Source organism: Piliocolobus tephrosceles, unplaced genomic scaffold (assembly GCF_002776525.5).
Source record: "Piliocolobus tephrosceles isolate RC106 unplaced genomic scaffold, ASM277652v3 unscaffolded_42, whole genome shotgun sequence".
NCBI classification, from domain to species: domain Eukaryota; kingdom Metazoa; phylum Chordata; class Mammalia; order Primates; family Cercopithecidae; genus Piliocolobus; species Piliocolobus tephrosceles.
The window spans coordinates 1,171,335-1,300,247 of NW_022326531.1; the positions used below are offsets into that span (position 1 = coordinate 1,171,335).

Genomic DNA, 128,913 nt, shown 5'->3' on the forward strand with positions numbered 1-128,913 from the left:
GCCAAAAACCATAGCAGGGAAGATTTTTGGTTCTATCTGTTCGCTGAGTGGGGTCTTGGTCATTGCTCTACCCGTTCCGGTGATTGTATCCAACTTCAGTCGTATCTACCACCAGAATCAACGAGCAGACAAACGAAGGGCACAGAAGGTGCGTATTCAGCTCTATGCAACCATAGTTTAGCACTTCCCACTTTTTATAATGAGCTTTAATAGTTCTTAACGGTTACTCAGTGCTCTGGATTGGTCAGTATGTGCATCAATCAGGACCGAGTAGGTTATTCTACACTAAAAAGAAGCCTAACATCTCAGTGGCTTAAAACAATAAGCAATATTTCTGAATCATGCTACAAGTCCATTACTTGTCCAAAGAGTAGAGAGTCCATCTTGACAGTGTACTTCTGCAGTCTCCAGGAGGAGTAAAGGGCACGATGAATCACACACTGCTTCCTAATGCCCCTCCTGGAAGTGGTTTGAGTCACTTTCTTGTCTATTGCATTAACCAAAGCAAATCACACAGCAGTGTCTAATTTCGAAGTGGGCAGGAAAATACAATTCTACTATGGGACCAGAAGCAGAAAATAAGAAATATTTGATGAACAGCACTAATGACAGTAGCAAAATCAGAAACAGATTCTTGGCAAATTTTATTAAAATCAGATTTCTAGATCTGATTCACTGAGTCTGTATCTATCAAGGGTCAAGCTGGTTCCAGTAGATGAGGGTTATTAAAGGGCACCAAAATGTGTCTCAGATATTTGACATAGTTGACACAGGAAGTAATCTGATCATCTGGGGCTGAGTTTTATTCTCGTCCTAGCAGCTTACCGTTTGTTTGAACTTCATGCCAAGTAATTAATCCCTCAAGAATAAGCATAGTGTACACTCAACTATAAAATGGGGAAAAATAATAAATAATAAGATTAAAATTATATACAAGTATATGTAAATTTATATAACCACATCATATTATAAATATTCAATGTTTACTATAACCACATCATATTATAAATATTCAATGTTTACTTGTGGTTTATATGTGCCAGACATTAGCCTAATGTTTTTCACAAAAGAATTCATATGTTAAAAGATAAACCTTAGCCAAATTAAATTGAAAACTTTACCTGAGCAAAGAGCTATTCATGAATTGGGCAGCCTTTCAAGCCAGAGTAAGCACAGAAACTCCAGCACAGCCACACGGTAGGAAAAGATTTACAGGCAGTAAAAGGAAAGTGACATACAGAAAACAAAAGTGAGGTACAGAAACAGTTGTAATGATTATAGCTCAGCGTTTGCCTTATTTGAACACCATCGGAACAGTTGACCCCCTTTGATTGGCCAAAACTCAGTGGTTGACACAAGAGTGGGTTGCAGTCTGTTTACTCCTCCATTTAAGTTACAGTTCACTATGCATAGAGAAACCTTTAGGCTAAATTTAAAATATGTAAGGAGGCAACTTTAGGCCAAACTTGAGTCAACACATACAACCTTCATGAAAACTCTAGCAGTTAGTTACCATTATTATCCTCATTTTATAGATGGGAATTCTCCAGTATTCCCAAATTAAGCAATTGTAAGGTCACCACAGTCGTTGACACTGCCCATACAGTCCAGTCCCTCCACTGGGTACAATTGCGCATTGTCTAAAGTAACAGGATCCTACTAAAAGTTTAACTTTCAACCACCCATCTATCTCCATTCTAGACATTCCTCCTTTAGTGTAAGAGCCAACTATATGAAAACTATAGGAAGCACAAATCTAAATTTCTGATAAACCAATTTCCCAAACACCTGTATTTCTTCAGAGTTTGTCATCTGCAACAAAGAAATAATAAAGAAAACCTTAGAGTATTTTAGAAGCCTTTTGGTCTACTAAACATTAAATACTAAAATACATTTAGAAATCAAAAGTAAGTAATGTGACATTCTAAAAGTACACTAATTGAAAAGTATATTTTGTGAATGCTTTTAGGAATCTTTAAAATATTTGCTATATTTTTAGTTTCTGCCATAATGCAATGAATTTTACAGAGTTTTACTATTAGAAAAATTGGATTAATAAAGTCAAATATAATAACCAAGTATAATATGTCTAGTATGTAGACTGTGATGAATAAACTGAACATAATCTTCTAAGAAATAACAGTGAATATGAACTAAATAAGTTACCAAAGGATGTTTCCTATTTTCCTTCCCAAGAGATTGGGGGGGGAAAAAAAGCAGAACAAATGCCCATTAGGCTAAGACAGTTTAAATTTATCTGGGACTGGGCTATGTGCCAAATATTAAAGTTATGCAAAAATAACCAGCTAATTCAGTCAAGTAAATATTCAATTCAGTAAAAACATCAGTCCAACTAATAAAAGTAATGTTACAAAATGGTTTTTTTAGACCATATTTTTGTTGTTTAATTCAATTGCCACGCCAAGACCAAGCAAAAGCATGAAATAGACACAGTATTAATTTAAGAACATTCCCATCATCACTATCAGAAATACTTTCCTTCTTCTAGGTTCTTCCATTTGCAATACCCTTCATGCTTTTGCTACCCACTCCTGCTGTTTACAGGGAATACATCGTTTACCCCATTTCTATCAATCATTGATAAAGTCTTAACTAAATCTCAGCCCTTTTTCTGCTTAGCCCTGCCATCTCCAGGATTAACCAAGTTCTGGACCTAGGAATATTGCACTGTCTGCCACTGACTTCTTTCCTCTCTTTTTGTTGTTGTTGGGTACTCAATTTGTCTCATTTCTAGCACATACATGCTGGTGGATATAGGCCTAAACCGTGACACCTCTCCTCCACTCCCACCCTTGGTAATTGTATTTTAATAGATTTATTGATTCTCTTAGTTATTCTATAAATATTTACTGAATAGAATGTATTAGCCAAAATAAAGCTAGATTAATGCAATGACGAGTGGAAGGTTGATATTTTGAAGCAGCTCTTTTAAAATATGGATCACATCACTTAATCATCTGCATACTCACAGGCTAACCTGTGAGTAATTATCACATAATAATCATAGTAGTAATTATAGTTATAATTTAATAATACAAATTGCAACAGCAAAACCCCTCACTAGTTTCTAGAATGTCCCAAGTGTTTTATATCTGTTTTTTGTAACATTCACAATCAACTTGCAAAGGAAGTATACTATTTTCATTTTACAGATAACTTTCTCATGCTCACAAACCTAGTGATTAAAGTCCAAGGCAAAACAATTCTAGTATTATTTGAACTATTAATATTTTAAGATATTCCTATAGATAATTCTAAATGCAGTGAGAAGTTTAGAATCAATGAGCCAATGTATGGTGTAATATTTTTAATTTTCACATTAAAATTTTCACATTGACTAGAAAGGTACTACCCATATGTAATCTGCCATTTATCATACCCTGCTAAGGTGGTTTACAAAGTTTAGAATATCTGAAAAAGAAAAAAAAAAAAAAAAGATTGTTGAGCCCTACTCCCAAAACATCAGACTCTGTAGTTTTGGGTTAGAACCTGAACATTTGCTAATAAATTTCCAGGTGATGCCGATATTGCCGTTTGGGAGACCACATTTTGAGAACCACTGCCTAGTACATTCAGCAATGTCCAAATGAAAGATTTTTTTTTAAGTAGAATAATGAAAAAGCAAGAAATAACTACTTGCTAGAACCTGAGAGTAATCTCTTAGGCTATCTACTATTAAAAACAAAATTACGCAGCCCCTAATTCCACCCAAGAATTTGGTCGCAGATGCCTTCCTATATTCTCTTTCAGTTCTCACCCCTTCCAACATGGAATCCTCTTGCAGATCTCTCATTGCTTAGCCTCTTCCACTGACCCAAATCCCAGCCTTTTTCTACTTAGCCCTGCCATCTCCAGGATTAACCAAGTTCTGGACCTAGGAATATTGCACTGTCTGCCACTGACTTCTTTCCTCTCCTTTTATTGTTGTTTGGTACTAACTTGTCTCATTTCTAGCACAGTTATTTTTTCTTAGCAAGTAAAAAGATTCCAATAAATGTCTTAAACTTCTAAAAGATGATAAAGTTTAATATGCTACTTCCACCTGAGGCATTTTACTAAGCCTTAAATGAAAGAAACAACTGTAAGCAGAATTTCCAGAATGCATGTTACAGGGAGTGTGGGAGCAAGTATTTGAGGAATAAGGAATTACCAAAGAGAAACACCTTCTTTTTTTGTTTGTTTGTTTTTTTTGTTTTTGTTTTTTTTGAGACGGAGTCTCGCTCTGCCACCCAGGCTGGAGTGCAGTGGCCAGATCTCAGCTCACTGCAAGCTCCGCCTCCTGGGTTTATGCCATTCTCCTGCCTCAGCCTCCGGAGTAGCTGGGACTACAGGCGCCCGCCACCTCGCCCGGCTAGTTTTTTTGTATTTTTTTAGTAGAGACAGGGTTTCACCGTGTTAGCCAGGATGGTCTCGATCTCCTGACCTCGTGATCCGCCCGCCTCGGCCTCCCAAAGTGCTGGGATTACAGGCTTGAGCCACCGCGCCCGGCCGAAAAACACCTTCTTTACCTCACTTTTAAGGCTGCCTAGGATACCTTTATGTTTCAAAATATTTTGCGATTTAGTAACAAGATGGCCCCCCAATAACTTCCTTTAATCTACCTCATACCTCATCTAGAAATGACTGACCATTTAAGGAAATCAGTGTCTCGGCCGTGTTTGGCTCATAGATCCTTCTCAGATTGACTTCCACCATCCGTTCCACACATACACTGTAAAGTTTATGTCACTTGGCGTAATTAAAAAGCAATCTACTTGATAAAACTCATTGTGTTCCACTGCATTCTAACCTGTGAGTACTTCACAATACAAGATTTCTATGTCAAATTAGTCTGAGGAAACTTGTAGACTATATATCCCTGTTCTCCTCACAGTGACCATCCACAATGTCATGTGGTGTGAGGAACCCAAGAGCAAAGAAACCTGTTTAACACCTCAGCATTTCCCAGCCTTTTCTTGACCACAGAACCAGTCCTTTGCTTCATCGGTTTGATTTAGATATTACTTTTGACACTTACGAATTCCTTGGAACCAACTTTGAGAAATCCTGCTAAGATTAGATGATTAGACACAAACTGCAGCTATGAAGAATCAGGATGCATAGGAAGAATATGTTTATGAGACAGACAACTTTTCTCCAAACACTATCACCATTTAAGGCAAATAAATTATTTGAAAATAACTATAATGCTTTTTTTACACTGAAAATGTAAACCTTGCTTTAATTAAAATTTAAGAAGTCTCCTACTTTTCATACAGCTAAGATAAAGTACTTACTGAAACTTTTCTCTAACTTCCATATTATTTGCTGATACTTTGCCATGCCAGAAGTTGTATGTCCTAAAAGGGTCAGGGGTAAGAGACTGAAAGGAATACGTTTCTTTTTACCAGCAGATGGCTTTCTTTTAACCTCCCAATTACATAATCGGCGCTGCCAAGATTGTCGTACTGAGAGGGTCAGAAGTAAAATGATTTTCTAAAATATCTTTGTGAAATAATTTCCCTCAATTACCTCCTGGAACCAAAGAGATAATCACGAGTCATAAAGGCTAGTATTCAACAGGCATCTATTGTGGTGCTCCACAAGACCAATTAAACCAATTAACTCCTATGGAATTGTAGTTGGGTCAAAGAAAAGCCATGATTGAAATTGAAATGGGAAGTTATTTTTCTAACACAGTGCATGACTTAGCATAAATGGATAGTCTGTCTCTAAAGCAACTTCTTTTATGTCCCTAAGCCCAGAACTACTTCTACAGTAGTGTTTTCTACCATATGTAGGCTTCCTAATACATGATGAGAAATATATGTCATTTTATTTTGCTGGACAGTATTTTTGGTTAATGTATATGTTTCCTTAATAAAGGAAAACAGTATCACCCAATGCTGCTGCTGAATGCTTAGAGAATGAAGGGAGGGAGTGGGTGAGGAGTCAGGAGTCTGGAGTAGAAAGGCAATGAATGTTCCAGAAGACTAAAAAGACTTTAAGACTGAAATTTCAACAATAATCCCTTTTTGGAAACAAATATATAAATTGCTTATTTCTGAATTATTAGGCTAATTCTGAATCGTTTCCAAGTGTCCTTGTCACTTGCTATTGTTACTGAGTCTCGTCTGAAATCCTGAAACTGCCCAGCTTTTGAAGTTAAAAATTTTCTACCTTCCAACTTCATTCTCTACTATTGTGTCAGTATTTTGACTGATCTAAACATTATGTTTCCAACAAAGAATGAAATTTGTCTAATTTTCTCATCATTTATAAATATGATCTTTGTACAAAGTATATTATTTTAACCTGGAGTCAGCATACAGGAAGAATAAATTTAGGAAGGAAGGGAGGAAGGGTGGTGTTAAAGACAGATGATATCTTAATGCGATTTTGAGAGCTTCAAACATCTCAGTGCTACTCTCAAATGATACATGTGAAAGGCATCTTGGTACAATAACTTTGGAGGGAAATTTGGTAAGACTTAACAAAAGAAACACACACACACACACACACATGTGCACTCTCTTTGGTCCAGGAATAATTTTGCTTTCAGAAATATGTCTTGTAGATGAGCTCATCATCATATTCAAAGCAGGCAGCATTGCTTATAGTTGCCAAAGATGCTTTAAAAATTAATTGGTAGTTGGCCTGGTAAATAAACACTTCTTTGTTTATACCATGGTGTATTATACATTCATAGAAAATGAGGTGGATCTTTACATGTATATATGGAAGGAGTTCCAAGATGTAATTTAAAAACACAACTAAATGCAGAAGAGTGTGAGGAGTATTCTCTGGAGTAAAAATGTATGTGTATATACATGTGAATATATATACTTGCTCTTTTATGCTTAGAAAATTTCTCACAGGATTCTCTAGAAATATTACCAATGATTGATTCTGAAGCCTAGTAGTGGGATGGCTCCTGGGTCACAGACAATTGTTTGCATGCACTTCTGTAGTATTAAAAATTTTGTCATATGTATATATTTATTTTTCATTTAAAAATCTAGATAATTTTAAAATTTTTATTAAAAAGAGCATTCCAGGTCTTGAGACTAAAGATAGTATTTTTCAGGATTGTTTAGAAGGGAAAAAGAAGAAATTTTGTGAGTTAAGCTTACACGAAACTTATCTAAGCCATCCCAGTCTCTGTTTTACATACACTTGCTAGCTACATGTAATACAAATAGAATGATCACCAAAATAGTGATCTCCAGGAAGGGAAAACAGGACTCTTTCCATGACAGTCTAAATATGCATCAATAACAGCAGTAAGAAAGTAGAATGGAATATCAGAAATCTGGCTACACAGCCAGATGCCTAGTACTTGCACTTTAGGGATCTCACTGTAACTTAGAGGAACAATTGGACTGGTCACCTAAACCCTCTACATTGAAGGATATTATCTACAGACACACACAAAAAAGCTTTGAAAATGAAAAGCAATGTTTAAATCTCTCTGGATAGGCTCACTATGTTCTTCATTTCAGCCAATCCAAGAGTGAAATACACATCAGATGCGCATACAGTTGTGTGGACCCGTGCTGGCAGACAAAGTAGATAAATTCAGAGTTGGTTTTGTTTGTTTGTTTTTGTTTGTTTGTTTGTTTAGAGAGAGAGTCCATGTTGTTTGGCATGGATCTACCTTGACTAACTTAAAGGATAATTGCAAAAATACAATTTTATATTGGAGGATGCAGATATAGATGAACAGTGGTTCTTATAAAAAAAAAAAAAAGGAAGGAAGGCAATCAGTTCTTGGTATTTAATTACTAATTTTTTAAGGACATTAGTTTAAACAAAAAGGATTTGGCAGCTGGTTTCCTGAGCTACCGGTCTTCATTTCATTAAGTTACTCAGATAGGGATAAATGAAAATATACGTAAAGTAATACTGCTATTTTTCTTTTGACACAATTGAAAGAAACAATAATGAAATAACTTGATCTTACTGTAAAGACTTGATTATAATTTTTAAAGGCATAAGCCAGCTCCAAGGTAGTTCATTGATTTTACTGATAAATATTAACTGAAATAAAGCACTTAAAAAGGTAGAGAGGTAATTTTCAATAGTTGCATTTGAAAAGCTGGCTTACTTTTAAAAATACTTAGGCTGACAATAGGATTACACAAGAGTTCGTTCACTGTTTTAAGGAAACAGTTCGTAAATGTTAACGGAATATTTATTTTTCTTCTCCTGTAGAAAGCTAGACTGGCCAGGATCCGGGCAGCCAAGAGTGGAAGTGCAAATGCTTACATGCAGAGCAAACGGAATGGTTTACTCAGTAATCAGCTGCAGGTACGATCAAGCACATCTCTTTTTTTAATGTTCAATTTATTGGTTTGAGATTGATTTAGTTTTACTTCCATATAATTTTATTGTGGCTAATTATGACGATGGCTATCCAAACAACAAAAGTATTTTTTTGTTTTGTTTCTTTTTTTATAACTTCACCTATACATCCTCGTTGGCTGTAGAAGGTTAGAAAGTGCACTGTGAAATACTGCCAGTGAATCATGATGACTATTCATCATTAGGCAATATTTCTACACTGTCTCTTATTAACATGGTAAAGGTTTAAAAAAAATACTCAATAATTCAAATGCCTAATTCTTTTTTTTATTTCAAATTTATCTTCCTTATCATTCAACTGGATCAATGGTTGAGGTGGGTGGCTAACATGATGTCTTTTACTTCATAACAAAGAGGGAACAACATTCAACATTAGGAAGATCATATGGCATAAACTGCAATTTGAGAAAATTTATTTTCACCCCAGAATTTTCCTTTAATATTTAGGATTCCAATCTTTACTTACAAAATAGTTTTTATTTACGTGCGCATGATCGCGGTTTCAAAATTTCCTAAGCACTAGGTAAAATTTGATCATCAAAACATAACAGCTTCCCATCTTACAAACATAGTTGGTAGTTGAATGAGTAAAAGGGATTTAAAATTTCAATTCAAAGAGGCATGTCTAAAAGACCAGACCATTCATTTGATGAAATTGTAAATGCCGATCATCCAACTTAACAGGAACTGCACATTTGTTCCTTTCTAGTTAAAAAATAAAATAAAATGTTGCCAGTTAATAGAGCAGATCTCTCTGTGGAAATGTGTAGCTGAGGTTCGAGTTGTTTGCAAATAAAATAGAAAGCTCTTCTGTCTTCTCTTTGTTAACAGTCCTCAGAGGATGAGCAGGCTTTTGTTAGCAAATCCGGCTCCAGCTTTGAAACCCAGCACCACCACCTGCTTCACTGCCTGGAAAAAACCACGGTAAGGAGACAGTATGACTGCCTTCCTCTGCTCTCCGACAGTAATTCCATTTGCTTTTGTGCATACTTCATGCTTCCGAGTGTGATTTCACTGTCTGCATTACTGGACAACATGCTAAAAAACAAACAAACCAAAACCTCACAATATTTGAAATTATTTTGAAAGACTGTAATGACATTTCAACTTGGAAAGCATTTTAGAAACTTATTTAGAATGTTTTATTCTTAGCCGCTATCTTAACTCTAGTCTAAGAAGTCGGTTAATGCAGATGAAGAGTGGTCTTCCAATAGTAAATCCTACACAATATCATTTTTTGTGATTCTTAAAATGCTGATTAGATAGAAAAAAAATTACTGGTGCTCAAGGATCCCTAACATCTAGATCAAGAGAATAGCAATAGCAATAACAAAAACAGAGAACAATGGAATATAAGCTTTTGTTTCATTCACAACCATAATGAATAGAGATAGATAATAGAAACTATTCTCATTAGAAAAATGACTCATGTAATCACTGGTATGCCCCTGGGTGCTAAGGAGTGAGTCTGTATTTCTCCACTTACAAGCTCTCATTTGGACCTCCTCATTGGCAAATCTACCAGTTTCTTAGCCAGTTTGTAAATAGGAGTCACGGTCTATGATGATTACAGAGCAGAACAAAATCTTCACCATATTTGGATTGTGTCATCTCACTCACTCTCGAATGATACATGATTTGTAATCTCAGTTCCAAAGTATTGCCTGTCCATGTACTTATTTACCAGTAGAGTCATTCATGCCTACTATGTGCCCAAGAGCAAGCCAGATCCAAGAAACACCATGAAATGAGTTGTGGCCTCTGCTGCCATTAGCCTCCATTATAAAACAAAACCCCAGACAGCGCTGTTACTGGAAAAGAGCAGCGAACATGGAAAGCAACAATGGTGCCACTGGTCAAGGGAGCAAAGAGGGCAGAGCCATGAGGGGACAGGTCAGGCAAGGCTTCCTGGAGGAACTTGAGTGGAGACCTGCAGGTGACTAGGAGTTAGCTAGGCAGAGCAATGAAGGGGCTAACAGGTGATATAAGTACCTCAAGAAGGAAAGAACTCAGCCAAGGAGGAAGTGAAAGAATTTGAGGGTGGTCAGAAGGAGAGAGTGTAGCATGGCAAAAGAGGAGGGGAAGGGAAAGGCAGTGTCCAGGTAATGTTAGGCTTTACAGGCATGTGGACAATTTTGATCTTCAGCTCATGGAAATTATTTAAGTGTTTTAAACAAGGTAGTAACATGATTATACTTGCATTTTTAGATAAAGATATGGACAGGTCTATAACCTAGTAGGATAAATTTGAAAGTTAAATGATACATTAATAATAAAATGTTGGCCAGGCACAGTGGCTCACGCCTGTCATCCCAGCACTTTGGGAGGCCGAAGTGGGAGGGTCAATTGAGTTCAGGAGTTCAAGGCCAGCCTGACCAACGTAGTGGTCAGGCTAAAAATACATAGTGGTCTACTAAAAATACAAAAAATTAGCCAGACGTGGTGGCGGGAGCCTGTATTCCCAGCTACTTGGGAGGCTGAGGCAGGAGAATTGCTTGAACCCGGGAGGTGGAGGTTGCAGTGAGCTGAGATGGTATCACTGCACTCCAGCCTGGGCAACAAGAGCCAGACTCTGTCTCAATAAATAAATAAAGAAATATATAAGTAAAATATTTTTATTCTTATCTTTTTTGTTCCCTGTATTTTACTTTTGTGAGGGCTTTTTTTTTAATCAAAAACCATTTAACACCAACTAATATAAATTGTGCTACCTACAAAAGTACATAGTAACTAATAACAGAATGACTCCGACACTTTCAACCACTGATGAGATAAATTAGAATCTCATGCATTATAACTTAGGTATGTGAAACCATGCATTGTAAGAGAAAAAAACAGATTGTGAATCTTTTGTGCACCATTTTTCCTTTGAAATTTAATATTTGACATGAAATTCCGTCTTGTCTGATTATATTATTCTCTAGACTTCAAAGAATAGAATGTTAAATTTCATTTATTTCAAAATGCTTGTCTCAGCAAAGAAATGACAAAACGAGTAGCTAAAACATAATCTATTTCTTATTAGCCGATGTCTTGCTTCAATTGTTTTGCTAATATTTTAGGATGAGAGATGGCTAAGTGGAATTTAGTATGTGCAAACCTTCCATTATAAGACTATCCCCACCCACGCAAAGAAAAACAAAGTAGTAATTGAGGTCATTCTCAAGTAGTTCAGACCAAAAATGTTTTCCTGTATATTTCTGAGGTGAAATTCTTGCATAGGCATTTCAGGAGGTTTTTGTTAAACATTTCAAAAGCAAAATTGATACCATGTTTCTACAAAATATGATACGTGAAATGATGCCTATTACTATTTGCTACTGGGCTAAAAGTTAAGAAATAGCGATGGAAAAACTCCAAATGCAAACAGAGATCATGAGTACAGCCAGCAATGCCAGTGATGTATCACAAAGATTATAAAAAAGCCCACAAAATTTCAATGCTAATCCCTTCTGTGTCAAACACAAAGTGACACATTCACAGCAGACAATTATATTTTATTTATGTAACTAATAAGTCATATTTTTCTGCACTGGGTATTTTTAGAGGAACATATAAATAAATGGATAGTGTCTTGGGGTCTCATTTTCTCATTTAGAAATGTTTCCAATCCCAAGTGAAAATATTTACTAATATATAACAGACAATCTAACTTGGGGCATCCTATTAAAATAATCTGTTTTCCATAATTTCAACCTGTTTTAAAAAATAAAGTCAGTGAGAATTTATAACTTCCCTGTGGGTTTTATCTGTATTCATTTTTTAGGTTTTTTTTTTTTCTTAGCTTATACCTTCCAGATTTTATGTTTAAATAAATAAATGATATTTCAAGATAAAGTTAGTCTATAAAGGGACACTAAGTCAGCCTACAGATGTCAATCTCTAGGTTTCACTACAAAGATATTTCCACATAAATGCCAAAAATAAGTGGTTTTGATGTCAATCTTTATGAGAATTGTTTTATTTAACCATTGTATCAAGTCTAACTATACTTGGGCATATTTGAGCTTTAAAAATAAAGCTATGTATTTCATTTTTTAAAATGTGCTTCTCTGTTTTTTCATTTACTTACAACTGTGGAACAGAATCACGAGTTTGTGGACGAACAAGTCTTTGAAGAAAGCTGCATGGAAGTTGCAACTGTTAATCGTCCTTCAAGTCACAGTCCCTCACTGTCTTCACAACAAGGAGTCACCAGCACCTGCTGTTCACGACGACACAAAAAAACTTTTCGCATCCCAAATGCCAACGTATCAGGAAGCCATCGAGGTAGTGTACAAGAACTCAGCACGATTCAGATCAGATGTGTGGAGAGAACGCCTCTATCTAACAGGTACCTGAGATTAATCTGTGTTGTCTACACACCTGTGCTGGTTCCCAGGGTGTGTCTTCTGCACTCATGTTGTCACCTATGTGGCATCTAAATTTCTTGCTCCTATGGTTCAAGAAGAGTCAAAACTGGTAGTGTAACAAGTAGGAAAATGGTTCTACTTGCATATCCATTAAGGGTTAAAAGTAGCAATTATATCAGTATTCAAAGAGTCAGAAGAAGAAAACATGATTCGGTGCACACAAATGTGTTTTTCTCTCTACTGCTCCACAACCTTTTCTTATTTGGGCAAGGACTTTTATACTCAGGATTCTCTTATATATTCAATAGACTGAAATGGTGGTGGACACTACTAAAAGAGTCAAATGAAATTGAGATCAACATGACTAAAAGTTATTTAACAGCACGTAAAAATATACAAACACACTCTCTGTAGCAGTAAAAATGAAAACTTTGCCTACACAAATCATTTATACCAATATATAATTTTGATCAGAAAGATATTTTGGGCCATATCAAACACAAAATCAACGTAATACAAAAAATAAGTGAAGTACTAAAATTGTTTGCCTCTGGTTAGTTCATGAACAAGTTAAGTAAAATTTCCATATTGATATTTTTCCTTTGCTTTTCCTTATTCACTGTCTTTACCACAAATCTGTAAAAAGAAAAAGTAGTACGCTTAAACAATGTATGTCATTAAAATATCAGTTTCTGCCAAAATAATTTTATTCTGTTTTCAAATTGAATAGCATATGTTTTTAGCGTTAGAGTCTGTAAATTCAGTCCCCTTCTTTGTTGGCATTCAAAAGTCTTTGTTGAAATCTGGATGAGATTCTGAATTCAGGTGATGTTGATTTACATAAATTGGATGTCTCTGGGACTAGAAAATTAAACTTAGGAGCCATAAGACTTCTATCTTAAAGATATTTTAGCTTTTCAGTCTTATATCCTTTATAAAAGGAAGTCAACAACGGAAAAGTATCGAGCAAGAAAATCTTAGGACATAAACATCTTAATTATGTTTTCCATGAAAATAAAATAATTAGGTTCAAGCTTCTGTGTGTATCCTTCTCTCTCATTTCCCTTTTATCCCCTTCTCCATATAGAGTATACAATTCATCCAAGAATACCATTTGGGAAAACCTTAAAGTATTAGATAGTAATAGATAAATTTTTTGATTTTTATAATATGTGGTCATCATTAAGTTGAGAGATTTGAGGGCATTATACATCCCAAAAAGACATGAAAATAAAAATATTTTGTGGTCAAAAAAATTAAGAAATCAATATGATATGGCTCTTTCATAGTGGTTTCTCAAACCTCTTAGAGGTCCTATCTTAAATAAAACTACTTTGTTCAGCCCAGGCTATCCAAATCTTACTTGATGTTCTTTCTTTCTTACATTTTTAAATAATACATTTAGTTTGATAAATACTTGATGGAACCAAGTGAAACTGTCTTTTAGAAATTTATTTAATGTTAATTACTGACTATATTCATCTTTAACATAGATTAAGATTTGGGGTTTGATATTTTTAATTATAATAACTTTCCTTAGACAATTAAAATGTTTTTATAAGCATTACAACACATATTCCTCAGTTGTATGAAAAAAATTTAACTAAACAACTTACTTTCTTAAATGTTTTTTTCTATCAGCCGATCCAGTTTAAATGCCAAAATGGAAGAGTGTGTTAAACTAAACTGTGAACAACCTTATGTGACTACAGCAATAATAAGCATCCCAACACCTCCAGTAACCACACCAGAAGGAGACGATAGGCCAGAATCTCCTGAGTACTCAGGAGGAAATATTGTCAGAGTTTCTGCTTTGTAAGACAATTGGAATAAGGTTTAAGAGAATTTGAGTCCTGGCTGTGAAAAGAATCTCAACGTAGAAGAAAGAAGAAACAAACATTCTGCAGATTAAGGCAGCAAAGCAAGAAGGTTGGAAATGAAACAAAAACAAAGCTTCCAATCTTAAGGATGTGAATAAAACCACCAAATGGCATTTCTAGACAGTTTGACCTGTTATACAGAGTAATATTCTGTGGCCCTTTGACTTTGTGAATGAGCACAATGAAATGCCGCCTATTGATGCTTCTTATGATCAGAACTCTTTTTTAATAAAATAAATAAAATAAATCTTTGAACATAATGTTCCAGTTGAATGCAAAACAAAAAAAATATGGAAAACATTTTGATAAAATTTTTTCCTGTTAAAACCATGAACATTGGCTATGATGAAGATTATTACATATGAAAAAAAAACCACAACATATTTGTATTGACTGAAGGAAACCATCATAATGCATGCTAGAATTCTTTGAAGCAGTGATCTCAGTTTCTTTATGTTGTCTTCAGAATAGGCATGATAAACTATAATTGTAGAAAGGGGTAATTTCTGTGCACTTACAACAAGCTGAGTGTTCATGTTCCATGGTGGGCTGTGCGAATAAACTCCTTTTAGAACTGCAGTATTTCTCATGGGGATACTCATTAGTAAATCTAAAGTGTTCAGATAGTTCGGTATTAATTATTGTTTAACTTTGCACCTAGGTACTGTTACAACTGCAATAATTCATTGTACAACTGTTGTATCAGGAATCAGGATTTTTCTGTTGTACTTTCCAGATCTTTATAGATATGGTAGAGCCACGTTCGTAGAAAAACTTCTGGTGTGGCCAGGTTTTAGGTAACTTTTTAATCCAAAACTATTGTGCCATAAATGTTTTTCAGTAATATTCTTTGGTCCACTGTATACCTGTGACACAGTGCATTACCTGTTCTTGTATTTCTGTAGCACCTTTCTATTGGGTTTATCATCATCAACAAGACTAATGTTTACTGTAGTTCAAGTGACTTTCCTACTTTTGTATTTCAAAAAAAAAAAAAAAATTATCTTGTAAGTAGATTGTCATCAATCCCCTTGTCAAAAATGAGAAAAAAAAGGAGTTGACCCATGTAAATTATCACTAATGTCTTTGTTGTTTATGGAAAAGCCCAGATACTGGATCTATCACTATGTATTTTATGAAAAGAATTGACTGGGACTAATATCACAGGATCGGTCATCTCAGAGTCTTACTTGATGTATTATTTATTTTGCCTGAGATCTTGAATACATTTTGAGAATAACTAATGTGGATTGAAATGTAGAGATAAACTAGAGTGCTTTATTGAGCAATATTTGATGAAAGCATGCTTTCTACGCCATTCAGGAAGGCAGCACAAATTTATCTCAGAAAAGCTCCTGTGTATTGCGAGGTACAATTTTCTCCAATAAGTCAGGAGGACAGGAGTTTGATGATGCAAAGTTGATCTCTGTACATTTAAGTGAAAAGTTTTGATAACTTTTCACCCTTAAAATATTTCAGCAGACATGTCTGCACGTGACAGTGTAAAAAAGTTTAAAGTCAAATGCAAAGTTTTTATTCATTCCAAGCCACCACTGTAAGGAATAAAGCTTAGCTTCTGTACATGGAAAGAGTTAATAATTATTCCTCTATTAGAGATGAGATTTTTAAATGCTTATCATATTTTGTCATAAAAAGAGATTAATCCAACCATTTTCAAGTAAAGCCAGAAATCCTTGCTTCCCATTTCTAGAATAGCTTCTAGAACAGTGCTATGCACATATTAGATCTTATAAACATTTGCTGACTGAAAGTAAGATAAACTCAACTATCTCTTGGGAAGAACTGGCTTTATTCCTAGTACATCTTTTAAAAAGTTACTAATCTTCCAGCAGTACAAATATTAACAATTATATTAACACCTGCCTCGTGTCACTTTGTGCTTCTAGAGCAATGTCTAGTGAAACTTATCTGATGGCATTTATCGAAAACTTTCTAAAAAGTAGACTAAGGAAACCATAATCAGAATTACTATGTCTTTTGATTCCCAATGAGAAGTTCTATTTTCATGTTCTTAATATTACATAAAAGAAAATGCAGTTAGGTTATTTCAATTGACAATTCTGCCTTCTCTTTTGATTTATCACTTATCCAAAATTATTAATTTTGTTAGGCTTTTGGAAAAGAAAAAAACCTTTTTGATGTTTTAGGTGATTTAAAAATATACTGTGTTGGTGGTGAATGACTATTGATGACTGTTAAGTGCATCTGTATTGTAAGTGAAATGTAATTATTTCTGTGTACCATATGGAGTAACTAAGGTCATTGTTTTTGACAATTTTGTTTGAAATTCATATATCTTATTTCAAAGGATAGCATAATATCTGCATTATGCTGGAAAAAAATAGACCTTTGGAGAATACTTAAATAAAACATGTGCATGCTTGAACAGGACAGAATGTTGACTGTTGACCTATTTTGTTAGATTTCATTCCTTTCCCGAAATTAGGATGTGCCACATCCATAATACACATGTGGGAGTACCCTGTGAGACATACAACTCAAAGGACAGAACAATGGAAAGTAATGCTTAAATCTCATCTGAATGGGTGGAGACAGTAGCTTTTGCCAGTAATGGGAATTAAGGCAGAGACTGTAACAGAAAAGATAGTATCAATTAAGGAAAGCCAGTCCCTGAACCTTATATACTTCTTAAACGCCACTACTTGCATTAAGCAGAGAAGCTCAGGGGTAATGGTTTTGGTCAGAACTTAACTAAATTCTTTATTTTTTTTATTTTATTTTATTGAGAACTTAACTAAATTCTTAATCAAAGGCTTTATTCTGTCTAGGAAAGCAGGGTGATTTATTTGTCTAGCTATTTGTATGTATGTGTATATGTAGATATAAATTTATTCATACACATATACATAGATTTGCATTCATTTTAAATATGCAACCACTAATGGTTTCTCCTTAATATCCTGGAAAGGATAAAAAGCAAGCAAATGTTAAGAGTTTATAGAAGAAGGAAAAAGACAAAGGAAATTATTTAGTAGAAAAACTGATTTTAACTGGTGATATATATGATTCTCTTCGTGGATAGTCTCTATCTTTTCTTGTTAATTATTTTCATTTATAGCCTTTGATTTATTAGGTGTCAATTTTGCATTAAAAAGTTCAACACACCTCCCTATTCCTTCAACTTAGTCACAATGTTGGCTTAGAAATAGTCTCTGGGGAGCTATAATATGTCTGCCAGTAACATTGCTCAAAAGAATAAAAAAGGGTTCTTGACATTAAATTGATGACTCCTCAGAGTTTCATAAGAAAGGCATCTTCTCTTCCCTACAGTGTCATTAAGGTGTTTGTTTTATTAACTTGCTGGTACAAGAATGGTTATTACTCTCCACTGTGTAAACATCTGAATTTTTCAACACAATTGTGTAGGCACACAGTATTTTTTAAATGAAGGTTTAAATTTTATCTACGAAGGTTTAAATCGTATCTACTTCAGCTGGTTTCATTAGGAGAGTAAAATATTCTTTACAGAGTTTGATTTTTTACTTCTAAGGAATTACTAGTTTTGAACAGTGACTTTGCTTAAGATTATTTTAAAATATAATTATTACAAAATATTTTTAGTTGAAAATAATATTAAATACATAGCATACCTTTAATCTTTCAATTTACTGCCTGCCCTGCCTTTTTACTCCTTTATCTTCAAGCATTAATTATTATTGTAGCAGATTATTCTTTGCCTTTCCCTAATTACTTTTTTTTCTAGCTTTTCTATGGAAATCCTTTAGGTCACATAACTATATTCATTCTACATATAATCAAATTTATTGAATACAGATGATGGGCCAGACGTGATAGAGAAATACAGATTAAGAAACCAGATCAAATCCTTTTGAAGGAATTATCTAGTGGAAAATATTTCAACTCTCTTCTTTACACTACTGTTCATAATCTTACACTTCAAATCTTCACCTTTCCATTTTGACAGTAACTCTTCTACTTCAGTCTTCTGAAGACATCTCTCCAACAGTGGTTACATAAAGATACTATTCTTCAAGGTGCTTTCTAAAATATTTTCATCATGTCATTAAAACCTTCTTTCAGTAGGTAATGGTTCTGTCTCTATGGGGGCTGGCAGGCAGGGCAAATGAATTCCTACCTGCCCAGAGAAAGAACAGGAAACAATAAAGGTAAAACGAAACCCAAAGGAAGAAGAGCTTCATGTTTACGCATCATGTTAAAGTTAAAAGAAAAAACTTTCTCAAGTATCCTTTCTACCTTTTCAACTATAATTTCAGAGAATGTAAAGAACGCTATTAAAGTAGTTTTGCAGGAGGACTAATACACAATGCTTCTGTGAATCTGAACACCACACCTCAAATTGTATTATCTGATGAATCCTATTGAAACATCTGTGTAATTGGGACAACAGAAAGGTAAGTCTGTAATAAAGGGCACTCACTAATAAGGTGGGCCTAGTTGGTTCACATCAATTCCAAAGCAAGAGGAGGGTTGAAGAAGGGTATTGAATGAGTAGATAACAAGTATTTGGAGAGACATTTGGAGGAACCCTGGAAGACAAGAGTAGGATATTGGCAAGGGCTACAAGATGGTAGAGGCCTCCTTGGGCTTTGACTCTAACTGAAAATACAGACTTTTGACCTGGCGCAGTGGCTCGTGCCTGTAATCCTAGCATTTTGGGAGGCTGAGGTGGGTGGATCACTTGAAGTCAGGAGTCCAAGACCAGCCTCACCAACTGGTGAAACCCAATCTCTACTTAAAAAAAAAAAAAAGTAGCCAGGTGTCCTGGCGCATGCCTGTAATCTCAGCTACTCAGGAGTCTGAGGCAAGAGAATTGCTTGAACTCGGGAGGTGAAGGTTGCAATGAGCTGAGATTGCACCACTGCATTCCAGCCTGGGTGACAGAGGGAAACTCCGTCTTAAAAAAAAAAATAAAAGGAAAAACCAGAATTTTAAAGTTCAGTTTAGATCAATTTAATTCCTTGGTTAGAGCTACATATTTCAGCACCAAAAGTTCTCTTAACCTATTACCAGTTTTTAATAGTCATACACCAATACTGCTCAGACATCTCCTACACTGCCTGCAAAATGAAGAACAGAACCCTAAAATTAACAGAATAAGCTCTTTCTCTGAGACATGTGAAAGGGAGTTGAAAGAGCCAAGGCTGAGTGGACATTGAATTGGATAGAGAGGTTTGTTAAATTTCCCAGTCAGAGACACCTTCTTGGAGAGGCAGAATATTTCATTACAGAGGATATAACAATTTTGAAAGTAAAACTGTCATGTGCATCTTAATTTTACACAGCAATCGTTCTGGACATGCATTAATTTATTGCCGATCAATCTGGTAAAAAAAAAAAAAAAAATGTAAACCCACAGAAGTAAAATCCTAATGCACCCTTTTCATTTTATACTTTCTTTCTTCAATAGATTAACAGTGAGCACTAAATAATGATGATTACAACCACCATGGAAAGATAACAATAATGACTGTTAACTTTATTGGATATTAAATATAGGCCAAGCACAGTGCTAATGACTTCACATGTATCAATCCATTCAGTAATTATTAGCCACATTTTCTGATGAGAAAACTTTAACACTGAAAAACTGTGAGTCTGGGTTTTCCTAATTTAGATAATATAAAATTTTAAATTATGTATTTCTATGACAGAGTTCCATTGTGTCGAATTATTGATGTTATTTCTTCTTTTAGGCTAACAGAGAAATTAAATGAAATGGGGGTGGGACACAGAGGGAGGCCTGGACATACCTGTGCTCTGGTGATTGCGGTCATTATCAAGGATGATCATTTTCTCTTCCCATTTTCTTAGGTCCAACATATTTTATCATCTTGTTGTATTCTGATAACAATAGCTTCCTAATTGACTACTGGTAAATTAAAATAAAATGGGACCTGGCTAGGAAATATATTACTGTCCTAACTAACATATATTTTTCCAACAAGTCCGTATCAGTACAGAATACACATTTAGTTAATTTTCCAGTCACAGAGATGGATTGCGTTAGAGCATCTATTATTTCTTACTTGCTCCCCTTTTTTAATAAGGTCTGCCAAAATTTTCAAGGTTGTTTATTAGGGCCACAGTTATAGCCTGCAGCATTTAATTGGTGCACAGTCCAAGTCCTGAAGGCTGATCATGAAACAGAAATATTTTGGAATTAACATCAATAACCACAATTCTCATCCTTCATTATCTTCTGCATCTTCCTAAATTCTTGCCTGAAACATTTTCAGAAGATAGGAGCAAAGTGCCTATTGGCATTTAATACCACATACAAAATAAAGTGCAGAGAGAGATTCAGACAGGCAAAATAAGTGCATAATTCAGTATCCCAAGTTAATATAATATAATTAAAAATACAATTGGATTTTTTTCAATCCTGTTGTTCCAATCCATCCTCACAAACATTTCCAAAATTTTTCTGAAGGTCATTGAAAATTTTTATTTGTTCCTAATAAAATAAAAAGCTCCAATAAAGGTGTAAACATAGACATTTGATTTATTCAGAACTGTAGAAAATTCAATGTACCTTTTAAAATGGTACTTGGGATATAAGTACTTCCCATAAAATTTCTTATTTGGGCTTCATCGTTTGCTTGTTTTATGTTCCAAAAGAATACTGGCTTATTAATAATATCTCTTTACTTTCCACTTCAATCTTTCCCCTTCTACTTTTCAAATGGTAAATTTGTTATTCATTGTAAATATTAATATTGTGTCCAAAACTTTCTTTACATGAGAAATTAAGATACAATCATGATCTAAAAGACATGTATGGGAAATTAATGTCACATATAGCTTATTTTATCAAATTCTGATAAGTGATATACATTTAATATAATAAATTTTATATTATAAATTATAATTTTCTAAAATTATACAAATTTTATTTTAAAATAATAAAAGTTCCCCAAGTTGTCATACAGAGGGATAAAAAACCTAATTTTTATTTTTTCCAAACTGCTAATACACAGCAGATAGACACTAATACAAAAATCACACCACACTACGAAAATGAGGCATACATATATACATACACAAGTACATACACAAGTACATACAGTCATGTGCCACATAGCAATGTTTCAGTCAATGATGGACTGCATATATGAGGGTGGTCCCAACAGATTATAATGCTGTATTTTTACTGTACTTTTTCTATGCTTAGATTCACAAATACTCACCATTGTATTACAATTGCCTACAGTATTCAGTACAGTAACATGCTGTACAGGTCTGTATCCTAGGAGCAATAGGCTTTACCATAAAGCCTAGGTGTGTAGTAGGCTATACCATCCAGGCTTGTGTATGTACACTCTGTGATGTTCTCACAAGGACAAAATTGCCTAATAACGTGTTTCTCAGAACTCATCCCTGTTGTGTGTGTGTGTGTGTGTGTGTGTATCAGACAGCTCTACTAATATCTACAATGAAATGAATTTATTCATCCAAATGTGCAGGAACTGACTAATGAGAGATTTGTGAGAGAAATGGATTTATGAGCGACTAGAAGAACTTGAAACCATATATCATTCGGAAGAAACAAGAGTTTGGAAAACCAGAAGAATTCAATGTCATACCAGTTTCTTTGGTTATCATATTTATAATTCAGTTCATTAGCAAAGATTCTGAGAATTTAGTTAAATTGTACTGCAATTATTTACTATTAGATATAGACTTAATGAATTTTGTAGAATCATCTGAAATTAATTCAAGACATTTCTCTCGTCATCCGGTATTTCAACCTAAACTTAGGCTGAGTAATAAAGTGATTATAATAAATTCACCTTAAGAGACTAAGATTAAGAGCCGGGCTCAGTGGCTTATGCCTGTAATCCCAGCACTTTGGGAGGCCGAGGCAGGCGGATCGTTTGAGCTCAGGAGTTCGAGACCAGCCTGGCCAACATGGTGAAACCCCGTCTCTACTAAAAATACAAAAATCAGCTGGGCGTGGTGGCGGGCGCCTGTAATCTCAGTTACTCGGGAGGCTGGGGCAGGAGGATCATTTGAACTCAGGAGGCAGAGATTGCAGTGAGCTGAGATCACGCCATTGCAGCCTGGGTTACAGGGCAAGACTCTGTCGCAAAAAAAAAAAAAAAAAAAAGGACTAAGATTAGCGCCATAAGTCAAAAACATGAGAACATAAATGCCTAAGTGTCTGTATGTCTGTATCTGAGTATTGCTGATTCTAATGACCTATTTTTTCTGTAATTATTGCTGACTGAAGTCTACATTTAAATACAAATGAACTATATATATTTATGACTATGACTATGGCTTATTTATCATTAGTTGCACTTCTCCATTTCTTCTCATAACTAAAAGAAAAATATATTCAATATTCAAAGTTTATCATAAAAGCACCACCTCAACTAAGGCTTTTTAACAATATAAAAGAAAGCCAAATAAATCAGCTAACTTAGGTTTCTAGTGCATTCCTCGTAGTAGAAATACATAAAATAATATAATAAAAACACATTTCTTGTGCATACATTTATATTCTTAATCATAGATTACCAAGTAGTTTACACAGATGTTTTATTATAAAATCTCTTTCATGTTTCAGATAAAAATCAGGAAAGAAAACACTGAAAGAAAGGGTGAACACGTGGACACACACGAACACATACACACTGCACACAAATCAAGGCAGGCAGAATGTGGAGTTTTATTTATTTTGCCACCTGAAGAAACTAGAATTTTAGTGAAATCCGAAAGAAGACTTTTTCTTCCATAATCATTATACCTCCTTATTTTTTTCCTTCGTCTATTGTAGAAAATAATAATGTAGCAGTGTTTAGGCTTTTAAATGAATCTTTCCAGAGATATCATAAGCAGTATTCTTACGATTACTAAGGGCGTTATCTTTTTTCTAAACTTAAATGCTTTAGCATGCCTGAACCTGCATTAGCTAGTATAAGAAAGAAATAAGATAGCAGCGATTTTGATGCACACATGAAAAAGAAAAAATCCTTGTTTGTTAATTTGGAATTTATTAAGCGTCTGTGCTCTTTCAGATCCTTAATACATTTTCATAACATTTAATCAATTTCCTAGGTAAATTTGTTTAAAACTTTAAGGTAAATATAGCTGGCAGTGGATTTATTAAAAGCAAACCATTCTTCAATTGTATCCTCATGAAATTAAAAGGTACACCAAGAAATTCAAATTCTTGTTTACAAAAATGTATCTGTGAGCTTCTACCCTATTATCCTCCCTACTTTTCAAGTGGCTAAGCCCTTTTCTTTGGATTTTATAATTTATAAAGATCACAGATGTATACATATGCCCATATCCTCTGGTTCATGTTAATCATTGTATATGATACTATGTAGAGAACTGGGGACACACCAAAAGCAAGGAGGCAAAAATCCCTTCACACAATGGAAATGCTAAGTGTATCCTACATATTAAAAAGTATGAGATAGAACTTCAGAAAGTTACTATAAGTTCCCTTGATGAACAGCATAATGCCTGCAGCTGAAAATTACATAAATTTCAAGATATTTTCTAAAAACAATATTTTTTTAAAGAACGACTCTTGCGTTTTGCTTCAGCTATGGCTAAAACAATATGCCAAAGGGGCTTAATGAAACTCAGGCAATGTAGCTATCCTACTTATTCATGTTCTTTGTGAGCAGGTACTGTGCTCGGTGCTGGGAATGGAACGTAAACAAGATCCTGCCCATGGTGGTATTTGTAGTTTATTTGTTGACTTGGACCCTAAACAGGGTAAAATTATAATTAAACAACTTAAGTTCAGAGCAAGATGTATTCAAGGGAAAAACATACAGGGTTCTCAGATCAGCAATAAAATGGTAGTATAGGGATGCTTAACATGTTGGTGAAGGAAAAGCCTCTAGGTAAAGATGTGAGAACTGAAAAGGGAAACGTCAGCCAAGTAAATAACAGTCCAGATCTGGGAAGCACATGTACATTTGCTTTCGTAATGTTAAGAACCAATCTATTTGATTGTGAACTTATGGATTATATCAGAAATTAAAATATAAAAATAAAAAAGAACCAATCTGTTTGATTTTAATAAAATTCATGGGTTTTAAATTTTTCTATTCTATTGCCTATTATTTCAGGCCTTTATATGATTTGGGGGCCATAAAAGTTTTGAATACGGGCTGGGCACGGTGGCTTACGCCTGTAATCCCAGCACTTTGGGAGGCTGAGGTGGGTGGATCACCTGAGGTCAGGAGTTCGAGACCAGCCTGGCCAACATGGTGAAACCCCGTCTCTACTAAAAATACAACAATTGGCCAAGCCTGCTGGTGCACACCTGTAATCCCACCTACTCGGGAGGCTGAGACAGGAGAACTGCTTGAATTCAGGAGGCAGAGGTTGCAGTGAGCCAAGATCGCACCATTGCACTCCAGCCTAGGCAACAAGAGTGAAACTCCATCTCAAAAAAAAAAAAAAAAAATTGGATGTGATAAATAGATCAAAAGTTTATCAATTATTCTTGATTCCTATGTCTTTCCTTTTCATAGTTAAGTGCCAAAAGAGAGGTTTTATTCAGTGCAAATGACAGCTAACATTTATTCATTAAGCAACCAACATGAGCCATTTACTTTATTTCAATTCGCTGCAACAACCATATAAACTGGTGCTAGGATGACCATTTTCGAAGGAAGGGACAGAAGCTCAGGAAAGTTAAGCAACTTGCCCCAGGCCATGCCACTGGTAGATAAGGATTCAAACTCAGATCTGACTGCAAGTCCGTGTACTTTCCCCTCTAACATCATCTTCCATTGTGTTAACAATACAATTTAATAGTATTGAAGTTGTGTACAACACGCAATTCTAGATTTCGTCACTTAAACACAAAAAGTTTAGAAACGTCTTGTGACTTATATATGTCTTAATTATAGGACTAATTATATTTAATCTTTGAAATGACTATTAACTATTTATATTGGCCACAGTTGATTTATTCACTTTATTAGTTCAACAAATATTGATTAAGTACCTCCTATGGACCAGATGCTCTGCCAGATACTTGAGATGAAACAATTAACAAGACAAATATGGTCCCTGTCATTACAGTGCTTGTTTCTAGTCAGGAAGACTATCATTAAGCAAATAAACACACAGATTGCAAATTTGGTAAGTGCCATATGGTAAATAATGAGGTATTACAAAAGGGATAACAGAGGGTTCCTCAGTTAAAATTTAAGGTTCAGAAAAATTGTCTTAGAGGAATGTCATTTATTGAAAACCCCAAAGAGGGGTGAAAATTCAAAAAAGGAATGAAAACATTCCAGGCATATTCTAGAGGCAAAATTATAATCCACAAGGTAGAAAAGGTCTTGCAACATTTGAAAGCCTTGAACCACTGAGTGAGGGGAAGACTGACTACAGGTTGGAAGGTGGGCAGGGATGAGGCCATGCACGAACTCACGCACTCTTCCACTCAACAATATGACACTTTGTTCTCTGTCCAATGGGAAACTATGAAGAATTTTGAGCAGAAGAGTGACATGATCCAATGTATGCTTTAAAAAGGTCACTCTAGTTGCTGTGTATTGAAGAATGAGTTCAGAAAAGGGTGCAAGAGGGAGTAGGAAGACTGATTTGGAAACCATTACAGTAACTTAAGGGAGAGTCAAGGTATGGTTGATTTAGGTGGTCTATGAGAGAATTGGAGTTAAAGTAATAAAGACTTGATAATGATTGATATCAGTGTGAGAGGTATCTAGGGAAGCTGTCAATTTCTGATTTAAGCAACTGAGAAGAAAGTGTTATTTGCTGAGATAATCAGAAATTCTGATTTGAATAGATGTCCATGAATCATCTAAGAGGAGGGTATAAATGATATGAATAATTTTTTAAAATAGAATTATTAAATACTTAATAAATGCTTACTGTATGGCAGGCATAGTTTTTAAGTGCCTTAAATGTATTAATTCATTCGTTATCAGAAAAGCCCTATAAAGGATATGCTGATTTAGAAATGAACAAACAGAGGTACAGAAAGGTCACATAACTTATATAGGGTCACACAGCAAATACGTTACAAAATTGGTATTGAACTCTATGTTTCTGACTCTGACTCCAAAGCCTGAAAGCTTGAGCACTCCAGAGATTTCTCCCTTTCATCCTTAAACAAGCAAATAGATACAAGAGAACACTGAGCAGAAGAGGATTCCAGAGCTATTCATTTGAGAATCAGCAGCATAGAGGAGGAATTTAAATCCAAGGGAATGGAATAAAGTGTAGAATAGGAGGATTCCTGAAATGATCTGGCAAGAGCCACAAATAAGTCTGAAAAAGAATGGCCAGACAGATGGGAGGAAGCCAAGAGAATGTTGAGGGATTTCAAGAAGGGAAGGGCCAACGTATTGAATGCTGCTGAAATGTCTCATAAGATCTGAGCTAAGTGTTTGAGAATTTGACACATAAGATATGCACTAATAGTGTTTGAAGGTTTGGCACCAAATTGGTCATCATTCAACCAAGCAAAACACCTGACGTGATGTGTTGAGCACAAAACCTAAACTAGATTAGAGACACCAAGTGTAGAAAACATTCTTGAGCTGCCAGGCTCTGAAATGTAACTCAGAGATGGGGAGATTTCTAAAGGGAAATCTGGGGTGAAGGAAGCAGATTTTCTTTTTATTTTCTCAGCTTATGAGATATAAAATGGTATGTTCACATGTTGGTAAGAAAGCTCTAATAGCTAGAAAAGGAGCGGCTGAAGTTGTAGGCAAGAGAAGAGAAATATAAGGAACGAAATATGAAAAAGGAGAGGGCAGAGTCAGAGGGGTGGAGAAGGAAGGGGCCCTGACGGGAGGTGGGTCACTTCTTCCAAGGAACATGCAGGCAGGCACCTCTCTGGCTGGTTATGTGTGACAGTGCATGAAATAGTCACTGAATATGCTCCCTTGCTGTCCTCTGCTTGTGCTCACCGAGGAGTGACTGTGTCTACTGGGAACAAGTTTGCCTTTTCACTGTTCTGAAAAAAAAGGATCAATGATCTCAAATCTAAAGAGCATCAGGAAACCTCTGAAGCACAGAACTGTACCAGGCATGTCAGGCATTCAGCAAAATTTAGGAACAACTATCTTTTCCATTCCTCACCATTGCCCAGTACCATAGAGAAGGGGAAATCCCTATGATCCGGGAAGATAATCCAGGAGATGTCACCTCAGCCAGTAAACCACGCTCCAAGAGCCAAGTGTCTCTCGATTTCCTTTTCTGAGACCTTTTCACTCACTTTTATCTCTGGTTTGTTGTAAGTACTAGGAGGAAGACAATTTAATTATAATACTCACAGGAAGATAAAGATGACGATGCAACTCCCAGGATATTTGCAATTCACAAGAGACCACTTAAACTTAATGAGTCTCTAGAGAAACATAAAGAGGGAAGATAATCTGTGGTCTATGAGTACTTGCAAGGGAGCTGTCTATTCTGCCCATTCTGTCTGATCTGCCCATCAATCAGGATGGCCCTGTCTACAGGGGAACACACCAGATACACACATCCAGGCATGCATGCACACAAATGTATATACTCAAGACACACAGACACATTCCCAGACACATACTAACACATCTACCACACAGCATGCACATAAACACACATGTACACACAAACGAAGACACACATGCACACAAAGTTTGTGCTACTTTAACTAAGTACCACGTATAGTGAAGATCAGTGTGGCTGACGAATGGGCAGGAATAAGAATATGTAAAAAATTCTGAGTCAGAGCAAATAGTTTAGATTTATTATTCTAAATGAAATAAAAAGCCATAAGGAGTTTTAAGTGGAGGAGTGACCTGAACTGATTTCATTTTCAAAATGCTCCTGAGAGGTGACAACGTGCTGGCAGCCCTCGCTGGCTCTAGGTGCCTCAGGGAATACAGGCTCGGGGTCCACTCTGGCCATGCTTGAGGAGCCCTTCAACCTGCCACCGCACTGTGGGAGCCCCTCTCTGGGCTGGCCGAGGCCCGAGCGGGCTTCCTCTCCTTGCTGGAAGGCATGGAGGTAGAGGCGTGGGTGGGAACCAGGGCTGCGCCCAGCTCTCGCAGTCCATCACAAGTTCTGGGTGAGTGCGGGCTTGGCAGGCCCTGCACTGGGAGCCTCTGCCCAGCACCACCAGCCCCAGGCAGTGAGGGGCTTAGCACCCGGGCCAGCAGATGCGGAGGGTGCGCCGCCTCCCCCAGCACTGCCTGCCCGCCTGCCGGGAGCTGGAATTCTTGACCTGCCTCAGCCTCCCTGCGGGGCAGGGCTTGGGACCTGCAGCCCGCCACGAGCAAGCTCCCCTCCCCACTGTGGGCTCTTGCGCGGCCGAAGCCCCCCCAACAGGAGCCACCCCTTGCTCCTTGGCACCCGGTCCTATCAACTGCCCAAGGGCTGATGAGTGCAGGCAGGCGCATAGGACTGGCAGGCAGCTCCACCTGCAGCCCATGCTGGGGGATCCACTAGGTGAAGCCAGCTAGGCTCCTGAGTCGGGTGGGAACTTGGAGAACTTTTGTGTCTAGCTGGAAGATTTTAAATGCACCAATCAGCATGCTCTGTCTAGTGAGGAGTTTGTGGATGCACCAATCAGCACTCTGTATCTAGCTAATCTGGTGGGGACTTGGAGAACTTTCATGTCTAGCTAGAGGATTGTAAATACACCAATCAGCACTCTATCAAGGCGGACCAATCAGCTTTATGTAAAATGGGCCAATCAGCGCTCTGTAAAATGAACCAATCAGCAGGATGTGGGTGGGGCCAGATAAGGGAATAAAAGCAGCCTGCCGCCTCAGCAAGGGCAACCCACTCCAGTACCCTTCCACCACGTGGAAGCATTGTTCTTTAACTCTTTGCAATAAATTTTGCTGTTGCTTACTCTGCCTTTATGAGCTATAACATGACAAAGGTCTGCAGTTTCACTCCTGAAGCCAGCGAGACCACAAACCCATTGAGAGGAAAGAACAATTCCAGACACGCCGCCTTTGAGAGCTGTAACACTCACTGCAAAGGTATGCGGCTTCACTCCTGAAGCCAGCAAGACCACAAACCCACCAGAAGGAAGAAACTCTGAACACGTCCAAACGTCAGAAGGAACAAACTCCAGACACAGCATCTTTAAGAACTGTAACACCACGAGGGTCTGTGGCTTCATTCTTGAAGTCACTGAGACCAAGAACCCATCAATTCCAGACATACTCCCATGGCTGTAATGGGGAATACTTACAGGGGTCAGAGAAGACTTACTAAGCAAAGCTATTAGGAGGCTATTACAGTGTTCTAGGTGGGAAATAGAGAAAGGATGAACTGGACTGGCAGCCATGGAGAAGAAAGTTTGGTAGATTCAGGTAGATTCTTTGGAAGAAAGACATGCTGACAGGACTTGCCCAGGGATTAGAAACAAGATAAGGAAAAGTTTAAACAAGTGGGTAGGCCAGGCTGGGTGACTCATGCCTGTAATTCCAGCACTCTGAGAGGCCGAGGTGGGTGGATCTCCTGAGGTCAGGAGTTCGAGACTAGCCTGGCCAAAATGGTGAAACCCCATCTCTACTAAAAATACAAAAATTAGCTGGATGTGGTGACACATGTCTGTAGTTCCAGGTATTCAAAAGGCTGAGGTTGGAGGATCGCTTGAACCCGGGAGGCAGAGGTTGCCGTCAGCCAAGACTCACGTGCCACTGCGCTCCAGCCTGGGCAACAGAGAGAGAGAGACTGTGTCAAAACACAAAACAAAACAACAAAACATAAGTGGATAGATTTATTTAGAAAGAGAAAGCTGGGAGAGAAGGGAGAATCCAGAGTTCTGTATTAGCTGTGGCTGATTTTAAATTCATGTGATCTATGTGACAATGTTCAAGAGAGACTGGATATATAAAACTGGAATTGCAAGGCTAGGTCAGGGCTGAAGATGGAAATACAAGAATTATGAGAACAGAGATGGTGTATAATGCATGGTATTGAATGAAGTTGTAAGGCGAAAGCATCCATAAAGAAGAGTCCCTGAGCGGCTAGAAACCTCCAACATTGTAAGGCATACAGAGGAGGAGGGGGCAGCAAAGAAAGCAGAAGGAATTGTCAGTAAAGGATGAGAAGCAGCAAGAAAGTGTTTATCCATTTTCGTTAGTTTTACTAGGATGTGAACCAACTGAAAAAAAAAATTTTGTGTGGTTTCTGTTGCAAAAACTGAGAATTTTGGCAAGCAAAGTTTTAAAGATATGTTCACAAATTATTTGATATTCCTCCTTCTAACAAATGGAGTTTAATTTCCCTTTGCTTGTGTGCGGGTTACATTGAATGACTCAATACTAATTGAATCTGGCAGTGGTAGTGGGATGGCACATCAGGATTAGATTATAAAAAGACTGTGGCTTCCATGGTGAGGTGGCCCATGTGGAGAGGAGCTAAGATCCTGGACCAAAAGTCAGCATCCAATGTTCACTCAAGGCCCAAGGCTCTTCAGTCTGCTGTGGTGAATACTGCTAGTCTTGAGTTTCTCCCTTCAGGGCAGTGGGCTTCCTTCTGGCCCAGGGAAAGTCCAGAAATGCCTTCCAGAGTCAAGGCCTAGAATAGGGGACTCTAGGAGCCCACTTGGTGCTCTATCCCACTGTGGCCAAGCTGGTACCCAAGCTGCAAGGCAAAGTCCCCTTTACCCTTCTCTATCCTTTCCTCAGGCAGAAGGAGTCGCTTCCCATAGCCACCACAGCTGGGAATGTGCTGGGTCACACCTGAAGCCAGCATGGCTCTGACTCACAACCAAGGCCCAAGGTCAGTACTGCCTGGCAACCACTGTCCACTATTCAGGGCCCAAGGGCTCTTTAGTCAGCAAGTGACGAATCCTGCCAGGACTAGGTCCTTCGCTTTAAAACTGCACATTCCCTTCTGGCCCATTATGCATCCAGAAATATTTTCCAGAAGGTAGGGCCTGGAATGGAGACCTCAAGACTCTGTCCAGTGCCCTGTTCTCCTGTGGCTGAGTTGGTATTCATGATGCAAGACAAAGTCCTCTTCACTCTCCCTTCTCCTCTCCTCAAGAAGAGAGAAGGTGTCAGTACTGGAGCTGCAAGCTGCACTTCCTGGGGTTGGGGAAGAGTGATGCAAGCATTCTTGGACACCTCAGCTGATGGTTCTGTAGGTTGTGTGTACACTAAGTCCACTGGCTTCAAGCCCAGCACAGCACCAGGACTTGCCCAGGAATCACATCTAGACCCAATCCTTGTGGTCTAGACTGCCTTTCAAGTTTACATAGAACCCCAGAGTATTTTAGCCTGTCCTTGCTGGAACTCAGCTTCAGACTGCTGGGATGGATGATTCTCCTCTGGCTAAAGCTGGTCTCCCTGTTCCCTCCATGGGTGCCAGCTGAATTCAGCCCTGTGTGTGCTTTCTGCTATCATAGGGCAGCTCTGGGTTCCAACAAAATGTCTGATAATCACTGAGTTATCCCTTCCCTAAATACACATATTCTTTCTGTGTGCCACACAGCCACTGCCAGGGAATGGGGAAAGGCTGGTGTATGTGATTCAATACTGTTTTTCCTACGCTCTTCACTGTCTCTTTCTTTATTATAATGTTAAAACCAGGCACTGTGATTGCTCACCTGATTTTTGGTTCCTATGAAAGTGTTTTGTTGTGTGAATAGCTGTTTAATTTGTTGTTCTTGTTGGGAGGACAATCACTGAAGGTTTCTATTCGGCCGTCTTGCTCTGCCTCCTCTCCCAGCTATCCTTCTATTTTACTTTTCTGAGTGAATATTAAGAGCTATTCTTTCTCCTTTTTAATAATTGTTGGCATGAGTTTGTTTTTTGTGGGGTGTTTTGTCTTGTTTTGAAATGGAGTCTCACTCTGTCACTGGGTTGGAGTGTAGTGGCATGACCTCGGCTCACTGCAACCTCTGCCTCCCGGGTTGAAGCAATTCTCCTGCCTCGGCCTCCCGAGTAGCTGGGATTATAGGTGCCCACTAGCATGCCCAGCTAATGTTTGTGTTTTCGGTATAGATGGGGTTTCACCATGTTGGACAGACTGGTCTTGAACTCCTGACCTCACGTGATCCACCCACCTCGGCCTCCCAAAGTGTTGGGATTACAGGCATGAGCTGCTGCACACAGCGAGTTTTGTTTTTTAATCTTAAAGTCACAGAAACTCTCAGGGGGTAGCTGTGGAATCTGAATCAGGATAGCTAGTTTCTACAGTATCCATTTTCGACACTTATTTTACTCTATTGAAATCATTGAAAACGATGATACTAATTGGTTTTAGTCCATTTGTGCTGCTCTAATAAGATACCTGAGATTGGGTACTTTATAAACAGCAATTTGTTTCTCATAATCCGGGAAGCTGGCAAGTTCAAGATCGAGGCTTCTGTAGGCTCAGTTTCTCATGAGGGCAGCTCTCTGCTTCCAAGATGATGCCTTTAATGCTGTGACTTCACATGGCAAAAACTGGAGGAGCAAAAGGAACTATCACTAGCTCCGTCCAGCCCTTTTATGAGGTCAATAATTTCATATATGCAGGCTCCACCCTCATGATTTAATAATCTCCGAAAGACCCCACCTTTTAATGCCATCACATTGGCAATTCAGCTTCAACACATAAATTTGGGGGAATATTCAGACCACAGCACAATCATAGCATCTAATTATAATCAGATAACCAAATTTTTTACATTTCCCTCATAAACTCATACTTTGAAAAATCTCTTACAAATGAAAATAAAATGCACACATAAGCAAAATATATGTGCTCTTCGTTATTGAGATATCTGTGGTATTAGACATAAGTTTTTCATTTATTTTGCTTTCTTCTCCTGAGTTTCAACATAAAAGAGAACAATGACATCCTTAAAGGAGGCCGCAGATCTCCAGGAAGCGATGAATAAAACCATCGTAATGGCAGGATTGGTCTGGTTCACTTAACTACTCAAAGAAATGTGCATAATTAGCATGTCTTCATAAGAAAATTAAGTTAGAAACAAATTTCATTTATTAATTCCCTTTTGTCTTTGCCTTCTTAGAAGGAGTTTTTTAATAATCCATTTTTAACGGCTTTTATTTAACTTTTAATGTTTTAATTTTTAATTATGATGGATACATAATAGCTGTACGTATTTATGGGGGACATGTGACGTTTCGATATAGGCATTAGAGTATAATCATCACATGAGCATAATTGGGGTAACCCTCGCCTCAAATACTTATCATTTATTTGTGTTAGTAACATTCCAATTCTACTCTTCTAGTTATTTTAACTTATACAATACATTGTTGTTAACTATAGTCACCCTATTGTGCTACTGATCGCTAGCTCTTACTCATTCTAACTGTATTATTCTATCCATTAACCATCCCCTCTTTATCTCCACACTGTCTCCCAGACTACCTTTCCTAGCCTCTGATAACCATCATTCTAGTCTCCATTTTTTTAACTCCCATATGTGAATGAGAATATGCAATATTATTTGTCTTTCTAGTTTATTTCACTTAACATAATATCCTCCAGTTTCATACATGTTGTAGCAAATGACAGAATCTCATTCTTTTTTATGACTGAATTATATTTCATTGTGTATATACCACATTTTCCTTATCCATTCATGTGTTAATGGACAATCAGGTTGTTTCCATAATTTGGCTATTGTGAATAGTGCTTCAATAAACATGAGAGAGCAGGTATTTCTTCAGTGTACTGATTTCCTTTCTTTGGGGTATATACTGAGGAGTGGGATTGCCGGATCATATGGTAGCTCTATTTTCAGTTGTTTGATGAACCAACAAACTGTTCTCCATAGCAGTTGTACTAATTTACGTTCCCACCAACAGTGTACGAGGGTTCCCACTTCTCCACATCCTCATCAGCATTTGTTATTGCCTGTCTTTTGGATAAAAGCCATTCTATCTGAGGTGAGATGATATCTCATTGTAGTTTTGATTTGCATTTCTCTCATGACTAGTGATGTTGAGCATTTTTCACGTATCTGTTGGTTATTTCTATGTTTTTGAGAAATGTCTGTTTATATCTTTTGCCAATGTTTAAATTAGATTATTTTTTCCTAGTGAACATTTTGAGCTCCGTATAATATTCTGGTTATTTATATAAGGGCCCTCATTGGAAAAATCACCTTTTCTACATTCAGCATTTTTTTGTAATGTGATCAAACATATTTAGTTACAACTGTTAGCTTCATCTCAATTGTTTCAGTTTTTAAATATTATAATATGAAATATTTTGAAAATACTAAAAAGTAAAAAGAATAAACATGTGTTCACACCACTAAGATCCAACAAATGGTAATATTTTGTCATGTTTCTGATATTTCAATTTTTCTTAAAAAATGAAGGATTACAACAAATACAAGCGAAGATTCTCTGATTCTAGTTCCCATACAAATTTCAGGATAATGTTTGTGTACAGAGAGGAAGAAGGGAACTAGAATCCCACAAGACTGTCCGCACTTCAGATGCCAATCAGAAACCACAGGGTATGATTTGTGCTTCTGCCCACGCATAGTTGGCTACAAATTGGGCCTTCCCAAAGCTGCCTCCCTGGGTTCAATTAATTTGCTAGAATGGCATACAGAACTCAGGGTGAAACACTTTATTTACACTTATCTATTCATTATAAAGGATATTACAAAGGATACAGATGAACAGACGGATGGAAGACACATTAAGCAAGATATGGGGAAGGGACACAGAGTTTCCATGCCCTCTCTGGGGCACCACCCTCCAGGAACCTCCACATGTTACCAATCCAGAAGCTCTTTGAACTTTTATGAACAAAAAGAAGCTTTTATGTAGGCAGGATTGATTAAATCATTGGCCACTGGTGATTACCTCAGCCTTCATCCCTGCTCCCCTGCCTGGAGGTTGGGAGTAGATGAGACTGAAAATTCCAACCCTCTGATCACAGGGTTGGTTCCCCTGGCAACCAGGCCCCACCCTAAAGCTATCCAGGAGCTCCCAGCTATCACTCCAATCTTTGGAAATCCCAAAATCCCAAGGGTTTTACTAGCTGTGTGCCAGGAATAATGATCAAAGACCAAATATTAGAACAAAATGTTCTCCTAGTGCTCCATTTACAAAGGTTATAGGAGCCCTGTCTCAGGATCCAAGACAGAAACCAATTGATATATTTCTTGTCCTGGTTAACCACTCAGCCACCCACTAACTCTGTTCCAAAGGAATCCCCAGGGGATACTACCTCTACCAATGTATTGAGAAATATATTGGTAAATAAAGAACCAACATCCCAGAAAAGTTCAGTGGCTTCAGATCAGTGAGAGTGTTTGAAAATGATCTCCTTGACATGGCCTCCCTGATTCCCAATCTTAAGGGACAGTTGGTAATTACCAAAATGGGCAACAAGAAGCACCAGCCAAAACAGTTTTAACCACAGATATCACTGAGAGCAACTAATTGATTATGGTATTCCTAGGACAGATATAGATATCTATACCATCTATAACATATGAAAAAAATTAGAACTTTTATTTTTGTGAACAGAGTCTTAACTTCAAGCAACACAATGGAGAATCACAACTTCTCACTAAGTTCCCAGACTTGAGTCATTTCACAGACATAAGTCCCTTCGATAAAGGGATGACCAGATACCATCAATAACTCCCACTGTTACACTAACACAAGAAGTTTGTATAAAATTTCTCTCTTGAGTTCCTTCTAAGGCACAGAGCCAGGACCCCACGTAGGTGCCTTCCAGGCCTCTCCCAAGTATGGAAATAAAGGAAAATCTTGAGTTGCTTTGAAAGAAAATTTAGGCACTTAGCTAGCTCTGAGAAGTAAATGAGCAACTTGATAAATAAAAAGGTAATAGTAGCTGTAAACAATAGCCAAGGAAGTTAGAGTCACAAGATGTTTGGGTCCCTGCAGAAACTGAGAATAACATGTTCACATATGTCCCTGAGTTGAGTTTCAGAAACCTGGGCCCACACTAAATGGATCCATTGGTACATAGACCTCAGATAAGAAGGAATTGTGGACTGAACTCCAACTGCTGTTCTTTCTAAGGTTCTTCCTAAGGGGTTTGGAGGTAGTCACACCCGTGAGCCATACCTGATGTATCTTTCTGCTGATCCCAAATTTTTAAGCAAAGCTTTTCTTCCTTAACTAGTTGCAAATCAGAAAATCTTTGAATCTATCTATGACTTGGAAGCACCGGCTTCAAGATATCCCACTTTTTTAGTCCCAACCACTGTATAACTTACATGTATTGATTTTGAATTTTGCCTGTAACTTTAGCTCTCCTGAAATTGACCCCTGCCTTTAAAAACCTGTGCTTGCAAGCCATCAGCGAAGTCAGGTATTAAGCAGGAGTTGCCAGATTGTCCTTGCTTGGTGCCCTGCAAATAAACGCCCTCCTTTCACCTGCTACAAACCTCAATGTGTATGTTTGGCCTTATGCAAGTGCTGCGTGAGTGAACCCCAGTTCAGTTTGGTAACAGTAGTGTGGCTGTACACTGGAGAAAGAGAAATACTCAGATTCTTCAGAGATTATTGCACTTGTTCAAAGCTTACAAATTCCCATGGATCCTATATGTCAGTGTGGTCCAGAAGTCATGGGTGGGGGCTTACCGAGGCCAATGACCTACATTAAATAAAGTTGAGAAAGCAGAAAGTCTTTGTTGCAATTCAGAAGAAGGAATACAACAATCAGAATCCATCTCACAGTTGAATGCGTGGCTCTGTGAATCGCCTCATGCTTAGCTAACTATTCAGTTTCTGAATGCAAAGTGTACATTCAACAATAGGAAGTATACCTACTTCAGCTCCTTGTTTTATGAAGTAAGGGCTATAAGGTAGGAAGATCAGATGAAAGTGGCTGGAATAGCCCCTTTTTTGAAAATAGAAAGTCACAAAAAATATTACAGAGATCACTGCCATGATCAAATTTGAAAGACTAAGGGGTAAAGATTTCTGCTGCCTCCTTGTTTAATTCACCTATGTGGCCAAAGGAAAAAAACAGATGGCTTTTACAGAATTATGTGGAATATCATAAATGTAATCAGGTAGTGTTGCTACTTGCATGGTTGCTCAAATGTGATTTCTTACTGGAAACCTAGTATGCCATTATTAAATCTGGCAAATGCTTTTTCTCTAGACTGTTTCTTGAGACCACAGAAGCAATTTGGCATGTGGCAGAAACAGTACTGTGGATTCCCTATATTGACGCAGGGGCTTTGGCAACTCTCTGGCTCTTTGTCATAACCAAGTTCCAAAGATCTGGATCGCCTTGTCCCACTGAACATTATGTTTGTCCAGGACTTTGGTAACATCCTTCTAATTACACCTGGAATTAAATGTGTAGAAATACCAGCCGGGTGTGGTGGGTCACGCCTGTAATCCCAGCACTTTGGGAGGCTGAGGCAGGCGGGGTTACCTGAGGTCGGAGTTCAAGACCAGGCTGGCCAACATGGTGAAAACCCCATCTCTACTAAAAATGCAGAAAAGAAAAATTAGCCAGGCACAGTGGCACATGCCTGTAATCCCAGCTACTTGGGAGGCTGAGGCAGAATTGCCTGAGCCCGGGAGGCAGAGGTTGCAGTGAGCCAAGATCGTGCCACTGCACTCCAGCCTGGCTGACAGAGTGAGACTCTGTCTCAAAAAAAAAAAAAAAAAAAAAAAAAAAAAGAAAAAAAAAAAGAAGAAAGAAAGAAATACTATTATTCTAAAACTAAATTTGTACAAGTCATCATTCACCTTAACAAATATTACACCTTCGTCTCAGTGTGCAGTTTCCCTTTCTCTGTTTTGTCCCTCTACCTGAAAAAGTCCTCTCTTGCCTCACAATTTTACCTCATTTGGCTTCTATTAAAGGATGTGCTCATTTTCCTTTCTTAATTTTCTGATCTTTTTTTTCTGTGACTTTTACTGGTTCTATTTCTTCTCCATTGCCCTTCCCCCTGACACACATCGCCAATGTCAGCCCGTTGCTCATGTTCTCTTTACATGATACATATTTTTGTCTAGAATTTATGAGGAAAGTGGACTCCAGTCTAGGAATTTTGAGGAGAAAGAGATTTAATACAGGGAGTTAGAAACGTATACATTAGGCTGGGCATGGTGGCTCATGCCTGCAATCCCAGTACTTTGGGAGACTGAGGTGGGCAGATCACAAGGTCAGGAGTTCTAGACCAGCCTGGCCAACATAGTGAAACCCTGTCTCTACGAAAAATACAAAAATTATATGGGCATGGTGGTGCACACCTGTATTCCCAGCTACTTGGGAGGCTGAGGCAGGAGAATCGCTTGAACCCAGGAGGTGGAGGTCGCAGTGAGCCAAGATCGCACCATTGCACTCTAGCCTGGGCAACAGAGTGAGGCTCCATCTCAAAAAAAAAAAAAAGAAAAGAAAAAAAGGCACACATTTGTAAAGCTGGAGGAAGCACAAGTTATTCCAGAAAGTGGCTGGAAATCTAACAATGAGAGCCCACAGGGGTGAGGTAAGGCCACCAATGAGAAGTCAGACAACAGTTGCCAAGGGATGTAAGGACTGCACCCTCTGAACATCATGAAACTGCCTCACCTTGAAATAATCTACCCAGAAACTATGCAAGAAAGAAATTCTGAGGAATTCTTTCCAGGCTTCTTTCCTATGAGACAAAGGAGAAGGAGAGAACAGACAGGAGCGCTGCTGAGTTGACAAAAGACAACCCAGTTATTTTCAAGGATATAAACCCATCACCCTAGAAACACTCATCCCTAATCTGAGCCTTTAAAACAAAACAAAACAAAACAAAATCAAAAATAAAAAGGTATCATTTTGATTTTGCCAAGATAATCTCAAACTTGAATCTGAAACAAACTCTTTACAATAGTCTGTCTTCCGCTTTTCTCTTCTGATACCAGGATTGTATCCTCCACAGTCTTTGACTTTTAAATCAGGAGGTCAAACTTTATTTCTTCTTTTTCATAATCTGTGAATCTCATTGTTTTCTACTTTCCATAGTTGATTTCTTTCTTCTCAACCATGCTGCAAGCATAATACTTTAAGTTATGATTACCTGTTTCCTATATTTCTATATTCAGATCTCCATGCCTTTGCAGTATATTTATCAGCCTTTCTGCATGCTATGCAAGTCGAGATTCAAAAATATGGCTCTGCTGATAAAAACCCTTATGTAGTTCTCCATGTCCTCAGAATAAAGTCCAAAATTCTCATGAGGCCCTCTGTTCTGCTTCAACTTACCTATGTGTTTTTATCTCTGACAGTCATAATAGGCTTCTCCCTGCAGTGAACACACTGTACTAATGTCCATCTCTTTGATTTATTTATAATTACCATGAACTGCAATGCTCTTATTATCTTTCATCATCAAAATCTGTCCCATCTCAAGTGTGATCTTCCCATGATCTGCCAGAACTTCAGCCTCCTTTGATGCCTTGCTTTCTTTGAAATCCCGGCTCTGTTAACATATACTTCTGCATTTATCCTTATACTATTTTTCAGTGTTGTTTAATTTAATTCACTCATTAATAATTACCATCACTGTGCCAGAAACTGTACTGGGCACTACTTAAATACTCCATGTTCATTTGCTTGGTCTCTCCACCTAAACTATGAGTTCCTTGAGGCTGGGATTATATCTTACATGTTTCTTATGATCTGTATGTTATCCAGCCCAACTTATTCTACATACAAGATGTTCAGCAGATCTTACTAAATTGTATTAAATTGGTCTCAAATTTGGCAAGAGAAAATAAGAAGATTAATTTATTGAATTAATAGGGGAAAATAGAATGGAATTAGGAATCATCAATAGACATCTGATTGTCAGATTGTTAGATTGATTCATATTAAACCTCAAGCAGAATAATAGCACAGTCTTCACCACAGTAATTTCCTTCTTCAAATTTTGCCAGAACATAACTTTCCAGAAAGAAAGAGATTTTTAAGTTATGCATGTGTGGAGAACTTAACAACACAGGGCAATTAAATTCTCACAAGCTTAGTCCATAATTTATAAAAGGTAATAGCCCAAAGCTTAATTTTGAATTCTGAAAAATGCAACTATTATTTTTCTTTTAACTGTTCTACCTAAAGGACCCTGTCCTTTGACAAGCTTGTGAACAATGAATTATGAAACAGAGAGAACTTTCTCCTGTCCCAGTAAGTAATAAATGCTTTCTATCTTTCCTAGTAGATCAATCAAAGATCATTATTTATTGGCCCACTTTGTTAAATCTTATTTTAATAATAATAAGGTCTCTCATTTTTTAAAAGCTTTGTTGACATATAAAATGCACAAATTTAATGTGTACAATTTGATAAGTTGTGTCATATGTATACATCCATGAAACCACTATTACAATCAAAATAGTGAATATAAACATCAACCCCCAAATCCTCCTGGAGCCAACCAGGGATCTGTTTTAGTTACTATAGATTAATTTCAATTTTCTAGAGTTTTACATAAATAGAATCTTGCAGTATGCACTATTTATTGGTTGGCTACTTTTACTCGGCATAATTCTTTTTGTTTTTCCCATATCATCGTATATAACAATGGGTCATTCCTTGTTGTTGCTAAACTGCTTTCAGTCAGCATAATTACTTTGAAATTTATCCATGTTGTTGCATATATCAATAGCCTACTCCCTTTTAGTATTGAGTAATAGTCTATTATATAAATATTACACAATTTCTTTATCCATTAATTTGTTCATGGCATTTAGGTTGTTGCCAATTTTTGGCGACTGCTAATAAAACTGTCATGAACATTATATATAAGCCCACATATGGAAATACACCTTGCTTTCTCTTGGGTAAATTCTCAGGCATAAGTTAGCTGAATAATATTTTAGGCATATATTAAACAATTTAAGAAATTGTCAAACTGTTTTCAAAGTGGCTCAGCCATTTTATGTTCATAGCAATAGTATATGAGAATTCAGTTTCTTCACAACTTCACTAACACTTGGTATTGTCAAACTTCTAAATTTTAGCCATTCTAGTAAGTGTATAGTGGTTATTGTGGTTTTAACTTAAATTTACGTAATAAATAATTACACTGAACATTTTTACACATCTATTTTCCATCTGTGTATCTTCATTATGAAGCATCTCTTCAAATATTTTACCTATTTTAATTGGAATTTGCTTTAGTATTATTGAAGTTTGAGAGTTCTTCATATATTCTGGATATGATCTTTAATCAGATCTTTATCAGATATGTGTCTTACAAATATTTTCTTCTAGTCATTGACTTTTTAAATTTTCTTCATGGTACCTTTTAATGAGCACTGTTTTTAAAATTTTGATAAACTACATTTTACCAATTTCTTAATTTTATGGACTGTGCTTTAGTATCATGTTTAAGGAGCCTTTGCATAAGCTGAGGTCAAAAAGATTTTCTAATACATTTTCTTCTAAACTAATTATTGTTTTAGTTCTACATTTATGTATGTGATCTGTTTTAATTACTTTTATTCATGTTGTAATGTATAGATTACAGTCCTTTTAAAAATATATTTTTATATGTGGATTTCTAATAGTTCTGGCACTATTTGTTGAAAAGATTATTATTTAACCAAAGAATTGCGTTTGTATACATGTCAGAAATCAGTTGTCCATGTACATAAGAGCTTATTTTTGTACCCCCTATACTGTTTCATTTATCTGTTTTTCTGTCTTGACACCAGTACCAGTATAACGTTCTTGACAGCATCACAAGTTTTGAAATTCATTAGTATTATCCCTTTATCTTTTAAAACTTTTTCAACTTCTTTATTTATTTTACTATCTTAGATCTTTGACATTTTCAAATGAATTTTGCAGTTAGCTTGTCAATTTCTACAAAAACACATGCAGAGATTTTGATTGGGATTACATTGAACCTAAAGATCAATTTGGGGCAAATTATCATCTTAACAATATTAAGTGTTCCGGTTCATGAATATGCTATGTATCTCCATTTACTGAGGTCTTCCTTAATCTCTGTCAACAGTGTTAGAGCTTTCCAAGTGCAGGATCCTGCACATCTTTTTTTTTTAACCCAGAAATGCCTCTTATGATTTTATATTTTTGATGTTAGTCTAAATGGTATCATTTTATGTAATTTCAATTTCTGGTTGTTTATTGATAGTGTATAACAACTTAGTTTGGCATATTGGCTTTGCATTTTGTACCTTGCCAAAAATCACTTATTAGTTCTAGTAGTGCTTTGCAGATTCCTTTGGGTTTTCTACATAGATGATCATGTCGTCTACAAACGCAGGCAGTTTGGATGGCCTTAATTTCCTTTTCTTGCCTTATGTAATAAGAACATAGTCCTATATATTTACACATCTAGTTGCCATTTCCTGTGCTCTTCATCCCATTTTGTAAATCCGTATTTCCATCTGCCATCATTTTCCACAGACTTCTATTAACATTTCTTGTAGTATGATTTGCAGGTGATACTTTTTTTAGTTTTTGTGTGTCTGAAAAAGTTTTTTTAAATGAATTTTATTTGAAATACATTTTCACTGAGTAGAGAATTCTAGGTTGAACTTTTTTTCCTTTCAATGTGAGATGTTATCCTGCATACTGTTTTTGTCAAGAAATTGACTGTCATCCCACATTTGTTTCTCTGCATATCACATAACTTTTTTCTCTGAAGGCTTTAAAGACTTTCTGTGTATCACTGGTTTTGAGCAAATTGATTATAGTTTGCCTTAGTGTACTTGGGTCTTTTGATATTCTTGGATCTTTTAATATCAATTTTGAAATGTTTTCTATATTCTTTCATTAATCTTTGCTTTGCTCATCTCCCTTGAAGACTCCAATTACTCGTATATTAGACCACTTGAAGTTGTCATAGCTCAATGATTCTCTTTTCACTGTTTTCCTTTTTTTTTATTTCTCTCTCTCTTTTCTTTTGTATAATTTATGTTGCTATGTCATGAAGTTTCTTAATCTTTCCTTCTGCAACGGCTAATCTGCTTTTAATTCTATCCAGCATATTTTAATGTCACACATTGTAGCTTTCATTTTTAAAAGTCTGAGTGTTTTAAAAATTATCTTTCCTCTTTCTACTTAATTTTTTGAACACATAGAAAACCTCTATAATTACTCTTTTTAATGTTTGTATCTACAAGTTTTAACATTTGTGCCAGTTATGGGTCTATTTCAATTGATTATTTTCTTCTCATTATGGATCACACTTTCCTAATTTTTGGAAGGCCTGATAATCTTTGATTGGACATGTCAAACGTGTATTTTTTATTTGTTGGGTGCTGAATATGTATGTATTTCTATAAATATTCTTGAGGTTTGTTCTGAATATAGTTACATTATGTGGAAACAAAATCTAAGCTCTTGTTTTTATGATTTGTTAGATGCCAGTAACATTTGTTCTAAGGTTAATTATTTCTCATTACTGAGATGGGACTTTTTTGAGTACTTCACCCAGTGCCTTGTGAATTATGATGTTTTCCAGTCTGGCTAGTGAGAATAGGCACTATTCCCAGCCCCCTGTAGTACCAGTAATTTTTTCTCTAATCCTCTTGGATATGCTAATCTGTACCCTGCTGAATACTCAAAGAGGAAACTCCATATCCATTGGGTTCTTTATTTATGCATGCGGTTCTTTATTTATGCCTTCTTTATTTATGCACCTAGGCTGTACCCAGGTTCTCCCTCCCTTCACCACATCCTGGAAACTCTCTCAAAGCAACAAGTGGGGAAAGCAATAGGACTCACCTCATTTGTTACCAGTAAATTAAAAGTCACTGTCCTTTATTCCCTGATGGCCGATGTTTTAAAAATTATTGTTTCTAGTATGTTAGTCTTTGTTCTTTGTTGGTTTGTTTATTTTAAGCAGGAGGGTAAATCTGTTCCTTGTTGTTTTATCTTGGTTGGAAGTAGAAGTCCACTTTTGTTTCTCTTAATGTGGATAGAGATAAATAGATTTAAGATATTTTTATCGTAGAGAATTAAAGATGAGATATATATACTTGCCACATTCTTAGAATAAAATAAAATAAATAAACATATTGACAGGACTCTAGATTGTCCTTGATAAAATATTTTTCAAAAATAAATATGTTCAGACACAAAACAAATGAATATAACTGTTGAATACACACAAAAACTTCATAAATACTAGTTAGCAAAAGGCAGAAATCTATTAAAATAGCAATATGCTATAACCATAAAATTAAGAATAATTTTGGACATCAGTTAACATTGTAACTCTCTTATAAAATATTTGAGTACAGACTTGGAATTTTAACAAAACTCGTTCAAATCCCAACAATATCACTTACTTGCTATGTAATTTGGGGCATATTTCTTATCTCTTTTTATAGGCACTTTAACTTGGCTGAAAAACGGACCTCATTAAGATTATAAGAAGAGTAAATAAAGCACTGTTTGGTGCATTTGCCCAGAAGTTTTGGAATGTCACTTATTTTTTTAAGTTACTTTCTAGAATTGCCTAGAAATTGCAAAGTTAGTGGTGATCTGCTCCAATTTCTCACTCTCCATGGATTTTTTTCAGAGATGTGCACTCAGCTTTTACTTTGCACACTACCAGTCAAAGAAATTTGTATATTTAAAAGCTAAAGGATTTAGGGTTAGGTGTCAAAGCATTTTGTAAATCTAGGACACTATTATATTGTTAGACTAAAAGTACAATCTGATAGTTCACTCAGACATTTATAAGAGTTGACTAAGCTTTAAATGCATTCTGCAGATGCAATCTACAACCGTTTACAGCTAAGTGAGTACTTAGCCCATGCTAACCCAGTGTCCTCTGTCTCAGTCAAGAGAAACAGATAGCCTCCTTTATAGCTGTTTCTCCTTGTTGGAATCATTTTAGGCAATGGCTTTTGATTCATTTAACTGTCTTGTAATTCATGCATATCTTAATTTATATGCACAACAAATAGATATGCAACTGATACATAAGACGTATTGCCTAGGCCTATGCAAAATGCTGAGTGGGAAAAAATAGCACGATGTTTGTTCCCAAGAAAGACCAGATAGACAAGCAAAGAGAAAAAAATAAAAAGGCTGGGCCCCAGTGGCTCACGCCTGTACTCAAGTACTTTGGGAGAAGGAAGTGCATGGATTGCTGGAGCTCAGGAGTTTGAGACCAGCCTGGGCAACATGGTGACCCCCTGTGTAGCCTGGCATGGTGGCTCATGCCTGTAATCCTAGCACTTTGGAAGGCTGGGGCAGGAGGATTGCTTGGGCTCAAGAGTTTGAGACCAGCCTGGGCAACATGGTGAAACCCTGTCTTGACCAAAACTGTAAAAAATTAGCTGTATAAATATAAAAAATGGCACGTGTCTAAGGTCCCAGCTACTCAGGAGGCTGAGGTGGGAGGATCGCTTGAGCCCAGGGGGTAGAGGATGTAGTGAGCCAAGATCATGCCAGTGCACTCCAGCCTGGTTGACAGAGCGTGACCCTGTCTCAGGAAAAAAAAAAAAATAATAGATAGATAGATATAGATGATATAATTGAAAATACAAACATCAAACTAGATGTCATGGTAACAAATTAATGCTGAGCTCCGAGAAGAATGAATTGTTGTGGACTGGAGTAGTCAAGAGAAACTTTATGTAACAGGTGGCTAATGAGCTGGGACTTCAAAGTTAAGTACAAGCTGAAATTGTGGAGATGAGGTAGTGTCAACGAAGAACCATGATGAGAGCAAAATCAAAGAGACATGGGATATGTGGGATGTTAGAGGCGATGAGTGGACTAGGACTGGTCCTGTTGGCTGGTTTCTAGTGATATTTGAGAAAGTATTGTGGGAGATAGATTTGGAAAAATAAATTCAGGTAGTGGAAGACTTTATTCTGCAGGTACTGAGGAGTGTGGCAGAGATTTGCTAGTTGACACCAATACTCATTACCCATTCTTTCTGTGTGGTCATTGAAATTCCTGGTTTAACGGGATGCATGGGTATTCAGAACAAAAAGCATTTACAACCCTTCCTTGTAGCTGTGTGGTGTCAATGGAAGTGGTGTGTGCTTCTGAGTAGGTCCTTAAAGGGAAGAGGTATTCTTCCTTCCCTTTAACTTTCCCTATTGTCTGGCCTATTGTGTGAAATGTGGAAGTAGGCTGCTACTAGGGTCCATGTGAGCAAAGCGAACACCTCAGCGTTGTTGAGTAGCCAGAGAAAAGGATCCCGACTCCCAGACACCTTCGGGCAGCCATAGTTTGGGCTACTCACATACGCATTTTATGAGCTAAAATTTCACTTCTATTTTGCTTAAGCCACTGTATTTTGAGATTTGTAATGTAGCAGCCAAAATTTTGAATTGAGCTATTGCTTCCTCGTAGTCCTTATGGTAGCCAGACAAGGCCTAGGGTGGCCAGTGGCCCCTGAGCTTCACGCATCCTAACATGCCGTATAAATAATATATACATGAATGAGTTGGGAAGCTCTGCCTTTCTTACAACAAGGAACCTCTGGAAGTGTTTGAGTAAGGAAGCAGCAATATAAGAATAAAGTTTCACAAGAATTAATCTGAGTGACATTTAGCAGATCAGTGTTGCCTGGGGCTAGGAGTGGGGACTGCAGGATTTATCACAGATGGGCAAGAGGAAACTTTTTGACATAATGAAAATGTTCTAGATCTTGATTGTGGTTGTGGTTACATGAGTATATATAGTTGCCAAAACTAATTAACTCTATACTTGAAAGGGGTATATTTACTAGGTGTGCGTGTGTGTGTGTATATACATATATATGTGTGTGTGTGTATATATATGTGTTTATATACATGTATATAAAATCTCAATAAAGTTAATTTAAGAACTTAATTTGGGCTAGGCACGGTGCCTCATGCCTGTAATCCCAGCACTTTAGGAGGCCGAGGTGGGCAGATCACGAGGTCAGGAGTTCAAGGCCAGCCTGGCCAACATAGTGAAACCCCCATCTCTACTAAAAATACAAAATATTAGATGCGCACCGGTAGTCCCAGATACTTGGGAGGCTGAGGCAGGAGAATCACTTGAACCCAGGAGGCAGGGGTTGCAGTGAGCCAAGATCACGCCACTGACTTCAGCCTGGGCGACAGTGTGAGACTCCATTTAAAAAAAAAAAAAAAAAAAAAAAGAACTTAATTTGCCTGTGTGTGTACAAGATACTTTAGATAATTTATACTTGTTCTTGGGAAATAATAGTAGGAATGAGGTTAGACAAGAGCATCATTTTGAAAAAAATAGTAATAGAATCTGGAGACCAATTAGGCCTGGTGATATTGATTTATGTGGAGGGGAATTTGGCTTTTCTACGTAAAGAATCATCTGAGCTTCACCACGGGTCGGTGAAGATACCATGCCACAAAATGGGGAGAATGGAAGTACAGCTCTGCCACATATTAGCTAAGTAAATTTATTCAGTCTCTTGGAGTTCCTCTTCTTCATTTGTAAAATAAAGTGGGGTGCCTGCAAATTGCAAATGAGTTGCAAAGAACAGAGAAAATAAGTGTAAAGAACCTCCTACATGTGCCTGGTACCTAGTACGCACCCCTGAAAGTATGAGACAAAGAATGACTGCAATTAACACATAAAAATAGAAAAAGAAAAGCTTTCAAGATCAAGATGATACCAAAGATTCTATATGTTTCCAGGATGTGAGGAAATGAGAACTCAGTTCATAGGGGAGACGAATCTACTTGTAAATCTCAGAATGACAATAGGAAGAGGGTTGGGTGAAGCAGCATAGCAGTTGGCAGTGTTTTTAAAAAGGGGGCAGCTCCTTTGCCAGAGAAGATTCAGTAGTATAATCATTTCTTGTTTTTACCTCCCTTGACTCATCCACAGGAGTGGGAGTTCAGACAAAAGGAAGCTTCTGTGGCAATCTATTTAAGATTCTCCTCATATAAGATTTGGTTCCCAGCCCATTTTCTGTCAGGCTTCCTGAGATGGGAAAGCAATGCATAAAAATTCTCAGGCTTGACAGTGAATTCTCCAAAGCTCCAGACTGAAATTTACAGCTGCCTGTAGACATCTCCATCTGTATGTCCTGCAGGATCTCTAACTCTGTGTCTCAGACCAAATTAATTACCCTCTCATACTCGTTCCCCTCCATCTTCCATCTAGGTTAATGCCATTGCCAGTGTGCCAGGCGCAAAATCCAGAAAGTTCAGTTCTTTTACTTCTTGTCCCATACTCCCTGAGGTCTATCTACTGCCAATTTTTGTGGATTCACCCTGGTGTGACCTGTTTTATGCACTCTTGTTTTTTGAGGTCCGTTGTCCTGGTGAGGATCCTTATCCCTCTCCAGGACCACAGTAACAGCAAACTATCCAGTCTCCCGCCGGGACCTGCAGTGTGTACAACTCTCGAGCGCTTCGCTTACCTAGACTGTGGTCAGTGGTGGCCCACCCACTCAGGAGTTGCGTAATGAGTATAACTGTCTCCTGGTCCCCTCTTTCTTACTTGGCTAATCCAGTTAAATTAATGAAATATTCATCATTTCTCTTTCTGAAATCACTTCGGTGACTTTACTTTGAGCCTACAGAACAAAGCACCCAAACTCAAATTTCATTCATTTGCTCTCCCATGGCATCTCTTCAAGCATTCTATGATCTAACCACATTGAACCATAAGTCATAACTCCAAAATAATGTATACTTTTTAACCTCAAACTCATGGCTCATGGAACATTTTCCACGAGCTAGCTAGACTCCACTGCTCCTTCTGATCCAGCTTGAAGGCCATCTCCTTGGCATAGCGGCCTTAGTTCCACTCTACTCCATCCCTTATTCTTAAGAAGGGCCCTACTTGCTGCATATTCCCTTATTTATTTTTCCTGTGGTTAGCACGAGTGTCTCTAACCCAGATTCTACAGTGTTTAAGGACAGACATCATCTCTTGTTGCCATCTCTGAGTCTCCAGGGCACTTTGAATGTACTGTTAACCAGTCTAAAAATGATCTTCTTAAATTTCTACTTTTAAAAAATGGTGATTTTTTTCAACCAAAGAAAGCTCTTAAAAATTCCCAAAGAAACAGTTAACAGTTTTGTTTGCAATGTACCCAAACAGTGAACTCCCTCAGCTCTACTGCATTAAATACACTTTTTTAACTCCCTTGCAGTTTTATTATTCCAGGTGCACCGCTACCATAAGAGGCTTTGTGGGCTATTGCTATAAATGTCATTCATTCCCATTAAGCAAGTGTATTATATACAAAATGATTGTCTAAATTTATGTTGACCATTCTAGAGTGTAGTAAATCAGGTAATACATCAAAATATCCGAGGTCTAAACATGTAGAAAGCAACTTTTGTAATTTGAGGACTTTCCATTTTACTGAGCCCGACATATTATATGCTTGCTCTTGCTGTGACTGTAAGGCATATTAAAAAAAGCAGCAGCTAAATTTGACCATTATACAAATAATTCAAACAAAACTCATAGATATCTATCTCAGTTACATGGGTATTTTAGGTGAAATTACAGGGATTTGGGGCATTGAGGAAGCTATTAGAAGGGATGCTTTTGGCTCTGATTGAACAAGTACTGTACTCAGTTTCCATTAAAATCTATGGAAGATTTTAAATATGGCAGTCAATTTCAAGTATTGTATTCCTTGACTCATTTGAAGAGAATTTGAAGTTAACTAAGAGACTCATATTCTCTTAAAAATTAGTAATAGTTATAAAACTATGATTATGCAAACATTGAAAAGATAAATTACCACAAATGGGCATATTTTTATATTATCTCAAACAAGTATATTACTTAACATTTAGCTAAAAAGCAAAAACGAAAAATAAGTGGGCTTTTTGACTCTTCTCAGTGAAAATACATACTCTTATAGGTCTGCTCTATAGTTTGGAAATCAATATTAATACTTTATGCAATCATTCTTTCTCATGTTTTTTCCCCTTGATAATCTTCTCAAGTGGCTTAAGTGCTTGTAATGTATTAAAAAATAGGCACAGACAAGTCATTACTCTCTAGAAAATATTTATTGACACATTTTATTTTTCTTTCCATATTCTGAGAAATAAACAAAATACACAAAATACAGTAAAATGCACTTTTCCCATTTCAAATAAATATACTATACTCTTGTAAAAAATTTAATAATCTGTGTAATTTGCCACAGTATATTAATCAGTGAAACAAAACAAAGAATCTCTAAATTGTCATGTGTTTTAATCATTCTTACAAGCATTTTTCTGGAGAAAAAGAACATTATTTTCTGTAGAATTATATTGACTTAGAGATTATTGCTTCTTGTTTGGAGAAGGCAAAGATAAGTTTTTTAAAAAGTGTTTAGTGTCAAAAAGAGTCTTCATTTGGGAGAAAAACAGCATACAAGTCCTTTCTGAATCAACTAAATTATGTGCAAATTTTCTTCTTAATACTTCCTAAAGACCAGACTACATTCTGCATAATGATTCCTATGTATCACACTGGTAATTTTCAAAATTAGTGGTTAAGTATTTAAATTAACAGTTATATGTGTAATATAAGCCCAGGACAGAATATTAAAGCTCTATTAACAGGAAAGGCTAAAAATAATGATGCTATACAGGACAAATTTTCCTTTTCATAATGGTTATTCTTAACATTATCAGAACTGAAATCTACTGAATTATACAGATTTAACACAGACTTATATACAAATAGATCCCTGATCAGTTTAAGACAATGTGTTAGCTTGCTCTTTTAAGTGGTAAGAATATTTTAGTAACCAGCAAAAATCACATTTAGGTAGTCACCAATATTGAAAGTTTTCTGATGTATAATTTATTTAGCATCAAAAGAATAGATCGCTGAATAATAAAAGTTATTAGTATCTTCTAACTTCCTATGTTAGCATTTAATTAGTACTTTCTATACTAGTTGGTAGAAGTAAATCAACCTTTACTGTAGCTCCAGTTCCACCATATGTGACTCGTTTGCATGGATGCAGAAATGCTAATCAAACCATGCTGCCTCAAAACATAACTGTGTTCAGTCATACACAGGCTACACAGTGGGTATGACATTTGTCTTCCGCATTTTAAGGGCATCAATTATTGTCCAGGTGGTGACTTATGACATGAAACTTTTCCCTCCTCATTTTAAAGCATAGAATAGTATATGCTTAGGTGTTATTTTATGACAACATTTTTATTCTACCTGTTTCTGAAACACATAGTATGTACTCAAAAATTCACAAGTCCAATAAAACAAGTTTGTGGTTTTCTTCTGTGACATTTCTTTTTATAACTCCTCCATCTCAAAGTGTGTATTAAAGCTGTTTGCCATGGATGTGTGTTCAAAGATTCTTGACAGGCTTGGTTTCAACAGTTCTACTGAGGGACATGACAGGTGCTGAGAGTTCTCATTCTTCAAGGACATCATTTGGTCTGTCACAGGCTCCCTTCTATCATAATACAGAGCCCAGAGCAGAGTAATGGTGAGAATCATGGCCAGAATTTGTGTCACTCCAATGGAGATTCCCAGAAATCTCAGCACCTGCAGTTGTTTGGTTCCTCTCAAAAAGGAATACATTTTCTTCCCACAACCCTGTAAAAGAAATACACGGTCAACATTATTTTACATATGTTACAGAAGGCCAAAAATAGTTAATGAAAGCAAACAATCTGTATCAGTTAATGAAATCAGACTATTTGGATCATAAAGTTTAAGACAGTGGTTCTCAACAGGGAAAGCTGATGAGAAGGAGGTTCAGAAAGGGATGTGTGTAGCTTTTGAAAAGCCTGTCCAGCTGATTCCAATGAGCCAACCCCTTCTTTTGTCTTTCTCAAAACCTGAAGTTGAGACCCACTGGTATAAAACTCAACATCTAAAGCAGGGGTTGATTTACTTGTTTTCTTTTTTCAGATGGCCAGATAGTAAATATTTTGGGCTTTGTGAGCCATATGGTCTCCATGGCAACTACTCATCCCTGCCACTGTCACAAGAAAGCAGCCATAGACGGTAAGTGAATGAATGAATGTAGCTGGGTTCCAGTGAAACTTCAAACACACCAAAAGGCATTAGGCCAGATCTGGCACACAATGTTTATGATTTAATAATACTTAACACTGATTTGGTAAAGTTGCTTCTCTGGCCACCTTAACCTATTTGATACAAACACAAGAAATTTGCACAAACACAGACATACACATACATTCTGTGGGAAACTAACATAGACATCACAAAGACAACTCACCAAAATTTAAGTATTTTTCAAAGAGTTCCACTCAAATATTCTGTGAGAGCTCATTCTTAGGTTTATGTGTCATTTTAATAAGCATTTTTAAATGACACAGTGATACAGCAGATAGAAATTATTTAGGCAGATAGTGAGGGTAAAAGAGTCCTCGGCGGAATTTCTCTTTTAACAAAAAGCAGCTCCAAAATCATTAAAAGAACTGCCTGAAAAATCGAGCTGTAGACATAGACAAGCAAGCTGGAAGCTTGCACAGGTGAATGCCAGCAGCTGTGCCAACAGAAAAGGGCTACCTGGGGGCCAGGTATGTTCAACATGGAGGCTCCACCTTCCCCTGTCTTTGTGTATAAAGTAAAGAAACAGGTAACATGGCGCCAGCCAAGTAGAGAACCCATCAGAACAATAAAAGATTAGGGTGGAGGTGGCCAGATTTTCACGCACCATGCAAATGGTACACCTGGTCCAACCAATCTTTCGTGCCCTGGGTACATCAGACTCTGCCTCCTCAAGATTATCTATAAAACCCGCTGCATTTTGCTGTGGACCAGAAAACCCACTCAGGAACCCTCTCTGCAGGAGACAGCTCTTCTCTTTTTGCGTCTATTAAACCTCCACTCTTAACTTCACTCCCTGTGTGTTCACATCCTTGATTTCCTTGGCCTGAGACAACTAACCTTGGGTATTACCCAGGATGGACAGTGTCACTTCAACAGTATAGTATAATGGTTAAGATCATGAACTGCTACGTGATTTGGGGCAAGTTATTTCATCTCTCTGTGCTTCAGTTTTCTTGTCTAAAAACATAGATGATAATAGTGCTTACCTGTCTGCGATGTTGGGAGGATTAAATGCACAGACACATTTTAACACTTAGAATAGTGCCTCATAAATGTTAAGAACCCAATAGGTACAATCTCTTGTCTCATATGTCAGTTCACAGATTATAAAGTAGAAAGATCAAATTAAAAATAGATGGAGAATCTATGATTAGCAGATATTAATGGAAAAATATGAGGTACAACACTTCATAAAAGAGTATGAAAATACCAGAAACACAGCATTATGTCACCAGTGAGCACTTCTGCTCAGCTCTACCCTACAAGAGCAAGGTGGCTGCCACTGTTTTACAGGACAAAGAGATAACTGTCCAAAATGATTACTTGCTACTGAGACATTAGATCATTAGCTTCCTGATGAAGCAGAGAAATGTTTTACATAGTTTGGGAAGAGTCACCTCAAAATTTGTTAAGTTAAAAAGATTTGGCTTCAGACATCTGGAAAATTAATTTGCATAGCAACTTCATTTAACATCATTACCAAATAATGTGGCACTATTTTCTCACATCTATCTTTGAAGAAATTGATATAAAACAGCCTTGGATCATGTTTAGCTGATTCCTTACCTATGTTCTCAGTACTTAGTACAAAAATGGACTTTTAGTGAATAAATAATTAGCATGAATATATTAATATTTTAGTAATAATAACAGATTTCAGAATTAGAGGTAAATTGGCTGGGCGTGGTGGCTCACACCTGTAATCCTAGCACTTTGGGAGGCCAAAGCGGGCAGATCACTTGAGGTCTAGAGTTTGAGACTAGTCTTGCTATCATGGTGAAACCCTGTCTCTACTAAAAATACAAAAATTAGCTGGGCATGGTGGTACATGCCTGTAATCTGAGCTACTCTGGAGGCTGAGACATGAGAATTGCTTGAACCCGGGAGGCAGAGGTTGCAGTGAGCTGAGATCGCCCCACTGGACTCCAGCCTGGGCAACACAGCGAGACCCTGTCTCAAACAACAACAACAACAACAACAAAAGAATTAGAGGTAAACCAAAGATACAAAATTCCAGTTAGGAGGAGTAAGTTCAAGAGGTCTACAATACAACGTGGTGACTATAATTAATAACAATGTATTAGTTATTCAAAAAAGTAACCCATTCAATAAATATATATGCTGATGATTCAATTCTGTGAAATGCTATCAGTAAATTACTTGATTTTTACCCTTTCAATAGTGTCTGGGGCTTAAATTGTATCTCTATTGTCTTAAGATCTCCTACCCCTTTACACTAATTCATTTTAAGCTAAGAAACTGTGCCAGAAATGTAATGTTTCCTTTTCAAATCTGGGAATAAAACAAGGCAGAAATTGATAATTAAGTAAAGTTTATTATGTTTCATATCTTGGCACTGTTTAAAGTCTATTTCAGTGTATCTTAAACAATCACATTTATTTTTAAAATGGTACAGTAAATTCTATCACCTAGGATGGTTGGGGAATGAGACCTATTAATATGGAACACTCTAGAATGGGAGGGGTCCTTGGAAGTAATGAATTCAACTTTTTATCTTTTAAAAACATGGCAAAAAAGCACTTGTAGAGTGACATAGCAAAACTGGCATGGAAAGGACCTCCAAAGAATCTCTACTCATGTAAGCAATGAAAACACTGGCAAAAAACTGTTAGCCTCAATTTTTCTAGAATTCTGGAAATTAACCAAAGTTTTGCAGCAATCTGAGGAGCGTTTATTCACGAAAAGCCGCCGAATCTCATTAGGAACAGCAAGCGCTATGCAATTTTCATTTGCCCTATTCCCATCCCTGCTCCCCCTTGGTAGCCTGGAAAGCCAAGAGCCTGCAATCCTGGTGAGAACTGGCAACCTAGCCGCCACCAGAGGGCGCAGAATGGGGTTGCAGCTCCTTCAAGGCCCCATTCCCAGAGGATTGTTATTGTATGGCTGATCTGGCGGTTCCCCAGAAGACCCCACTCAGAAGGATGTCTTTATTTGACCTGAACTTGAAGCCCGACTAGGGAAAGCCTCCGGTCCCTCCCCCTCAGGAGGTTTCCAACGACAGTTAGAGGTAACTATTGATCTCTGAGGCTGCCTGAGGCAGTTGGTAACAGTTGTGCACAAGGGGGCTTGACAAAGCTCTGACATATTCGTGGGGATCTCGAAAATTACACACACGAATAGGGCTATGCTTAGATTCAGGGGCTGTGCATAGGCCCAGGAAAGATCTGCAAAGATCCTAAGATCTCTCCTCTGGCTGACGATGAAGCTCTGTGCACCCTTGGTAAAGGCCAGGAGACTCGCTGGTTCTAGACATCTAAGGCATCTAAGGAAATCTCTGTCCGTTCATTAACTGACCACTAAGCTAATTGAGCAGAAACTTCAATGACCACATGTGACAAAGAACACAGCCTTTAGAGAATTAGTTTAGAAAATGCTATCGAACCAAGAAATAAACAACAGCAAACGTTGGAGAGGTGGAAAAATCTGATTTTCCAAGTTGTCACATTATATTATTTAAAACGTCCTGTTCTCTTAAAAAAAAAAAAAAAAAAAAAAAAAACAGTTATAAGACATGCAAAGAAACAAGAAAGTATGACTCACAGGGGAATAAAAAAAAAAATGAATGAAATTGTAGTTCTAATGAGAGGGACTCCCCGCCTCACTAGACAGTCTTGTCCACACTGGAACAACACTAATTTTTAACAAGCACTCCCTTGTTGGAACCTGACTTCTTTGTAAGGAAGGATGCAATGGTTCTAACTCTGCTCTTAACCCTTCCCTTTTCCATAAGGTAGAGAGTCACAGCTGAAGAATTAATTATCTCTTTCCCTTTAACTATTCTCCTCTCCAGGCTAAACAGTTCTAGTCTTCAAGTTTTCCAAAATATGTACACTTCATCATTCTGTCGATCCTTTTCTAGACTGTGTTGATTCTGTCAATGTTTCTTTGAAAATGACATTGATTTGTAACTTTAAAAATATACAAAATGCAATGAAATATTAAGACAATCAAGGTTATTGAAAATGACTTTGGATTCCAATGACAAAAAAAGCTTTTTCGGTTGCCCAGAAATGTAGAGCATGTCTACATTTATAGTCTACAATTATACAATTGCGTAATTGTATTGACATGTCACATAGTTGGGACTTGGTGTCCTTCCAGATCACTGGTCCCTGAAGATTATCTTCACACTCAGGTAGGCAAGTATGCTTTATTCCAAGCAAAGGTCCTAGTTAGACTCCTCCATTTTTATGGCAAAATATCAGGTGATCATTTCCTCATTTGGTTTAAAAAGCATACAGATGACTCCTCAAACAAGGCAGAATTTCAGTCCTTAAACTTGTCATCAGAATTCATTAAACTATATTTTATGCTTCTCTATCAAGAGTCTCCCCAAAAGAGGTGTCAACTACAGATTATCTAAAAGAAATGAAATCAGTTGACATTATAGTACTTTATGTCCGTCCGTCAAACCAGGTCACCAAAATGTGCCAACTTGCAATATATTAACTTATGCTTTTGCACATTATTTTCTACCAAGGTATATTTTAAGGATATGCATTGGAAAACACCATAAGAAACTGTTCTATAAAATCTGTGAAAAATGATATTGAAGATATTTTTTCTCGATAAAGTAGTAGATATAAAATCCCACTGGATAAAATATTTAGAATTTTGCTCCCTTTGAGGTTAGAATGTTTGTTCTCCTAACATTAGAATTATGGTGATGATCGTATCTCCTTTTCACCCGGGCTGTCAGAAAGCTGAGAGGCAAACAGGACACTCAACTATAGCAACTGTGTCTGTCTTCATGTTAAGCACATGTACTTACTCTTTCCTTTAACCTTGACTTTCCAATTCTGTTTCTATTTTATTATTAATTTACTGTATTTTTGTTGTATACTGCCCTATATCCTTTAATAAATTCAATTTTAAAAGATACAGAGTATAATTCTATAAGTAAAAGCACAAATTTCTCTATGGTCATGCAATTAAATATTTCCTTGCTGACTCATTAGGCATGTAGAAACTTGCAGCAGACAGGCATTGATAAAATTAGTACATTGGTCCCCATCCATCTCATGTTGAAATGTAATCCACAGTGTTGGAAGCAGGGCCTGGTGGGAGGTGTTTAGATCACGGGGGTAGGTCCCTCATGAATGGCCATCCTCTTGGTGATAACGGAGTTCTCACAAGATCTGTTTCTTTAAAAGTGTGTGTTTATTGTAGCACTATTCACAATAGCAAAGACTTGGAACCAACCCAAATGTCCATCAGTGACAGACTGGATAAAGAAAATGTGGCACATATACACCATGGAATACTATGCAGCCATAAAAAAGGATGAGTTCATGTCCTTTGTAGGGACATGGATGCAGCTGGAAACCATCGTTCTCAGCAAACTATCACAAGAACAGAAAACCAAACACCGCATGTTCTCACTCATAGGTGGGAATTGAACAATGAGATCACGTGGACACAGGAAGGGGAACATCATACACCGGGGCTTGTTGTGAGGTGGGGGAGGGAGGAGGGATAGCATTAGGAGATATACCTAATGTAAATGACGAGCTAATGGGTACAGCACACCAACATGGTACATGTATACATATGTAACAAACCTGCACGTTGTGCACATGTAACCTAGAACATAAAGTATCAAAAAAAAAAAAATGCATAGCACCGCCCCCCATCTCTGTCTCCTTTTCCTGCTTTGGCCATGTGATGTGCCTGCTGCCGCTTTGCTTTCTACCATGCTCAAAGCTCCTTGAGGCCTTCCCAGGGGCAGAAGCCATTATCATTTACCCTTCCTGTACAGCCTGCAGAACCATAAGCCAATTAAACCTCTTTTCTTATAAATTACCCAGTCTCAGGTATTTATTTGTAGCAGTGCAAGAATTGCCTAACACAGGTGTCATGCTGAATATCAGTGAATCATTTTCACAAGTACTTAAAGTTAAGAACCAACTTTGCAAAGAATAGTTCTCTTCTTGAGAGGACAGTCAGTATGTTTCTAGATTTGTCTGTATAAGATGATTGACCTCCTCAGTCACTCTGTAAATTCTTCATTGAAATAGCTCCAGGGTTTTCTTTCTGTTCTGAATCATTCTTATTGAAGTAATTCAACCTGAACATAACCCTGAGCATATTTTGAGCCAGTCAAATAATTATGCATAAGGTTTACATTTTTCAGTGTGAGCTTGTCTTGAAAAGTAAGACATTAAGTCTAGATAAAAAACATAGATGTGTTCATATGTATTGATTATACTATTTATAGATATTTAGCTGCATAAACAAACATTTCTGTAGAGTAAAAAGAGAACACAAATGATAAAATTCAAAACTGCATTTCATTTCACAAAGAGTATTTTATTCAGAATAGGAAAGAACCGAAGTTTACTTACTTGCTTTTCTCAAAATAAAATACTCTGAATTAATTTTACTTGAAAATGTTTTCTTCCTAAAAAAAGCTAGGTTAGCCCTATGTTAATAACTTCAGATAATTCAAAGGTATGAATAAGACATGTTGGCCAACCTACTTTACTTGCTACAATATTAAAATTCTTGTCAACCATTAGCTGTAAATAATAACACTACCTTTATCAGAGAAAAATCACAAATCCCCTACATTTCCTGGAATCCATTTGAAGGCATGTCAGGATGCCTCATTTCACTTGAGGAAATTATACACTTGAAATTATTCTCTGATCTATCTCCAAAATGAGTTTCTAAAATTGGAAGAACACCCATGGCTTTTCAGTACTCAATATTCACAGGCCACATCAAAAAGTCAGGCAGCCTTTTAATGTGCTTACCAAGATAAAGTATAAATAAAAACTAGGTGCCAATACATGCCAATATTAATGTTTTTGTAAATAAACATCACTCTCAAGTTTGAAATAACTATATTGATTATCAGATGCAAATATACAATCTTCAATCCTCTTTCTTCTAGAATTGAAGTCAATAATAGCAGTTAATGAGCTCACAGATTTAAATAGGTTAGAGCAAAAGTTCTCCACTGATAATCTTAAGCTCTGCAGGGAAATAATGCTTCCTTTAAAAAAAGAGCAAGCAATAAAATTCACTACAAGACTTTCTGTTCTTTAGCTGTCTCTTAGGAGAACAGAAAGATAACTAAATCTGTGCATAGAAAATGCAGTAGAAAAAAGTCATCTTATTATTTCTTAATATATGAAAGATCTTCATATCTCATTTAACCCTCACAATACCCTATTACATAGGTAGAATAAAGAAATGTAAAAGACTGCATTTACCGATCATTTTTCATTTTAATCAAAAAAATGTAGTTACAAAGAGGCTAGAGTCAGAAAACCTGGAAGGCTCCATGCTCACTAGTTAGGTCAGTTCCAGCAGGCTGACGGAGCAGAGTTTATTCACAGACCCCTCCTGCACACATTTTCTCTCATGGGGGCCCATTTTGGTACCTTAAATTTGCATCTATAAGAAGTTGGAGGGTGTTAAAACAAGCAAAGTGAGAAACTGGACCAAGTCCCAAAAACTTCGACCTGAAAATCTACCTTCAGCCAGCACAAACACACATAACCAGAAAATACACACTTCCCTGTCATTTCAAGCAAAACTAAGGGCAATTTAGCTAGTTAAAAATCTAATCATAGATCAATACATTTTCTACTTACTTCAATAAATACCTTAATAAATTATTGTTATTATTGTCATAAGCTACCACTGTGGTAAGTGGTATACTAACAGTTTTTCATGTCATACCTCAATTTATCTTTGTATATTACAATGATGTGGGTACTATTAATATCTTAGTAGAGATAAGGGAACTGGGATATAGAAGAAAAAAATCTCTACACTCAGTATCTCTGAACTTCATTATCTCTGCCCTTAAGTGTTGGCAGGTCACAGAGTTCTGTCCTTGGCTGCATGTATTGCATCATTTCCTGGTGTAGTCTTACTTCCCTCCACACCTTCACTGCCTCATGTACATTGATGACACCTGTGTAAACTTAGTCCCTCCACCTACCTACCCACCCAGTCTGTCCTCCATTTGATCCACAGTAATTAATGTTTATATAAGAATATAGCTTCCGGCCAGGCACAGTGGCTCACGCCTATAACCCCAACACTTTGGGAGGCTGAGGCAGGCAGACCACGAGGTCAGGAGATCAAGACCATCCTGGCTAACATGGTGAAACCCTGACTCTATTAAAAATACAAAAAAATTAGCCTGGCGTGGTGATGGGCGCCTGTAGTCCCAGCTACTCAGGAGGATGAGGCAGGAGAATGGCGTGAACCCAGGAGGCGGAGCTTGCAATAAGCCTAGATCGTGCCACTGCACTAAAGCCTGGGTGAAAAAGCGAGTGAGACTCCATCTAAAAAAAAAAAAAGAAAAAAAAAAAAAAAAAACAAAGAAAAAATGGAACATAGCTTCCTAGCCAGACCACATTTTCCAGCCTCCCTTGGAGCTAAGCAAAGCCATGTGAGTTCCTGCCAACAAAATCTGAACAGTGGTGATGGGTGTAGGCCTTCACGCATTGGGAGTTCTCCTTCTCACTCTCTTTCTCTCCATGACTAGAACTGGAGACCAACTTTGGAAGACAAGGTATTTAAAAGGCAAAGTTGTCTCCTCATTGTGGCCCCTGGATGAACTTGTGCAGCAGAGCTGCCTGGAGGCGTAAATCAGGTCATTGGTCTATGAAAGAGAAATAAACTCCCAGCTTATCCAAGCCATTGTATTTTGAGTTAGCACTTTCCTTAATTAGTACACACAAATTCCGAATCTCTATCTGAGTTCTGTCTCCGAAGCCCATATTGCCTCCTGGGTTTCTGCAAATGCAATATCTGACAAGAACCTTAAATCCAGTATTTCCAAAATGAAATTAATCAACTCTAACCTCTCCCTTCAGTAAATGGCTTCCTCATCTGTGAGAGTCCAAATCAAAGTCAAGAATGCTTGCAAGTTCCCTGTCATTCACTCCCCACAGCCAATTTATAACCTAGTCCTGTTCATTCTACCACTGACATATCTTCCACATTCATTCCTTCCTCTCCATACTAAATGCCACAACCTGAATTCCAGCCTCTACCATCGCATGAGTTATCTGCTACAGTTTCCTACCTCAATTTCTCTGCCTTAAGACCCAGTCTTCAGCTTAAATTCCCCACCTCAACTCATTCTCTACAATGCCAACAGCATGATGTTTAAGCTTAAATCTAAAACTGTTATTTCGTAAGGTAGCTTTTCAGGTCAAAATACTATCATGGCTTTCACATCCATACATTTTAAGGGCAAAAATTGCAAGTCTCTACTAATAGAGTCCAAAAGGAAATATCATTTGATGGAATACAGAATAGAGAACAGGAAACTCACAATTGAATGATGTCGAGAAAGAGAGTGAAAGAGAAGAAGAATGCATTTGTATACCTGAAACAAAACCGGCAGAATGGTTTAAGACCTGATAGGATCAAGCAAAGCCCGAAGATAAAAAGGGATCTTCCCCCCTACCAAGCCCAAACTGATCCCGCAGGGCTTTGAATGATAAAACAAATACCACCGCAAGTCAGAGTCAACCAGATCCCATCAGCAGCTACTTGCAGAGGAGATAATGAAATCAGTAGAGAGACAGGAGGGAGCATCTTTGACTTTATATAAAAGAACCCTGAGAATGGAAATTCTTGAGGTATTCCATCTAAATAATCACTGAGCCTGCAAACTGCAAACTACCTACCGTTGACTGTCTGAGCAGGAGGCTTTACGGATGTTTATCTGAGAACAAAGTTTCATTATTCAAAAATCAGAATCCTATGACTACATTGTCCTAAACCGTCTTTTTATAGTAATGCCTCAAATTTGTGAATATGTTTCCCTTTTTATTTGGCAACTATTCACAGACTTCAGTATAAAATACCCACGTATTATCAGGAGGTACAGGGCTCTTCAGAATCCAACCCCTGCCCTCTGTATCCCTGTAAACGTGGCCCTTCTCACACGCCGTGCTCCAGCCATGCTCTCTTGCTTCCAGCTCTAACTTTGCCCCATTGTTTCTTGGCTGGGCATGCCCTTTTTGGCCCTGTGCCACCCTAATATTTTCTGCATGTGGCTTATAGCTACTTATTCGTTAAGATTAGAAGCCCAAAGAGTTACTACCACTGCTATGTGTTCCCACATTGTGTATCTCAATCATAAAGACAATGGCAATTAAGGATTGCCTGCTGTGTGTCAGTCTCCCTTTTTTTGTGCCCAACTTAAAGATTTTCTAATTCCTACCTTTTCTTTTAGTCACTGATGTGGGGAATCTGTTCTAGGCAGACTTGACCAACTTCCACGTTGGTGTAACTAGCCAGTACCTAGCTGGAGGTCTAAGCTATGATCTCTCACTCCCTGTGTCGGCCTTCTCTTTTAATACTTGCCCCTAATTTTTTGTTTCAAGTGTGGCAATTTACTTGGTCTGAAGTAGAATCCTACTAATAACCAGAGAGCTGGGTTGTCTGGGAAAAAACAATTGACCTTATATCTAGGTGGAGCTTGCCAGAAGGCCAAGTCCACCCCTCAGTCATGGCCTTTTATTCCCACACCACTCTGTCAGGTCTCCAGTTATGGCTCAGGAGTGATGAGGAAACATTTATCATAATATAATGTTGTACATGAAAATTATAAAGCAAAAGTTATTTCTATTAGTCAAAACAAAGACATACACTATTAGTTCATCTTTCTAATTGGCGAAAGATGTTAGCAGGAAAGGAGTGTTAACAAAAAGTGTTGAGAACTAAAACATCGCCCAGAAAAAAAGGTTGGTTATAAAACAAATATCATTTGCCAAGGTCAGCAGAGTATAGAGGAGACAGGTGAGGGCAGTATTTCTAATCAGGATGAGGGCTCAGAGTGTGAATTCATGACCTTCAACTCAAACATTGTACAACACTCATACTGAGAGAATAAAACCCTCAAACAGCCCATCCCACATGGTTCACCACTGATAAAGTTTCTCTCCATGACCAAACTCTATTCAGGCTCCACTGAGTTCTTTTTCAACCGAACTTGACGTTTGGACTTTGGTGTTTGTCTCTGCATTGTTCAATTTTAGCAAGAATCTTGGTAAGTTGGTTTACTGAGATTCCCCATTCTTCATACTTTATCATCCTTGATATCTAACTGGCTTCTTCTTTCTCCACCCATCGTCCAAGAGATGTCTGATCACCCTGGCCTGCCTTCAGTACAAGTCTTGTTAGGTAAGGTTTGCCAGAATCCCATCCCTCACCACTATGTTTCCTCTTAATGATTTTCCATCCTCTGACCTCCAACCTGTTCCTTGACTATAAATTCCCACTTTCCCATGTTGTATTCTGAATTGAGCCTAATCTGTCTCCCCTACTGCAAGACCACACTGCAGTGGCCTTATTCCTATCCCGATAATCCCCGCTGAAATAAAGTTTTCCTTATCATCTTTTTTTTTTTTTTTTTTTTTTTTGAGACAAAGTCTCACTCTGTCGCCCAGGTTGGAGTGCAGCGGCACAATCTAGGCTCACTGCAAGCTTCCCCGCCTAGGTTCACATCCCAGGTTTAAGGAGATTCTCCTTCACCTCCCAGGTTTAAGCAATTCTTCTGCCTCAGCCTCCCAAGTAGCTGGGACTACAGGCATGCACCACAGAATCCAGCTAATTTCTGTATTTTTAGTAGAGTTAGGATTTCATCATGTTGGGCTGGACTAGAACTCCTGACCACAAGTGATCCACCTGCCTCAGCCTCCCAAAGTGCTGGGAATACAGGCATGAACCACCGTAACCGGCTCCTTATCGTCTTTAACAAGTGTCATTGGCCGGGCGCGGTGGCTCAAGCCTGTAATCCCAGCACTTTGGGAGGCCGAGACGGGCGGATCACGAGGTCAGGAGATCGAGACCATCCTGGCTAACACGGTGAAACCCCGTCTCTACTAATAAAACAGAAAACTAGCCGGGCGAGGTGGCGGGCGCCTGTAGTCCCAGCTACTCCGGAGGCTGAGGCAGGAGAATGGCGTAAACCCGGGAGGCGGAGCTTGCAGTGAGCTGAGATCTGGCCACTGCACTCCAGCTCGGGCGACAGAGCAAGACTCTGTCTCAAAAAAAAAAAAAAAAAAAAAAAAGAAAAAAAAAAAAAACAAGTGTCATTAAAAGATTTTTTTTTTCTTTAGCAACATGAGCTACCCTCACTTTTAACCTGGAGTAGCACCTCTACAAGTCTGTTTACCTTCTGTGGGCACTGGTAACCCATACCCACTTGTCATCATGAGGTCCTTTTTCCTGTAAGCCAAGACTCAGGGAAGAAGGTCACGTCCCTTCACAACCACCTCCCTGTACTTCCCAATTTCCTTTATTCGTCGATGTTTTCTAGCACTGGGAGAGAAATAAACTTATAAAGAGTTATACATGGGTTTGTCAAAGTAGAAATTATTAAGATTATTTAAAACTCAAACCCAACACATGGAACACAGAAAGTCTAAGGGTCTAAAGGAAAAGTGTCCCAAAGGCACACAAGTGTGGAGGACACGTCTGTGTCCAGCCCTTAGATAAATCTGTGGGAATACTACTTTTCTGAAGAAGCCTCCAATATATTTGAACAGAAGAAAGCTTCTAACTACTAAACAAAGAAATGTGTCTCTAGAGGTATATTTTAGTTGACGTTCTGTCCCTCTTTGTTTTACATTTTGAGTCAGTCCATTTGAAGCAGAGCCTGTTGTGAGCCTCTTTACTTCCATTTATTTTCCTTGAGGTAGCACAGAGAAGAGGAAAATGGCATTTCAGCCTTTGTGAGGGGCTATTTATGCTAAGATTCCTATCGGAGACGGTAAGTGCTGCAACTATTCTTTACAACTGTGTTTTTTCATTCTTTTACATATGGAACCCCAAGAAGAGCTGATGAAAGCTATGGCTCTTATTTCCTAGAAAAAAAAAAATGGATATAAAATGTTGAAAACAATTTTTGCAGTATCACTTTTCCCTTGAAGTTCATCCAAGAAGAGCCCCGGTCCCTGGGCAAGAGGTTGAGAGTCCCTGCTCTATAAAGACTTATTTTCCAACTGCTGTCTTTATGTCTTTGATTTATGCTTGTCTTCTCCAGATCAAGTCAAGACACTGCACTTCAGTAACTGATATGATGAAAAACTCAGCACGTGAGAAAAGACAAGAGATACCATAGGCTTGTGCTTTGCCAACTTAAATCTGAGTCTGATATTTTGCCAAGACCAAGTCTTACACCTCGCATTTAGAGTGTGGTTACACAGGTGATTCCAAAGAACATGGGAGTGGGCTGTCAGCAATCACCGGCCCAGACCACTCAAGGGTGGGCCTTTATACTTGCAGTTTCCTCGGCCAAAAACACTGTTCCCCAGCATGGCTGCTTCAACTGGTCTCAGTTCACGTATCACCCACACATAAGAGGGTCTATTCCTAACAATCTATCTTAAGTAACTCCCTCACCAACAAAACTCCAGCACATTACCCTGTTCAGTTTTCAAAGTGCTTACCATCACCTGAAATTATTTTCTATTGCTGTTTGTTTTTCTTGTTAAACGTATGTATCCATAACCAGAATATAAGTTACAAAGGAGAAGAGATTTTTGTCTGCAACACTCTCCACTATATCCCTAGCATTTAGAAGAGCAAATGGAACCCAGTAGGCAATCACAAAATATTCTGAATGAATATTGGTTATCCTATCATAATTTTGAATGAGTGAATGTGATAGTTCCAAACTGAGGGTCAGAGGTATTTTCATTACAGATTTCTAAACGTATACTTTAATACACGTTTGTAGCTTATTATGGATATTTGAAGAGCTGTGTGCCAAACCTAACAAGGCTCCTGAATGTTTCTAAATGTGCAATTGTCGCTATATTTCTGCTGTCATTTTTCACAGGTTTCCAAATGCATCATAAAATATTATTGGGTCAGGGACCATGCAGGCCACCAGATGGTTGAGAATGATTTATTTCCTTGATTTCAGACTACTGAAGAATGATTGCAGGAAGAAAGCCAGTTTTTATCTCTGAGCTTACAGAATATGAAAGATAAGAGAGACCTTGTGGTTCATCTAGTCTGGATTCACTCTTAATTTAAAAAACCATTCTACACTACCAATGACATGGTTATCTGACCTTGACTTCAATATTTTTAGTGATGAGACACTCATTATTTTACAAGATAACCTGTCTCACAATTGGACGGATTTTGATGAGCAAGGTCTTCCTTCTATTGATTCAAAATTTCCTTCCTGTAACTTCTGGCCCTTGGAGCAACAATGTGTAAGTCTAGTTCCTGTTCTGAATTATGAACTTTGAAATATTTGAAGACATCTCAACTATCTCCATTCAGTGTTCTCAACTTCTGAATAAACATCCCAAATACCTCCAGCTGTTCCTCACTTATTTCTCCCTTTAGAACCCTCATCTTCCTACTGAACGATCTCTGGACACACTGTAATTAGGAAACATATGTTCCCCAGGGCAAAGTGGAATTATGTCTTATTTTTAATTACGGATTTAATTGTATTTATGCCATAAAACTACTATATGATCCTCTTTTGTAAGTCAACTATGCATATAACTGCATACTATATCACTACCAATATCAGTATATGTTATTAGTTGTAAAATGCAAAAGCAGGTTACTCTGATATAATAAGCCCCCATCTTAGCTGGAAGTCTGTGTCTAAAGAACATCTCATGGCTGACAATGCCAGCTTACTATTAAAATTCTTTAGATAAAAATATGAGAAATTTTCAAAATAATCTGGGCTATCAACTTGCACATGTACAATAGTATGGCTTGTTTCAATTTCAAAATTCATGGAGCAAGCAATTATAGATATCCTGAAAGTAAAGCATCCCTTTATAAAGTAGTATTATTAGCAAAAACAATCTAAGACAAACTAGTCAAGATGAATTGTAGTTTTACAACAATAAAATTATATTAAATGTTTAATGTGGGACAGTCTTCAGCTAAATAAAGTAAAACTGAAGAGAATTAGTCCATATTCAGACTTTATGGGAAGATCTGGTAAGTTGATCTCATGATCAATAGTAGTTATAATCATATCATCAGTATTAATCACTAAAGCAGATACAAATTATATCATAATGTTGTGGCCCAATAATTGTCCATATTGACTTACTACTGGTAAAAACTAGCAGATGGACAATTCACACTAGGAAATTTAGTAGGTTTCAATTACACATCTATACTTCTAACTGTACTGTAGCCATCTGTTCTTTTAATGTCTAATAGTGAGTTATAGTATATTTGAATATCCACAATATATTTCTATATAATACTACCTCAGAAATATTAGTACTGTTTTCTGTTTTACGGAAGAAGCAGGAGTTTGCTGCATTTATTAGTTGATGATTGCTACTACAAACAGTAGCCAATATTTAGCTTTCATACAAAACAAAAGAACTAGGTTCACTGCCATAATCTACAGACACTACACAACAACTTTCTGTTCAATAAACTATATCTTGTGTATTCGTTTTCATTCAAAGCCAAATGTTTCTACACAACGTATGTATAAAACAGTAACATCCAAACACAATGCTTCTCAGCAGCGTGAGTATGACAAAAAGTATTCTGATCATCTTTTAAAATAAAAAGCCTGAATTATTCAATTGTTTCCATAATTCTTGTGATCGGTTGCATTATGTCCTCCCCAAATTCATATGTTAAAGAGCTTAGTACCTCAGAATGTGATCTTATTGGAACGTAGGATTGTTGCAGATGTAACTAAGATGAGGTCCGACTGGAGGAAAGTGGGCCCCTCGTCCAATATGACTATTGTTCTTATAAAAAGGGAAAATTTGGAGACACACACACAAGGAGAACACCATGTGAAGATGAAACAGATCAGGGTGATGCTTCTAAAAGATGAGGAACCGGGAAAATTGTCAGCACACCACCAGAAGCTAGGAGAGAAGCATCAACCCTGCTGACACCTTAATCTTGAAGTTAGCCTCCAGAATGCTGAGACAATAAATTCACGTGGTCGGAGCCACTCAGTTTGTGGGACTTTGTTATGGCAGCTCTAGGAAATTATAACAGTTTTTAAACTCCTAAAAAATACTTGGCACTCTCCTTTGGGGCATGCCTTCAGAGTCCAAAGCACTTTATTTTGGATATCCTTAAATGGTGACATATTCTTGTCCTCTGAGATATGAGTAACAGCCCAGAGTTACTCATAGCTAGGACATGAATATAATGGATCACTTGTGTAAGTAGTACAGCATTCTTTTAATTAATTACAACATCCAAATTAATTAATTTACAATATAAATTGACTGCCCATCTCAACAACTGCTTTGGCAGACAGTCTAAGAGATGCTTTGAATGGTAGTATTCCTAGAGAAAAAAAGTATAACCTCCTAAGATAACTACCTTGAAATATATCAAAATGAATGTGTTATAAATCCTGATGTAGTTTGTGTTCATTCTTTATAGCCATACTATATATATATACATGCTTCATATTATGAATAGTGTGAGCAGCACCTTGTGATACCAGGTACTTGACTAGAGATGTATCTGGGGAATGATTCCAACCCCTTAGCCTAAGCAGTTTCCCTTCTATCTGATTCACATTTTGCATTTCCATTCCAGATAAATACTGCCTAACAAAACTTTCTGTGATGATGGAAATGTCTTATATCTGCATTGTCCAGGACAGGGACCACTAGTCACAAGCGGCAGTTGAGCACTTGAGATGTAGCTCGTGCAACAGAGGAACAGACATTTAATTTTCATTAATTTTAATTCAAATGGTCACATGTAGCTATTTGGCTATCGTACAGGACAGTGCAGTCTTAGATTTGAAAATAGAATGTTACTGCTAACAAAGTTTGAAAATCACCAGTAAAACTGAATGAATAGGAAAACTTCTCCTAAAATGGAGTAACTGATTATTCTGATCAGTTCTCCCAGAAAACACAAGTATGTACTTGTGTTTTGGGCACATGAGGATTGACTTATAAAACTTAGTGAACTAAAACTGGCATCACTAATCATTAGCCAGCAGGGGGCGCCGAAGAGTAGCACGGTAGCGTTTTCTTTGGAGAGGTTCTTTTTTCCCCCCTTCTATGCGTTGGTGGTCTATGTGGAGGCTCTTAAAATACGTATTCTGTCCAGGAACTCCAAACCCTGCATTTCTTGCATATCCAGTGTGAGCTACATACTCTGTCTGTGTCTGTTTCAAAGGATCCCCAAGCGGTCGGAACTTGATTCAAAACAAAACAGTTCAAAATCCAATTAATCACAAAACCTGGTCTTTCCCACTTCCCTTTGTTAAAATGTGATTAGTGTTTAGATTTTTATACGTTTTTTTAGCTTTCTTCTTCTTCTCCCCATATCAGAGAAAATTTTAAGTCCTTTTATATTTAGACAGAGAAGGAAAATTTCATTGGCATATTGTTGATTCTTTAAAGTTATTCCTAAGAAAACATTTATGCATAATAAATTAACCATATATGGTCTTACCTCTTGATAAAGGTCACTGAGATCTTCCTGGTGGGCCTGTTTGGAACATCCTGGGAATTCTCTAACACAGCACGAATCTGGGGGCCAGTCCATCTCTGTCATTTCCAACCAGTCAGTGAAATATACCACTCCACAGCACTTAAACTGCAAGAAAAAAAAAAAAAAAAAAAAAAATTCACTAGTCAGCCTCAGAAACCACAAAAGTATTTTCTTAACTTATAGGAGATTAAACATCAGTTTTTTTAAATTTTTGTACCCAGAGCTACATCTGTCATCACCTAATGATATGTGTACAGTCTATGTTGATGATAGAAATGTAGTAAAGGAACACCATGGCTAACCATTGCATAATGGAAGAATTCTGAGTAATAATGCCCGTAACACATAAAAACAAATCAGGCATGACTGAGACTTACTCCCTAACTGTAAGCTTGTCTACAAGGGACTACACATAGCAACAGATTGAACATTCACACTAACAAACCCAAGTAGGTGACACCTTACCTTTATTATTAAACCTCTAACCACCAAGGGCCAGTTAATCAAATTTTTCTATTGTTCAACATATTCAAATATTATATTAAAAGTTTATGTAATCTTTGTAAAAACATGTGTCGACCAAAGCCCACATCACAAAAAGTTAGTAGACATCGATTCCTCAGCCAGTAAAATACCCAAAAACTTTAAGAAAAAAACATAGGTCTGGCCAACTAGTGTTGATTCAACTAAGGTTCTCGAAATAAATGTTCATACTCTATTACCATAATCTCAGAAGAAATGATGTGCCTTTAGCTTGAATAAAATTGGAGTTAAGAAAAACTATATTGACATTTTTTCTTTTTTATCTCACTTCCCCAAAGATTAGCAAAAGCTTTCTCTGATCAAGGTTTGAAAACACTGCTTAAGGACCTCTATAGATCAGATTCAGAACAATTACCTATGATGAATAATTTTCTGTCCTTGAGTAGAGAGGGAGGTTGCTCTTTCCCCTCTAGCCAGAAACAAGGACTATGGGCAGTCACTGAGAACTTTGCCGAGTGACTGGCTATGCAAGTTATGCAGTCCAACAGATCAATCTATGTTCAGGTTTAACATTGTATCATAAAATATCACAATCCCCCACCATTTCAAAATTTAACTAAAATTAATTTTGAAGAATTCTGGACTTCTCATGCAAAAGGAAACAATGAAAATACTACAAAGTATTCTGTGTTGTTACACTGGTCTAAATGTCTGATTTTTAAATGGAAAAAAAATCATCTTAAGAGGATTATAAATGATGAATTACTGAAAGGTATGGGTAATACTAAAATTTTGAGAAACTTAAAAAATACTTTCCATATATTTTTCTTCTTTAAACTTGCTCTCGAAGACATGAGTATACTATAAACATCACAAATTTAGTCAATAATTTGACATCACATATTTCACACAATACATTAAATATCCTTAAATAATATATGTAGTATAAAGACTTCACTTCATAAAAATCATAAACAAGGAAACGTTAACTTTCCACGTCCATCTTTTTAAATCCTTACACTCAGAGAAAATTAATTTCTCTCCTTTGCTAATGACATGAGTCCTTTCTGTGTTGATGACAGAACAGTTCTTGGAACTCTAACTCTGTCCAGCATGGAACAGCCTATTTATATGGCTTTGTCAGGGAATGAGATATTCTACATAAATGACTTTCTCAAATATAAGTATATAATGTTCTTTCTTATTTTAAGTATATAATGTTCAATGATGAATTTATTTTTATTTTAGTAAGTATTTGTATAGAATTGCCCATCTTCAACAGAGGATACTGAATTTATTCTGAAACTTTTTCTGAGAATTCCTTTAAGTAAGCCCAACATCATACCAAGATATTACTGTAGTCTACATCTCCTTGTCATTTTCCTGTCTCCTTTAATATTGTATTGTGAGATAGTACCACTCTTGCTAATGTGTCAAGCTCTAGAAAATACCATCCATTTTACATATGAGTAAACTGAGCCCTTTGATGGTCAAGTAGCTTGCTAAAGTTACAGGTCAGAATGTGGCACAGTCTATTCCAAAGCCTGTGCTCCAACTACTATGTTAGAATAAATAAATGAACACATTTTTTGAAGTTAGTATTCTAAAAAGGCATTAAATAAACGTCAATGGGGCTTAAGTGAGAGTCTGCTAAGTTGAGGTACGTGCACAGAATTGCACTGAATGAGGAGCAAAGGAAACCGGCACCTGATAAAGTTGCTTTCTGCAATATAGGTTATTCTAGAATTGTGTCCCCCACTCAAATTCATATGTTGAAATTCTAAGCCCCAGTACCTTAGAATGTGACTGCATTTGGCGATAGAGTGTTTAATAGAGATTGTTAAGTTAAAATAAGGTCATTAGGGTGGGCCCTAATCCAATATGACTGATGTTCTTATTCGAAGAGGATATTTAAATATAGTCACATACAGAGGGAAGACAATGTGAAGACACGGGGAGAAGATGGCCATCTGCAAGCAGTCATAGCAAACTAATAGAAGGGATTTAAAAAACTCTTTCACGTTCTCAGAGATCTCCATTTACACAAAACAGTCTTATGATAATGGAGGAGGAAACTTACCATGTTAACAAATCTAAAAATAAGTGTGCTATCTTTTGCAGTACTTGTACATTGTCCATCTAGGTGGAATTCCCATCAGAAAAAAAAAAAAAAAAAAAACTCACTTTGTTTTTTAACCTGGATTATCACTGTCTGCATCACAAATTCCAGAAAATAACAAGCTCTGGGCAGCATCTACTCAGGACAGTAGCTGACATAACTTACTATAAATTTCCTAATGCTTATTTTCTCTTTGTGTTGTTTTTAGCACAAATATACAATAAACAAACAAAGTTAGGAAGCACTTGAATAAACAGGAAATCTGTGTTACAATGATAATTTTTACCATCTCAACAGTTGTACACAGAGAGTCAGATTTGGAGATTGTCCTGGACTTGAACCTCTGCCCATATCCAGGACAAAGCTAGTGAGCAGAGATCTTGCTATCTATCATGTAAGATATTAATTCTCAAATGCTTTGTGGCCTAACACTAAGATAAATTAAAGGAAATTAAATACTTATCCATCTGGGAATGTGACTTCAATCACAAGGAAACTGCTTGGAAGAAGAGCTTGGTTTGAAGCAAGATCAATGGTTAACTTCAAGTCACCAAATTTTAAACATCTGAATACAGTCCCCACTTGAGAAGATGGTTGGGTGCAGTGCTACATGGCAGTTAGGTAAGAAATGGTAAAAGCAACCATACTTTGTAATGTTATTGTTAATAACCATAGGCTAAATGAAATCTAACTTATGACATCATTTAATCTTCTCAACAACCTGAAGAGATAGGTATTTTTATTATCACTATTTCACAGGTGAGAAAACCAAGACTTAACGGGGTTATATATATTATAGAAGCTCACTTAACAGTAAGCAGCACAGCTATAATTTTAACCAAGGTCTTTCTGACTAGACTATGCCATTAATGATATACTGACTTCAAAGTCCCAAACGAGAACAATCATTTTTTTAAAACTAAAATTATGTTTAAAATATCGAGAGCTCTAAAAGTCATGAAAAATCTATTTGTCTGGAACTTGGATATTTATCAAGTTAACCCTCATAAAAAGAAAACTTTTCACAATAATTTAGCAAAATGGCTTTTCAAAGTTCTTAAATATATGTGAACCATGTGAAATAAAGGGGAAATGGTATATATGGGAGGAAAATCAGGCCATGAAGTTACTTAAGATATTTTTCAAGAAAGAATTGCACCAGAGGTTACTGAATCATAGGCTTAATTTTTCAGCACAGAGGAAATTACCAAAGCCAAAGCTTTAAACATCTGGTTTGAAAGTGCACCACTTAGTTCACTCTCTCTACCTCAGAAATTGCAGCACTTACCTCTCTCTGAAAAAAATTCCAAGCATGAGTAAGCCACCGATATCGAGGTAATCCATAATTTGTCATCCTGGCTTTCAAAGTGACCATATCTGACCATTGTACTGGAACCTAGTAATAAAAAGCAAAATATCAATAGCTATAACACACACACACAGACACAGATTCACACACACACACACACACACTCGAAATGTCTTATAATTGACAAATACTGTTTTAAATTTATATTTGCTTGTGGCCTAAATTTAGCTCAGAGTATTCAATGTAGTTTTTGGACAATCTCAGTGTGTAGATTTTTGTGATAAATGATTAGGTATTTTGTACTAACGAAAAAAATGAGAAATCACTTTAATGCTCAAGGAAATCACAAACAAGTAATTAACTGTACATTCTACAGACATACTGAAAACTTTCACATAACAAATAACCTCTGCAGAGAAATGCCCTTAATTTGACTTCAAAATAATATGAAGTTGTTGCTCTTTTAAGCAACTGCAGATAAAAGTACTAAAATAAAGGGGAAAGAATTAAAAAGGGAAAGACTTTGACTCAAGTTAAGCCTCACTCTGGGATAATTTTGTCAATACTTTTTCAAAAGTTGTAATTAGGAGGTATATTAGAATTTTAGAAAGAACAGTTCTCCACTTTTACACTGTTGGTGGGAATGTAAACTAGCACGGCCACTACGGAAAACAGTGTGGAGATTCCTTAAGGAACTAAAAGTAGACCTACCATTTGATCCAGCAATCCCATTCCTAGGTATCTACCCAGAGGAAAATAAGTCATTATATGAAAAAGACTTTTCATATAATGTTTGCATTTGTAAAAATGTGGAACTAGCCCAAATGCCCATCAATCAATGAGTGGATAAAGAAAATATCTATACCATGGAATACTATTCAGCCATAAAAAGGAGAAAAAGAATGGCATTCACAGCAACCCGGATGGAATTGGAGACCAATATTCTAAGTGAAGGAACTCAGGAATGGAAAACTAAGCATCGTATGTTCTCACTCATATGTGGGAGCTAAGCTATAAGATACAAAGCCATAAGAATGACACAATGGACTTTGGGGACTTGGGAGGAAGGATGGGAGCGGGACGAGTGATAAAAGACTACACATTGAGTACAGTGTACACTGCTCAGGTGATGGATGCACGAAAATCTCAGAAATCACTGCTAAAGAACTTATTAATGTAAGCAAACACCACCTGTTACCCAAAAACCTATTGAAATAAAAAAAATTAAAAATAATAAAAAAGAAAGAACAGTTCTTAAAGTATTTTTGTGCTTCTGTTCTCCAATCACCTAGCACCATGTCTATTGCAGAGTATTTAATCATGACAGAGCTTTAGGTATACAATACCACAGTCATTGTTGTAATGCAATACAATACAACAGTCATTGCTGGCCAGAAATCTGGTCAGTATATCAAGCTATGATTTTACTCCAGGGCCATGAGAAATTGAGGTATACAAATGCTAATCTCATTACACACATAGTATTAAAGCAACTCTGGGAAACCGGAGGGACATTCCCATCTGATCTATGAAGTAATATAGACTGGGCTTAGTAAAGCAAGCTTGACATTCAATAAATAACACAAAGATCAAGAACCAAAAAGGAAAAAGGCAGACATGAGCAAATAAGGCTCCAACAGAACTAGAGATTAGGATTATTATAAAATCTTACTTTTTAAGATAATCATATCAATAGAAGCAGTTTCAAAATTCCTGACCACAGAAATTCTTCATTTTTTCCCTTTGTTAACTTTTTTTTTTTTTTTTTTTGATTACTTGGAAATACACAATAAAACATCCAAACACTTGGCCACACATTTTTTCCCCAAATAATGAGCAAAATGGGTGTACTCTGTGTTCATATGCCTTCAACAAGGTTCAGGGAACTAGTCAAAGTTCAAACTACTCACCATAAATTAGTATTATCTCATAACACTTTGGCATAAAATAAATGGAAGTGAATCAAATTATCTAGAAATGCACAATCTGAAACTATATCATTGACGGATTTTATCTAGAGAAGGAATAATGAATAGAAAGTGAACCGTATAAAAAAACAGAAATGAGAAAGCGGATTATCTGATGTCAAGTCACTTGATTTAGTTAATATATCAATTTTTTAAAACTTTACCTTCTAAAATAAATACAGGTTGTTTCCTTATTGTGACCACAATCAATCTGAGGCCAAATGTGGAAGAAAACAGAGGAGACCATTGAGGTTCTGGCACAAATACTGAGGTCTGGCCACAAAGTAACACACAGGTTGATTGGTTCCTTGCATGGAACAGCTAAAAGCACAAAGCCCATTCTATGTAAAGGCTGGGTTCTGCAAAATTTGGCAGATAATAAACTTTAATGGTACTTTTCATTCACACTGCTATTAGTGCAAAAGCAATAAAAAACCTGACAAAGTTTTTTTTAAAGAACTGCTTTTACATTTCACTTTTAAACAGCCCTTGCTCCATTCTGGTGATGTAATGGGAAAGATTTACAAAAGCAAAACAGTGATGTATGCCCTCAACTGGAATGGTAGTGGGCACCTATTTAGTACTGCAGTACTCAGGGGCTAATCGTAGATGGTCTCTTAACAGAATAGAAGAAAGTATCTAAACAAGTATACATTCATTTCAATTTCCTCGTATTCCTTAGAATTACTTTAAAATCAAAACATTTCATTTCAACCATCTTAAGCTAATTCATTTTGAACTTGCTGTTATCTTGGAAGATTTACCAAATATTAGTATGGCATATACACTCTAATGCCCATGTTTAAAATCCACAAGAAAGTAAACCAATTGCTAAAATCCTTTTAATTACCAAACAGAACACAATAAAAAGCTGAGGTAACAGGATCCAGAACTAATGATAAGATGTACTCTCTATGGTTTAAATGTCAAGGAGACACATTTATCACTTGAAAACAGAAAAAAATAAGAGAGACAATCTTTTGACCAGTAAACCATAGAAACTGATTCTCTGGAGCTGAGTACTTTTTCACTCCCCTAATAAAATTTCCAGGGATGGGGAGAAAACATGATTTTCAAAGACAGCAAACAAGTTCCTATATAAATGGGAGAGTTCATGTTAATAAGAGCTCTGAACTTTATATTCAACTAGTTAGAATCTGAGCTAACTTTTCACCTTTCAGGAACTCTCTCTACTTGCTTAGTGCTGTTGAATACTGGAAGCATGAGTGTCTTCACAGAGAAACATATGTGTGAGTGTGCCAAAGCATCCCTGACATATAAATTGGAGTGTGTAGAGTAGCCACTGGTCTGTGGTTACTACTTAGTATTCAAAACAGTCTCAAAGCACAATGGTAGATTCACCAAAGAATCTTTGAAGAGTATATCAGCACCAGAAATGACTTCTATTTTACTGTTCAATTGCCAAAGGACTCTCTTCACTCTGAAACAAATACAATATAATCTCTCTCCCTTCTAGAGAGTCACTACATTTTAAAATGTTGAAGACGTCCCAGGCAATTTGTCACAGATGCAAATGCCCAGTCCTTGCCCTTTCCTCCCTGCCTTCTCCTCCATTCTGACTGAGCACATCTGGGCTGGAGCCCAATAATGCACACTTGTAAGAATCATCCTGGGTGGCTCCTACTGCAGATGGCCCAAGAACTACACATGGAAAAACACCCTTTTACTAAAACAGAATTACTCTACAAAGTTTATGGGGAAAAAGTCTGGCCTCCCTCGATGAAAACAAAGAGCATTCACAGACATGCAAAAGCGTTCGACATCACTAGCAATAAATGCACTAATTTCCCTCAATGAAGTAAGCAAATGTTAATAAGTAATAATACCCAGTGAGTGCAAGGGTGAAGTGCAAGTGGTAAGCCAAACATGACTAGTAAAAATCTTAAGACTGAGAAAAATTTCATGCTCATTTATGCTAGCTATAAAAGTTGTCCCAGTCATTTCAACTGCTGAAATAAAAGAGAAAAAATGAAGAGCTATATTCAAGTAGCCAAGTGTGGAACTGTGAGAGTGCTTCTAGATTGTGCTAAACACACAGCAACGCTTCAAATACACCTCTTACTTAAGGTGGAAAATGGTTGTGCCTGTTGCAAACAGGAGATGTAGGTTTCCTAGTCATCTGTTCACTATTGCAGTCAGCATTTTAAAAGGCTTTATGTAGGTGTTCAAGAATTTTCAGACTAATCATTTGCGAATATGAATCTTTTCTATTATTAACTCCAAAATTGGTAAAATTATTTTAGAACATATACTATTTTTAGTCTATGATACCCATGTTTAAGCAGCCTGTGGAATTAAAGACATATACAGAGTATACCAAAGAAAATTTTACAAAATATGACTTGGAAATGTGCTTCAGACACTGAAAAGAAAGTGTTAGCTTTCAGAAGTATTGGGACTATTAACTGTTATCATGTAGCATAAACATTCAAATTAATAATCATGTGCCTAAATTACTCTAAAGTATTGATATGGTTAGGCTTTGTGTCCCCACCCAAATCTCATCTTGAATCGTAATCCCCCTATCCCCACGTGTCAATGTCAAGAGACAGACTAGGTGGAGGTAATTGAATCATGGGGGCGGTTTCCCTCATGCTGTTCTTTTGATAGTGGGTGAGTTCCCATGAGATCTGATGGTTTTATTAGGGGCTCTTCCCCCTTCGCTAAACACTTCTCCTTCCTCCCACCATGTGAAGAAAGTGTCTTGCTTCCTCTTCACCTTTTGCCATGATTGTAAGTTTCCTGAGACTTCCTCAGCCATGCTGAACTGTTAGTTAACTAAAGCTCTTTCCTTTACAAATTACCCGGTCCTGGGCAGTTCTTTCATAGCAGTGTAAAAATGAACTAATACAAGTATCTAATTTAAAAGGTTGAACTGTTGTTTTAGATTATAGTTATATCTATTTTGAACTCACCATAAGTTCCTGTTCATATGTCCAAACGCCACAAGCCAGTTCCACGCAGAAAATGACAAGCAAACTTCCAAAGTACTGTAGAAAAACAGAAAAGTATGCTGTTATTATAGTACCAAAATAAAGTAGGCTCCTCAAAGACAAACTTGGTATTATGTTTACCTAGTGAACAAGAAAACAGAGGCGAGTTTCCATGAAGCCCCTCAGAAGCAGATGGGGAAATTTTCAGCAAATTTAGAAATATCTGCAGGTAACATTTAATATTTGTCTCAGTGAGTCATAGTTTATTAGCCATCTCCTGAGAAAAATCTTTTATAAATGCCACTACTTTCATTAGGATAAATAAGAATTTAATGTTCTAGTTTGAGAAACTTTAATCAAGTTCTCCAAGAAAGGGGACCTAAGTCCTTTCAAAGTGGACGAGGTGCAGTCAACAAGTTCAACGCTCTGCCCATGAGCAGACTTTAACTCACTCTTCTAGGCAATGGGGGTGGGGCGTCTCCTTTGCATTCTTAGAAAAAGCACAACATAGAACAAAATCTCAACTACTGTTGACACTTTATATAGTAAGTTTCTATTATGGGGAAGGCACTTGGGATATACAAAAGAATATCAAAATTGTGATAAGGCATGCATAGGCAAAAAATAACACAAAGTTTAATACAATGTCAAAAACAGAAATGGAGATAAAAATTCAAGATTCCTATGAAATAGAGAAATATGCAGTGTTCCGAAAGGTGAAAAGGATTGGAACAAAGAAGAGAAGAGAGAATACCAGGTAAATAAAAGCCATGAACAAGTGTGCAGAGGCAGCTGCAAAGTCAAGCAGAGAATCAGGGAACAGGAAACAGATCCATCTAGCTGGAGTGGGGGGGTCAGAAAGAGGAATGAGAAGCGATCAAATGGGAAAGATGGACTGAAGCCAGATTATAGTGAACTTTAAATAATACACTAGTGAATTTTAAATCCATCATGTAGGCATTAAGGTAGCATCTTTCAAAGGTTCTGAATAGGGGAACGACATTATAAACTGATGAAATAAAGGCAAAGTTCTCAATGATTTGGAAAAAGGAAGTTTGCTAAGGGGGAGGGTGAAGATCCCTTAGAAGGTAGCACAAGAGGAGGGATGAAGTGAGCACCTGAACTTAGATGGTAGCCTTGCAAATAGGCAGAAAAGAATCATTTTAAAAGGTATAGGAAAAGAAAACTGACAAGGCATTAGACTCATTGAATTTAGAATGGAGGAGAATGATGTATTTCACCAAAGCAGAGAAATTGGGAGGGGTAAATAGCTCTGTGGGAAGATAAAAAATCTAATTTTATTTGATTAACATAAAAATGTTTATCTAACTATCAGAAATGTAGACTCGGCTGAGTGTGGTGGCTCAGGCCTGTAATCTCAACGTTTGGGTTTTGGGAGGCAGGAGGGTCGCTCGAGCCCAGGAATTTGAAACCAGCCTGGAAAATATAATGAGACCCCATATCTACAAAAAGAAAAAAAAGAAGAAGCAAAGAAAATTATCCAGGCATGGTGGTGTGTGTTTGTAATCCTAACACTTTGGGAAGCTGAGGTGGGAGGATCACTTGAGCCCAGGAGATTGAGGCTGTAGTGAGCTATGATCATGCCACAGCACTTCAGTCGGGGTGACAGAGAGAGAACCTGTCTCAAAAAAAAAAAAGTGTAGATTTGAAGCCCACATAACCAAAGATGGAATTGAAAACCATTATTATGATTAGAAAAAAACAACAACTTTTGGATAGTGCTCTGTTTATCAAGTACTTTCACAATTAAATCACTCAAGAATCCTGTGAAATAGATAAGGCTACCTCATTTTACAAACAAGAAAATTAACACAAACAGCAGATAATGTGACTTGCACAAGAATGGGCAAAATGAATTTGGGAGTACTGGATCACTGTAGCCGTGTTCCTGTGTCACACCTTGCCCAGCTGTGGTGGTAATTTTACAGAGGCAAGCCGCAAATATACGAGAAAGAACAAGCTCTCTAAAAATCATCCTCACTAATTTCAGCAGGAATAAAACTTCATTGCAATTATGAACATTCCATTCTATTTACAGTGGGAGGTCAGGGTGGGAGTACCAGGTAGTGACGATTTGTGAATATCCTCCTTCAATGGACTGAAAGCTCTACTAAGGGCAGGTACTTTCTTGCATTCCTCATCACATAATAGGTTTTCAATGAGTATTTGTTAAGTAGAAGAATAAACGCAAACAAAGCAGAATGGTATGATAGTGAGTAGGACTGGGAGCTACCTTGGACTGGGTGATCAGGGAAGGTCTTTTTATAAAGGTGATCTTTAAAATGAGTCAGTACAGACAAGAAAGAAGCAATGCTGTTAAGACTTCTGAAAAAAGCAATCCAGGAAGAGGAAATACCAAGTGTGATGTGTGTGGCCTTGCATGGTGGGCTAGATGGTTAAAAACTCAATAGTAACTGGCACACAGAAAGAGTGGGATGGGATACAGGGTATGCAAGTAGACGTTGTGAGGTGCAAAGAAACAGATCATTATGAGCCATGGAAAGGATTTTGGATTTTACTCCATGGGTAATTCAAACCCATTAGCAGGTGGCATGATCTAATGTACACTATAAAAACATAATTCTAGCAATTTTGTGAAAAAAATGACCTGTAGAAAAGCAAGGTGTGATAAATCAAATAAAAGATTGCAGAAGTAGAATGAAGGAAAGAAGATGGAAAAAGTGGACTGAATTAGGATTGTGAGCCATCAGGATTCAAACTTAAAGTTTCTTTGTTTATAATATTTGCTAATAAAAGGGGGAGTGGAGTATAAGATACAGAAAACGGGGCTGATTTTCTACTACCATAACACACCTCCTATGATTTAAAAATATAAATCATTGCTATTGTTTTAATATGGTTCCTTCCTATTTCTTTCATATAAAAAATAAAGAATATATAACTGCATAATCTCTCAGACAATAACACAGCTTCAAAATAACTGTTGGTTCAAAGGATAAAGTAGCACTTTGTTAAGGGGATCTCATTTTGCAAGCTATTTTTATTTTTGGCCTACATAGTATTCATGGTCAGCTTTAATATACTCAGATATCATTTCAAAGTATTGTTATTTCTAGGCCTTACTTTAAAGATTTCAGCCTTAAAAGTATGATTAGAAGAAATTTTGTGAGCATAGTACTTCAAGCCAATTTTTCTCCAAACTTTCTTTCATGCTTTACTTAAGAGATTTCTAGACATAAAAAATATTATATTTGCATCTTATGTTACAAAGAGACCAAATGTTCAGTAACTACATACTAGATCACTTTTCTAATCTTTGATAAGAAAAGGCCCTTAGAGACAGTGAGTCTCCAGAGAAAAATTAAACTATGAGACATTTTTGCATCTCAGATTCTTAACCTAAATTCGTTTCATATTTGATGTCTGGCTACAATGAAAACCAAAGCATCCCTGAAAAGGCAAGCTATGTTTATCAATAAAACACAGACATGAATGATGATTATAAAGAAAATAGGAAATTCCCAGACTTTGCCTTGAGGATAACCACGTAAATTTCTAGACAGGTTTTATAACCTTTTAAATCCTACTTGAATATTCTCTCATTTTCTGCCTCTTGGAGTCATTAATCAGTTTGCAAATGTAGCCCACGATTGGTATGGATGGGCTAAGTTTCCTATGAGCTGGACACTCTTAACTCTGGGAAAGCTCTAAAATGACCGTATCTTTCAGATTTCCAATGGGTTCATATGATGCCAGTTCTCCCGAACAAAATAATTGTTTTTCTTTATTCCACTAACACTCAGGAACACTGATTTGTTTGACTTTGAGGTTGAAAAGACAAGTTTCATCAACATTATAACACTTTCTCGGAATAAATTAAATTTAAAATTTGATTCAAATAAAATATTTTTACAAATGATGTTGCAGCTTCACGGTCAACTGTCTTTTCTTTGTTGTTATTGCTGTAGCCTGAAACATCCAGTGTTCTAATTCCAAGGAAAACACTAAATGTCAAATTCATCCTTAATACAGGATAAATAGACCATCTGCATCTACGCCTAAATTTTCTTTTGTGGCGAGATCTGAGTCCTTGATAAAGTCATTCTCATACTGATCATTGCACTGAGAATCACTCAGCTGCTATTTAGTTTAAGAGCTAGGTTTGAAGCATCTATAATGCATGATGCTAATCCTTAATTTAATAACAAAATTAGCCCAGAATTAAACACAGTTCCTGCTGAGTTGTGTTATGGTATGAAGAGTACATCCATATCAATCATTCACTACACAAACACCTGTTATCTTCAGCATTACTGGGAACATGTATGTATCTACCCTGATGGTGGCAGCAAGTGTTCCTCGTGTTTCTTGCTTTCCCAATGCATATGGTTTAATGAGATGGTATGTACCAGTCTAGTTTGCAGAGCAACTCATCCTCTCTTCTCCTAGTGGGTTTTCTTTCTAGAATGATGAAAAGCACTCTGAATTTGGAGTTAGATTTAAGTTCAAAACCAGCTCTGAAACATATTGTGTGATCTTTAGCAAACCATTTAACTATCTTTGTGTCAGTCTGCTTATCTGCCTGATAAAGATAAAAAGAACCCCCTTTTATAGTTTCCATCAAGGTTGATTTGATACATGTGAAAATGCTTTGGAAATGGAAAGCATTATAAAAAATGCTATTCTGTACTAGTCTGTGAAACAACATCCATAATGACTTGTCCTCTTTCCATACGTAGCCTTCATTCTCCGCAGTGTGCCATAGTGTCTTCCTCATCATTGTTTTCCAGTATTTTACCTCCTATTCTTTATTTTTTTACTTTTCTCCCTCCCTCTGTGTGTCGGGGTTTCCTTGTCTGCTGTATTTCAGGTCTCAGAGACTTTGGTTTACAAACCATTTGGCTGCCCTACTCATAAGTCACAGTGCTCCTTCCACTGCCAGATCATCAGTTCTGGCTGGCAAGGATCTTGTTCTTAAACATTATTTTATCCCCATTGTCCAAGCAGCACCTGTCACACAGCAGGTACTGGATGGAATGTCAGTGGAAATAATGACCAGTGTACCAACTAAGACCAATTTCAGCATTCCCTTGGGTTTCTGTAATTTGAACCTTGAGTGTCTTATTAACATTTGACTCCCCTTAACTTCTGCCTATACATTTCTATTTTCAATATTGCCTCTCTTTTACCAGTGTCTTTTCTGTAGATTATGCTGTAATAATCCAGTATGCCTTTAAACATTTAACGCAATTTACAAGTGAAAGAAAGGGAGTAACATGCAAACTCTCCCCATCTCAAGCTACTACCATCTAAACATTTTAAACAAATGAAGAATGAATAAATGTGTGTCTATACAGGAAATTAGAATGTCATTATTTCCATTACAAACTATTTTACTTGCTTTGAAAAATTGTTCAATACAGAGTTCCTGAAAATACCTAAGCTCCCCTACTACAGATCAACTAAAACTTGTGTTCCACAAATAAGTTTTATTCCTAAACCTACATTTAGGAAAAAAAAGAAATGCATCTAACACAGCATTCTGATAATAGGATACACCCCCTAAATGATGTAATCAATCATATGTTTTCACCAAGTCACTGAAGCTGAGAATAAATAACTTTCGGTTCAAAGATGGGTGCCTTCATGTTTTAGGTAATAGAAGATTAAATAAAACAATATACGTGAAATTGTCTTGTTGACTTAAAAAAAAAATAAGCTGTAAAAATGGAAGAACATAGGCTTTGAAGTAAAATAGACCTGGCTTCAGATTTTGGCTACTTGACATATCCATTGGCTAGTCTTGGGCAAACCACTACACCTCAGTTTCCTCACTTGTAAAGTGAGAATGTTAAAATTACCTTGCAATGCTGGGCAAAAGAATCCATAAGGTAAAGTGCTGCTTCCTTGTAAGCACTTCCTAAAAAGTAGCCATTATTAACCATATCATAATTTCTACTAGAACACAAACTCCACATGAACAAGAGGGATCACTGTGTTTTGAATACTTACCACACTACCTGGCACATAGCAGACACTCAATATATGTTTCTTGAGTAGAGGTAATTAGGATTAGAGGACAAGAATGACGGTGTATAAAATTGCTCATCCTCCCGAGACTTATCAGTGTCACCCCCACGAAAGGGTGTCTAATCCCAAAGGCTATTACATGAACTTTCAGTAAAACCCTTGTCCAGTGAGACTGTATTTGGTATTTTCCAAAACATTTTTATTACAAAACTAAAGCAGGATGGGTGTGGAGGGTGGGGAACGCCACTTCTTTTTTAAAAGTAGTGAAATCAATTTGTCTGTTATCTTAAATAAACTGAGGTTGGTCACAGAATGACCAGAATGACATGTTACTAGTCCCTTTGTCCACTGGAAGTATCTGAGGAGGAAAGGAAGGGCAGGACACCCACCTTCCTATTTAAGCCCTTGGGGATGTGTGGGTAAATGCATCCCCTTGTAGAAACAAAGAGGATTCATTCCCACTCCCCCCCCCCCCCCTTTTAAAGTTATCTCACATCACTATATGTGTCAAAATAGTAAAATCTCAAGGAAGGCCCCTCTCTTAAAGAAACATTTATTTATAACAATGATCTCCTTCCCTGATACCACCACCCCCTAAGATTTCCCCCTAAAGAAAGCAGATTCAACACGTGCCCTTATCCCTTCCTCCCCTTGAAACTTCACTAAAACAATGTAAAGGGATATTTTAAAAGGCATAATCCCAGAGAAAACTGAAAAAAGGAAAAGGAGACAACAGCGAGTATATTTTGGAAAAATGCAAAGCAGAGAGCAGGGTGACAAATTTCTCAGCAGTCCCCCAAAAGGTGAATGATAAAGCAATAGTGGGAAGACCTGATTCACATCACAGAGTCCCCAAAATACTCATGTATTGGCAGCTCTGAGGCGGGGATAAAGAGAGAAGGACTTGTTGAAAACCCCATTTAGGAAGAAGTTAGACCTCCCCCCCAACACAGGCCCCTCTCCCATCCTATGTAGCAGGGTGACTACCCTACCTTCACCAATAGAGGTGCTTGAGGAAGTGGAGACACTAAAGCAGAGTCAGGACTGGGGACAGCAGGTATAGTAGATGACAAAGTACACTACTAGAAACACAGAATTGAAGGTCAAATTTACATACCTTTCCTACAAAGGTTCAAGACTCAAATCAAACCAAAATAGCAGTGGACTTCTTAAGGACAGCAGACGAGTGTCTTCAAAATTCTGAGGAAAAAGTAATTTCCAATCTGGAATTGTATAGCCATCAGAATTAATGCATGAGGGTTTATAAAGCTATTTTCATGGACAGAGACTTTAAAAACCCTCCTATGAATGTTTTTTTCTGGAAATTACTGGAAGACATGCTTCCTAAAATGAGAGACTAAACAGTGAAGGACAATGACTTGGAATCCAGGAAACAGAGGGACTAACACAAAAGGGAGGCAAAGGAAATTCCAGAATGGTAGTAAAAGGATATCCCATCATGGCAATAGCTTCAGGAAGCCTAGGTTGGAGCAAGTCTAGAATGTTCTGAGATATATATATATATTCGATATATATGTATATTCGAGATATATATATATTCAAGATATATATATATATATATATATTCGATGAAATGCCCAATATATTTGACTATATAAAGAAAAAACTTACAACAGAAAGAAGTAATTCAGAGTTGAATTAAACATAAACACATAAAAACAAAAAACAAATTGATGAATTTCAAGAAAAACAACAGATCGTTCCAGAAAGAAAATGTAAACCCAGTACTTTATCGGATCCAGCTGTAAACAGCATTTACATGGTCATAATCATGTAAACATCAATCTAACCATAATTATGAAATACCTGAGTTGAGGTGAGATAGGAAGTATGGTGGGAGGCACAGCAGGAAAGGTTGCCAGTTCTTCATCTTCCATAAGTGGAAGCCAATGGATAGTGCCCAAAACTAAAAACTATATAAACTAAAAGATATTACATAAATATATGATTTGGATATACGGAAGTAAATTCCAAAGGAATCGGCTCAGACAAAATTGAAAGCAATTGCCTCTTGGGTGTGGAAAAACGCCAGGATGAATGACTGCAATGTTTCATCATAAGCCTTTCGGAACTAAATTAGCTCTCTAAATTATGTGCTTGGAGCACACTGATAAAAGTAAAAACAAAATTAAAACAAACAATAGCCCTCCGCAGGCCTTGACACCAAAGAGAAAAGACTTCGTAGCTGAAGGACTTTGAATATGCTTTACATAGAAAATTGTAAGTGGCGCAATTATACTTCAGGGTTATGGGAGGTAAAGGAGGTGAATGGAGAATGGAAATATTCTAACTGCTCAGGCACAGTCTTCCTTTTCCTAAATGTATCCTCAGTAATTCAAAATAGAAGTGGTATAACAAAAATATAAAAAGTGTATACTGAGGCTAGACCCTGCTTTGAAATGTGAAACTCTTCTGCAATATTGCCTATTAAAACTATACATTTGGGAGGTCAAAGCAGGTGGATCACCAGGTCAAGAGATCGAGACCATCCCGGCCAACATGGTGAAACCCCATCTCTATTAAAAATGCAAAAAAAAAAAAAAAAAAGCTGGGCATGATGGCACACACCTATAGTCCCAGCTACTTGAGAGGCTGAGGCAGGAGAATCACTTGAATCCGGGAGGTGGAGGTTGCAGTGGGCCGAGATGGCGCCATTGCACTCCATTTTTTTGAGATTCTATCTCAAAAAAAAACAAAAAAACAAACTATGCATACAGTTTGCCCAAATCAGTTTGAGTTTATTTTCCATGTTCATTTCAGTCACAAAATCATAGAACCTAGATTTCTGTTATTGTCAATTTCATTCAATGATAGTCTGGATTTTGCTTATTTGTATTCTATTGCCTCTGAATGAATGAAAAAGTGAATTTTTTTCTTTTCACGTCTTTACTTCTTTACTGATAATAATGGGTATTAACAAACTTTCTAAAAAGACAATATTTGCTTTTGTAGTAAGTATTTCCAATAACTTTCACTTTGGAGAAAACTGACTTTTTAAAATTTTCATTTCTAACTTTTATTCATCTAATGAAGACAAAAAAGCAATCTTCTCTAACAAAGCCAATCAATTTATTGAGTGCCTGTATTGTGGAAAGTATTAAACTTGGTAAAAGCAGTTGAAGAACATAGGAAAAGATACTTTCAATCACTAAGAGCCTGTTTAGAGAAAATATACTCTCTACATGTAAAACTTAACACCCTCATTCCTTTCAACTTTACAAAGGGAGGACTCTATGATACATATTATCTAAAGAAAACAAAAACCCTGTATCTAACTCACCACAAATACAAAAGGCAACTGTTTTCCAAACTGATTTTCTATATAAATGCCACTGCAAATGAATTTTACATTAAAAGAATTGTAATGTTTTCCTTGAACACTTTTACATAAGTTTATTTTTGTGCAAGCAAGCAGATAATTAACCAAGTATCACAGAATCCCCCTCAATAAGAATCTACTACACTGAAAGAAAAGTAAAAAGTATAAACAACATAAAGTTATTTTAACTTACTGTTCTCTGAATTTATAACTAAAAACTCAGAGTTTTTTCATAAGTAACATTCAACATGATTTAAAACCACAAAAGTCAGATTTGCTTATCTTGTAAAATTTATACAATCTGTGATTTATCTCCCCCCAACTAAAAGTTATTTCAAAATATAACATCCTTTACTGGACATTTTAATATTTTTAAAACATGGGGCCTTTTGACTCCTATCTACATGCTACATAGCCAACACCTTTAATAAACAAAAAGTTTGATGAAAGGCCTACGTTCACTAAATGATAAATGATAAACTCCAGTCTCTATCCTGTCAAATACTAAACTCTGCAAACTTTCAGTGCTAAGTATCTTTATGGCAGTCGTTTATTTTTCCTTTCCCAGTGATTGGAGGTTTAAAAATATTATGTTACTTATAGTTAGTAAATAAGGGAATTCCATTGCCAAATATTTGTACAAGATAATGGAACAGCTGTCCTTCTATTAGGAATCCATGGGGAATAAAATACTAACAACCTCAAGAGTACTTGCTGCTGAAAACACATATACACACATAGCCTCTGTTTTAGCTATAGCAGCACACACTTGGTAATTTCTGAAGGTCAATCATTCACCACGTCCAATATCTCTCTACAATTTTTTTTTAAAGTCAATAGAATCAGGTCAGCCTGATAGGAAAAATAAACTAGAACTATAGACCAATGGTTAAAGAAAGAGTCTTGTCTTAGGGACCGTCCCAAATTCACCAGTATCAATAACTACTCAGGACATGCAGAAATTTAAGCTCAGATTAAAAATGTACAGTCCTTTGTGCACGCTTGTACTTGAATAAATATTGAAGATTCTTTCTAAAGTTGTATCTTAATTTACTCCCCTTTTCAGTTTAATTTACATTAATTGCTGAGCTAATTTCTTATTAAAGATGTTGGTGAAATTCAAATTAGTAAGGGTTTGCTTCACGTGATGTTCAAACTACTAGACAGAGAGATGTGTTATGCCAGGATGTGCCGGTCTAGCTGAGGGCTACAAGTTCCCAGGGTCAATGATGTACATCATGAGAGGTAAGGCATTAAGGGTCAGTCAATAAAACATCTAAACACACTAGGGAGGTCACCATGTATATAGTGTCTATTGCCTGGTAAGCTAAGTCAGCTAAAGTGTGCAAGCTCAGCCCTATCTCAAAAGATTTACAGGCTGTTACTGGTTTCTGAAAAGGGTATCTATACAGATCATTGGGCCATTCCTAAGAATGTGAGACAGGGGTCCCCATTGCCAAAACCCACACATGAACATGCAAACAGGAAGGAGCCTTAGCAATATCTCAAGCAACACAGTCAAAATAATACCACACAAAATTCTGACCCTTATTGTGCCTCTCACTCAGACCTAACCAAATGTGTCCAGATCCTTCCCAAACAAAAGAGGGGAATGAGTTCACTATAGTCAGCATCTTTATTTTTATTACATTTTTTTTGGAGACAGAGTCTCATTCTTTCACCCAGGTTGGAGTGCTGTGGCAAGACCTTGGCTCACTGCAACCTCCCCATCCCAGGTTCAAGTGATTCTCCTGCCTCAGCCTCCCAAGTAGCTGGGATTACAGACATGCACCACCATGCTTGGCTAATTTTTGTATTTTTAGTAGAGATGAGGTTTTACCACGTTGGCCAGGCTGGTCTTGAACTCTTGACTTCAAGTAATCCACCTGCCTCGGCCTCCCAAAATGCCGGGATTACAGGCGTGAGCCATTACGCCCCGCTAATAGTTAGCATCTTTATGAAAACACTTTCATAAGACAACAAGTTAGGAAATGAGAAGTTTTAAAAGACGTTTGATTAGGCAGAAAGAAAACTCGTACTATAATAGCTCTCAACAACTTTTTAGCTTATCTATAACTCTAAGTCCGTGAAAGTATCTCCTTCTAAATCACATTTTTTTATTTTCAAACAAGATATACACTTTATTTTTGTATATTCTCCAGAATGATCACAAACCCTATTTGTTAAAAAAGGGTATTAAAGGAAATAGTTTCCTTTAAATTTTACAAATCCACATATATAAATATTTATTACAAGTAAACAGCTTGCTCTTTTCATTGATAAATAGATTCATGCAAATACACTTTCTTCCTAAATCATAAATATTTTTATTCCCACAGAAAAAAAGTGCAAGAACACTATTATTTGTGAATGTAACACTCTGATTCACAGTCATGCTCAATGTTCAGAGAAGAAAAATTATGTATAAACAATGATAAAATTAAATCACCAAACTTGCCAAAACATTAGTAATTCAGTCTAAATGATAGAAAGAAGTTTGAATTAACTACAAATGACAGAATAATTATAAAGAAATGCACTCTTGTTACAACAAATATTTGAATATAACAATGTTGAAAAGTAAAGAACTGCTTTTATAAATAAACCAATGATGACGTGAGGAAAGCATATCCATTATCTCTAAGTAAATGTTTTTAACATCCTTGAAAAGTTTATTCGTAAAAATTTGTTCTCCAAGTTTGTTTAAGCAGTTCTACCAGAGTCGTCTGACACTAGTTAACTGTTTATGAAAAGTCTTTTCCCTGAAGCTGAAAAATCGCTGCAGCGTTCCAAAGAACTCATGTTGTAACCTCAGCAAGGTCCCCTTGGTGCTGGCTTACTTCCCTAAACTCACCTCAGCCCAGCACCCAGTGTCTAGGTGCCTAATTTAGCTTAGTCACTATATTTTTAGTATCAAGTGTGAACTAAAGACATCTAGATTAATAGAATTTTATTTATAAAGAGCATCTGGAAAAAATCTAAAACATTAGATGGCCTTCCCCACATGAGTACCTTTATTCGTTCATCAATAAAGGCATATTGTCAGAATTAAAGCATCTCCTCCATTCTCTCTTCTATCATTACAAAAGGTTATCAAAACGTGATACTCCCTTACTTAGCCAAGAGTAACAAGACCAGGTATCCATTTCTCCCAGGTAGATGAGCAGAAGGTCCAGGATTAGGGAATAGACCCTCCCATCAGGGATACATAGCAAAAGATAGATCAGATCGTGCTTCTGCTCACAAAACTTCAGATCACAGAGTATGCTTGACATTCAATTTGGCCCCAGTTCACACAGCCAAGTCTCAGCCATATCTGGCACATATCTACCCTAAGACATACATGCGCCTTTCTCCAAACCCACTGTGAGCTTTCCAGTCTTATCACAATTGTTCCTTCCACCAGCCTTTGGGTCTTCCAAAGCGCCTTTTTCTCCTGGCCCACTGTCCAACAACCACTCACTGCCGCTTGCCCTTCTCCATCACATCTCAGCTCAAATACTTCTTTTGTTAAATGTTCTTAACAGAAGACAACTATTGTTCCTTAGAGTTTTTTTGTTTGTTTGTTTTTGTTTTTTACAGTACCTTTAAAAACACAAAGAGAGAACGTTTGGAGTGAAAATATTTTCATAATAAAAGGTAAAAAAAACCCTAATTGTCTCCTTAGAAGTTCTCAGTCTGTGCTTCAACTCAGCTGTGCAAGCCCTACACAGAATGTGAAACTGTAAAATATCTCAAATGCTTGTTTAGTGGAAAAGATACTGCAATGATTCATATTTTACTTAATTAGAAATTATTTTAAGTTGCTATCATCTAATAAAATTCTGTTATTTTATTAACTCTTTAGAATTGTATTAATATTCTTCTTAAAAATGTTTCTAAAATGTCATTATTTTAAGGAAATTTGTTGTTTCTAAAGTTTAAAATTTTTAAACTAAAATAATGGCAATATAAAGAAAATTCAGGAATAACCACTTATTTTAGAATAATTCAAATGCATTGCTTAACAGAAATACAAAGTGATACAACTACAGTGTTAATACATTTTAAATACAATTTAAACTATTGTTTCTGTCATCTAAGCTGAGAAGATTTATCTTAGCCTGAGCATGTCACCTGAGCCTATCACCTTTTCTCTGAAAAAGGGAAAAGATATACAGATCACAATTCTAAAAATGTGAGTTTTCAAAATTTATGTACTTTCAAGAAAAAGCTTACCTTAACTCATAATCTTATTTAGCCAACAACTTCATTAGACATTGCACATAAAGCAAATACTAACCATGTTTTTTTTTTTTTCTAAATATTCCATCTAAAGCTGCTTTCCTCACTGGCTTAAATGACTTAATTCTCTCATCTTTTAGAAACGCTATCTGCCCTCTTGTTTTAACTCTCTCGACATTTAGGATACTGTTTCCTGAGTCATCTCCTTTTAAATGAATGTTTTCTGGTTTATGTTTGCCAAAGGAAGTTAGTAGAGAGATACGTGGAAGTAAATGAGAAAGTGAAAACACTGCACAATTGCTAAATTCACCTCAAGGAAGCATTCGCTGAATTGGTGACCAGTATTCACAGGTGGAATGAACATTTCAATAGCATGTGCTGCCAGAAAAATACCTGACTTTGAATTTTCCACAAACTCAGGACAGTCACCAAATCAATAGATATTGAAATATTTTGCTTACATTTAACTAACATTATCTCAAATGTATATATCTAAAAACAATCTATAATAAGGTTTAAAATGCTTGCAGTGACATAGCACACCATACAAAAACTTGAATCATTCATATTTCAAACCCTGAAGTAAGACAAAGGTCCAATGACCAGCCAAAATCCTGTCATAAAGACCCAACACTAAGGCCATGAATATCACACAGTTATCCTGGGCCCGTCTCTGACACAACATTACTTTTGAAGACATCTGCTGACATACTTTCCTGGGGCATCAAAAACCATAAAATACTTACAAAGTAAATTTAACTGAGGGGTTAAAAGATCAATATGCTGAAAATTATAAAATACTGATGAAAGATGACACAAATAAATAGAAAGATATCCCATGTTCATGGATTAGAAGAATTAATATTGGTAAAATGTCCATACTATCCAAAGTGACCTATAAATTCAATGCAATCCCAATCAAAACTCCAATGTAATTTTTTACAGAAATAGGAAAAAAATCCTAAAACTCCTATGGTACTACAAATCCCCAAATAGCCAAAGTAACCTTGAACAAAAACAACAAAACTGCAGGCATCATGCTACCTGATTTCAAAATATATTATAAAGTTACAGTAACCAAAACAGTATGGTATTAGCCTAAAAACAAACATATCAACCAATGGAAAAGGACAAAAAGTCCAGAAAGAAGTAAACTGACACATTTACAGCCAATTGATTTTTTGACGAAGATGCCAATAACACACAATGGGAAATGGAAAGTATCTTCAATAAAGGGGAACAACTAGATATCCATATGCAGAAGAATAAAATTACTATCATTTCACAGCATAAGCAAAAAAAAAAAAAATGTATTAAAGATTTAAATGTAAGACCCGAAACTGTAAAACTAGTAGAAGACAATGTATGAGAAGAGCTCCAGGACACTGATGTGAGCAATGATTTTTTGAGTATGACCCCAAAGTCACAGACAGAAAAAAAGCAGAAATAGACATATGAGATAATATTAAACTACCAAGATTCTGCATAACAAAAGAAATAATTAGAAGAGTGAAACCCATGGATTGGGAGAAAATATTTGCAAACCATGTATCTGTTAAGGGACTAATATCCAAAACATATAAGGGACCCAAACAACTCAATACCAAGAAAGTAAACAACCCAATTAAAAAATAGGCAAAGGACCTGAACAGACTTTTCTTAAAAGATGACACGCAAATACCCAAAAAAATGCTCAACATCACTGTTAGGAAAATACAAATTCAGACCACAATGAAATATCAACTCATAGCTCTTAGAATGTTTACTATTCAAAAGACAAAAGATAACAAATGTTGGTAAGGCTATGGGGGAAAAAAATCCTGGTATACTGTTTTTATAAATATAAATTAGTACAGCCATTATGGAGAGCGGTATGGAGGTTTTCAAAAAATTGTGAATTGAATTACCATATGATCCAGCAATCTCACTTCTGAGTGTATATCCAAAGGAAATGAATAGGAATGCCAAACAGATATCTGTGTTCTCATGTTCATTCCAGCATTATTCACAATAGTCAAGATATAAAAGCAACCTAAGTGTTGATCAACAGATGAATGGATAAAGAAAATGTAGCCCCTATATACAACAGAATACTATACAGACCTAAAAAAAACCAAGGAAATTCTGTTACTTGTGGTAACATGGATGAACCTGGAGGACATTATGTTAAGTGAAATAAGCCAGCACAGAAAGACAGATACCACATGATCTCAGTTATATGTGGAACCTAAAAAAGTGTTGATCTCAGAGGAATAGAGAGTAGAATGGTGGTTACTAGAGGCTGGTAGGATGAAGAGGAGGATGGTGAAAGGATGATTAGTGGGTACAAAGTTTCAGTTAGACAGTAGGAATTACTTTTAGTGACCTATTGCATAGCATGGTGACTACAGAATGATGTATAATTGTATATTTAATAATGATAAGCTGTATATTTCAAAATTGCTAAAATAGTAAACTTTAAATGTTCTCACCACAAAAAATAAGTGGGTGCAGTGGATATGTTAATTAGCTTCATCTAAGAATCCCAAAAAGTATACATACATCATTGAAACATCAAATTGTACCCTACGAATACATACAATTATTACTTGACAATTACAAAAAAAAATTTTAAATTATAGTTTTTAAAGAATTCTAGCTAACAAGTCAAATAAAGTACATGTATTGAGTAGATATGTTTCTACTATATAAAAAAAGTATAAATGCTGAATAATTTTTCATTTCCTGAATATCAAGCAATAAAAGCATTACTATCATGTAATGCTTTATCCATAATTCTACCTCAGCAAAGTTTACTGATTTCAGCCACCTTCCTCCAGCCCCAAAGTCTTACTTAGTTCACACCTTTATCCATGGCTTCTGGGGATGATAATGTAATCACTAACAGGGCTTTCTATTGTCTCCCGCTTAAATGTGAATTATCATTTCATCACAAGCTGGAAATACCCATTGGTTCTTTACAGCCCAAAGAATAACATCTAACTTTTTGATAAAGACCTTCACAATTGGACTTAACTTCATCTTCTTCTCACGGTGCACCAACACCACAGCCGCACTGACTTTCTAAGTTTTGCCTAAGCTTTCCCTGTCCCTTCACTCCTCAGTGTTTATACACACTCTTCATGTTGCTGTAAATCTCCTTCCTTCTTCATCTCCACCAGGAAACTTTTATGTATTTTCAACATCCAGTTCAAATAAAGACTCTACTGTGAAACATTCTGGAAAGCTCCATTTGCTCCTGATTCTGGGTTCCCACAGCAATTATTTATACATTTAATATTACATTTCGCTTTGTAATGTTCTTTTTATTCACCCCTTTCATCTTGGTTCTCTCAAGTATCTATCACAGATGGGTACTCAATACACAATTAAGGAGGGCAAAAGGAAAGGAAAGGAGAATGAGAGGTGAGGAAGGTAAAAAGGAAAGGAGAAACTGCTTGATTCTTTGAGAAGATAAGCAAAAATGATAACCACAGTAGAAATTTTAAAGTTCATTTTATAATAAGCATACGAAAAGACCATATTTTTAGAAATTAAATGACTACCGAATGCTTTGGAGTAATAAATGAAGCATAGTTAAGTCTTCTAGAAACAATGCCAGCAATTAAATGCCTTATAACAGTACCGTGGTGTAGTGAAACATGTGTGGTCTTTGAGCACAGGCTGCATTTGAATGCTAACAACAACTACCAGCTGTGTACCTTTGGGGATTCTACTTTTCCTCATTTGTAAAATTAGTCTAATAGAGTTGCTATGAGTATATTTTGAGAAAACAAAGGTAAAATATTGGGCAGATACTGAACATACGGTAAATGGTATGATGAATCTTCATTTAGAAATAAAGTTTAGGCTATCAACCAAAAATATAAACAAAATAATAAAGACATAAAACTTAATAGATTAATTTTTACTTAAGGACTTATGACTAGCTATATAATTATAAAATTCATGACTATGTAAGAGAAGGCCTTAAACAGAGACTCTTTAGAAAATCAATTACTACTTAAATATATGCTGATTTGCATTATGATTTTAAACAAACAAACAAAAGAAAAAAGAGGGGAAATTTCTCCAAGGCCATTAAAATTTCACTTGATTTCCACTAAGGAAAGCATTCAGATCTCGTTCAATCACTCTAGATTTAAAGAAAGTTTGAAAAGTGCAAGCAAACAATCAATAGTTATATTCAAAGTCTCTGGAAAAATAAAATTGAAAAAAAAAAGCACATCTCCTTGAAAAATGATTCATTTGTATTAAATACGTAAGGTACGTCCAACTGAATTTCTGACAAGCGCTTGACTACCTTGTGGTTTGCTGGCAGTTGAGCATATATTTGCATCACATCCTGACAAATGATGATCTCCTGATGGTGACATTCAGCTGTTGTCAACATCATAAACATGTCTGTTCAATCTGCTGACATTCCCCCTGAGCTGGCACTGCTTTCCCAACACCTATGTTAATAGCAAGGTAGAACTGCAATAACAAATGAATTTCATTTGGTCTACAGCTAAAGCCTTGGGAAGTACCCATCTAAGGCTTAAAACCAATTTCAATGTAGCTTCAATTTCTCTTTTAAAGGGAGAAGGAATTTCTACTACTGAAATTACTGTGAAAGGCACGGCATATTCCCGTTTCTTTTCTTAGTCATTTTTGGCTTGTTTTCCCATTATAATTAGAATTTAATTATTCTTAATCTCCTCATATAAATACATAAAAATTTCTGTTCTATAACAGTTTCACACTTACTAAGAACATATCTAATGAATATGTTTGCCAGATAAAGCAAATAAAAATAAACATGTCCATTTAAATTTAAATTTCAATGAATAATGTTTTAGTATATGTATATTCTAAATATTGCATGGGACAAACTCATACTAAAACATTATTCATTGTTTATCTGAAATCAAATTTAATTGGGCATCTTGTATTTTATTTGAGAACCTTAAATTAGGGTGTTTTAACAACGTATATCTATAAATCTATTATTCAAAAGAAGAATGGAATTCATGACCAAGGCTTCTCGGAAATGTTTTCCAATAGGTGGCCTAGCTTGTAGAGGTTTTCTGTTGCTTTTTGGTGACGGCTGAGGGGAGGTTGGTTACAAAGACCTGTTTTGAGGGAGGCTCGTTTACTTTTTCTTGATCAGTCTGTTGAATATTGGCATTTTTATTTTTGCTTGAACAGCACAACAGCCCAGCTGCCAGCTCTTTTTTTTTTTAATATATATAATCATTCAAGAGATATGGCAGCTCTCTGAGATACCAATTGTCTTTTGAAAAACAGCTTTCTTACACTAATCTGTTTTACAGGTCTTAAAAGCAAAACAAGGCTTTGAATACAGGGAAATGGATAAGTTGGATGAATGCATTCTGCTTGTTTAAATATTTACATCCAAAATAAAAGTAAGAAACTTCCTTAAAAAATTGTTTTTAATTAGGATAAAAGGCTAAAGGGCACACAAAAAATACTGTAAGTTACTTTGTAAATATTTGCCAAAGACCTTACATCTGTCACACTCTGCAGTATTTTACCACCAGACCCCCATGAGCCATTTCCCTTGTAATCTAACCTTTTCTAACAGCCAAATCCCTCTGCTAAAATCTCATGCTCATCACTGCCTTCCAGGCAACATCTTTAATCTGCTGTGCTGGTCATTCCTACGTTCACTATTCTAATTTATTGTCTGTTATTCAATGATTTAATAAACACTTATTAAAGCACTGAGCAAGGTGAATGGTTCATATTACTAAGTTGTTTGTAGTCTGGTAGTCTGGGCTGATTATTAAAAAGAAAAGGAAGTTTATAATAAGGGAAATACACTAGGCTTCAGAAGTTGAGAAAAGCCTATTAGAGACATCAATAAAGGCCCAGTGAGAATGGGCTTCGCAATCAGGAACGCCGAGGTCTGAATCCAAGCTCCCATCCTTACTGCTGAATGATTTGTGGCATATTACTGACCTCTCTGAACTTCATTTAATACTTACCTATCTCAGATAACTGTTGTCAGGTTTAAAATGAAAATGTTTTATACATTACAGGACACATTTGTAAACACTTAGGCAAAAAATCAGCTATTATAGAGTAAAATGGCAAAATAGTTACAAATATTGGAACTAGACTGCCATGGTCTGAATACTAGATCCTCTCTTTACTAGCTGTGTAGACTTAGGCAAGTCACTTAATCTCTCTATGCCTCATTTCTTCATCTATATTAAGTGACTAATAAGGGTAATTCAAAGTTTTAGTCCAATTTCATACTCAGCAGAGAGGATAAAATTGATTAACTCATGTACAAGAACTCTTCATTTTAAAAAAAATTCAGGTAAAACTCTACAGTGTCTGGCACTGTAAGTACTCAAGAAATGTTAACTACTTCAATTATCATCAGTGTCATAATTATTATTTAAAGAGGTAGCATTTCAGATAAGTCTTCATGGGCTAGTAATATTTAAATGAAAGTACTGAGAAGAAATTTCTGGTTAAGAAGACAGCAAGAATAAATGTAGAGAAGAACGAAGCAAGAAAGTTTGTTCAGGGATCAGAAAATACAGAACCAGAGAATAATGAAGTAGATAAGAAAGCAAAAAATGGCAGATAAAGGCTCGATTGTAGAAGGACTTGGTGCACGTTTGAGGTGCTGGCACATACTTCATTACCCAATAGGGAGTCTCTACACCTGTCTGAGCAGGAAGTTAGGAAAGCCTGAACTTGGGCATCCCAGAGGAGGATAGAAAAGAGAGGACAACTTCCCAAGACTGTAGAATCTGAACTGAGAGGAGTTGGTAGCTGTTTAGAGGAGAAGGATGTGGGGAGGAAGTCAGAGAGGAAATTGCCTGAGAAACAGACCAGATGCAAATTGGTTGTGAGTGATAGATACATGGGAGTTGAGGCCACAGATCATTCTTTAGCAAGGGGGAAGCTATGTTGGGTCTAGACAGAGTAAGGACTAGAAACCTGCCATGAGAGGAGAGGTAGCCCCAAGGGAATGGAGAACGAACTGCCAAAGGCAAGTAACAGGAAGGAGGAACCAAGATGTAGATATCACCTAGGGACATACAGAACAGCAATGCATAAAAAGATGCTTTGTAAAAAAGAGTACATCCAAGAAGCAAAGTGGGGATGGAAAAAGGCAAAATCAATCCATGCTCATCATCCTCCCAGAGCGTGGCACTGAACCCTTTGGGCCGCTTAGAGCTCTTCTTCTCTGGCCTCATAGCACCCAGTGCAAACCCTATTAGAGTTCTTATCTCATAAAGACAGGTCTGACAGCAAAAATTCGTGGTATATATGATCAGTAAGTGTTTAGAGAAAGAATGAGTGAGTAAATTAGTAGCCTTTAGAACCTCAGTCCTCCATGCCACTTTTGCATTATAATGCTCTTTCCAGTATTACAAACTGGACTGTGATTCACAAGTCTAAGATTTGCCCTACTTCAAATAGCAGGCCACATTACTTTGTTGTTTGTCAATTTGCATTACTAGCATTTAAGCAGCCTAAGGGAATGCATAAAGAGTTTCCAAAATGTGTTTCCAAAGCCTTTGTAGTTCCATGAAATACCTGACCCTACTTGCCCTGCCTCCCTCCAGCATCCCACTGCATAGGAGCTGTGCAGAGTAAAAGCTGGGAGGAGGGAGGAAATGGCAGTCAGACCTTAGTTGGTTATACAAGAGAGACATCATTGTAAGACTGTGTTTTCAAAAAGAATTCTGTGACTTTTTACTTAAAGCTTGAAATATGTTATACTCTACTCAAATTATAGAAGGTTCATGTAAAGTAAGTCCTTTTGTTTATGTTTAAATTATTGCCAAAATATCTAAAATTGCAAAATAAGATCCCAAACTTTTCCACCATTCTCCTTTCACTGTATACCTATATGAAGAGAAATAAAGCAGTAAGCATGGTTCCCCATCTCTGAATGTGGTTTATTTTCTTTTTTTTTTTTTCTTTTTTCTTTTTTTATTTTTGAGACAGAGTCTCGCTCTGTTACCCAGGCTGGAGTGCAGTGGCGCGATCTCCGCTCACTGAAAGCTCGGCCTCCCACGTTCACGCCATTCTCTTGCCTCAGCCTCCGAGCAGCTGGGACTACAGGCGCCCACCAACACGCCCGGCTAATTTTTGTGTTTTCCAGTATTCGACCTGAACAGTTACCCTCCAAGAAGCTAAGTAATACATTAGCACAGGTTGTACTGTGAAATACAAAGCTTTAGTCCAACTTCACACTAAGATTCTATTTTAATTGGCTTGGCATGGAAGCCAGTCAAGCACGAGTGTGTGGGAGCTGACTCCTGGAGCCAATTTGTTCTCATCTGTCCCCAGCTCCACATTCAGTTATGATTTCATGTTGGTAAATTAAAATTGACCATGCTGGAGAATTTATCCCACGGAAGTCCTCAAATGTTACAAATCTGAGCTTTTTTTCTGCCCAGTGATCCAGCCTACCAGCACACCACTCAAATTGTTTAAGTTCTTTACATGAAATTAACGCACAGCCAGGGCTGAGACCTACTACAAAGAAAGCATATACTCAATGAATTAGTTTTTCAGCCTTATATGTCTGCAACTATATGTTAGTAATCTCACTACCTGGTGCCACTAGTATATATTTTACACATTAAGTGCTCTTCTAAAAATATCTATATAAACAGCATTTTAATCAACTCAATTTTTTAATGTTAAAAATGTTTGCCTATTTTTGAATTAAAAGACTAGGCACAGAATTTAAATGGTGAAACTAATTTAACAAGTACCTAGTGCAACTCTCAGAGTTAAAAACATAAACTAAGATTATAGAAACTGAGACTCGTTTATGTTCTCTAAGCTATATAAAGGCAGTGACAGGGCTATTACCTATGTCTGCTACCTCACAATCTGAATTTCCACACGAGCTTATAGGGTGAATTTGTTTAAAAATAGAAGAGAAAGAAACAGTTCCTTTATGGCTTCTCAGTGCCAGTCCCAAGGGGACTTTTTGAGTGCTAATAACGACAAGGACACTAGAAAGCACTTATACTTTCAAATGAAAATATCAACACGTAGCTGGAGTGAAATAATTACATTGCTTATATATATTTCCATACCTCATCATCCGACTACAGCACATACGTGTATTCAAATAATCTCTCGTGAAACGAAAGCTTCCCTTCTTACAGGATGTTGTTACTGCTATCACTGCTTCCTAATCTTGTGAACTGATTAAAAAATAATACATTACTGGTTAATCTTTTTAACTATAATAAAGAGAAAATATAACATCATACCCATGCAAGAAGCAACAGATTTCTTTTCACCGTTCCACAATATCCTAACATCCCCACAATGATAAGAAAACAGCAAACAGCAATCATGACCGGATGAACCACAGGAAAGTAAGTCAAAATGACTGCTTCCTCTACCCTGAAAGAAGAAAAATAATGTATTAGAAATAAAATATAATCAAAATGCACCCAAGACATAGTAGAAGACACAACTGTGATTTGTGTTAATAATTCTTTAAATCACGATGCCTCAAAACTAGTGACTGTATTGTTATTTTCAAAATCACTGTGCTATTGTTGTTATGTTTATTTGCTCACTTGCTTTATTTTTGGTTTTGCAGTGTTTGGTATTTTTTTAATAGAAGTGGTAGCTTTCCTACCCCAACTCATTTAATATATAATATACGGGACCTTGATAAAAGGTCCATCTATAATTATCTCCAAAGCCTTAGCCTAAGTAAATCACATGGGAGCCTTTGCCATTTCCCAGCTGGGAGGAATCTCCTTCCTCTTCTCTCATCTTTGACCCCACGTGCACTACGTTTCTTTTCCCTGACAATTGATCCTCCCCCAAAATGTAAAAGACTGCTATGCAAAGGAAAATCAGTCTACATTTGAAGAAAATAGGTAGAAATGATTTTTGCTAGAACACAATGAAAAATTCATTAACTAAAACCAGTATTAATGATAAAAATTAACCGTTATTAAGCTAAGTTCCCCTGTGTTAAGGACTTGAAAAAAAAATGTTTTTCATTTAATCCTTACCACAATTCAGATGTCATATATTATAATACAGTCTCCATTCAGAGATGATGGAGTAAAAAGTAATCTGTCCCCTGTGATATTAGTAGATTAACCCTTGAAATTTGAGAAAAAAAAAAAAACCATTGTGGTGTATGGTTTTCATTAACCCAAGAATATGAAGGTAAGAGGAAGCCGATGGTAATTTTCTTAGGGAAAAGTAACTATGCTGGTTCTTTACACGCACCTATGACATGGCTGACACACAACCAGAAGGACAGGCAACTGCTATTACCATACCCAGAAATATCTATATAAACATGCTGTCACCTGATCCCCGCTAGGACCAGAGGCTCACCTTAAGGAGAACTCTGGAGGATGCAAGTGTCTGTGACAAAGGTTGCTATGGGCAGGAAAAACTTTTCCAAAAGACCAAGCAAGAGCACTACCATATAAACAGCTGAGGGCAAAGTTACTTAAAATAAGCATGAAAGAATTCAATCAATAATTATAAAGTATACCTCGTTTCTGCAGTTAAAGTGAGAACATTATTTAGGTAGTCCCTCATCCAAGCAGAAACTGCCAACACACTGATGGACATTAACTGGGGAGAAAAAAGTACAAACTGGTTACCAAAGATTTATGTAACATTCACTGCAGGATTAATAATAGGAAAATTAAGGATTTTGTTACATAATGTATTTCCCAATTACCATTTGCTACATCTTGAAATTTACTATTACTATAAATGTCTGCCATTCCATTTTGTAATCATGTCATAGGCACCAAATAGAATACCACCCAAATGGGATACAGAAAACAAAACTACTAAGTGTCTGATCCCAGGTTCAGGACAGAAACTGCACAAGATGAGGAGGCCACAGAACAAATAAATTATCAAACATATAAGATGTGTCTAAAACACACTGTCATTTGTAAAGGCAAGGAAGCAATTAAATACTATTACTGAACAATTAAATACTGTCAAAAAAAAGTCACAGGAGTTAATTTAAAACGACTTCTACTGGCTAAAATTCAAACAATTTAAGCATTAAAATGATAGTAATAGTAATAACATTAAATGTAATCCTTTGATTCATAAAGCGCTAAAGTATATACATGCGTACTAACACATATATGTGCTAAAGTATATAAACTCGTAATGAACAAAATTCTCTGGTCATCTTTGTAGAAAGTTGAATACTCAACTCATTATTCAGAAAACTGACAAGAATCTGTCATTTCTATCTATCCAACTTTTCCCGAAAAAACTAAAGGAAGAACCAAGGACTTGATTAAACTTTTTATGGAAGAATTTCTGTAATATTTGCAGGAAGCATTCTAGAGCATCACCATTTAACAACCCTTTCTCAAATAATGGATCTCAAAAAAAAAGATCCTCAATGGCTGCAATTCTATCAGGTCATTGGTTCTCAATCCTATCTGTACATTTGAATCATTTAAGACTGAAAAAAATTACTGAGCACAGGTTTACCCTGGACTAATTCTAGGGAGTAGGGCTTGGGCATCAGAAATGTATAACAGCTTCACAGATATTCTAACAGGTAGGGAGGGCTAAGAACCACTGCATTAAATGAAAGGCTGGTGGGGAGTGAGAATGGAGAGAGCAGGCGGATGATCCAGGACCCACTGGTCACTCTTAGTGTCATAAAAAGAGACAACTAGACATAATGTGTCTCCCAATATGGTACGATCAGAAGCACACAGAAATTCCTATGAAGTATTTTCACCAGAAGGTCAAACTTGAGTCAAATCAACCCTCCCACACTATCAGTCAATAAAAAAATATATGAAATAGATTTAAACATGTTAAATGCCACCACGGGAAGCAATTAGCAAAATCAAGCATATGAGAAATTTTACAGGACAAATGATCTGCTTTCTTGAATTGAAAAAAAAAAAAACTGGCAAGTTAAAACAAAAAGGAGAGAAGGAGAACCTCTTATAGATTAAAATAGAGATTACCCAGTGCAATACATTGACCTGGTTTGGATCCCGATTCAAACAAATCAACTACATAGAAATATTTATGATACAACTGAGGAAAGTTTAATCCTGAATGAATGTTTGAAAATATTAAGAAACTACTTTGATTACTTTAGGTATGAGAATAAATTAAGTTTATTTTTTTAAGGGTCTTTATTTTCTAGACTTATATACTGAAGCAATTTTAAATGAAATATATTTATATCTATACTTGTAAGAAAAAAAATAAACGAAACATAATGATGACTGGGATATGGTTTAATAATTAATCATGACTGGGAGAAGTTAGGTGGGAAGTAGAGAAGGGCATGTTGATAATTGTTGAAACTGGGTAATGAATAATTGGGGATTAATTATACTGTGCTTTTCCACTTTTGTATATGTTTTAAATATTTTCATTATTTAAAAATTAATAAAAAAAAAACACTAAAACAAGCTGCATATTATTAACTCTTAAGTTTGAAATGTCTTTCCTTCTTTGATGGAAATGTTTTTGAAATGTGTATTTATCTTCTTAAGTACAATGTAGTGAAATTCAACTTACCCTGATTTTTAATAATTTCTGGTATCTTAATGAACATCAATAACCATTACGTGCTACAGCTTTAGCTTTAAATGCTGATATAATGAATACATAGAAGGTAGAAATGAGTCTGCGCTAACTCAAGTGGTGGCCATAAAACGTGCTTTCTGCATGAAGGCTCCAAGGTAAACAGACTGTGTAGAGCTCTAAAGCTTTGAACAGTAAATTATGGCTATCTGCTTGGAAAATCTGCTAGCGAATCCAAACTTCCATCATTTATTACAAATATTTACCCAACAATTACTATGTGCCTTGGACTGGGCAAGATTCAGAGACTGACAATAAATAAGAGAAATAAGATCTAGGCCTTCTTGGAACCTCTTGGGGATCACAGGCAACAATTACACAAAGAAAACAATTACAAACTGTTTTAAAAAAAGTGCCATGAAGCACAGAAAAGGGAAATACCCTGTTGAAGATCTCTCAGATCCTGAGTGGTAGAGCTGGGATTCAAATTCAAGCTGTTGGGCTTTGAAGCATCAGGGTTAGTCACTGTCTCCCAAGTTTAGAAATAGGCATGGTATGTTTCACAGAGGGTGAAAACACTACCCTACGCAGCACGTAGAATTCCTTTTTAGAAAGAGGGGCAGTGGGTCTCCTGTAGAAGTCAGGTTCAGTCTAAATGTCTGAACTACTTTCTTTGGTGAATGGGAGCTCAGTGGTTCTTAACCTGTAAATACAAATGTATTTCAACACAATTAATTTCCTTTGTAAGCCAATACATTTTGTTTTGTGGATTAAAATACAGATTAATAGTAATATTATATTAATTATATTAATCTTTTATGGAAGAATTTCTGCTAATATTTGTAGGAAGCATTCTAGAGCATCACCATTTAACAACCCTTTCTGAAATAATGGATCTGAAATAAAATACAGATTAATAGTAATGTTATATTAATATTACATTACTATTAATCTGTATTTTAATCCACAAATTAGAATACAGTTTAATATTCTAACAATAGGCCCACAGGTTTATAAGACTGCCAAAGGAGTCAATGGCCTATAAGATAGGTTAAGAACCCTGGGACCACAGTCAAGAGTAGAATTAGGTCAGTTATTATTATTCTCATGTCTGTTAGAAATGAACAGATTATAAACCTCATAAAAGTTACAAGTGGGTCAGCCGCAGTAAATTAGTCATGTTTCTAGCTTCTTCTGATGCATTAACATCTGTTGTGCATGCATATGCCAGACACATCCTGCTCTGGAGAACCTAAAAATGTGCCTAAGTCACCTTGCCTTGGCCTGCTGCCTCCCTCATTGCTTGTTCCATCCTCAAGAGGAGATGTTCTCCCAGGGTTGCACTTTTCAAATACAAACAATGCAATCCAGAATCCACACTCCTAAGTACCTCCCTTATGGGGTTCTCCCACTTAGGGGCCACTATACGCCTGCCCTAATCATCCCAAGGCCAATTGTTCAAACTGGCCAATCCTAAACCCACTTACCTGCCTCACCTATACCTTCCCATAGAAACCATGGTATAAGCACTTGCCCACAGTTCCCATCTCTCTTTCTGCCTTGTGACTGACCCTAGTGTTTCCCCTCTTGCCCCCCACCCTCCATAATGAGATGTGTACTCCATGTCTTGGGATTTATGAATATAATAAACTGTCTTCTCAATGGCAGCCATCTCCTGGTTTTTTGGCCTTAGCATACCTAATCGATAGCAGAACCTATTAAAACACACAGAGCTAGCAGAAGACTGTTGTCTCTTTGATGAAATCTGTGGGCACGTGTTCTCCCTCTACTTGGCTATATGTGGGTCTTTAAAACCTTGTAAGTATTGCCAGGACAGAAAAGTCTATTAATGTGGTGCATTAGTCCATTCTCACACTGTTATAAATACCAGAAACTGGGTAATTTATGAAGAAAAGAGGTTTAGTTGGTTCATGGTTCCTCAGGCTGTACAGGAAACATGCCTGAGGAAGCCACAGGAAATTTTCAATCATGGTGAAAGAGGAAGCAGGCACATCTTACGTGGCCAGAGCAGGAGAAAGAGAAAGCAGAGGAAGGTGCTACACATTTTCAAACAACCAGACCTCATGAGAACTCACTCACTACCACGAGAACAGCAAGGGGAAAAATCCATCCCCATGATCCAATCACCTCCCACCAGGTCCCTTCCACAACATTGGGGATCACAATTTGACATGAGATTTCGGTGGGGACACAAATCCAAACCATATTATTCAACCCCTGGCCCCTCCCAAATCTCACGTCCTTTCACATTCCAAAATACAATCATACCTTCCCAAAAGTCTCCCAAAGTCTTGACTTGATTCCAACATTAACTCAAAAGTTCACAGTCCAAAGTCTCACTTGAGACAAGTCAAGTCCCTTCTGTCTATGAGACTGTAAAATCAAAACCAGTTAGTTACTTCCAAGATACAATGGGGGTAGAGGCATTCACTAAATATTCCCATTCCAAAAGGAAGAAACTGGCCAAAACAAAAGGGCTACAGGCCCCATGCAAGTCCCATATCCAGCAGGGCAGTCATTAAATCTAAACGCTCCAAAATAATCTCCTTTAACTCCATGTCTCACATCCAGGCAACAATGATGCAAGGGGTGGGCCCACAGGGCCTTGGGTAGCTCTACTCCTATGGTTCTGCAGGGTACAATCCCTGTGGTTGCTTTGTTTCACAGGCTGCCATTGAGTGCCTGCAGCTTCTCCAGGCACACAGTGCAAGTTGTCAGTGGGTCTATCATTCTGTGGTCTGGAGAAGAGTGGCCCTCTTCTCACTGCTCCACTAGGCAGTGCCCTAGTGGGGCCTCCGTGTGGGGGCTCAAACCCCACATATCCCTTCTGCACTGCTCTAGTAGAGATTCTCCATGAGGGCTCTGTCCTTGCAGCAGACTTTTGCCTGGATATCCAGGCATTTGCATACATCCTCTGAAATTGAGTCTGAGGCTCCCAAGACTCAATTGTTGCCCTCTGTGCACCCACATGCTTAACACCACATGGAAGCTGCCTAGACTAACGGCTTGCACCCTCTGGAGCCTGAGATGTACCTGGGCCCCTTTAAGCCACAGCTGGAGCTGAAGCACCTGGATCATAGGGAGCAGTGTCCCAAGGTTCTGCAGGGTAGCGGGGCCCTGGGCCCAGTCCATGAAACCATTCTTTCCTCCTAGGCCTTCAGGCCTGTGATGGGAGGCTCTGCTGTGTAGGTCTCTGAAATGCCTTTGAGGCATTTTCCTCATTGTCTTGAATATTAATATTCAGCTCCTCTTTGCTGATGCAAATTTCTGTAGCCAGCTTGAATTCCTTTTGAGAAAATTAGTTTTTCTTTTCTACCACATGGTCAAGCTGCAAATTTTCTAAACTTTTATGATCTGCTTTCCTTCTAAATATAAGTTCCAGTTTTAGAACATCTCTTTACTTACGTATATGACCATACACTTTTAGAAATAACCAGGCCAAATCTTAAACACTTTGCTGCTTAGAAATTTGTTCTGCCAGATTACCCTAAATCATCACTCTCAAGTTCAAAATTCCACAGATACCTAGAGCAGGGGCACAATGCCACAATCTCTTTGCTAAAGCATAGCAAGAGTGACCTTTATCCCAGTTCCCAGTAAGTTCCTCATCTCCATCTGAGACCACATCAGCCTGGACTTCATTTGTCAATATTACTATCAGCATTTTTATCACAACAATTTAACTAGTCTCTAGGAAGCTTCAAACTTTCCCTTGTCTTTCTGTCTTCTTCTGAGCCCTCCAAACTGTTCAAATTTCTGCCTGTTACTGAGTTACAAAGTCTCTTTCACATATTCAGGTATGTTTATAGCAATGCCCCACTCCTGATACCAATTTTCTGTATTAGCCCATTCTACCACTGCCATAAAGTAATACCTGAAATTGGGTAATTTATAAAGCACAGAGGTTTAACTGGCTTACAGTTCCACAGGATGTACAGGAAGCATGGCTAGGGAGGCCTCAGGAAACTTTCAAACATTGTGGAAGGGGAAGCAGGCACATCTTACATGGCCAGAGGAGGAGTAAGAGAGAGAAGGGGGAGGTGCTACACACTTTTAAACAACCAGATCTCTTGAAAACTCACTCTCTACCATGAGAACAGCAAGGGGGAAATCCGTCCCCATGATCCAATCACCACCTTGTACCTCATCCAAATTTGACATGAGATTTGGGCAGGGACACAAATCCAAACCATATCATGTGGTATTTTATTTCATTATCTAAAATTATTTTACAGTTATAAAATCTCCTCTCTTTATCACTCTTCAAAGTAATGACTTCTGTTGGTTTCTCTATTCTATACTGGCTTTATAGAATGTTCAGCCAGTTTTCAATAACATAGTTCTTAGTCATGTCAACACATTATTTCATTCTTCATAATGTACAATTCATTATCAGTATAGTTACTACACATAGTTCTTCCATTTTTAACAAACAAAACAAAGTGTATATCGTTTAAATGGTGTATTCCAAGACATTTCTTATATGGCAGGATGATTAAAAGCCTGGGCTTTGAAGTCATTCTTCCATTCAAAAATCATATATTGGTCACCTGCTCTTTGCCAGGCACTGTGCTATGTGTCAGGGATACACTGATGAACAGTAACAGACACTATCTCTGTGGTGCAATTAACTAAGTGAAGAGGACACAGGTTAATCAACTCATCAGAGATATAAATATGTAATTGAGAACTGTATCAAGTGCTGAGAAGAAATAGTACAAGTTTCTGTATGAATTCCTTTTGGAGGGCCTGACCCATTCCACGAGGTCAAAGGAACTTCTCTAAAAGAGCTAAGATCTAAAGGATAATTATCAAGTTACTCAGGAAGAGGAGGGTTGAAAATAACCTTCTGGTCAGAAAGAACAATGGCCCCATGAGGGAAGGCAACATGACAAAGTAAGGAAAATTTGCACATGGTGAGAAGGAGAAAGCAGGCAGGGGTGAGACTGCATGGAGTCTTGAAAGCCATTTCAAGGTATATGGGCTTCACCAGCATGACAATGAGAAGCCACTGAATTTTGAATTTCAGCTAGGAATTCTAGCTCTACTGCCTTTTAGCATATGACATTCAGCTTGATCTTTCCTGTGCCTCAGTTTTCTCACCTGTAAAATGATATAAAAATAAAAATAAGGCCTACTTCATAGAAGATCTATATGACCAAAAAAAAAAAAAAAAGAGTGAGACTCTCATATATATTACCTATAATTACTGCAAGTCACGTTAGACTTAATCTTTCTCAGTCAGTCTGAAAGATTATATTACTCCTAAATCAATTCTGAAATGGAATCTTCAGCTGTTTGAAGGTCTACCAGATGGACAAGAGAGGAAGCTCTTTGATATAACTACCTATCAGATTATCAGGGTCAATTTCAACATCTCTAACACTAAAATTATCTCCATTCCTCCTAAACCTGCATGTTCCTCCCACTGTTTTTCCTGTAAATGGTACAATCAATCCTTCAATCCTGTAAACTGGAGACTTGGCAGGAAGGCTGAACCTCTCCCTTTTCCTCAGCTCTATATCTAATTAGTCTCAAGTCCTTCAAATTGTACTGGCAAGGCATCGGGTGAATTCCTCCCCCTTTCCTGCCACAATTGGCTGGTTCAGGCCTTCATCCTCTCTTGCTATCCAATTATAATTACTTTATAATAAAACTCTTCAGCTCACAGATTTCACCGCCAATTCACCCTTCAGTTACTTTTATAGAACATAGATCAAATTCTTCTGCTTATAGCTACCCTTTATGGTTCTTCTTCAACTACCATTTATTTAATCTTCCCTCAACTCCCTCTGAGAAAACAAAGTTTAAACTCTTGAGCAGGCACGCCAGGCCCTTTTCAGCTACCCCTTAACCTTTTTCTTAAACCATGCTTCATGCCAGCTCTTTCCTACACACATTCTATATATGTAAAACAACGAAACTGCTTGCACATCTCCAAAATGCACCATGTGCACCTCCCATTGCCTATACATCTTCACTCCTGCAGTGCATTCTACCAGGAATACCATCCTGCCCCAGCTTTCCTGTTCTCATGTGCTGAGCAACATCTACTTCTCCTTCAAGGCCAGCTTGAACATCAACTAGAGTGTAAAGATTTTCTCCCAACTGCTGCCTTACCTACAGATCTTTTCCCTCTTAATGCTCTTTGCACAGACCTCATAAAGCAGTTATCCTACTGTTCTTGTTTCTGTCCATTTATCTCATCCCAGCAGAGGGCACAGAACATTGCTTATCTCCCCATCACATAGAAAAGTACCAGGCTCAGTAGTGGTGCCTCATATATGTTAGGTGAGTGATGAGAAAATAATTAAATTAAATGGAGATGGTTTCATCCTGCTAGATAAGCTGTTAGAGATTTTTAAACAAATTAGAAGATGCTTTAATAAGAACTGAGCTTTCTATCACTGGAAGTTTTCCAGTAGAAAGATGGTTTCTGGAAAACAAAGTCAAAGATTTATATATCAGATTAGAAGCTGGCTAAAGTGTTCTCAAAAGTTCTTTAAACTAAAACTTTGCATTATACTCTGTTCCAATGTTTTTCTCACAGGAGTATACCCAAACATTTCAGCTGTGCACAGAACATTAGTCAAAATAAATAATAACACCAAGCCTTATTCTATAGTAAACAAGGAACCCTGGGAATAAAGCAGCTTTTTCTCAAGGAATTGATTCCAGAAACATTAAATGTCTGAGAGTAGTTTCATCCTCAACAAGTGAGGCTTTACTCACTGGGTTTGAGAAAATGATAACAATAAAAACAAATATAGTGCATGCCTATAGCAAGAAACAGAACTAAAACGAGACTAGGTCAACTCAAAACTAAACCAGATACTAAACCTAGAAGTGCAACTTATGAGGGGGATTCAGGACTCCTTGCTAATCACGTTATTTTCTGCTAATTTTCCAAATTAACTATGAAAATCATCCTTCAAATGCCACTCACATTGGCTAAATTATTAGGAAGATTATAGTTATCATATGTAGCTAGGCTTCATAGCTTCTTACGTTTTCTCCAGTATTGCAACATGTTACTTGAAGCTCAAGGAGATATTTTAAAACTAAACGAAGTATTACTTGATAGAAACATATTTAATATATTATTTGGCAGGACATTTGTCACAATCTCTCTTGCAAAATACTTAGAAAATGCTAGCTTTCAACAAATATTTAGAAACATAAAATTTGCAGTGCTGAGGATATGGTCTGCTTTTGTTTGAATATAATTATATAAAAACAACTCTTGAATCAAGTTGTTTTCTGAATCAGAATTGTATGTGTATGCGCATTTCCTCAGTGTATTATGGAATGTGTACCTATAATTTCCATAAAATAGTAAGGTCACAATTGAGAAAGAGTCCTTTCTATCTTTCGACTGTCTGCCATCTGTAACATATAGTCCCACATAAGATGACAGTGACACAAATAATTTCTGTTCAAGGATGACGGCTGTCTAAAACCACCTACCTAAACTTTTCATGTCAAACCTGTTAACAAAGAGAACGTAAAAGAGAGATCTGAATCTTAGTTACAGCTTTGTGTATACAGAAAAGGACTTTGACAAATAATTCAAATTTTCATAATTTTTATTGGCTAATCTTGAAAATGGAAAAAGTGGACCAGAAGCTTTCCTTCTTTAAAAAAAGGATTTAAATTTTGGGAGTGTTTTTTTTTTTTTCTGTCTCCCAGGCATGATCATAGCTCATTGCACCTGGAACTCTTGGGCTCAACTGATCCTCCTCCCTTGGTCCCCCAAGTGCTGAGGTTACAGGCATGAGCCACCACACTTACCCTTTAAATTGTTATTTGTTAAAATGTAAAAGTAAGATCAAGCCTTGATTATTTGGAGGCTGGTCGCACAAAGTGACACATGTGTGTTTCATGTTGCCAGGCCTGCTCCCTTCTGCCTTTTTGTGAGTCTGTGCCTTCTCAGCTTCCCTCTACCAGGGGATGGGCAGAAGGAAAGAGAGCAAACAGGTAACACTATTTGCTAAAGCTGTGAAAGAATAGGCCATGTAAATGATGGCTGAAATACCGTCTGGAGATTACTAGTGGGTATCACTTCAGAATGAACATCAATTAATTAGAGCTGAATAAATCAATAGCACCCTGGAGCTGTTCTGACTGATAGTTTTTCTAGACCATCATGTTTTCCTATAGATAGGGTGACCATGCATCCTGATCTGACCAGAAGAGATCCACTGTAAGCCTCTGTTGTTTGGTCATAATTGTTAACAGAAATATCCCCTTTTCTTCAGTCTCCACATTGTCCTGGTTTCCATGATAAAGTATATGATCACCCTATAGTCACTACAGGTAAAAGAAGAGTAAAATGCCTCATTCTACAGGATAGTTTCTGTGCAGTCTAACTGCAGTAAACTCCACTTCCCCCACATCCCTGCTCAGGATTATTCCCTGAGTGGAGTCAATGAGGGAGGAGCCTATTGCTCAGTACGCAGCAGAATGTGCTGTGAAGAATCTTCCATGTACTTCTCAAAAAACACTCCTTAAGATGCATGTAGCAACTCAAGTCTTTGCTCAGCTGAGCCACAATGTATATATAAAAAAGTAGATCAGCTTTACTCTGAGACTAAAAGACTTTTTTTTTTTTTGAGACGGAGTCTCACTTTGCTGCCCAGACTAGAGTGCAGTGACGCAATCTTGGCTCACTGCAACCTCCACCTCCCAGGTTCAAGTGTTTCTTTTGCCTCAGTTCCCCTAGTAGCTAGGATGGCAGCTGCATGCCACCATGCCCAGTTAATTTTTGTATTTTTAGTAGAGACGGGGTTTCGCCATTTTAGCCAGGCTGGTCTGGAACTCCTGACCTCAGGTGATCCACCAGCCTGGGCCTCCCAAAGTGCTAGGATTACAGGCATGAACCACCATGTCCGGCTGACTAAAGGATTTTTTTATGGTTAAAATTTATTTTAAAAGACCACAAACATTTGTTGGAGGGCTTTCCACTATTCCTTAGGAAGAGTTCAAAAATTCTTGAATACCGTTCATAGCATAAAGCTGGGGACACCAATTTAAAATGTAGTATTTCAATATGATTCATAAATGTCCTTCCTGTGAATTCAAACTTCTACTTGCCAAGAATCTAACTCTTCAGATTCTGTATGGATCAAACACCTAAGGTTCACTACGGATGGCCAGAGAAAAAGAAACAGAGCATTGAGCCTCCTGTCATTTCATCTGCCGCACATATATCCCAAAAGCATAAACTAATTTCCTGTCTACTTTTTTAGACTTTCTCTTATAAGTTACTTTTCATATTTTAATCAGGGTAGTTCTTCTCTATTGCTATTATCTTTAGTAATGGTAAGCAAAAAACAATGGCTCTTATATAATGGTGAGATATGGGAGTTTATATTACACATTTAGAAAATTAGAAACAAACACATCTTTGATGAATTTTAAGTTTTCGCCAATGTCAGAAATTTTCAAGGAGAACCATATTTATCTATATTTGTAATAATAGAAAATTACCATCTAAGAAAGACAAATGACTAAAAAGCTACAGAAGTTGTCTTTAAAATGGTGGAAAGCTCTTATTTCTTTAAATAATACATCATTTAAATTTTACTAGTAACAAAAGCGTATAAATTTGAAATAAAGGTAACCCAAGTCCTTACTCCACCATGGAGAGAAGGTGAATCATGGTCTCAAAAGAACCCTCGGGCAGTTCACCTACCCACACCATCTCCTATGAGCTCCTTCCTATACTGAACTCACAAAACTCATGACAAACCTAGAAGGCCCAATACTTTTGTGCCAACTCCAATACAACAGTACTAGAATCTGGCTTCTTCATCATATGGAAAAGACACGGAATAGATGGCAAATCAAGGTGACTGGATCCATACAATAAAGAGAATGTAGAGCACGTGTGATCTTGAATGTGCTGTGGATTGTTTCTTCTAAGACACATTTATGGCTTACACTTAAAAACACAACAATGCCTTACATTTTAAAAAAAATACTCAATATATACTTTTTAACTTAAAAAAAAAAAACACAAAAAAACTCTGATTTTTGACTCTCAGAACAGGAAAACAAAATTGAATGGGTTCCCAATGTTTTTGTGATTAAGATTTATTCGTCTTTTCCCTAAAATCCTAGTGGGGTAGAAAAGGTAAGAAGGTACCAATATAGTAAAAATAGATGAAAAAAACTAAGACTACTTAAAATGCCAGTGCAGAGTAAAAGCCTATAGCTTTTGACCTCATGGGTAATGGGGACAAGGTTATCAATCCTGCAAACCCAGAGGGAGGAACAATCTCCCTCTTCATAGTCAGAATGTGAAGTCTGGTTTAAGAAGTGGGGTTCATATGCCACACTGATGTGTTCTACTTGTAATTCCAACGAGAACTAAAAGCTAGTGTTAAAGCTCAGACCAGCAGCATTGGCGTCACAGAGGAGCTTGTTAGAAATGCACTCTCAGGTAGAACTCAGGACACACTAAATCCAAATCTGCATTTTAACAAGATCTCCAGGTGATGTGCATGCACTCTGAGGTTTTAGAAGCACTGTTCCAGAGAACTTGGAATGAGCAGGTGGACAGCTAATCCCTTCCTTCTGAGGATGTTTACTTGACTTCTCTCATGCAAATAAATCCACCACTGTCTCCAGCAATTTAACTTCTACTACACTTGGATAAAAAACAAAACTGGACTTTCAATTCCTGTTCTGCTACTTACTAGCAAGTTATTGAATTACTCTCTGAGTACCAGTTTCTTTACCTAAAAAAGAGAGAGAGAGACAGACTAAGAAAACTATTTTATGGGTCTATTATGAGAATTAGATGAGAGTAATGTTAAGAATGGCCAGGAATGTTTCCAGCACAGGCTGAAAATGACTTCTTACTTGGTAATGATAGGATCTGCAAACATTGCCTTAACACTGAAAAAGTAAAATGAGTATCCCTAAAATTAGCCTATTATACATTTCATACTATTCTAACAAAAATCCCAACAGATTTTTTTTTTTTTTTTTTTGAGACAGAGTGTCACTGTCGTCAGCTTGTAGCATAGTGGGGCAATCTTAGCTCGCTGCAACATCCGCCTCCTGGGTTCAAGTGATTCCCCCACTTCAGTCTCCCGAGTAGCTGGGATTACAGGCGCCAAAACGCCCAGCTAATTTTTGTATTTTTAGTAGAGATGGGTTTCACCATGTTGGCCAGAATGGTCTCAATCTCTTGACCTTGTGGACCGCCTACCTTGACCTCCCAAAGTGCTGGGATTACAGGTGTGATCCACGGTGCCCAGCCCCAACAGATATTTTTAATTGGATAAAATAATCTTAAAAAACATTTTTTAAAAGAAATCTTAACCAAGTCAAGAAAAGAAGGCATATATATATATACACACACACACACACACATTTATATTTATACATATATTTATATTTATTTTTATACATAATATATTTATATTTATACATATAAAATCTTGTAGAAAATTATATTACAGGCCGGGCACAGTGGCTCACACCTGTAATCCCAGCACTTTGGGAGGCCGAGGCGGGTGGATCATGAGGTCAGGAATTCGAGACTACCCTGGCCAATATGGTGAAACCCTATCTCTACTAAAAAATACAAAAATTAGCCAGGCATGGTGGTATGCACCTGTAGTCCCAGTTTTCCAGGAGGCCAAGGCAGGAGAATCACTTGAACCCAGGAGGCGGAGGTTGCAGTGAGCTGAGATTGCGCCACTGGACTCCAGCCTGGTGACAGAGTGAGACTCCATCTCAAAAAAAAAAAAAAAGAAGAATATTATATTACAAAGAATATAGAAAAGTTTGTTTAACTATTGTACAGAAACAGATAACATAAATGAAATTAACACTTAAAATATAGGGCAAACCTAAATGATAAATATGAAATAGTTAATGAATATGAAATGAAATGATATATATGAAAAATATATATAAAATGATGCTCGTGCTCACTGGTAGTGGGGTAGGTACAAAATAAAGTAACAATGAGATAATACTTTAAATGTTTCAGATTGGCAAAAATTTAGAAGTGCCATGTTACCGACAAGATGGCAACAAATATTTTTGTACATATAATGGGGTAATTACTGCTTTTATTTTTAGGGAACAGATTCCCAGAACAAGATTGCTGGGTCAAAGGAACTGCAGTAGTGGTAGCAATAGTAGCAGTATTAATCATAACAATAACAATTACTATGATTAGTACCATAATGATAGTAGCAGTTCACCTCCTGGTAATCTGCTAGAACATCATCATTATTGTAGTAGTTATAGTAATAACTGCAATACTGCTATTGCATAGATAGCACTTATTATGTGCCACTGTTCTCAGTGCTTTATATATGTTAACTCTAATCCTCCTCACAACAACTTTAAAAAATAGGTAACTTATGATTCCTATTTTACAGGCTAGGAAACAGACACTAAATGTGCCTGGCAAACATAGTGAGAAGCATTAGCTATTTTGTATGTTAGTTAGATAGGTTGGCTACTTTTGTTTTTGTTGTTATCACATATATTTTTACATAGCAATTCCACTCCTATGACTCTAACTCAAGTGAGAAACTAATTTAACAACAAAAAAATCAAGGATTTACATGTATAGTAGTGTGTATCTGTCATGGACAGGTATGAGTAAATCTATCTTTGTATGAAACAAAATACAGAAAAATGTACACAAGATGCTTAACCTGGACTATTTTGTTGAAGCGTAGATGATATTGGGAGAAGAGGAGGGCTGGAGAAAGAGGGAAGCAATCCAAATAAGTCAATAAATCGGAACACACTCACATACACACTGCACACAAAGATAGAAAGTTAGAAGGTTTAAGTACAGGGTAACAGCAAAGAAATAATGTTTACATTCTCTGGGGACACAAAGAGCCCTGGAAGAGTTTCAGGAATAGGTGCTTCTTTGCAAATTTCATTTCCAAGAGGAGTGATACTTTTGTTGAATGATTTGGTTCTCTTTCTTCCCCACAGTATAGAGTAATAAGAAATTTTTCAAAGCTTTATTCTTTATCGAACAACAACAACAATCTTAGTAATTCTACGATTCAAAACTCAGTAAGGTTCAAGTTAAAGACACTGTCTAGGGGCAAGAAAGCTGAGTTCTGTTCCTGGCACTGCCACCATTGGACTATTTGATCTTTGGCAAGTCACTTAATCTGCACTTAATTTCCTCACTCACAAAGGAAGGAAGTTCAACCAGGCCATCTTTAAAGATCCTTTTAGAAGTGGAATGTGATGATTCTATAATTAAAAAGCACAATGTAGTGAAGTGAAAAACTAGTAAATAGGTGTGATAAGTATCAAACATTTTAAAGAAATGGAGTTTAAAATCTTAAGAACTTGTAATGATCCAGGTAATTTAATGATTCACTTAAAAATCGAACTTGTAAGAAGTATAAACTACAATAAGATCAACTTGTGATTTTACATTTCCAAATGGTGAATTTAACTACTCAATGCTTTAATTTTGAGAAATTAATGCTTTAATGTTGAGAAAAGGAATGCTGCTATTTTAGATATTTTCAGATTATTCACGTAAGTAAGACTGAATTTGTCCTTTAAAATGGGGCCATCTATAAGGTGCAGCTCAACCAAAATGTCATCTTCTAGAGACCACATGTAATAGTTCTATGAAAAAAAGGCTGGGCAATGCCAGCCAGTCAGCATGCCAGCCAGTCAGCCACATAAATAAATTCCACAATAAAATTTGTAACAGAAAATTTTGAATAAAATTGTTAATAGAACACAAAAAAATGGAAATAACAATTTGCTTAAGAATGGCAGCCTCCTGAAGCAACATTCACAGTTTAAATTGTTATACCTTCCTAAGTTTTATAAGTAATAATATGATTATTAATCATACTCTATGAAAATTTAAAGCATAAAAAGTCATTAACTCATAGGGCATAAAGATTTCCATGAGCTTTTTACATTTTATGTATTTTTATTTCCTTAAATGGTTATGGGATTTTCCAAAAGCATACACACAATTCCTTAAACTTTGCCAACTTAGAATTAGTTACATAAAAATCACCCTTCAGACCGTATGGAATCCCCCAGACAAATCTACTCAGCCTTTCTATGATAGGTTATCTGGGTGTGAATTCCCTGCCCACCCCCCCAAAAAATATTAAGACTTGGCCCACCTAGATTTTACAGGCGACAAAGATGTAAAGAAACAATTTCTGGCTTGCACAGTATCTAAAATTCCCGCAAACAAGCGGCTCCCTAAGTAGTATGTCATAATTTTCTTATCTATGAGTACAAGCACGTGCATTTATTTATATCCCTAGATTAACTTCAAGTCTAATTTTACTGCCAGTAGTATCCAGGGGTGGATTTCTTTGTTCTAATTACAAATGGAACTTGAGCTAGATCAAAGGCATTTTAAGAAGGTCAAATTTTACTTCTCTGAAAAATAGAGGGTGTTATCCCGTGTAATTAATTAATGCTTAGCCATGCCCTTTGGCGCATTATCCGGTAGCTGCAGAAAACCAGAGCCAGCCGTCCCCACCTGTTGGTGCAGTGAAACTTACTTACCCAAAAGAGCAGATTGAGGGCGTAGAGCAGGCAGCGCAGACACTTCACCGAATCTTCTCTGGCCATTGTGAGCCCCGTAAGGGAGAAGCCCCATCCTTTCACCACATCCTACTCCCAAGGGCAAAACGGCAGCGATCTGCAGGGGGCGGGGGAGAGAGAACAGGGGACATTTCACCATCACGCTCCCCACTGCCTGCCCGTCCCTCCTCTGCCAGCCCTCAGCAGGGTCCAGAGGGTCCTGAAGCCCAGTGCATTCGAGACATCGCCTCATCAAAACTCATTTGTTAAAGTCATAATAGTAATTAAACTCTCAAAAGTTCCAAACTGGCTTCAGATAACACCTGCTGGGAAAAGAAAAGAGCAACTATCCGGATGAATGAAGTCGCACAGTAAACTCGCGTTCTCAGGGAACACGCGACGGGGCCCTGTGTATTCTGATGAGACGCTCTTGAAAACCTCCCTCACCACGCCCCTCCTCGGGGACCGCTCTGCTCGGAACTGTCCTGAAGGTTAGAAAACACACTGCCCCCTACCCCGGACACGTCACAGGCGCCACCGGCAAGCCCGAGAGCAAGAGCACCCTTCCAGTTAGGACAGTTCCTGGGCACTCCAACTCCGCACCCCTCTACCCTGCCCCGCAGCTCGGGTGTGAATGCAAGGGACTGGGGGGGTGGGGGGAGGGTTCGGGGGGCGCAGCGCGGAGCTGGGATTCCGCCCGGCGACTAGGGTTTCTCTGGGAGAACGTGAGAAATGATATTTTCGGCCCTAGAATGATGGATTAGCCTGGGACACGGGGCAGGGGGCGGGGAGGGGACGCGGGGGAATTAGGGCCCGTGCAGCTGTGCAGACGCCGGGTTAGTCATTCAAATCCCCTTCCCCCGCCCCGGCCGCTCCCGCGACCCCTCGCTCAAAGCCGCCCGCGGAGCACAAAGCGAGCGCGGACACCGACCCAGCCATCGCGTCCGCGCGCCCCCGACAGGGCGCGAGGGGAAGCGCCGGCGGCAGGGAGCCCCAGAGCCAGCCCTTACTTAAGTAGTTTAGCACACAGCGCGGAGGGCAGCCGCCGGCGGGCTGGCGGGACAGCGGGCAGGAAAGGCGACAGACGCGCGGCCACTTACCGTAGGCGCTGGGCCCCGTGCCCCCCGCCCGCCGGGGTATAGTCGGGGACGCACGGCGGGGGCTCATCGGAGCAGGGACCTTCTTCGCGGAGAACCGGAGGGCTTCATTGGCTTCAGCTGGAGACGCTTCTTTCTCTTCCTCTCCCCCCGCCGCCGCCGTCGCCGCCTCCTGGGAAAAAGAAAAAAAAAAAAAAAAGTCCTGGGCAGCAGTTGCTGGAAAGTCTCTGCTAAGCCACCTCCCAGCGCCGCTGTCCCTCCCAAGTCCTCTCCGAGTCCGGACGAGGCAGCGGCGGCAGTCAGGGCCAGCTGCACAAACTCTCAGCGCATGCTCGAGCCGCTGTTTGCCGGGGTTGGGTCCTAGTGGGTGTTTCTTGTCCCTCTCACCCAGCGAGAGTCCCCAAAGGGGCGCTTCACCTCTGCAGGATAGGGTCCGGAAGATAATGCCTAGGAACTTGGGAGAAGCCCGTGCAGTAAATCCCTTTAAAATGGTGGTGTCGAAGGAATGGAGGCTGAGTTGTAAGCATAGAGAAACAGGCTTTTATTATATGAAAATATTTGTGTTTGAGAAGGGGGGTGAAGGGGTGGCCCAACCCAATTCCTGCAATGAGAAACCAGTTTTCACAACCTTTATGGAGCCACCTCCTGTGATTTGTTATTAACATGGTGCCCTGTGATCCTTCTTATTGCTCTGTTGCCCTCCCTGATTTAAAAAAAAAAGTTCTTTCCCACTTTCATACTGCACTAATAGCATTTACGGAAACATCAGAGTAATCATGTCCAGTCTGAAATGCAGAAGAAGAGGAAAGAACATTTTTAACTCTTAGAAGTAACTCAGGCTTTCCAAAATTTCTCACGATAAGATTGTATTGAGTTTTAACTGGGTGATTTATTTTGAAATGTGTACATAGTAGTGGGTCTTTGGAAAATCTAATTTTTTAAACTAGAAATTCACGAAGTATTACACAACAGGAGACCATCCTTCCAAAAGAATCTTCCCTTTTAGAAGTTAGAAGTTTCACACTAAATAAAATGCCATTGGATCATATCCTCCACATAAAATGTGGATGTGTTATGCCTCACAATACTGCTCATTTCTACGATTACTTTTGTGGGCACTGTGTGGCAAATAAAACTTCACCAACAAATATGAATTACCTGAAATACGAGCAACAGCTTTGAGAAAACCTAGTAACTAGAGTCCTTAGATTTCCTTGCAGAAAAAAAAAAAAAAAAGAAAAGAAAATTGGAATCCTATGTCTATGACTACCTGTCTAGAGTCAGTTGCTGCATGACTGGAGTGACGATAAGACACGCAGTCTCATATGGAAAGAAGCAAAGTCAAGACCAAAAGACAACATGGTTGTTCTGGGTTAGGCTAGGAAAATTATTGGTAAGCAAATCACTAAGCAGTATGTAAGACAGCAGCCCAAAAGAGTATAAAGAAGTATAGCCTTGCACAAAAAAAAAAAAACCACCAAGAAAAGTGTCCAGTTATCCACCAGATAACTCCAGCTCTGATAATGAAGCAGCTTCTAGAATCTTGGGGAAGAGTAAAGAAACCCACTTTTATCCTGTGCCAGTTTCTTCTCAAATTAGGGTGCATACCTATTTTAAGGAAAGGACTGCTGAAACAACCAGCCATCCAAATGCCATTGGTGCCACACATTCCCCGGAGAGGTATAAACATCCACATCCCCGCATTGAGAGGAGTCCATGACTGCTATTAAAACTAAGAAAAAGAGTGCCAACAATTCCCATGTGTCAAAGCAGAGATCCTCTTCTACTTCCAGAAAGTAGTTAAGTGCCCTTTCCTTAATTCATAAACCTTTAAGGGTCAACTGCCTTAAAGCAATAAAATACTAGAGGAAGTTACCTTAGAAGTATGTATGTCTTCCTCTTCCTAGCAAACAAGGAATATAGATCCAAGAGAAATTAAAGTCGTTGCTCAATGTCACATCTGTAGTCCAACCCAGATTCCAAAGTAAAATCCAGAATAATGGCTCTCTAACTAGCACACTAGTTTAGTGGTTCTCAAAATTGGTGTACACGAGAATCACTTGGAGAGCTTTGAAACAACCCTAATTCTCTGGCATACCCGATACCACTTAAATTGGAATCTCTGCGGATGAGGCCTAGACATACAGGTTTTTCAAAGCTCCCAAGGTAATTCTAGTCTGCAGCAAAGTTTGAAAACCACTGCAACTAGGACTTTATAGCTGTCTAAAAACTAGCAAAAGGGTCTCTTTAGATTTTGTTGGATCAAATCCCTCTCCTGTGAGTTGATAAATTGGGTTTATTATCCCCATTTTAAAAGTTAAGAAGAAAGCAGAGCTGTAGTTACTGCTCTACTATTCCTGATAAATGGTCATCAGAGACAGTGAATCAACATTTCAGTAGAGGAGACCTCACCACATTTGAGACATTGCAGTAATGGGCAGTTTTGATTGCTTAAACTTGACCATACCACCTTTTAACTTCTACCCCTCAACCTTAGTTCCGCCCTTGGAGTCCATAGCCTGAGCAAGCCTTCTTCCCATATGACAGCCCTTCAACTACTTGAAGGCAGCTGTTCTTCTCTCCCTCTCCAATTCTTCTCTTCCCCGGAATTATGGAAGCACAGTAAGACCTGACATCGCAGCTGTCATTCTGAGGGTTCTATATTTTTCTCTGTGAGATCTGGTTTTTTTGTGTGTGAACAAAAGGAGGATAGAAGTATCATAATATGGACATAAAAATTTGAATGTGTAATAACATATGAGGAAAATTGTGTGGTCTATTTAGTACCCATTAGTCAGGAACCCAATTCTGTGGCCAGGTGTGCTCCATTAAGTATTGTTTCAGTGGTGTTACCTACTGTGCCTCGTGCTTAAGATACTAAGACAAGTTCTTACCCTCCAAGAAAAGGCAAAACTGTCCTTTCCTATTATATAATAATAATAACAATAATGATAACATCAAAAATAATAAAATAAGCATTTACAAGGAATCACATATATGTCAGTCCCAGTGTCAGGAGTAAAACTCAGTTATACATTAAGAGAATACAAGTTCCTCCCTCCATAAGGCACCGCGTTTGTCCATATCTTGTTCTATTCATTCTGCTCAAGTTGTGGGGAGAAAAAGGATAACACAGGAGGCTGGATGTACGAGTTGCTATTCTTTCTTAGTACAAGACCCTCACAAGTACTCCTAAGCCAGTTCTTTACAATTAATATGGGATAGACACCTAATGTGTTTTGAACAAATTATATATGTCTGACATAATAGATGCTTCTCACAATCTATCTTATTAATTCCTCATAACCATATGTTGAGATACTTGAAATCAATTCGGATAGCTGATTTTTACCAGACCCACACAGGTAGTAAATAAAGAAGCTGAGATTCTAAGATCTGTCTGATTCTTTCCACTGTTAATCTGCATTACAATAACATTTCGAATCTGGTTGGACAAGACTTAAGAGGAAAATTTTCGAGCTTTTTAAAATTAGTTTTCGAGACTATGAGGCTGAATTTCAAATATATGTACTTAAACTGTGACTGATAAACCTACTTTCACCTCACTTCTAAAAGAGTATACAGACTTAATAAGACCTGAGAAAATAATTTCATTACTGAATTAAGTAGACTGCTCTCTACTGTGAGGTTAGGGTTGCCAGATAAAATATAAGACACCTCATTCGATTTAAATTTCAGATAAACAACAATTTTTTTTTTTTTTTTTTCGTATAGGCATGTCCCAAATGTTGCCTGGGACAAATATTGCATTGGACATACATATACTAAAAAATTATTCAATATCTACCTGAAATTCAAATTTAATTGCAAACCCCACATTTTTATTAGTTGAATCTGGCCTCCCTATGCAAACTAGCAAATGCACTCAAAGAGCCACAAAAACAAGTACTTTTCACATAAGAATGAGTCCAGAAATAGTGATTCATCTGCCCAGTAATGATATCAAGGAATCAGTTATTTTTCCTCCTTACTCTCCTGACACACACAGTGAGTCATCATACTGTCCTTAACTACCTCCTCTCATGGTCACAAGATGGCTGTGCAAATTCAGGCATCATTTTCAGTTACCATTACTTCCAAAGGAAGAAGAAAGTATTTCCTCCTATGAGTTTCTCTTAGGATCAACCAAACCTCTCCCAGGAGTTCTGCAGCAGATTATCCCTTTGATTGATTGACTGGAACCTGGTCACGTACTCATATATCTACCAATTATTGACAAGAACTATGGTTCTACCATAACTGGTTTGTTTTGTTTTGTTTGAGAAAGAGTCTTGCTCTGTCACCCAGACTTGAATGCAGTGGCTCGATCTCGGCTCACTCAACCTCCGCCTCCCGAGTTCAAGTGATTCTCATGCCTTAGCCTCCTGAGAAGCTGGAACTACAGGTATGCACCACCACGTCCTGCTAATTTTGTCTTTGTAGAGAAGGGATTTCACCGTGGTGCCCAGGCTGGTCTCAAACTCCTGACCTAAGGTGATCTACCCACCTCGGCCTCCCAAAGTGCTGGGATTACAGGCATGAGCCACCATGCCTGGCCAGGTTTTAAACCAATCAGGATGTATTACCTGTGCCTGGGACAGCCCTTCTCTAAAGCACAGGGCCAAACAGAGGAGGGTAGATAACTGAACACAATCAGATTTTTATCTGAACTGAGGGATAGAGGAAGGCATAGTACCAGCCTCTCTCCTGTTCACTGCTAGGACATCCCAGCTCTCAGCCAACCATTTTGGGGCACTACTTAGCAAAGTTTCTTAGTTATTGAAAGAACCACTGAAGCAGGAACCTCAAGGCAATAGCAAAGGACCCTGAGAAAACTCAGATCACATCATTTCCATCCCATGCCATAAGCTTACTTTCAGCATCATCATTTGAATTTACACACCAGGTAATTCATTAAAGAAGCGCCCAAATCAATACTCTCCTATGAAACTCTATAACACTTCTCTCTTAAACATTATGGAAACGTAACCTTCATGCAAAGTTTAGAAATTTGGACTCACTTTACTCACAGATTTAATAAATATTTATTGAATTGTTACTACAAACTCAGAACTGTGCTAGGAGATACCAAGAGTTCTACCATAATCTTGACTCTCAAAAATTTATAACTTCATTAGCATGCTGCTTCTTCAGAAAGCAAAATTTATAGAATATAAGAGGTCTTTTGGCCAGACTTGGTGGCTCATGTCTGAAGCTCTTTGGGAGGCTGGGCCAGGAGTTGGAGATCAGCCTGAGAAACACAGAAAGTCCCCTGTTTCTACACAACATAAAAACTATTATCCAGATGCTGTATGCTCACCTGTAGTCCCAGCTACTCGAGAGTCTGAGATGGGAGGACCTCTTCAGCCCAGCAAGTCGAGGCTTCAGTGAGCCGTGATTGCACCGCTGCACTCCAGCCTTAGCAACAGAGCAAGACCCTCTCTCTTTCTCAAACAGCAACAACAAAAACAATAACAAAGAACTCTTTCTCTTAATTTTCAGTTATTAGAAACAAAATGTAAAGAAAAGGCAGGAATACACGTCTATTTACAAACAGCTGCCAATTCCTGCTTTTCTCAGAAAGATCCCTCAGGAATTATACTGTTATTCCACTACATCATCTTTTTGTCATGCCCACAATACAACTAGGGAAAGATAATCAAATAGTTACCAAGAATATTAGATATTTGTCTTCGCCTGCTGCTCTTTTCATTTTCTTGGTGTGTTTTAAAACTTCCAGCTTACTCCAATGCTATACTAAATAAAACATTTATTTATGACACTAGATAAAATCTTTTGTTTTTAAAATTATTTCCAGCTGGCTAATTCAAACTCACAAGTGTCCTCATCCTACCATGTGTAAAACAACCATTTTATTATTATTTGTGTGTATGTGTACTAGCAATAACCATGTGTGGAAAACTGGAGATGTTGTAAATTCTCATTTCAAATTTCATGGTTTGAATGTAGAAATGATTGACTGATGAAAAAGAAAAAAAAGTTAGTGTCCTTGGTTTCTTCTAGAAGAATGCATTTCTTCTCAATGCATTTGTTTTCACTGCAAAGAATTATTATTTCTAGCAATTGCCATTATGTTCTATTATCTTTGTATGGTCAGTTTTCTTTTGTAGAAAGCAGTGTTAACTGATTGATTATTACTCACAGCGATAAAGGAAGATATATCATGTCAGCAACATAAGACACCCATAAATAACTCATAGCTAGTTTTATTGACTATATGCATTTCTATTATTTTAATCTATTTCTTGGCTTTATCAGCAATATTATTCCCTATAAGTGACTAGAGAAAATACTTGAGATACAGTATGTTTGATTTAAGAAACATACATATTTTTCCAAAATGACTGCTAGAAATTAAATTATACATTTTGTTGTGAGTTTTATATTGGTGGTGCTTTATGAGTCACTGGTTCATAGAGAAGAATCTTTCCAATTCTGCCGAAATGGAGATGAGCTGGTTCTCACTTTGGCTTAAAAAATGGCAGCAGCCAGCTTGGGCTGCAAGGCTGACCATATGTTGACTGAATTAACTAGGTCTCAACAGCTCTTCTTCAGGTGAGACATAAAAGCTGAGAATATAGCTACCAAAATCATGTTACTCAAGTCAGCTCTCTTTCTTGATCTTTTCTTCCTTTTATTGTCACCAGCTTGCACATATGCAAATGACATCATAAATCATTTCCCCTTTTTCCTTTTCTCCACAACTTTCCTTCTATTCAGACCAGTGTTCCCAACTATCCCATGAATTTATCACATTTGTTAGACATCCAGGTTTTTACAAACATGCCTTATTCAGTTATGGGAACAGGCATGGATGGCCAGAACCTAAAAACTAGGCCAATCAATTAGGGTGTGACTGGAATTTGAGTGAAGACCCATCAAAAGGCAATGTAAATTCAGGCAGTCAAGCAGAACCAAGTATGAAGGGAATGTGTTGGCAAGCACTAGGTGGAAATTATGGCAGGAAGACAGATGGCAATGTCACAGAATCCCAGCAAATGGTAACAGAACTCAGTGGCACAGGAATCAGGCAGCAAAAACATGAAAAGTGTCACACAAGTAAGGAAAGACTCCAGTCCATGTCAAGATGAATTAGCCAGTCTCTGCCAGCACTCAGTTGGTGAAGTTGATCCAGGGAGATGAACTTAGGTCCCTAGAAAAGCAAGATTCAAAAGCAAAAAAAAGCACTGTCCCAGATAAACTTCTCTCGACCCTACTTTTAACAGTGGTAATGTTAAGTTTTTAAAAGTTAGAGGTTTCCAGATTAAGGAAGATCTTAAAGGCTGGCCTGAGGAGTTTGCAGTTTACTCAGAGACAATAACAATCCTGAAACATGTTGGTATGAGCAGAAGAATGACATAAACAAACAACAGAAGGAGTTCAAAGTGAGACCTGGATTTAAATGCTGGTTTTACCAAATGTTGGTAATGGTAACAAGCCTCAGTTTCCTTATCTGTATACCTACCACCTAAAGTGGTCATGAGTAATATGTAATTATAAGCCTAAATTTAGCTGGGGTCACACTGACCTTTAAGGTTTAAATAGAATAGGCCAGCCTCTTTCCCACAGGCAGTGGGTGAAAATGTTTTCCCCTTGCAATCCCTCTGGGGATTCTAGAGATGGGGAAAGAAGGAGGAAACACTTTTTCTCCAGTTCTGAATCCATTTGTGGATCATCTTTCCAACTCATATATGCTGTTCTTTTCTCTAAAGTGTGAACAGCCTTCAAGAAAAGATTTCTTCCCTCTCACAATATAGCACAAGCCTATGTTCCTAGCTGCCTTTGAGCAAAGTCACAAAGAATCTGAAAGTATTTCTGTAGCAGCACCGTATACAACTCAAAACCAAATATCAGAAATTCTCTAGTCCTACTTATTTCTTCCTCATAGTCTTTCCCTGCAGTTCCCATGTTGATTGGCTGCCTCTTTTCTGATCTCACTCACTGTTTACACCGCAATTCTAAATTCCTGGTAACTTCTCAGGCAGACAACATAGCTCTCTTTTTTGTTTTACTGTCTTCTTTCAGTCTAGGCCTCAGAGAGCTCATCTTTCACATAATTCTCTCCCTGCAAGAAATTTTGGTGCTTTTTACTTAAAACAACAACAAAAGAAAGAAAGAAAAGAAAGAAAGAAAGAGAGAGAGAGAGAGAAAGAAAGAAAGAAAGAAAGAAAGAAAGAAAGAAAGAAAGAAAGAAAGAAAGA

General features: G+C 37.3%; 2 protein-coding genes across 2 annotated transcripts in view; one reads left to right on the forward strand and one right to left on the reverse strand.

Moving 5' to 3' along the window:
• Positions 1-17,009, forward strand: part of LOC111550233 (potassium voltage-gated channel subfamily D member 2) — a 488,246-nt gene extending 471,237 nt beyond the window's left edge. Inside the window, exons 2-6 of the mRNA XM_026454368.1 lie at positions 1-148; positions 8,215-8,310; positions 9,196-9,288; positions 12,450-12,697; positions 14,358-17,009. The exon at positions 1-148 is cut by the window's left edge and continues 15 nt beyond it. Coding sequence (XP_026310153.1) covers positions 1-148; positions 8,215-8,310; positions 9,196-9,288; positions 12,450-12,697; positions 14,358-14,535 — 763 coding nt within the window. The 3' untranslated portion in view covers positions 14,536-17,009. The remainder of the gene's footprint in view (positions 149-8,214; positions 8,311-9,195; positions 9,289-12,449; positions 12,698-14,357) is intronic.
• A 33,489-nt stretch (positions 17,010-50,498) lies between these two features.
• LOC111550234 (tetraspanin-12) lies at positions 50,499-121,019 on the reverse strand. The gene is made up of 8 exons (XM_023223542.3): positions 120,695-121,019; positions 119,577-119,712; positions 102,973-103,055; positions 101,714-101,849; positions 78,857-78,931; positions 73,933-74,040; positions 70,004-70,147; positions 50,499-52,069 (listed from the first exon to the last, which is right to left on the reverse strand). Exons 2-8 carry the CDS (start codon positions 119,640-119,642, stop codon positions 51,764-51,766), a joined length of 918 nt encoding a protein of 305 aa, XP_023079310.1. The 5' UTR covers positions 119,643-119,712; positions 120,695-121,019; the 3' UTR covers positions 50,499-51,763.
• Positions 121,020-128,913: the final 7,894 nt, after the last annotated feature.

Bases quoted from the DNA above. Each gene is read 5' to 3' on its own strand.
- LOC111550234 (XM_023223542.3), bottom strand. From the start codon at position 119,642: ATGGCCAGAGAAGATTCGGTGAAGTGTCTGCGCTGCCTGCTCTACGCC. The intron at 74,041-78,856 runs GTGAGTTCAAAA...TTTTATTACTAG, and splicing joins CATATGAACAGGAACTTATG to GTTCCAGTACAATGGTCAGA. The intron at 52,070-70,003 runs GTAAGACCATAT...TTTCTTTTACAG, and splicing joins TCAGTGACCTTTATCAAGAG to GGTTGTGGGAAGAAAATGTA.